The 142,369-nt window shown below is 45.2% G+C and overlaps 5 protein-coding genes across 11 annotated transcripts in view; 2 read left to right on the top strand and 3 right to left on the bottom strand.

Annotated features, from left to right (window-relative positions):
- Window positions 1–31,084: 31,084 nt before the first annotated feature.
- On the bottom strand, window positions 31,085–44,506 carry METTL6 (methyltransferase like 6). Of its 2 annotated transcripts, none has more exons than XM_012732179.1 (6): window positions 44,422–44,506; window positions 43,339–43,711; window positions 42,536–42,670; window positions 38,703–38,873; window positions 32,435–32,576; window positions 31,085–31,396 (listed from the first exon to the last, which is right to left on the bottom strand). In XM_012732179.1, exons 2-6 carry the CDS (start codon window positions 43,561–43,563, stop codon window positions 31,218–31,220), a joined length of 852 nt encoding a protein of 283 aa, XP_012587633.1. In that variant the 5' UTR covers window positions 43,564–43,711; window positions 44,422–44,506; the 3' UTR covers window positions 31,085–31,217. The 2 variants fall into 2 exon arrangements, with proteins under 2 accessions (XP_012587633.1, XP_004692245.2); XM_004692188.2 differs by having other exon boundaries at window positions 43,339–43,548; window positions 44,422–44,478.
- Window positions 44,507–44,582: 76 nt separating this feature from the next.
- On the top strand, window positions 44,583–55,053 carry EAF1 (ELL associated factor 1). The gene is made up of 6 exons (XM_004692187.2): window positions 44,583–44,954; window positions 46,802–46,896; window positions 48,655–48,791; window positions 49,735–49,937; window positions 51,477–51,710; window positions 51,954–55,053. Exons 1-6 carry the CDS (start codon window positions 44,591–44,593, stop codon window positions 51,998–52,000), a joined length of 1,080 nt encoding a protein of 359 aa, XP_004692244.1. The 5' UTR covers window positions 44,583–44,590; the 3' UTR covers window positions 52,001–55,053.
- Window positions 55,054–59,757: 4,704 nt separating this feature from the next.
- COLQ (collagen-like tail subunit (single strand of homotrimer) of asymmetric acetylcholinesterase) lies at window positions 59,758–109,442 on the bottom strand. 2 transcript variants are annotated; one of them, XM_004692302.2, is made up of 17 exons: window positions 109,254–109,442; window positions 86,340–86,452; window positions 85,138–85,239; window positions 82,615–82,659; window positions 82,267–82,293; window positions 80,486–80,557; window positions 78,782–78,844; window positions 78,263–78,289; window positions 77,625–77,669; window positions 77,424–77,459; window positions 74,715–74,795; window positions 69,733–69,838; window positions 66,534–66,673; window positions 65,492–65,611; window positions 64,759–64,882; window positions 63,207–63,309; window positions 59,758–61,115 (listed from the first exon to the last, which is right to left on the bottom strand). In XM_004692302.2, exons 1-17 carry the CDS (start codon window positions 109,357–109,359, stop codon window positions 61,046–61,048), a joined length of 1,380 nt encoding a protein of 459 aa, XP_004692359.1. In that variant the 5' UTR covers window positions 109,360–109,442; the 3' UTR covers window positions 59,758–61,045. The 2 variants fall into 2 exon arrangements, with proteins under 2 accessions (XP_004692359.1, XP_004692360.2); XM_004692303.2 differs by lacking the exon at window positions 109,254–109,442 and adding an exon at window positions 91,344–91,737.
- A 6,383-nt stretch (window positions 109,443–115,825) lies between these two features.
- Window positions 115,826–141,111, bottom strand: HACL1 (2-hydroxyacyl-CoA lyase 1). 4 transcript variants are annotated; one of them, XM_012732198.1, is made up of 18 exons: window positions 140,857–141,111; window positions 140,564–140,668; window positions 136,499–136,539; window positions 135,587–135,667; window positions 134,645–134,717; window positions 133,884–133,961; window positions 132,975–133,069; window positions 131,282–131,394; window positions 130,969–131,104; window positions 129,868–129,973; window positions 129,239–129,322; window positions 128,062–128,163; window positions 125,815–125,969; window positions 125,368–125,526; window positions 123,331–123,438; window positions 122,421–122,607; window positions 119,556–119,591; window positions 115,826–115,905 (listed from the first exon to the last, which is right to left on the bottom strand). In XM_012732198.1, the coding sequence occupies exons 1-17, from the start codon at window positions 140,947–140,949 to the stop codon at window positions 119,559–119,561; spliced, it is 1,749 nt and encodes a 582-aa protein (XP_012587652.1). In that variant the 5' UTR covers window positions 140,950–141,111; the 3' UTR covers window positions 115,826–115,905; window positions 119,556–119,558. The 4 variants fall into 4 exon arrangements, with proteins under 4 accessions (XP_012587652.1, XP_012587651.1, XP_012587650.1 ...); XM_012732197.1 differs by having other exon boundaries at window positions 115,828–115,905; window positions 119,513–119,591; XM_012732196.1 differs by lacking the exon at window positions 115,826–115,905 and having other exon boundaries at window positions 119,447–119,591.
- Window positions 141,112–141,221: 110 nt separating this feature from the next.
- The window catches only part of BTD (biotinidase), a 27,600-nt gene continuing 26,452 nt past the window's right edge, over window positions 141,222–142,369 (top strand). The window contains exon 1 of one of the 2 annotated variants that reach the window (XM_012732216.1): window positions 141,222–141,261. In XM_012732216.1, coding sequence (XP_012587670.1) covers window positions 141,251–141,261 — 11 coding nt within the window. In that variant the 5' untranslated portion in view covers window positions 141,222–141,250. The other variant, XM_012732217.1, reaches the window with a different exon arrangement.

Raw genomic sequence — 142,369 nt, 5'->3', positions numbered from 1 at the left:
GGCTTTACACAATTGAGGCAGTAGTGAAAACACAGGCAACATGTGCAAATCTAGACTTTTCTTGGCAAGAGTCTGAAGATGTGAGGAGTGGTTGGGCTTCTAGAAAGGGCAGGTGCTCTCAGGTGAACCGCCACGCAGGCCCCTCACACCTGTTGGCAGGCCACACACAGGTGAACACCCATCTCCTCAGCACCGGGAGGTGAAGAAGGGAAGAAGCTCATCTCCCTGCCTTCCTCCCTCTTTCTTCTCCTCCCAGGGATCTCAAAGGACCATGGCGCAGCCCAAGATGGACGAGAATTTTGAAGTAGACATCAAGCCCTTTAACAATAGGTTTCAACTCAGAACTCAATTTGCCATGGATGCCAGTTCTTGAAAGGGACCAGAGCCTCCACATCAAAAAGGCATCTGTGAATTCAGTGACATCAGTGTGTAGCCAAATTGTCTTGCACTGTGGCCACTCCTCTCTGACGAGAGCTGGATTTGAGTCCTAAATGGAATTACATGCCAGTCTCTTGACCCAAATGAATTGCAGGCCAGAATACTCAGAGAGGCCAGGAGAGAGACTTCCTGTGTTTATCTGTGGTCTCGAAGGAAATGCAGGCATTGAAAATGGTGCTGGAATCACAGAGACGTTGTGCTCCATGAAAGAGAGTGGCCTCCATACACCCGACCCTGGGGACTCAGCTGAGGATGTCATTCTACAGTGGGGTTTAAAGGGGAAAGGGCATCCCTGTGCCTCTGGGTAAAAATGACTGATCACGGTGACCCGGCCTGGGATGACCAAGAACAAATCATGTCAGCCTTGCCCTTACTTCCTTATTCCCTGGGTTTATTGGTCAAGCCAAGGAAGGAAATACGCAAAGCATGAGCTCTTCATTGTTCAAAGATAATTGTACAGGAAAAGGGCACTTAAATAAATGTACTTGTAAAGAAAACAATTTCATCTTAAAAATGGAAAAAGGATTTCTATTGGTACTTAACCTTACAAAGTGAAACTTAAAATTAAAAAAATCAGGCCCTCCCTGGTGGCGCAGCGGGTTAAAGCACAGCACTGAGAATCTAAAGCCGCTTCCGCATGAGTTCGATTCCCGCCTGCCCCAGAGGTGACCATATGGTGTGGCAGACCTCTCCTGACCCGCCCGCTGCTCCCCTCAGCAGTGTACTTCGTCGATCTGCTTGTTCTGCTCCCTTACTCTGTCTCTGGTGAATTCTCTCACTCTCCACATCTCTAGTCTGTACCCCAGTTCTGTATGAATAAATAAATAAATCTTTTTAAAAAATTTTAAAAAATCAGTTTCTCTGTGAGAGAGATGCTGGTTACTGTAGGGGCAGGGGAAGAGAGGGGGAAAGGAAAAGTAACAGGGGTCAATTTTATAGTGTGATCACTAGAGCTTTGACGGTGATGAGGAAAGTAGGTATCGACTGATAGAAAGGCATGAACTTTACCCCCTAAATTACATAGTTTTATAAGCAAATAGTAAATCAATAAAATTTGACTTAAAAATAATTACAATGATTAGAGCAGTTCCCCAAAACTGCTTTCCTAATCTTAAAATCTTGCTTATTTTGCAAGATCTACGGTTTCACTTTGCCATCAATGTTTACGTTTGCCTGTGCTGAAGCCCAACAAGTATAGAAAGAATAATGGACAAAGATTTTGACCCAGGAGACAGGATTTCATTTTAAAGTGAAAAGATGTGTGCATGATCAGTGCAACAGTGTAAATTTTGTCTCATAATGACATCAGTTAAGGCCATTAGCTGTTCACCAAATCCACTTCTTGAAACATGTAGCTAAATACCACTTCCCCACCTGCCACTTGGCTAAGTAAGGCTTTGGGACTCACCAAGCAGCAGTGAATTGCCATTTTCAGTCCCACAAAAATATGCTAACTGTGTTCCTTTCTGCTTGTCTATTCTGTAGTTCGGTGTAGTAGACAGTGAAGGCCTGGAGAACGGCAGCTCCACGAAGTGGAGAGAACCTCAGGCCTGAGCTTGAGAACAGCACCACTGCCAACTTGAACTGTGACTCGGGCTACAAACATAATTCCATTGTGTTTCACTATTAAACATTTGAGTCGTTTTGTTACCATGGCTTAACCAACTTATGTAACACACTGCCTGACTCAGCTTCAGGAATGGGCTAATGAGCACCCCAGAATGAGGAACCCTACATTTCAGCAAGACATGTAGCTGAGTTCTCAGGACTTCCTAGGGCCAAGGCTGAGAAACACAGATGGTTACTAGCCCAAGTCAGAGACCAGTGACCGAGGGGACAACCAGACCCAAAAGCTACTGAATCATTGTCCGACCATACACATTCCTTTTGGCTTGATTCTCTGTTTTATCCTCTTCCACTTCTGTAGTAAATAAGGACTCAAATACAGAGAAGGTGCTTTTCTCAAATTGTCAGAGAACACAGAGAAGGATATCCTGGGTGCACAAATGTGACTGATAAAGATCTTGACTGTGGCCTTTATGTTGCTGCAGTGAGACAACGACAGAGAAAAGGACTGACAAGGACTTTGACCTGGTAGGCAGGAGCATGACCTTTTAAAGGAAGGGCCGGTCAATTCGCCAAACAGAACACAGTGAATTTCATTGGCGCTTACTATAAGGATCTGAAATAAGCTAGAAAAAGCTGAAGACATGGCTTACAACATTACATTAAAAAATAATTGGGGGGGCCCTCACTGGTGGCGCAGCAGGTTAAAACACAGCACTGAGAAGCTAAAGCCACTTCCGCATGAGTTCGATCCCGGCCTGCCCTGGAGGTGACCACAGGGCGGGGCAGACCTCTCCTGACCCGCCTTCTGCTCCCCTCAGCAGTGTACTTCGTCAATCTGCCTGTTCTGTTCCCCACTCTGTCTATGGTGAAGCCTCTCGCGCCCCTGAGCCTCTGGCCTATACCCCAGTTCTGTATAAACAAATAAATAAATCTTTAAAAAAAAAAATTTTTGTTTGATGTTTTAGACTTCATTACTAAAAGTACTATGTTGAGAACAAAGACACAGTAATCTCTCAGAGGGAGAGTCTCTCCTGGATTTTGCAGTCTAATGTTAGCTAGACATGAGATATGTTCAGAGATTATTCAAGACTGTGATGGGATGGGGTGATGGGTTTTAGAAAAATAACTTTCTGTTGTTTAAATCTGTCGAATTTTTAAATGAGTGGCCACAACAATAAGGTAGTGAGCGCCCTGTCTCTGGAGGTAAGACCGCCATATGAAATGATTGCTATTCAGTGACTTCTGACTTACCAAAACAGCAATTTCATGGTGTTCAACCTAGTGCTTGATAGAAATGATAGAGGGTGAGCCAAGCCATGACCAGTGTTTTAGAGCAAGTGACAGCTCAAAATGGCATAAGTGAAGGAAGTGGCGTAAAAATGGGGGATGTACTGGCTTATGTACTTGGGAGTCTCAGACAATCCTAAGTCAAGTATGCCTAGATGCATGAGTCTACCTCACCTCTGCCAATTCTGTTCCCTGCTCTCTTCTGTGTTGGTTCCATTCCCAGGCAGGACTGTCCTTTCTATGGGTTCTGGTATCTGCAAGTTTGGATTAAACTAGTTTAATAATTCCAACCAAGACTCTCTCCTCACAGGTAATTCCTAGGATTCTTACTGACGTGGCCTTTGTTACAAGTTGAGCTTGGAGTCCAGATGAAGATAGGGTACAAAGGGAGGGGATTCAGCCTGTTTCCAAAAAACAAAACTGAGGTGCTACATGCCAACCTGAATGATGAAAAGGCCTAGTCAAGTGAAGATCTAGAGGAGGCAGAGTAAAAGCTGGCATTGTAGGAGAAGTAAGTTAGGTGGATTTAAGGAACAGAAAGAAAGTCAAGTGTTTCAGTTGCAAAACAAAACATGAAACTTAATGACTTAAAGCAATAACCATTTTGCCTCTCATAGCTCTGTGAGATGTCATGGCTCAGCTGGGCAGTTCTCGGTTCACGTGATCCAATGGACAGAAGTCCTCTTGAGGCCTGACTCCCATGGAACATCTAAGATGGCTTGCTCACACGCCTGGCCATTAATGCTATAGGCTGAGCTCATCTGGAGCCGTGGCCAGTAACTTCTCAGTTCTCCTCTACCTGGCCTCTCTTGTGGCTTTTGTTTTCTCAAAGCATGGTGGCTAGATTCAAAGAGGGAAACAGAAGATACTAATCTTATTAAGGCCTCAGTTCAGAAGCCCCGGAACATCCATTCTGTTACATTCCATTGGCCAAAGTGGGCACAGGGGCAATATTCAAAAGATGTGATAATCTGTGGTGGCCTAGTGGTTAGAACACAGTGCTTTCAAAAGATGTAACATTAACACACAGGAACCAGTGGGAGCCATCTTGGGAAGCCAGCTACCCAGCCAGCGTAGCTGGACCGGAGCAGAGGGCAAAGCAATGTGTAATGGAGTTGGAAAAGTAGACAGGACAAGATCAGAGGTCAGCAAGTTGCACCCCACAGGTGAAAACCAACACATTGCCCATTTTTGTAAGTAATACTATTGGAACACAAGCATAGTGTCCATGGCTGCTATCTTGTTCCAACAGCAAAGCTGAGTAGTTGCAACTAAAATCATATGGTTCCCAGAGTCTAACATGTTTACTATCTGGTCTTTTATAGAAAAGTTTGCTGACCCCTGGGTGAAGTCATGAGTTGCTTGATAAGCCTTGTTGAAACAAAGTGATGAGAAGCCACTGGAGGGTTTTAAACAAGTGAGTCACAATATTGACCTCCATTTTTAAAAGACCCGCTCTAGGAATGGGGTCATAAGAGGACAGGAGCAGGGAAAACAGCAACAGGCTGCGGCAATCACCCACGACAGGTGATAGAGCAGAAGACAGATGAAGCAGGTGAACTTGGCACTTGTGTCAAGAGGAAGCCCACATCTCTGAGAACACAGAGATGTGAGAAAGAGGACTCAAGCATGACCCTCCGTTTTGGGTTGACCAACTGGGTTAATTGTGGTGCCAAGAGCTGAAGAGAGAGACCCAGGCAGGAACAGGGGATGAGAAATGAGCTTCAAGAGTTCTGTTATGCATATAATAACTTTGAGATGTTTGTCAGGCAGCAAGAGTCAAAGTAAAGTAATGAGTTAAATACTCAAGTCTGGAGCTCAGGGTATACATTGGACAATCATTGGTAAATAGTGAGTCTTGAAAGTCAGAGGAAGAAATATCTGCAGGGGAATGGTGTGCAGAGAAGCTCAGGAAGGGAAAAAACTAGAGACCATCAGCTGCAGGATGTCAATACCTACGAGAGAGTAAGGAGTGGCTGGTGAGACAGAATGGAGCCAGGATCCTAGGCTAGAGAAAGCTGCAGGATGTTCATGCTGGAAGGAGTGGGCCTCTGTGTTGAATGCGCCTTGGTGAGGGAGAAACAGATGAACAGAAAAGGGAAACCTTGACTAGAGCCATTTTAGTGAGTAGGGGGGACTGAACATTGGCTGGAAGGGGTTCCGAAAAACAGGATATGGGCAAGTAGAAAAAAGAGATAAACAGAAACCTTTTGGGGGGATGGATGGATGAATGAATGGATGGATGAATGGATGGATGGATGGGTGGGTGGACAGACAGATGGACGAACAGACGGATGGACGGATGGACGGACGGACGAACAGATACAGAACTAGTGGAGCCAAACCTCACGTATTCACTGCAGGTTCATGACCTTTAACAAAGTCACTTCCGGGCCCTCCCTGGTGGTGCAATGGGTTAAAGCACAGCACTAAGAAGCTGAAGCCACTTCCGCAGGAGTTCGATCCCTGCCTGCCCCGGAGGAGATCCACATGGCGAGGCAGACCTCTCCTGACCCGCCCGCTGCTCCCCTCAGCAGTGTGCTTTGTTGATCTGCCTGTTCTGTACCCCACTCTGTCTCTGGTGAATCCTCTCACTGCCCCTGCACCTCTGGCCTGTACCCCAGTTCTGTATACATAAATAAATAAATGATAAAAAAAAAAAAAGTCCCTTCCAATGCTGAGGATCTCTGACCTCATAGAGCACCTACTATGTGCCTTCTCATTCCTCATCAATAATAAGGAATTTCTTCCTGGTAGTTCACTGGGAAACCTGACAGAGCACAACAGAAATCCATAGTCACAGCTTCAAAAAAAAGCAAAATAAATAAAGTGCAGCCACACAAGCAAAACTTCGCAGACAGGTTCCCCCATGGTGGAGAAAGACCTGCAAACCCATAAAGCCAGCAGTTTCATTTCTGCTAGGCGTGTACACAAGCTCTTCCTTCCACACTTTCCCCAGGAAACTTGTTTATGCAAATTTCTAAAATTTGCTGCTACCCAAAAATGTACACTCCAAAGAATAAGCAGATTTCTAAAGTCAGGACACGAATACATCTTGTAGAAGGACACATAGTATCACTTTTGTTCTACAATTCTTCTGGAAAACATTTAGTTTCTCACGACAAATATCAAAGATAAAACCCACGCACTCATGCACACAGAACCTACTGTCATTTTTAAAAGTACATTTAGAATATAATATTATTGATTAATTAATATTATTAAAATATTTAAGACTGCGAGGAAGATGCCAAGACAAGACACTGGTGAAGGGCGCCATCCCGCGGATGACCGTCTCCCTGACCCAACAGTGAGGGAGACGCAGCTAATGCAGAAACCCACAGGAATTAGACAAGCAGAGATACCAGGGAAAGGGCTCCTCGCTCTCCCTGAGTATTCCAGCCCCTGGACATGAAGCGGAGACAGCAGAAGTTACAGCAAGGCTTAGAGATGTTTCCATGTAAACATGTTATGTTTTTGTTTGTTGAGGGCAGTGAAGAGGGTAGTTTTCAATGAACAGACGAGCATTCTGGAGGAGCAATCTTGATTGTGAAGAGTAGTCTAGTCGCTGTTTTTTGGGCTCCACCCTCATCCATCCATCTGTGATGCCAGTGGTGGAGGACACGTCTAGAAAGGCTGGAGGGGACGCTACAAGGTCAGGAAGCTTTTCACACAAGGAGGCAGAGACAGACGGGATTAGTGTAAGCCATTAAGCAAGTAATGGAAACCAAGACCCTTAGGCCTCAATGCCCAGATCAGGAGGCACAGCACCCGGGCAGGTGTCAAACTGTTGCAGGAGTGTCAAGAGCATGGAAGACGTGGGATTAAGGAACAAACTATCCACTCACGGAGGTGAGACCCTCCCTGCTGAAAGGTGATCAACCCAGCACTGTCCCACAGAGGGACAGCAGCCTTCTGCCCACCCGTGCCTATGCAGGTGCTACTTTCCACCCCCCCATCTCCCCCCACAGGGCAGCAGCCTCCTGCCTGCCTGTGACCTGCACCCGCTGGGGCTTCTGTGCACTGTCCTCCCTCAGCAGAGGCCGCTCTTCTCAAAGCTGCCCATGCAGGCCTCTCTCAGCAAACCTGTCCCTTTCAGAGAAGCTCTTCCTGCCCACTTGTGCCTATGCAAGCGTCTTTTACTCTTCTGTCATTTTCCCTAACAAACCTGCGTCTCTGTCATGGAGAAACTCACCACCTGCCACTGAAAGGGGAGCTCTGGTGAAACCTTTCTCAGAGTGAACCCAAGGACCCCACAATCAACCTACAGACTCCCAAAATGACATCACCAATGTGGACGCTCTCCAAGCAGAGTGGAGTGCCAACCTCCAGCACCTATGAAGTCCCTCAACTTTTCCACCTCAGGTCATTCTGAAGCTTCATGGATTTAGCCCCTACACAGGCAGCCTGAAGTTTTGAGGCAGGTGGGGGATTAATATACCCAGGGCAACCCTCAACCACTGGAGGAAAAGAAAGTCAGTGGGAAGAGATTAGTCTCTGGTTCTTCAGAGCTACAATTCTTGGAGGGATGTCTACATTCTCTGGAAAGTACCTAATAAAAGAGAATCCTGGTTGCCCAGAAAAGTAACCAGAGGATTAATTTTTTTTCTCCCTACACCCTCACTCCTGCATCCTAGATTCCTCTCCCCAAAGGTTATCTATACCTAAGACCCAGCCCATTTAAAGTTTTGTTTTTGGGAGAAACGAAACTAAAATATGCATCAGTGAGCATGATGAGAATTGCTCCTTCTCCCCCTGGAATGAGAAAGCTGTTCCTTTGATAAATAAGAACAGAAAGAGATAGCTATCATCATCGGGGAGATGAGCTGTCCTTGAATAGTGGGAACTCAGTTCTGACTGAAGATAGCAAAGTTAAGCCGCAAAGGTGACTGTAAATTCAGGCCAGGAGCTGCTGGCTGGGGGAGAACAACCTGGCTGGTTCTGGGTCGGACGTTTTCCTGGTTCCCATTCCTAGTGCTAAGAGCTGGAGGAGGAATGTGACAATGGGAAATTCCACATGTGTCTGTGGATTTAGACAGAGACACATGTTCACAGGAGATCAGACAGGCCTGGAATGCCCCAACCACAGTCAGTGTCAAAGGACAAAGTGGATAAAGTTAAGAAACACAGGTGGAACAAATTAAATGCAGGGACCAAGATAAAAGTTTCCATCCCTTCCTGACGTTTGACATTCGTGTGAAGCATCTGCCATCAGACAATGATCCTATAATCCCAGTGGATCAGATAACAATACCTTGCCTGGTTGTCGGTCTATTTATATAGGAGGGGGAGAAAAAAACAAGGAAGAGGAGACATAGATAAAAGGCAAGTTGGGGCCAACCGGGACACCTGCATCCCAAGGACATGGTTTCTACGCATGGAAAGGAAGGATAAAACAAAAGTTCACCATCACCAAGGGGGATTTCCAAGAACAATCAACAATAACTGAGCAATCAATCACCTGCCTTCCTTCCTGATTTCATGAGATGGCTTTTTTTCTTATTTGGATTTGTAGGTCTAAAGAGACAATGTAGCTCAGGAAAGAACTATTTTCTCAGGTGCTGCAGCTGCAGAACCATTTTAATTCTACAAGAAGCCTGGGTGGTCAGCCAGGAGCACAGCAACAGTGAGACAGCGAATGCTGTGAGCTGAATCCAACTTTCCGGTAATGGATGGCGAATCAGAAATCATTCACAACTCTACAAAATAGAATCTTGACAGCTCAATTGGTGGTATTATCCAAAAACTAGACAACTTTTATTTCATCCCCAGTCACATCCAACCAAAAAATCCATCTGAGACCCCAAAAGCACGGGTCTTTATCTGTGATGTATCATTTCTAGGTAACTGCTGCTAGCTTTAGGTCCATGCAATGACCAGGAAGACCTATGACCATAGCTCATCACAGTTGTCCCTTGGCAAGGACAGCATGCAGTTTCCTGACAGAGGATATACCCTTTCCGCTAACGAAAATCCTCAAGCTCCAGTCTCACAATGGCTTCTGCGCAACGTGAACACCAGACCCTGTTATCTGCGCTGACTGCTGAGATTTAACTGCAGGACCAAAAAATGAAATTGACTGAGTCAATCAAAAAATTCCTCGGGACCATGTGAAAAATAATTTTAAAAAGATGAGGGTCATGTTTATTGCTGCTTTATTTACAATAGGAAAGACATGGAATCAACCCAAATGCCCAAAAGTAGATGACTGGATTAAAAAGATGTGGCACATATACACAATGGAATATTACTCTGCAATCAAAAAAGATAAAAGCATGCCTTTTGCAGCAACATGGATGGAGCTGGAAAGGATCATGCTTAATGAAATGAGCTAGAAAGAAAAAGAAAAATACCAAATGGTTTCACTCATAGCAGGAATATAAAGGACCAGAGGGAATGTGGGGGGGAGAAATAATAATAGTAGTGAAAAACTATATACCAGAGACATTTTACAGGGGTGGAGCGGGGAATGGCATCAAAACTGGGGGCAGGGGGTGGGAGTGCACTGGACTATGGTGACGGCACACGGGTGATCTGGTGATGGGAAGCCCATGGGGATGACAACTGAGATGGAAAAGGACACAAAATGATGTAAAAATAAACTATTATATTATTTTTTAAAATGAGGGTCATAGTAGGCTTTAACAGAACACAACTCAACATGTCTTTTTAACTAGCAGCGCATGTTTGCATGTAAACTGTCTTCTCTTTACAAACAATCCCGAAGTCTTTGACTAATCATCCGTAAGCAGCTCCTATTGCATCTAGTTAACATGTTAGGGCCCATCAGATTTACATGAGCAGCCTGTTTTCTCCCTGAGCTCCAGATTCATATGTTCACTGCATCTCTGACAGAGCGCACACACACCCACCCCTGCCATCGGTCTCTAGCCTGCTCCCCAGCTTTTCCTCCAAGCACCTACATGCTGCACGTGACCACTCTGTCTTTTCCCCAGAGGGCAGAGGCTCCTGGAGAGGTGACCAGTGCATCTCGGAGCTGGCCTCCTCTCACCTGCTCCCGGCAGATCCCTCACAGGCTCCTGATTCCCGGCCTTCAATACAGACCTGCCTGTCATCTCTGACTCATCACTCCTTATTATCTCTGGTTAGCGATGCACAACCAAGCTCTAGACGCACAAAATGGGTATTGCTAGCTTGTGCTGCCCACTACAGCAGCCACCATGATGACTGAGTACTCGAAAATGTAGTCAGGATTTAGTATGAGAAAAAAGAATGGAAAACGTCTCTTTTGTATTTATCTATATTGATTACATGCTGAAATAACACTACTTTAGACATACTGGGCTAAAGAAAGCATATGATTAAAATCAAATTCCTCTGTTTCCTTTCCCATTTGTACTGAGCCTCTAGAAAATGTAAAGGCACAGGTGGGGGTCCCCATTGGATTTTGTCAGACAGTGTGGCCTTTACCTGTGTGTCTGACAGGCGCCTGGGGCCTTCTATCCGGGGGAGGGCAGGAGGCGTGTCTTAGGACTCCTGTGCAGAGCCGTGTGGCTTTCCCCCAGCCTGGGCTTCTGGGGAGGCTTTGGTAGGGCTGCTGGAGGTGGCTTCCTGTGTCGGTGAGCTTGTCTCTCCCACAGTAACCAGGTACTGTCTCCTAATATTGCACAAATGTGAAGCAGGACACACTTCATAGTGTTTCTCTCTCTGGCAGTTGCGTGTAACCAGACACATCACGAAGTCCACAGTGTGATGAGTTTTACACACTTACACAGCTGGACAACCTTATCACCATAACCCGGTTTGAGGACAATTCCACCCTGAGCATCTTCCTCATGCCCATTTCGCTTCAGTGCCTGTTCCCAGCAACCTCCAGGAAACCAGTGACCTGCTTTCTATAGCTGTAGTTTTGCCTTTTGAAAGAAATTTCATAGAAATGGCATCAGACAGTATGTGGTCTTTTGTATCTGACTTCTGTCACTTAATACTGCTTTTGAGGTTCATCTACTTTCATGGGGTTTCTCTTGCCAGTCTCAATTTTTCTGCCTGCTTTCAGAGGAGGCAGGAATAGGAGGCAGGAACTTTGGGGAAATTCCACAGTAAACAGGGTTGAACCTAGAAAAGCTGTCGAAGATAACTAAAAGTACACTGGAAAGTTTCATGTCAAGCTGAGATGTGACTATAGGCGATAACAAATCCCTCTTTCCCTGTTTTTAAAATAAATTGATTGTATTGGCAAAACTGTTCCCCCTTCCTTCCTTTTCTTGCCTATACACTTCCATGCTTTCCCCCATGTTTGTAGTCCCAGTGTAGATTAAGATATGGGGGTCAAGTAGTACTTTCTTCTTGTAATTCTCTCTCTCTCTCTTTTAAGATTTATTTATTTATGCATACAGAACTGGGGTACAGGCCAGAGGTGCAGGGGCAGTGAGAGGACTCACCAGAGACAGAGTGGGGAGCAAAATAGGCAGATGGACGAAGTACACTGCTGAGAGGAGCAGTGGGCGAGAGGAAAGGTCTACCTGGCCATGTGGGTCACCTCCGGGGCAGGGGATTGATCTCGCATTGAGGAGGCTGTGGCTAGCTTGCAGTGCTGCACTTTAACATACCGCACCACCAGAGAGAGGGCCCTCCATTGAGTGCTTTTTAAAAGAATGATGATACAGTGGTTCTCCAGCATTCACAAACTCTCACCTAGAAACTGAGCAGATGTAACTGCTTTTTATGGAACTTAACACCATGACAGTCACTCTCATCATATTCAGTGAACAGCAAGCATTCAAGGCTGCACTCAGCATGAAATTCTACCCTGTAAATGTAGCATCCTGTGCTCCTAAGATTTTTGCAATGCATGTCATGGTGTTTGTTTGATTAACAGACAACAGAAGAGAACAACTCCAGAAATTCCCTTTTTGTTGCTACTAAGCTGATACCAAAACAATGACTATTTGCTGAAACCCCCTCAATTCATTGAAAAGTGTTGCCTGTAAGGACATGTGAATTTTGAAGAGTGGGTGGTTAGGTTTCTGATAAATACACCTTTAAAGGATGTGTCACACATAAGTTGCTACAGAAACTACCTGTGAAGACTGTGACAAGCTGGCACAGGGAACATGAAGTTGAAAGAGCTAGGCTGCAGTGGAAACTCCTTTAGTGGCATTTTTTAAAAAAGATTTATTGATTTATGTATACAAGAACTGGGGAACAGACCAGAGATGGGGGTGGAAGGGTGAGAGGATTCACCAGAGACAGAGTCGGGAGCAGAACAGGCACATTGACAGTGTACACTGCTGAGGGGAGCAGCGGGCGGGTCAGGAGAGGTCTGCTGTGCCATGTGGGTCACCTCCCTGGCCGGGAATTGAACTCATCTGAGGTGGCTGCTGGTAGTTTCATAGTGCTGCACTTTAAATCCACTGCTCCACCTCTTTAGTCACATTTTTAGTCAAAGTCCAAGCTAACCTGTTTGTGGTCTTTCGGCTTGCTGTGGGTGGACTGGCAGAAAGAATATCTAGCCCAGCACGAGAGTTCAGTTAATGTTGGAACTGATTTGAGGTGGGAAATGGGTAGTTCTGTAACAGGCATTTGGGATAACATGAGATATGGAGTGTCACTTTCCTTACCAAAGATCATGGCTCCTGGGAGTCTAGGAACAAAGCTTCAGGCTGCCCACCCAAATCATAAAATTTCTTTGAAGTCTTGGGTTATCTTAAAACTTCATGTGACAGCGGCTGTCCTTTCCCATAATATATGAATGCTTGTTATCACAGCAATGTTACTGCTTTGGCGGTACCAGTTTGACTTACACATCCCTAAACAATCTGTCATCTTTCACCTGGGTTCTCGCACTCGCTGCCCTTCCAACAGTCCCTAGGGATGCAGGCACAGTCCCTAGGGAGAAACAGGAACCTCAAGGACTCTTCTCCCTGACCCCAACAGAGACCTTACCTCAAACCCCAGGAGAGCCCTCCTGCCACCTCCCCCACCACCACTCCCACCTCCCTCTGGCAGCTGGATGCTAATACACACATCTGGCAGGTCTCTGCCTCCCAGGAAACAGTTCAGATGATTATTCCACAACCTTCCCATTTTCTAATCTGTCTGCAAAGCCTTTTGGGAATGACTCATCCTGGGAAGTGAAACAGCTTGTTGGCTTCCCATAAAGGCCCTTTGTGTTTGTTATTCTTGTTTTCAGGATTCTTTTGTCGCTGTTGTTGAGACTTTACTGTCCTGACATGCGACTTCCTTCTCCTCCTTGCCTGGCTCACTTTTCTCTGAAAAGGACCCAAGCACATGTGCAATGTCTTCCTTTTTGTTTGAGTTTGACCGGCTCCTTTAAATTTTAACTGTACGGGAGTGGAAAGAACATGGATTTCTGGACCCAGAGGAGCTGGTTTCAGTTCCAGCCCTGCTACTGACTGGCAACATAGAATGTGCTACAGTGTAACCTCTCCCAGTTTCAATATATTCATCAGTAAAACTGATATTATCATATAAATTTTTCAGAGTGTTTGAGAACCAAATGAGTTAGGCTGTAGCAGCATCTTTCACAGTAAGTACTTAACAAATGTAGGTTTCCATTCCTTTCCTTCTGGGGGGGGGGGGAGATAATCTAATCTGTGGTATGAACACCAGGTTAGTGATGGCACCTAAAGAAGAATCAGCTGCAATGAAATCTGCAAATGGCCACTCCCCTTGGAGGCCAGGATCTGTGCCTCAGTTTCTCCAGCTCCTACACAGCATAGATTGTGGCATACGGTAAGGATGTAACAAATGTCTTTGACTGAAGGGATAAATAGGAGTGATGGAACACTTTCCTCCAGAATAGCAAAGGATTTGAGATAAGCAAATCATGTCAGTCATCAAATAATTTGTGATATGGAAATTCTCCCAAAAGCTGCCCAATGACTACCCGTCTGACACTGCACAGTACCAAGTTAGTAATAGGGATCTACAAACCTGGGAGAGGGGGTGTGTCAGGGGTGGCAGAAGCCCCGAGGAAAAACATCCCATCATGCCAGAGCAGGTGGGCTGAGCAGGAGTTAACCGTGAGGGCAGTCAGAAGCTAGCAGGGAAGGCTGGGCAGCGCTGCCTTGTGATTGCTGTTGTTTCAGTATAAATATATGTTATCTTTCTGGCAGGTAATTGCCATGTTTCTGGGTTGCAGTGGTGGGTCCTCACTGTGAAATGTCTTTGAGGTATGGCCTCGGATGACTACGCTCGGCTTTGGATCACCAGAAGGTTGGCTGCGGTCCATGGGCTCTGGCCTCGGTAGCAGCTTCCAGCCTGTCTCAGGTCCACAGTTGCCCATCACAGTGCTTTCTGCCCGCCATGGCCAGGGACCAAGAGCGGGTCTTAGGAGCCTTCCAGCTTAACACTTCCATTCCTATTTACATTGGAACAGAAATGCAAATACCTCTGGTGCTTAGTACCAGCCCTAAGATTCAGGCCTGGCCTCCCCTCCAAGGCCTCCCCTAGTCTGCACCTCGCCTTGCTGGCTTGCACTTGGCTCCTCTGAAGTACCAGGCCTTTCACGCCTTTCAGCCTTTGCTCCTGAGGTACCTTTGCCTGGAAACCACCTGCTGCTCTTCTTCACAAAGCTGGCTCTTCCCTCACTCCGCTCTCTAATCCTTTCAGACCTTTCCTGACTGAGCCGAAGTAGCACTCCTTTTCCCTCTATGTTCCTCCATACTTTTTCTCCACGTCACTTCCCACTCCCTAAAATCACTTGTTTTTGTCAGACCATTTTTTTTTCCCTTCCCTAGAGGAATATAGGGTAGTTCACTGCTTTATCCCCAACACAAAGTGGTCCCAATAGGTGCTCAATAATTATATGCTAGTACATAAATAAAGTCCATTCCAATGAGAATAAATTAGTTCAGGTAACAGAATCTTGGCCAAATTCTCACTATTCTCCGCTAGAAGATGGGGTGCCATTGTTCATGGAGAGAGAGCACCTGCAGGCTGCCATTCCAGGGAGGCAGTGACCAACACAACACAGCTATTCCCAGAAGTTTCTTGGGACTCACGGAAGCCATCTGATAACCCCAAAGAGCTGCAGCTGCTGCTGATCTCACTGCCCCGGAATCTTACACAGGGCCCAGAAAATGAACTTGCTTGGTGAATGTCATCATGGCTGATGTGAATACCTATGTGGATTCCTGTATTAGACAGTTGGCTTGGCTCAGAGGGATGGTGTTGTTCAGGAGTGCTGTTGTTCACAATAATTCAGGGGCAGTGAAAATAGACTCTGGCTTTATAAACAAATCAGGAATTTACTGGAAAGATATCAGAGTTAGTAGCTTCAGAAAGAGACCCTGGCATAATGAAGCCAAGAGTGTAAGCAAATGCAGGGCAGGGTAGGTGGGCACAGGGGACATAAAGGAGTCAAGGACTCACAGGGCAGGAAGTCCAGCCCACTTCCGGGCACATTGGCTGGACCCCTCCTTCTCGCTTCCGTTCCTTTGGGGTTGGGAAAGGGCAAGCTGGTCTGAAGCAGGACATCCATGGACTCAGGAAGCACTGCACTCTCCCGTGTCAGTGCTGCCTGTAATGATTTTGCTATCCACCGCCCAGGGCCCAGTCAGGCCTCAGTCTTGCCAGGCCCGGGGGAGCAAAGGTCCCCCAGCAAGTCTGGGCTGGACCCAACTTAGCAGCAAAGCAGGTATCACAAAGCCATGTGCCTTCAGGGACCAGCAGGTCAGAGGACCATGTGAAGCTGGGTGAGAGACGAGAGAGAGGATGTCTGAGGCAAAGTGGAGACGAAGGCCCTGCGGCACCTCGTCCTGAATGTATGTGGTATGATGTGGTTTCTCTTCTTTAATGTATTGGTGGAATGGATTCATTGGTGGAGTTCCCAATTTTGAATCAGAACTCCGATTCTGATGATGGGGGGCAGCCTGAGCTTATCAGCTTGGGAGAGCTAACAACCTGCTTTTCAGGAATTCATGCTGACTGGATTCGTATGTGTAAGTCTAGACTTAGCATTCTTTGCTGGAGTCAAAATTAGCTTAAAAGTATTGTAGTGAGAGTATTTACATAAGAGCAATTGACAAAATCAGGCCTCTTTCTTTAAAAAACAAAAAGTTTTTTCCGTATTTTTCTATGGCCCCATTTAAATCTCTTACTTTCAAGCATCAGCATTTTAAATGCAGATACACAAGCCAAACACCTAACCCAATTAGTTTAGAATCCCCAGGGGTAAAATTCACATACCAGTATTTTTTAAATTCTGCAGATAATTCCAATGTTCAGCCAAAGCTGAGATCAGTGCCTTAGCCCAGTGACCCTTAAACATGAGCAAATGCACAGGTCGCCGAGGGATCTTCTGAAACGCAGGCTCTCACTAGGTCTGGCTGGGAGATGGAGATTCTGCTTCCTGTGGGTTGGTGCCCCCAGTCCAAGGGCCACACTGAGCAGTAAGGGTTTCAGTAACACCGTGATTATCTGTATCCTAAGGTTAGCTAAAATTCAGCCAAGCATTTCATTCTGTGCCCTTTCAAAACAGATTTCATTGTATTTCTAATTTCTTCTAAAATAGTTGGTTTTTTTAAACTGTATATTCTCCTATGTCAGTTTTGGTATTTTTGCATTTTGTGAGATATCTTTTTCTTCTAGGTTTTCAAATTTAATGACAAAGTGACATCTATTATTATTTTAAATTGCTCTGAATCTATAATTATAACAATTCAAATTCAAAGCTCAGGGCATAGTGTGAAAACATACAAATGTAGAGGCTTGAACCTATAATCCTTGAAATAAATAGTGTTTTTAACCAACATTAACTCAATAAACAAAACTGAAAAAAAAAAAAGTAAGATGGCTTTGCCAATTCTAAAAACAAAAATTCAGTTTACAAAACATTCAGCCCATTAACCAAACATCCCTGGGCTGACTGACCCTTAGGCTCCTAGTCTGAGCCCTTGCCAAAGACCTCCTCAGTAACGCTAAACATTGCTCTGGCTTTTGAGTGCTGCTAACTCCAAAAAATTCTATTAATGCATATTACTGATGAGGTAATCTCAGAAACAGAAACAGAGCTGGGTTACCTAAAACAACTATATAATCCAATCACCATACTTTATAGGTAGTGTAGTGGAAAGGTTAAGATTAAAAGTAGATATCAAGTGATCTGTACTTACTGAAGAAAACTAGAAATGGTGGGCCTCCTTGATGGGGCACTAAGAAGCTAGCTGCAGCCACTGCAGCACAAGTTCAATCCCCCACCAGGGAGGTGACCCACGTGGCCCAGCAGACCTCCCCTGACCCACCCACTGCTCCCCTTAGCAGTGCCTTTCAGTCAGTCAGCCTGTTCTGCTCCCTACTCTGTCTCGGGTAAATCCTCTTACCCCTGCACCTCTGGTCTATACCACAGTTCTCGTATGCATGGATAGATAAAATAAATCTTAAAAAAAGAAAACTAGAAATGGAAATACCATATGATCCAGCAATCCCACCTGGGCCTCTATCCAAAGAACACAAAACCAAATATACCCACTGCAGTGTTTTCTGCAGCATTAGTTATAGCTGCTCACACATGAAAGCAACCTAAATGCCCACTGACAGATAAGAAGTGGTCTGTTCACACTATGGAATACCCTTCAGCCAGTAGAAAAGATGAAATGCTACCATCTACAGCAAAAGGAAAAGGAAAGGCATTCTGGAGAACTATGTGCAGCAAAGCAAGTCAGAATGGCACAAACAAATCCTGGACATGTGCATAGAGGATGGACTGCCAAGGCAAACTGCTCATTAAAAACAAGTCAACAAAGTTAGCTTTCTGAGGTTAAGATAGAAGGTGAGAAAGAGCCAAAGTGGAAAATAAAATTAAGTCAAAAAATAATACAATAAAAATGATCTGCAAAGTTAAAAACCGAAACCAACCAAACAAAAAAACACTGGGTGTCAGCATGGCTGAGTGGTCTAAGGCAACAGACTCAAGGAAAAAAAACAAAAAAGCACCAAGAATCAGAGACACAGAGTGCCAGAACCCGACCTGGCGGAGAAGATGTGCCGCCTTCACCTCCTGGGGGAATTCCTTCCTGCAGTTCACCTGTCGAGACCATTTGCTGGAGGTGAAGGAGGCGGAAGACTTTGTGCTCATCATGCATTTTCTGCATTGCTTTATATTTCAGATTAATCACTCATATTTTCATCTTTTATATTCAAGTCACTTTTGTCTGTAGCTTTTTATCCATGACTCTCCAGGGGAAAGCAATGATTTTTACATGACTCTGAGGGGAAAATGGAGGCCCATGTACTGTGGGTTGGCGTGTAAGTTGGCATGTCTGTGGTGGAAAACAATTCGTGAGTTTCCAAAAAATTGAAATAGAATTAACATCTGATCCCGCAACTTCACTTCTGGGTATAGGGCCTAAGGAACTGAAAGGTGAGCCTCAAAGTGAACACCATGCTCACTGCAGCATTTTTTGCAATAGCTCAAATGTGGAAGTAAGCCGGTGCTCATCAACAGAAAAATGGATAAGCAACATGTGGTATAAACATGCTGTGGAATATTATTCATCCCTAAAAAAGAAAGGAAATTGACTTCTGCTGCACACAGGCAAATGTGGAAGAGAAGCTTCACAGTGCCTATGAGAATGTGCTCGCTCACCGCTGAGGCAGCTGTGGGGTTGCTGCTGTGGCAGCCACATGAAGCTCCTAGCCTCTCTCCTTGAGCAGAAAGCCACAGTTCCTGCTGTAGAAACTACTATCATTATTACTGCAGCCCTGTTACTCTGGCCACTACTGCAGCCCCCATGTCAGGACCCCAATACTGCAGAGGCCACTACTGCCTACCTCAGCGGCTGCCTCCTGCCTCCCACCCTGGGGTACAGAGAGAATGCAGAAAGGCAGGAGTGAGGCTGAGCAGCACAGTACTCCCAGGCTAACTACCAAGAGGAAGTAGTGATATAAGAACAAGGCACCTGAAAAACAAGCCTTGGAATTCAGACACCCACCAAGTGTCCATCAGAGCCCCTGCAGTATTAGCAATCTCATGTGGCCCCACACTGACTAGCCCAGACGATGCCCCTTGTGGCCTGGGAGAAATGGAAACCTTGGAGAACCTCCTGAGGGAAGTCTTATACTACAGCAGAAGCAGCCAACCAGAGGCCACTGCTCCGGGCTATGAGCTAACAGTAAATGAAGCTGCCATAACAAAGTACTACAGTCTGGGCAGCTTAAACCCTCACATTTATCTTCTTACCACAATGCAGGCCTATTCCAAAATCCAGGTGCTGGCTATAGTTCTCCTGAAGCCTCTCTCCCCAGCTGGCAGACAGTTGCCTTCTTGCTGTGCCATCATACAGCCTTTTCTCTGTGTGTGCACGACCCTCCTGTCTCGTCCTCTCCTGATATACACCAGTCTCACCTACTCGGGCCCCACTTGACTTCACCTAGCCTTAATGACCTCTTCAAAGACTCAGTCTCCAAATACAGTCCAAATACAGTCCAATTCAGTGTATGAATTGAGGTGGGGGTAGGAGATAGAGGGGTGACAGTTCAGTCCATAACATGGGCCAAGTGAGTATCTGCCACTCAGAAAAACACAAAATCCTGGCTTTGAGGCACTGGTTAAGAATATGCTGAGTCCCGTCCCATCCATTCATTCCCAGTTAAAATTTATTTTGTCCTTCCATGTATTTATCCCATAAATGTTAGCTGAGTTCCAACCATGTATCAGGCATTGTACCATAGTGTCAAGATGTTGACATCAGAGTATTGTCAAGAGGCTACAATACACAGCGGCAAGGGCATACTCACAATCTTGAAGACACCGGCCCCAGAGAGGGACTCCCTGGGTAGGCTGTAGGCAAAGATGGAGGGAAGACTTCCACCGGGAGGTAACTCTGGAGCCTGGTCCTGATGTGAGAGGAACCATGCATTCAAGGAAGAGACCTGTCTCACCAACAAGACTCTCCAGAGCTCCCACAGCCTAGCCTTAAACAGCAGGCGCACTTTGAGTTTGTGTAAAACACTTCTATTCTGAGTGTGGGCCATGGATCAGGACTATAGGAATTCTCTGGGTGCTTCTGGTCAGAGCCTATCCCAGATTGACTGAATTCAATTCTGCAGTTTAACAAGATCCTTAGGGATTTGTGTGACGATTAAAGATCAAGGAAACACTGATCAAATGAAGCCCCATTGTTTCACAGCAGAAATCCAGGCCCAGGGAGAACGCAAAGCATTTAAGACAACTTATCTAGAACAAATCTGTGACCTCCCCCCCGCCCCACTCCCCACCTTCCAATCAGTCTTCCGTCCTTGGATTGATATATTTGCCAGATCATCTCATTTTACATTACATTATGACACTGATTTTTCTACCAACCGAGTCATTAGAGAACTCAGTAGTAGGTCTAATTCACCAGGTGAGAATTGACCTCTGTTGACAATGTTCTGCTTCCAGTTTGGGAAGGCTTTCACTGGAAGTCTCTTACCAGAATTTTCTGGGACTTCACTATTCTCCCTGCTTTGTTGACATAACTGTTGCTCTTAGAAGATGTTATGAGTATCCTATAGCATGGGAACCCAAGACAATCTCAAGCTTCACTTGCACTCCCATATTCCATACTATGAATGTGTCTTCTATTGGACCAGGGAATATCAAACCTGCTTCTTGTTTTAAGGTGTTGTGAGATCCCTTGCATCTCTCAGAAGCAAATGCAAGTTCTTGGAGAAAGGGACTTTCAGTGTAGGCCTCAAATAATTCAACAAGGGAAGTCAAAAGGCAAGTTAGTTATCTTCAGGAACAGGAAACTATAGAAAGTGATACAATCTTCTGAGAACAAAAATTCTCAATAACCAAAATATATACACTAGCCTCAGTGGATAAGTTTAACAGCAATTGAAATACAACTGAAGAAGAAATTAGAAATGGAGTACTGCCCTGAGGGAAGTACCTAGAGTGTCATTCCAAGAGACAAAAAAGATGGAAAGCACAGAAGGTAAGACATAATACACGAATAAGCCTGAAATAGGTTTCAGCAGTAGCCTGGGAGGAGGAAGGAGAAAGAACGGGATGGTGGCAGGACCACAGATGTGGAGATCTGAAAAAGTGACCTCCGTAGCACTGACCAGGGAGAAGGGCCAGGGAAGGAGGGCAATCCCCGGCTTGGCCCTACGGTGGACCCTCCACCTCGGAACCAAAGCAGCAGACTTGAAGGGCTGTGTTCCCCTCCAGAACTCTTTTTAGATTTCTTTCTCATCTCTTTCCAGTAGGTCCCTATTCTGTGTGTGAAAATAAAATGCCAGTGTTTGTGTTGGCTCTTACGCACAGAAATAGTCTCTAGGCAGAAATATGTAGTTCAGTGAATCAAGAGTTTTCTTTTCTCTGGCGTGGCTGATGTTAGAGCTATCTGGGGCAGGAAATGAATGGCTTGGGGTCTGAGCAGCAGGGGAGCCTGTGAGGGTTGTGGGGCCTGTGGTCACAGGTGTCCTACAAGGATGGGGCCTGAATACCAGCCAGCACTCTGCTTGTTTAAAGGGCGCAGACCACCGTTACGGTAGGAGGCTTTTCCACACTAAGCACGCACCTAAGCAGATATTCCAATGGCAACTCCTCAGACCTCATGGCTGACTCGGGAGGTCGCTTCTCTCCCCATCAGACCCTCCCAATGTCCTGACTTGCCTGCTGTTCCTTTGCTTTCTCTGCACCTTTTGTTCCAGCTCTATCCTCGGGCCCTTAGAGCACAACACTGTTCCTCAGCTCTTTGTATCCCTCAATACAAAAGGCTCCTTTCCTAACCTGACTGTCCACCTACCTTTGAGTTTCTGGTTGTTTCATTTAATAGCCTTCCCTGCTCCTGATTATAAAAGTATAGGTACTTGTAAAATAATCTAGAAAGTACAGAAAAGCATCAACATTTTGTGGTATGGAATTTCTTAGAGTATTCTTTTCTATGAATATTTTTACATAGTCAGAACAGACTGTATAATTTTGTATTTGGATCTTCTTTTTTTTAACTTCACATTACAACACGAGTGTTCTATTAAAATGCAAAGAATATTTTCCGGTGAGAGTTACATTAGTAAGATGGCAGAGCAGAAAGCTGCAGGCTCCCCTCCCCTCACAAAGGCAGCAAGATGATCATAACATACAGATCCACACACAGTTCTCTGTGTGAGAACTGGAGACCAGTGGAGAAGCGACAACACCTGAGCCACTGTAAAACCAAGAAGCGCCTAGCAAAAGGGAGGATGCGAGGACACACCAAGAGCTCTCAGACCTCAACAACAAAAGCACCAAGTAACCTAATGAAAATGGGTAAAGGAGCAGAACAGACATTTTTCCAAAGATGACATACAAATGGTCAAAAAGCATATGAAAGATGCTCACTGCACTTGTTATCAGAGAAAAGCAAATGAAAACCACCCTGAGCTCTCCCATCATACCCCGTGGGATGGTTACCATTTTAAAAACACACACAGTAACAAGAACTGCCAACGATGTGAAGAAACTGGAACCCTTGTTCCAACTGGTACGACTGTACAATGGCATCCACAGTGATGGCTGTAAAATTCCATCACTACCATGGAAAGAGTATTGAGGTTCCCTGACAAACTATACACAGGACTAACGTCTGGGTACACAGTCCAAAGAACTGAAGGCAGAATATCAACAAGATGTTTGTGTACTCGTAGCAGCTCTATTCATGGTAGCCAGAAAGTGGGAGCAATTCAAATACCCAGTAAGAGATGAACAAACAGGGCCCTCCCTGGTGGCGCAACAGGTTAAAGCACAGCACGAAGAAACTGAAGCCACTTTCGCATGAGTTCGATCCCCGCCTGCCCCGGAGTAGATCCACATGGTGAGGCAGACCTCTCCTGATCCGCCCGCTGCTCAGCAGTGTGCTTCGTCAATCTGCCTGTTCTGTACCCCACTCTGTCTCTGGTGAATCCTCTCACCCTCCACATCTCTGGCCTGTACCCCAGTTCTGTATGAATAAATAAATAAATCTTTAAAAAAAAAGAGATGAATAAACAAAATATGCTCTACACACACAGTGGAATTGTGTGCAGCCTTAAGAGGAAGGACATCCAGGGCCCTCCATGGTGGCACAGTGGGTTAAAGCACAGCACAAAGAAACTGAAGCCACTTTCGCATGAGTTCGATCCCCGCCTGCCCCGGAGTAGATCCACATGGTGAGGCAGACCTCTCCTGATCCGCCCGCTGCTCAGCAGTGTGCTGCGTCGGTCTGCCTGTTCTGCTCCCCACTCTGTCTCTGGTGAATCCTCTCATTGTCTCTGCACCTCTGGCCTGTATCCCCGTTCTGTATGCATAAATAAGTAAATTATAAAAAAAAAAAAAAAGAGGAAGGACATCCAGATACAGCTACACCATGGATGGACTGGATGAAATTATGCTAAGTGAAATAAGCCAGCCACAAAAGGACAAAGCCTGTCTGATTCTAAAGTAGTCAAATTCATAGAAACAGAAAGCAGAATAGGGGTTACTAGAAGCTTGGGGGCTGGGAAAAGAGAGGTGTTGTTTCATGGGTATCAGTTCCAGATGTGTAAAATGAAAAATATTCTGGGTTCCTCCTTCTCAGCAATGTGAATACAGGAAGCATGATGGAACTGTACACCTAAAAATGCTCAAGGTGGTAAATTTTATACTTTAGGAAAAAAAAAACAAACAACTCTTTTCCCTAGACATAATGCTCATGGACTAGATTCTGGTTTGTTGCATGGACACAGCCATTCTCCTACTGGCCGTTTAGGCCAGAGCTCAGCAAAGCTTTCCTAAGGAACCAGAAGGTAACCATGTTAGGGGCGCTGATCATGGGCTCTGCTGTCACGGCGCGACAGTGGACAGGTGTGGCTGCAGTGCAACTTTATTTGCCAAAGCCAGGAGGACTGGATTTGACCCTTAGGCCAGTTTGCTGAGTCCTGAGTTAGACTATTTCTGATATTTTTGGAAATAGAAAAACCAAGATCTTTGACGGTGAACATCTTTGTGAGGAAATCCATAGACATGTGTTAATATTTTCTTGGGAAAGGATCCCAGAAATGAAGTTAATGTGAAGAAAAATGCTGCCATTTCTAAGGTCCTTAAAACACACTCTGGGATACAGGCTGAAGCACCTCCTGAATTTCGCTCAACAACATCTTGTACTGTCCCCGTGGGGCACTGGAGCTACCTTCGGCTTTAGCATGTCATCCAGCTCACTTCCTTGCTCTGCTCCTCCTTGGCCCCAACATGTAGCAATGATGCCAGTCTAGTCCCTGCTCAAACAGTCCCTCAATCTCCATGTACTACCTTTCCTTTCCCAACCCACTGGTAAAGGTTGGCAGACAGAGCACATAAACTTCCTTGGGCTCTTTCTGGAACCCCCATTACAATGGCAGCAGCAAAAGGATTGCTGCTGTTGTTTTTAACAGCATAAAACCACGTAGATGATAAAATGTGGGTGGTTTGAAAGCAGAAGGAAGAACAGCAACTGACTGATAGATTGAGAGACTGAATCTTAACCCCATATTGAGAAAATACAAGCAGAACTCAATTTGCAATAACTCCCAAATATTTCGTGGCTCAGGGTTCTCTACAAGTGGGGACACAGATGGGTCTGAAAATGGGATTGGTTGAAAGTCGTAAGGAACAGTCATGCTCCCAAGGCCCCTCATAGTCAGAAAACTTTATGTTCCCCAACCCAGAACAAGATTAGAGAATAAAAACTGAAACTGTCTGAATAAGGGTACATCAGGCTAAACTGAAGATGGTGTACTATACTGAAAATAGTACTACCTAAAAGCATTCACAATAAACTAAGGGAAAGCTCACATAGCAAAGGCTGAGATTCTCCCTACTCCACAAGGACTTGGCTCCCAAATCACAGGGAGGCAGGATGGCACCCACCTGGCAGGGACTAGGAGCGATCTTCTAGAGAGACCAAAGATACCAGAATGCACAGCCCAGACAGAACACCAAATAGGGGGTCTGCATGGACAACACCCCCTTATTCCAAACAGACAGTTTTTAGCATCCCACTTTAAAATTATAAAACCAAGGATCACCACACACCTGAGGAAAGCCCCTTAATAAAGGGAAACTAAAATATGAAAGATCAAAAAAACAAGGAACCAGAGGGTTAGAATCAAAGGCTGAGAGAAAGCATTCTTTCTCTGCCTCTCTCTGACCTGGAACACTGGTCTTCTCTGCCTTCAGACTCAGACTAAGACTGGACTTAAACCATTGCCTCTGTTGCTCATGCCTTCAGATCTGGACTGGACTACAGCATCTGCTTTTCTGGGTCTCCACCTTGCTGGAGTCTTGGACTTCTCAGCTCCCATAATTATATGAGATAGTACCTTATATCTGTATGTGTGAATGTGTGTGTGTATACACATACACTGTATATAGTAAATGGTATATACACAGCAGGATACATGTTATATACACACATATAATATATATGCAATAGGATATAAACACATATATATCCTATTGGTTCTGTTTCTCTAAAGCACCCAGACTAATACACAGAGACTATGAAGGGTGATAGAAATCTAAATCACACCTCAAGAAGAAAAGTTCAAACTAAATCTTATTTTCACCTAATGAAAGATATTAAGTACTAAAGAATAAAGTTTTGTCAGAAAGGGTTGAGTGTTTTGGAATATCACAAATCATTGTAATAGCTAATGATTTTTGCCAACCTCCAAAGAACCAATTTTTGCTGTCTGGGGAATGATGTTGCCTCTGTGGAGAATGGACGTCTTATGAAATGAGAATAAATTGCTATTTTACACTGAACATTCAAAGAATCTAAAATTCTAAAGATATCTAAAATTCAATGAAAGGATTATGAGTTAAATTTCCCAGGAAGCAAAATACTAAAAGACAGAAGAGAAAGAGATTGTAAAATTATAGTGTGTGTGCGTTGGTAGTACTGGCGAATTAAATAATTTGGGTAAATCTCCTCAAACTCAAGGATATGTTTTCCAAATTTATAGCAGTAATGACAATGCACAGCCCAAAAGATGAAAATACTACCAAGAAAACACCTCAGTGTATGAAAAACAAAAACCAACAAAAGATGGAAAAAAGTCTTACCATGATTCCAGAGCACAGGGAACAAGAAAATGTTCTAACGCACCCTTTCTTCTTCCTGGGGGACATCCTCTGGTCCTGGGGTAAGATGGCATTTCTGGATTTGTCACAAGATTTTAATTCATTTAACCAATGAGGTTTTATGTTTTTGCTATTTTAACTTATGCATTTTGGGAAGGCAGTCTGAGGATGCTACGATCTTTTTTTTTTTCCCCCTCTAAGGACAAAAGCCATCTATGCTTGTGGAAATTTCAGAAAAGTATAAAGGGGAAAAGTATTAGCTTGAAACCTGAACTCAAATACTATAAGCAGTCCTTCCTGGGTGTGTGTGTTTTTAAAATATCAACTACCTACCCTTTATTATTACACATAATTAAAACTAGTCTTCTGTAGTTTTATATTCCTGCTTATATTACATTATTTACTGGGCATTTTATATTTGTTTTCAAAAACAAGTTTTAATAACTACATCTTCTTATTTAGACTATGCTTTATATAACCAATCCCATATTTCTGGATGTTACCATTTCATTGTTCCATATAGCACTATGAGGAAATTTTTAAGAATTATTTATGCATACAAGAACAGAGGTACAGGGTAGAGGTGTGGGGGTGAGAGGACTCACCAGAGTGGGGAGCAGAAAAGGCAGTTTGACAAAGTACACTGCTGAGGGGAGCAGTGGACGGGTCAGGAGAGGTCTGCTGTGCTATAACCCACTGTGCCACCAAGGTGGGCCTTAGGAAATTTTTTTTATAAACACTTCTGATTATTTTCTTAAATTGGGTTCCTAAACATGGAGTTACTGGATTAGAAATGACAGATTTATATAGTTTGCTACCTCCCTGTGCTCTAGACCTGCACTGCCCATTACGGTAGCCACTGACTGACGGTGGCTAGTTACACTTAAATTTAAATGCAAGTTCAAATCAGTTCTCTGTTGCACTGGCCACCAGTCATCGTTCATAGTCACCACATGACCAGAGCTATCACAGTGGACAATGCACACAGAGAATCTCCATCATTTCAGAAACTCTTAGTGGGAGAGTGGTTCTAGGGAAGCCACGTTATGCACCTCCATAGGAGTCTGCTCTTTAACCAGCAGTGAGTTTTCTCATTTTTTAAGCTTTCTTCATTTTATAAGGCGAGCCTTGACTTCATTTACAAGTATTCCTAAATGGAGTTGACCATTTTCTTAGCATGGGAATTTTTTCTGGGAATTGTGTCATTTCACTAGTCTTGATATTGCTGATTGTTCTCGATGAGCTTGAAAAGATACACCACAGGACCTTTGCCTCTAGTTCTCATCTCCAGGGGGGACCCCAGAACAGAGCTTTTGAGGACTCTTATAAAAACATGGCTATATTCCTTCCAAATGATGGGGACGGTTGCCCCACTCAAATTTTCCATTGTCTTTCTTCGTTTTCTTCCCTCTGAAGCTCCGCATGATTGGTGCTTGGTTTTCTAGCTATCTCCTCCGGCCCCGTCCTCCAGTCACAAGTGTCCTGTATCCAGTTGTGCCTCCTGAATACTGGCTAATGAAGTACCACACATTGGAGAAGGGCAGAAAGAAAAAAGTGAAAAAAACCCGATTTTATTTTTGCTGGCACACTTGGTTCTAGTAGGAGAACCCACTGATGTTTAAATATTTGCTCCTCAGCAGCATACGTGGTCCTGAAAAACACGCCTGGTCTACATGATTTATTTCACCATTTTTCCTTCTTTGGTTGACAACTGTGAAATAGGGAACCAGATGCTGTCAAATATAACTATGAAAAATGTGTGAAGCAAACAAGTATCCCTGCTGCAGCCCCTTCTCTGCTTTGCCTTAATCTCAAGCACCAGGAAGAAGGAATCCAGAGACAGAAGGATGAGGAGGTGCACAGGGATATTTTATTTACCCACAGGAAAAAATCGTAGGTTCCTGGATTGGTAGCCAGGCTATATTTATACTGCCCAATTTGCCTAGGGGGCCGGCAGACACCTCGGAGCCTACCACAGACATTGCCTAAGAATGTTGCCCAAATTCAGCTGAAAAACTGCCTTTAGCAGTTGCCTGTTAGCAGGCAACATTGGACAGAATGCTGGGTAAAATCACCAGTGCTTTCTTATCCCCAGTGAGGCCAAGACTGACCTAAAGCCAGGCTCAAAAACACATCTGTAAGTATTTTCCTTCCTCTTCTATAAATACAACTGAAAGTGCACAGCCTGGAACTAAGACAGTGGAGGCCAAAGGGAGCAGTTGGCATCTAGTGCCACCTTGTGGTGTCCCACCCAAATCGCAGGCCCCAGGAGTTTGGATCTCACAGTTATCACAGGAGGTAATTTTTGCAGGGAATACATGGCTAGCACCTACCAGGCGCTTCGTACTAAAACAAGGCATTCCCTGAGTGGTCTCATTTCATCCCAGCAGTAGCTTTGTGCTGTAGGCACTAGAATCTTAGCTTTAGAGGTCTGAAGACTGGGCTCAGAGCTAAGTCAAGTGATTTGTATGGCTAAGCCCTGGGTCTCAATCCAGATGCTCACGCTCTGCATCCTGTCGTATAGTTTGTACTTTCACTGTGTTGAAAGTAATACATACATTGATAGTACTATATAGTATCTAAACCCACTAGGCCTATTCCTGCTTGCCCCCCTGGGTCCCTGGGCACCCAAACTGCAGGATATCCTGCTCCTATGTTTTCATCTGGGGTGCGCTGGCCCCACTGAGGCAGTGGGGCGAAAACCGAGTTTTCAGACCAGATTTAGGTTTTGCCTGTTAATTTTCTGTTTCTTACCAACTCACTGTTTGGACCCATGTTGGACTACATCACCTCATTTAGCTAGCAGTCCATTCACAACCACTGATGTTAAAGGAGTCACAGAGAAGTTCCTGTGCTCAGCCTCAGAGGTGGGCATGTTTTTTTTTCTTTAAAGACTTCTTTGTTTATACAAATAATTTGTACTGGGGTACAGGCCAGAGACGCAGATGCGGTGAGAGTATTCACCAGAGAAGAGTGGGAAGCAGGGCAGGCAGATCGACAAAGTACACTGCTGAAGGGAGCAGCAGGCAGGTCAGGAGAGGTCTGCCGCGCCCTGTGGGTCACCTCTGGAGCGGGGATTGAACTCATGCTCAAGTGGCTTTAGCTTCTTAATGCTGTGCAATGACCTGCTGCGCCACCAGGGAGGGCCTGGTGGGCATGTTTTTAGGCGAGCTTTAACCCCCCCCAACCCCCCGAGAAAGCTTCTGCAGCTTTTCCTCTGTGGGATAAGAGTAGGGCCATAATGCTCCTGCAGAGCCAACTGCTCCTGGCCTGCCTCACAGCTGCAAAGGTAGAGAGGCCCTTTTTATGGGCAGGGCCCTCCTTAGCCGCTTTGGCTTTCTTTAGTACCATTCCTGCCTCAGACTCAGCAAGCTCTCCAGGGGGGACTTCTCAGTACATCCACCCCATTCCAAAACCAAGTTCAAGTGGGGCAAAACATGAATTCCAACTGACTTCTCTAACCAGAACCCCCCCACACACACACCTACTACACACCTCCCCACTTTCTACTTAAATCTCCTATTGTCGTCCAGCTGTTACTGAAGACCAAGTGATACTAGTCAGATCCAAAAGAGGACACAAGAGAAAAGACTGCATGGAGGCCTCCCCGCAGCATCCAGGGCTGAACTGGCAAATGGTAAGGACTGCTCTGGAGGAGCAGGCCTCAAGAGCAAGGCCTGAATCATCATTGGGGAGCCTGGAGCAGGATTTCCCCGTTTTGTGGAGTACATCTTCTTTACTGCTTGACTGGGGGTGTGGTTGGGGACACACTACAATGGGCAAGCTCTGCATTACTCCTCATCAGTTTTCCTCTTGGCTAGCATAGCTGTCTTCCAGGCTCCAAAGGGGAGAGACTATACAAAGTAGCAGACCAGCAAGAGATAGGGCTCCTCTTGCTTTTCCAGCCCCACTTCGCTCCCAGAAGCCGAGGACGGATGTCAGAGCCAGGACCCCAGCAAGCACACCATCCCACTCCAGCCCTCTTTTCTCCAGCAGCCAAGGGCTTTTATTCTAACTGTCCAGAACTGCTAGTACAAGTACCCAGGCCCTCCCCACGGCTGCTGCCTCTCCTGATGTGGCTGGGATTGTGCAGCCAATGTACTCAAAACAAATGTCCTCATAACCAGCTTCCTGCAGAAAGGGCAACAAAAAGGTTTACAGGATTCACCTTGGCGAGCAAATGAAAAGAACCCTGGGAGTGCCCGGGAAACAGGCCAGCAGACCAATGTGAGGATTTCCCCAAATCCCACCATGCCAGCAGCCATGTGATTCTGGCCTTGTTCGTCATTCCTCCCTCACCACTGCTTCCTCCCTTCCTGCAGGGTGCTGGGACGGCCCATCTGCTGTCTCCCTGGAGGCTAGGTGGTAGCCTCCCTTCTTTCTGCCAGCGCAGGGACTGGCAAAGTGGAGCTGGGAGACAGAGTGGCTTCTTGAGACTCAGCAAAAGCAGTAATTGTGGACACAGTCTAGAAGAGGTACATACATGAACTAAAAAGGAGAGACATGGGTGAATATGAGACAACGGAGAAAGAACAGAACAATCTTTCTAGCTAAAAACACATATGTATGAGTCACTTTCATCTACGAGTCTCCATTCTCTACTGGGTTATCTGCCGTGGGGTCTGGAGACAGAGCCAGAAGAGTACTGACAGGCGCTCCACGTGCCACCGGCCCTGCGCGCCCCTTTGTCAGCCACCAAGTGGGCAGCACGCGTAATGATGTGGTGCCATAGAGTGTTCTTTACTTTTCAGGCCTTGACATTTTATTTGTATTTCTATAATACATACGCATACTTGCTACTTTCCATAGAAAAATATGTATCATTTTTTAAAAAGTAAATTATAAAAATGGTGACTCCAAACTTTCTCTTCCAAAGGAATCTCAACAAAGGTCAAAACTTGTGAGGTGGCCCAGGGTCATAGTTGTCAGGTCTTGGAGACTTGCGGAATTTGCTCTGAAGGAAAACTCTCGGCACGCAGAGGCCTTCTTTTTTATTCACGGTCTCACGAAACACATACTCATTCGCCACTTCTTCGTAACCAGCACGCAAAAAGAGATGTGCCAGGAATTCTGCAAGACAAGCAGGTGAGCATTCTTGACGCCGTGGCACCTGCTCGGCAGTGGGAAGGAGGAAGGCTGGCGGGCTGAGACAGATGTTTCTTTAATGTCACAGGAACTCCAATTTTAATGACATTTTTATTTTGGAAAGAAACACTCCCACTTCTCACCCTCTAAACAGAAGGTCCCAACAATTTTGTCAGAGAAGTGTAAGGATGAGCTGCCCTGTGCCCACCTTGCCTCAGGACAAGAGTCTGAGGAAGCGCAAGCCAAACCACAGGGGTGCACTTAGGCAAGGAGCGATGTGCTCGTTTACATCGAGTGCCTTGTCCACCCTTGCAGGGAGGGGGGAAATCTGTGGACACAATGGATGAAAATCACCTGATTCCACAAATCAGAAACAACCAAATTTTAACTTTCAGCTGATATTTTAATGAGTTTGCAGTGCTTATGATAATCACTCATTTTCAGCTTCTTTTAAAAACAAATATTTCATTTCAAGAAATGCAAGTGTTTGTTAAAAAAACAAAGTTTAAGAAGGTAGGCAGTGCATAGCCCAGAGTATCAGGAGGGTTTAAGCTAATGTTGGAAACACTTTCAACACTGAAATCATGGTTTAGATAACTTTCTTAACGAAAACAGCTTTTCAGAGACCCCTTTATAGCAAATGTGCACATTTGAAAGTTTACCCAACCTTTTTATAGAAAAGGGTTTCTTGCCTCCGGCCAGGGAGGAATCCCAAGGCATCACACTGTCCTACCTTCATTGTGCTGCTTCATTTTCGGGCCAAGTGAAGTTTCTAACTTGCTCTCCATGTTTCCCCCTTCCAGTCCTCAGTGGGGCACCCGCATGGCTGGTCAGAGGCTGCCTGGGCTCACCAGCTAGTCACCAGAGGCTGCCTCAGGGCTGTTTGTGCGTCCCAAGGGCTGGTGTGGAGCACACACTGACAGCTGGCCGAAGGCCTCTAAAGCTGTGCCACCCGGCCCACCCTGCACAGCCACGGTTCAGCAGTCCAGCCAGCAAGCGCAGGCTCAACTTGGTTTTTCTTACCATCAGTGAAAAAATATGATCTGGTTCCATCTTGTCTAACATAAAAGTTTTCTCCAAGCTTGCTGCCGGCTTTAAACCTAAGCATGGCATGATCATAAAGCCCATAGTCACGAAACAAGATACTTTTGCCTGGTTTCAATACCTACAAAACAAAAGTAGGCTGTGTGTAAGTTTGAGGAACCCAGTCAAACAAAGCTCACTATAAAATAAGATGTTAAATGAAGACACTTAAATTTGCAATACTAAGAAAAGGGCAAGCCTGAAACACGCATACTACGAAGACGCAACAGCCTGCTATAAAGGTACAGCAAGACTCAGCCTGGAGCCCCAACACGGAGGAACGCTGCCTGAGCCCTCTGGAAAGTCGAATGTCATGCAATGAAAACATGAAAGGCACAAAATGAAAGTCTTTTGTTCCTTAAAGTAACTTCTAACCTTTCATTTGCCACCTCCTAGTACCTGACCCTGCAGTCAAACTGTCTCTTTAAAAAGCATTGATGTCACTTTGGCTTTTCACTGATTTGGCTGGCTTTCCTCATGCTGTCTCAGCTCTGGTTTCACAGTGCTATAATTAAGGACAGTTTGCCCACCATGCTAATAACTGGTAGGTGCCTGGCACTCTATTGCTTTCCAGACTTTTTTTTTTGCACTGGACCTTCATCCAATTCTGAGATGAAGAAAGAAGTCTGTTTATTATCCTGTAAAATGAGGAAACTGACGCTACAAGAGGTAAGCATCTTGCCCGCAATCAACATCAGCCATGAAGTGGGGATCAGGACGTCCACTTAGGTCACAAGGCTCTACTCTATAGAGTCAGGCCACGTAGTAGGCCGAGTGGAGTGAGGCAGGGACTCTGAGGCCAGCGCGGCCGCGGAGGGAGAGCAAGGCCAGGCCCCGGCAGGCCTGTGCGGAAGCCCTTCCCAGGTGGCTGCAGAGCGCTGTCTCAAGACTGGAAGCTAAGCGCAGCAGAGTGAGGGTGTAACTGCTCCAGCTTACAAACCTGACAGTGCTTCTCAGAATGGAAACCAATTAGCATCACTCACCTTTTACATGAAAATTTTCTCAAAAGCTACATACCATTCCCAAGTAGAAGTGGACACCAAAAGAGACATTCATTACACCTTCTGTGACCCAGCACATCAACAAAAATACTACCTACTGTATTTTTAATGTAGGTTGATATACAGCTCCTGTTCTTGAATAGAATTTGAAAAACTGTCTCTAGTCCTTTCAAGGATTTTCTCAAATAGTAGATTCTTATTAGTACTAGCATGTACTTTACTAATATTTTCACTAAAGAGTCTCATGGCTAAAAATTCTTACCTTGGCCAGAAATGCTAAGTTTTAAAACGTGAATTGAAAAGCAAAAACTACAAAAAACTTAGTTCACATGAGCAACACTTATTCTTCATGTCAGACGAGAGGAAAGGCCATGTGGGACGGAGGAAGGAACACTCGCTCAGAAATTTGCAACTCTTAATTCAAATCCCAGTTCTTCCATTAGCTAGTTGAGCAAATACCTGCCGCCCTCTGAATGCGCTTTCTCATCTGCAAAATAATAATCATGAGACTAATGCTTCCTTTGCTCATGCCACTTGTGTGGGTACCAGGCATTTCCCAACTTTATGGTCTTTTACTCGCCGACAACTCCCAGAAGTGGGAGACAGATCTAACGAGTAAGGCCCAGTCAGGGAGGTGCCAGAGCTCAACGCAGCCTAACACCCAGGTCTTCCAATAACAGCCAGTCTGGTCTATTTGGCCATTCTATTCCAAAATGAGGGAATTCAACTTTTAAGATGGTTTTTAGTTTAAAATTACGTTGTTTTTACATTCCTTGGATGCTAACATCCTGAGGTTATTAGATCTGCATCACTAAGGCTTATCACCATGTTGTTCATGGAAGGCTTAAGCTGCCTAAAGGGAGCCTTATTGTCGGAGACAGAGAGGTCGTTTCTCCTGGTAATTTCCTAATGAATTACATGATATCAAATGAACAAACCAGTCCCCCCTCTGTATGAGGGCAAGGAGAAGCAATCTCATCACCGCTATGACTCCACTCAAGCTAACTGAGAAAAGCTTGCTACTGGAGTGTAAAATCAGGAGGAGTGCAGTAGAACTTGGAACTCTAGAAAAGTCACAACAGGGACCAGATGTGGACTGGGACAGTGCAAGTCAATCTTTTTCTTTTAAATATCACATGTCATAGCTATTAAAGTTGAACATCTAAATCAAGAATAAGCATATCCTCTATACCTGGCTTTCTCAGACTTCGTAATTCCATTAAAGGTGTCTCATTAATAATTTTACTTTCAAGTTCCTGTATTCTTGAATAGGTCATCTTTTCATATGTTAACTCAATGTCTGAGTGTTTTCTTCTATAAAATGACTTCATGTCTGTCCATTTTTTCCATCAACTTATCCTTATACAGAAGAATTCCTTTTCTATTCTGGGTAATTTTTTTTTCAGTTTTATAGATTTTTAATTACTTTTCCTAACTTGTCTTTCTGTCGTTTGAAGAACAGAAACTCATAATTTTATTAACATCTTTGTGCTTGGAACATTTTGGGTCATCTTCTTGAAAGATTTCACCACTCTGAAGTCTTAAAGATTTTTCTCCTATATTTTCTTTGGAAAAACTCACCTTGGTTTTTTCCACTTAAGTCATTAATTCACCTGAGAATGATTTTTGTACAAGATGTGAAGAAGGGATACGACTTCATTTCCCCCATGAGGCTACCAATCATTTGTTGAGCCTCCATTTCCCAGTGATCTTCAGGTCACCTCTATCACATTATCAAATTTCCAAATATCATGGGTCTATTTTTAAGCTCCCTATCACATTTGCCAACACCATTCTGTCTTAATTACCAGCGCCTTAATAACCCTTTATATCTGGTAAGGTATACATTTCCCCACCTCACATTCTTCTTCTGGAGTAGTTTGGGCCTTTGTTCTTTCATAGAAACTTAAAATCAACATATAAATTTCCTCAAAAAGAAAAAAGCCTACCCAAAACCCTCAAAAACAAAAACAAACAAAAAATAAAAATCTATTGGAGTTTTATTGTAATTACATCATTCAACTAGGAAAAAAATCAATCATCCTTATAATATCCATTAATGAATATCTTATCTTCTCCTACATAAATGTAAAATGTTGCTTGGTATAGGTATAACTAATTTATTGCATGTAATTTACTCTAGGCCTTACACATCTATTAGATTTATTCTTATTTTTATATTTTTATATTGTTATTTGGAAAGCTTCCCTTTTAAGTTACACTTCCATTGTATTATATATTCATTTATATATACTGATTTTATGTCAGCTCCTGTAACTCTTAGTATTTATTCTATGGGTGTTTTATTGTCAAACAGATTTGGCCTCCACACACATTATTTGCTGGCTCTAGTAGAACAGAACACAATGGTCAGAACAAAAGAACCACAGGAACACAATAAAATGGGTGAATATTAAACTGTTAAATGGAAAAGTAAGACCGTACTGTGTGTTCTCTTTAAGTGCAGAGTTCCATGGCATTAAGTACATTCATCTTATGCTTCTGTAGTTCTTTTAATATTTTCTAATCAGTCAACTGTATTATCTGCAGTAATGAGTTTTCTTTTTTTTTTTTTTCTCATCCTTAACTCTTTCACTTCTCCTTCCTGGCTTCAGGGCCATGCTGAATGAAGTACCTGCAGCGGACATTCTTACCCCATAGAGCCCCGTGGACCCTATTCAGGCCTTCTACTCCGACCACGCCTCCCTCCTCCCTCTGTGCCCTTCACATTCCTGTGCTTGCAGAGACCTGACAGCCAGAAGTTTCCCCTGCACCTTCTCCAGTCAGTGTCCGTGCTTTCTGCCTCCCCCTGTGCCCTGGGCATGGAGGGGGGCGGGTGTCCTGCTTGCTCCTGATGATGCTTTCTAAACACTTCCTTTTCTCCTCCCTAAACTTCCAGCTCAGAATCTCTTGTCATCAGATTTATACCACTCATTACCCCGTACTGTTCCTGCTCTCTCTTAGTGCCAGGGTTATTCCTGCCATTTGATGATGAATCTGCCCTTTAGTTTACTGTCTTAGCCTCAATATTACATCACTCAACTCTGGTCACTAACCAGATACATTTCAATAAATATGTGGATTATCCTTCTCAGTATGCTGACCTCTTAATGATCTCAGCTTCTCTTTTCCAAAAACCCGTCCCCCATGCTAACTGAACCACTCACTCCCATGTTAATGCCCTAATTCCTTGTCACTATTAAAAAGTATCTAACGCCTTGGCCCTCCCTGGTGGCGCAGCGGGTTAAAGCACAGCATTGAGAAGCTAAGGCCACTTCCGCATGAGTTCGATTCCCGCCTGCCCCGGAGGTGACCACATGGTGCGGCAGACCTCTCCTGACCCGCCTGCTGCTCCCCTCAGCAGTGTACTTTGTCGATCTGCCTGTTCTGCTCCCCACTCTGTCTCTCGCCACCCCTGAGCCTCTGGCCTGTACCCCAGTTCTGTATGCACAATTAAATAAATCTTTAAAAAAAAAAAAGTATCTAACCCCATGCATACCATGCATACTCTCAATGTCATATAAGTTACTCTCTGACCTCCCCCACCCCACCAACTTTCCAGCTTTCGCTAGTTTCCTGTCTTTAGTAATCCATCACCCTCACCTGGAACTCCAAACCAGGTGATCCTGCCACCCTCTCGTTGGTGCCCCCTCTATTCCTCCCTACTCCACTTAAGCTCCATGCCCATTTGTGGACATGTGCTGGGTTCCCAGCTGCTCATCTATTAGGCACAGGGGAATGGGCAGTAAGGACCCCAACCTTACAGAGCCTCACAAGCAGGGGGCGAAAATCAGCATGTCAATATCTAAATTTTGAAAACTGATGTTTATGCAAGAATGATTTTTTTCCTAACAGGTTTCTAGAGAGACATAACATGAGTTCTATACACACAGACACTCCCTCACCCAACACGTACTTTTCCACCTTGCTGGATGCGCTCCTTTCCTTCTGTAAAGTGGGCTGACTGAAAAGCCCACAGAACAGGTGAGGCTTACAGGCCTGCTGACCGCGCTCCCTTACACGTCAGTGCCCAGCGTCCCTATGAGCTGGACTCGTGTCATCAGTGATTGTGTTGCTTGTGCCACTGAGCTTACATTTATAATTACATACTTGGGTGTATATGAATTATGCAACATGAATATGAACAGAAAATTTTATTTTCCATGAAAATGTAGTTGGATGCTTTTATGTAGTGTTCCCACTGAAAGAAACACTAAAACTACTGCAGCTAGCTGTGGGAGGGTCATTGTGAAAGTCTGGGCAAAAATAAGAGAATCTGCCCTAAGGTTCCAACTGTTTTTGAGATCTTACTGCAATTTTAAAGAAACCAAAGCTCTATTACGTGCATGGTTCATTTAAGAAAGATGATCCATGACCCCTTTGTATCAAAATGGTGATGGATAAATATTAATAAATTTTAAATGGTAAAAAAATGTTTCAGGTAAGTACCAATGTTAGTTTACTGAGTTGATTTTTAAATTAATCAAAACACTACGTTTGTATAGCTATAAGAGCAAGTTTATAAAGCACCCCCATATATCCCTACAACTCTCAACGACTCTGTGAGACACCGACTTTTGATAAACAAGAAAACGAAGGCTCACGGATGGAAGAGTGCAGATCACACCAGTGTCCCGAGTCACACGGCAGATACATGAGCTTTACTTCCTGATGACTCCGCAGCCTCCGGGCGGCCATCGCCGCTTGGTTCTCCCACCATAATAACTATAGTGTGGCGACAATAACAGCTATGGTGACTTTTAAAGACTACTTGCCATGCCCTAGGATAAGCCCTTCACAATGATCTCCTGCAATCTCCCCAAGCCCTAGATCTAGGAACTATGACTACTCCACATTTACAAGTAGTGAGCCTGAGACTGGGAGGGGTGAAGGCGCCGCCAAGGGGGAGCCAGGTTTTGACTGTGATTCCACATTGTCTTCTGCCACTGAACCACATCCTCTCACTTCACAGCAGGACTCCACAGGGCCCAGGTAACCACAAACTCCTCCTCACTCCAAGGCTGGCCAACCAGGAGAACAGTGACGAACACCACCCAAATCAGGTAGGTGTGGGTTTTATGCCAGAGAGACCTTTTCACACAAAGTTAATGAGAACAGGGAGCCTCTGAATCTGGACAATACATGAGCCTCAGGGGAAAGGAACAAGATCAAGTCTGACACACAAGTGCAGGCTACAGAACACGAACCTTGTAGATGTTTTGTAAGACAAGGTGCATCTTATCAGGGTGAACAGCAGACAGCACGAATATCAACGTGACAACATCCACAGACTCTGGGGGCACATGTTCCAGAAGGTCATCTTTAGTCAGATCACACTGGAACACCTTGCATCTTTCTGTGCTGTATAAAGGATTTTGCTAGAGAAAGGAAAAACAAAAGAATTGTAACACAATACCCATGTTCATACATATAGGAAGATACAGCCAAAATGAGATCCTATTTCCACGTCTGTCCTGTTGCACAAAAATAAACGATCACTTTGTAACAGGGTAAAATGGAATTGTGCATAGTGAGCCATATGAACAATCAAGCATGCAATGGTCATTCTTACTATGAGACTTAAGATTTCATTTTAACAAATCACTTTTAACTGAGGAGAAGACAAGGTCTATCACACATTCAAAACTTAGCATCTCTGAAGAATATTATTTCCAGGAGTATGATATTTAAAACAAGTCTGTTTCCTTAACTGTCCTTTGAATCATCCACTACAAAGCTAAATCCTGAGAAGACCTTCTAACTCCATTTATTAACATGATCCCACAGTTCTTCTAGGGTTATATTTTCCCTTATTGTACAATCTAAATAGACCTAACTTGTTTTTTTCTTAACTTTAGGTGTGTTCCTGATATATTTTTTTTGTTCATGAGTTTATTAGATAAATATAAGGGCTTTATTCAAAAAAATATTAAACTTTTCTCTAATGTACATGAAGACATATATAGAGAGAAATAAATACATTTATTAGATGTGAAGTCTCAATATTGGAAAGACATCAATTCTACCTTTAATCCCATTTATAAACTCAATGGCATCTCAGCCAATTCCTAATAAATTTCTAGAAACATGACAATTCATCTGAAAGCAAAATTCCTCAAGAATATCAAAGTCAGTTTCTCAAAAAATGGAACAATGAAGGAGAAGGCAAACGACTTTCACAAAATGTAGTGTAAAAATAATGTGGTTTTGGGATGGACAAATGGATCACTGAGACAGAACAATGCCACAAAAACAGACCTGTATATATAGAGGAAGGAAATGTATGACAACAGAAAGGTGACAAAATGACAACTAGATTAAAAAAAAAAAAGCTACATCATAAAAGATACAATTACCAGGGAGTGAAAATGAATTTCTCATTCAATTACTATGTTTGCACAGCTAGTCACCTACTCATACTAAAGGATACTGTTAGGTTTTAGCTCAGATGCACAGAGGAGGCATGATGGTCTCATCCTTTCAAGAAAAAGTTGGATAGCAGATAATTTTTCTGTGAACCCAAAGAACAACCAGTCATTCCCAAATCTGGAGAGGTGCCTTCAGGAAGAGCAAAGGACCCACGCATATGCTGAATTGAGGCAAATGATAAAACTAGAAATCTGACAAACTGCTGGAGGCTATATGTGGGGGTTAGAGCATGAAGCTCCCAAGGGCTGAAGTCATATAAGGCCATCCCACCTTTTGCAGGTGCTTCTGCTAAGAACATCACTGAGCTCTCACAGAGAGGACAGTACTCTTTCTGGTGTTTTCTTATCCCTTTAAGGAAGAAAAGGCTTACTCTGCAGAGAAGTCAGACGCCTAAAGTCTTAGGGCCTGACAGAACACCACTGCACCTGAGGTAGGAAACCATTCTGCCTAGACCTAGCCTTCACATACCAGGAGAATGGCCTCAAAACCACAGGAGAGGAGATGGTCCCCTCCTACCCTATTCTAGGTCCTACAGGCGAGGAAGGCCAATAAAGAGAAAAAGCACTCTTCCGAGAGGCAGGTACACTTGAGAAGGCTATACCTCTGCGACATGATCCCACTGCACAGTTCACAAAGTGAGAATCAGAACATTAGAGAACAACTGTCTCCAGTAATTGTGATCATGGCTTACAGCTGGGAGAGCTACATGAGACAGAGAAGGGGAGAGCAAAAGCAAAGCCCCAAAGTCCAGAAGTAAGACTAAGTCTCCAGAGGAGTGTGCAGTCTCTGGTGCCCATAGCAACAAGCATCACAGTAACTACAGCAAAGACAGACTTCAAACACAGTCCAACTCCTGACTAGACTGTTACAACTACTTATTACCCTAGTACCCACCACCCCAAACATCATGTTTAACAAAAGTCATAAGGCGTACTATAAGGCAAGAAAAAAAGCACAGACTGAAGAGACGAAACAACCATCAGAGTCAAATTTAAGATCGACAGATGCTGCAGCTGAAAGTTTTGGCATTTAAAAGAACTATGATTAATATGTTAAAGTCACTAATGGAAAAGGCAGACAAAACAGAAGATTAGATAGGTAATTTCAGCAGAGAGAATTACAAAAAGAATCAACCAAATGCAAAACACCAAAAATATTGTAAAGAAAAGAAGAATGCTTTTGAGAGAATGAGCCATAGGAATGTCTACTACCTAGGAAGGAATCAGTAAACTGGATGGGACAACAAAAATTATGCAAATTGAAAATGCAAAGAGAAAAAGGTTAAAAACACACACACACACACACACACACAAAACAGCATTCAAGATCTGTGGGACAATAGCAAATAATACCAAGATATGTGTAATTGAAATCCCAAGAAGAGAAGAAAGAACAAGAGCTGAAAAAATATTTGCAGTAATAACTAAAAGTTTTCCAGATTAATGAAAAACACAATCAAAATTATAAAAACAGCTTATAGGTAATTAAAGAAATCACAAACAAGATACAAAACCATAGCATCTGAAAAGAAAGATTAATAAATCTGACAAAATTTAAATCCTGTTACAAAATACCATAAAACAATGAAGAACTATAAGAAATGTGTGCAACAAATAGAATAGAACATATCCTGAAGTTAAGTAGAAAATGTGGGCAAATGTTACAAAAGACAATTCCTAATGTAAGTTCCGGATGAGTAGGATTGGTCTGTTTTGTTCACTACTTAACCCCAGTGATTAGAAGAGTGACTGGCACACATTCAGCTACTAATTTGCATGGAATAAAGGAACTCATGAGCAGATGAAAATTAACATTTACGTATTACAAACACTTCACTCTCACTAGTTACAAGGAATAAACCAAATAAGAGACATTGGTTGTCCACGATTGGTAGACCTCTATGTACTACTACAAAAGATTCTGCAAGATGTAATAGAGTGAAGAAAGCAAGTAAATGTAGAATGTGATGCCCCTATTAAAATATGACAGTTAAATGGAAGCTAAAACCACAAGTTGATGGAAGATAAGACCCATGCAGTTACCAAAAACTCAAGAGGTAGGGCAAAATACCTGAGACTGAAGATACATGTTATATAAGATGTAGTCCTTGATTCAAGACACCTGAACTATTCAGGAATCTTAACCCACAGTGGGTCTTAATGATACAAAGGGATTACAGTCATTGCTATAGGATATGGTAAGTATATTGTGGTCACATAGAAAAGTTCTGAGTTTCTGAATATGTATGCAGACAGATTCAGGAGTGAAGTGTCCTGACACCCACAATTTACTTTAATAAGAAAGTTCAGCAAAGAAAAGTCTACAAAGCAAATGTGGCAAAACGTTGCATTATATCTGAGTATAGGTATATGGATGTTGTTATGTTATTCCTTCCTCTTTCTCTAATTAAAGCTGTGTTGCATTAATAATTCATAGATGTATGTAACATGGAAACAGGAAAATGACACTCGTGCTTTTATAGTTGGTTATTGTCAAGGACAGGAAAGGTCAAGGATGAGCATGTGGACAGAGCGAACAGGTCAAACAAGTCTAAGAAAACAGAAAACAACAAAAATGGAAACATAGTGTAACACACAGACTGTGTACTAACCTTGACATATTCAACAGCTCTTGGAGAAAAATCACAGGCGTAGACGAAGATATTCTGGTCTTCTTCTAAAAGCGGGAATAAACAATTCCCAACACCACAGCCAGCTTCAAGTATAGTCATCTTCTGATCTTCAAACTGAGGAAAGAGAAAATCAAAGTGTACTACCTTCCTATGCTAAAGAAACAAATCAAACCAAAAGGTCCAGAACATGGAAGAGCAAACAAACAAGAGAATACCCAAAAGCTACACTGATAGTGAATTTTCCACCCAACACTGGGTAGTCTCATGTGGAGAAAAACACAGAACAATGTCTAACAGAAAAGACTCAGCTTAACTGCCAACACTCACTATGGGATGCTTCTCCTCACCCCTGTGCTCTATCTTGGGGTAAATTACTTCAACAGCTTTGTGTCTCAAGATCACCTATAAGTGGGGACAAGAGTAATGCCAACTTCATGGTGTTAATAGGGCTTAAATTCCAGAGCACAAATAAAGTTCTAGAAATGGGCCATGTTATAAATGTGCTTCCTTATTATTATGAACCTTAATCTATCACTAAATTCACTCAGTATGCCTTTAACATTTACACCTTCCAGATTAGCCTTAAAGAAATAAAAAATTGCCACTAAGGTTTATGTATCAGACAACCCAGGAAATGCCAGCTGATTTCTCGCTAAGGTAGGAAGCATTTTGACAGGTTATTAAAATTCTCCACTTCACAATCCCCACAAGAAGGCAGTAAGCCCACCCTCCTTCACCATTTTACATAAAGAACAACTTAAATAAGGTAGAACACTGCTTACCTCCCTACATGATCTTAGTTCCTCAAACTCTCTAGTGGTCCAGTGTCTATCTTTGAAAAAATTGGTACTATTTCTTTTGTAAAAAAGGTCCCAGTTCTTTTGAGCCTCTCTTTCCAGTTTTTGTTGTTTAAAATCTGACACTAAAGTTTGGTCTCTTTTCAGTTTCTCCTCTTCTTCAGAGCTGAGGATCCTGGACGGCAGCCCTTTCCTCTGCAGAGAAACCATCTCATAAGCCAACGGTAATATACTTAACACTGCTGAAGACCGTCCATTCCTGGATAATCTAAGAATTCCAAGTGATGTACAGGCCTGGCGGGGTTTCCTTACAGGTGGTTCATCCGGTTAGGCACATACCTCAAAGCAGCATTGGGCGCTTTACAGGAAAAAGAATGAGATTCTAGTTAGTGCTTCTAGACAGTTCTTTAAAAAGTTGGGTTAGGGTTCTAGAACAGTTCTGTCGCCAACTTTTACTACAGGCTGACCCCGCCCATACGCGAGGAGAGGTCACAAAGAAGTCCCGGACACTCTCCCTCCCTTCACTGGGCTGACATTCAGTGGCCAGGTCGCTCATGCACCGAACCTTAATTCCAACCCAAATAATAACATCACCATAATAAATCGGTTTCATTTAGAAAAAGGACACCCCCAAGAACTGGTTGAGACACCGAGGGGGAGAAAATACTAATAAAAAGTTCGGTGCCCGTGAAAGGGGTGACTGAAAAACAAACAGAACAGTTGCCAGAACTGGAAGCGGGTGGTCAACTGCCAGACAAGTGGAGTTAAGTTTGCCCACGGATCGTGGATGCCTTCTTTCCGTGGCGATGGAGCGTAGCCTTGGTGGTCTGAGTCTCTAATCACCCCAAGAACTGGTAGCACGAACTAGAGGGGGCGTTGCTTTCCAGGAACTGAGGCTGCCGCCGTCTCGGCACCAAAGGGCAGAGAGACCCAGTCCCGCGTGGAGCAGGGTCCCGAGGAGCCACCTGTGTCCGGACACTCGAGAATCCCCAGGCCGCGGGGTCCGGGGACTGCTGCCGGACGAGCTCCCAGACCCGTGTTACACTAGCCTGCGCGCTCGGGGCTCACCGTCATCAATTCCTCGGTTCACCCTGAGAGGCAGGGCCGGGCGCACGCAGCCCTCAGCCAGACCCAGGCCCTGGAGGCAGATTTTGGGAGCTGCCGCGGGTAAACCGCGACCCGGCCAGTCGGCCCCGAGGACCTCGAATCGGGATCGTCCCGGCGGAATTCTTTCGCCATGGCACCTCCCGCGACACTTCCGCTCCGGACCCAGAAGTCCCTCCCTGACGCCGGAAGTTCCTCGGCCTGGCTTCCGCAGACTTTTCCCCCACCCCGACGCGGAGGTGAGGACTTGCTTCCGGCCCCGGGTGGGCGCCGGCTCCGCTCCCCGTGCGCTCCGGAGCGGTGTCCCGGGAGCATCGTTCTCCCGGACGCCGGCGCCGGGAGCTCGGGCCGTGCCAGGAGCGCGCCGGTCCGGACGCGAGCTCCGGGCGGGGCCATGAACGGGACCGCGAACCCGCTGCTGGACCGCGAGGAACACTGCCTGCGGCTCGGGGAGAGCTTTGAGAAGCGGCCGCGGACCTCCTTCCATACCATTCGCTGTAAGTCAGCGCCCCCCAGTTTCCCAGCGGCCGCTGCAGCCGCCTCCGACCAACCGCGTTCCCCCCCCCAGCCCCCCTCCCCGGTCCCTCAATGGTCCAAAGCCCGGGGAACCCCTTGTCAGCGTCACCTCCCTTGTCTCTCACCGCGAATTCTCCAGAACCACGATTTCCCACCCTCCTGTTCATTCCTTACAAAAAAGAACCTTCGTCACCGCTCTTCAGCCTCATGGTTCCAAACGCTTCAACCCAGACGTCATTTAGCCCCTTTATCTTTGCATCTCCACACGCACCCTTCATTATGCCAAACGTACCCCCTCTTGAGTACAAAAGAGACCACCTCAGTTCTTCTTCTCTGGCTAACCCACCCTCTGACTCCCCCACTAGGGTTCCCCACATTTAAAGGTCTTCCCTTTTGCTTGTGGCTTTACCTACTTCGACCTTTTCCATTCTCTTCCGTGTTTTCCTCAGCCGTGTTGGTTCTGACCATCCGGACACTGAGATTCACCTCTTCATGTCGTGGCACCCCTCAGGCTTCCTCCTCCAACTTTGTGTGCCTCGTTTGATTTGGATGTTTTTTGAAGGCCCCTATGCCACACAGACATTTTCTCAGAACCAAATCCCTTGTGGATGAAGAATAAAAATTGGAATATATGAACTTGGAATAAATTAAAGCTTGATCTATGTTTGGGGGCAAAAGAGACTAGGCAGTGGATTGTTGAAGTAGTTATTACAATGGAGCTTTTTCTGCATGATTACAGCCCCTGTTGAAGGAGGACTCCCTTGCAATACTTACTCTTATGCTCTGGGTCAAGACTGGGCTGTTGGGAATTGGCTGACTGAGCACCCCTCTGTGATTCACAAACTCTTAGCTTCCGGTCTTGGAAGAGCTAATTCTAGTTAGGACTTGTTTTTCTCAGAGGAGCTAGTAGATGTGACTCAACACATTGCAGAGGGTGTGTTATATAATGAAGTTCCATCTCTGTTTGGTCACCTGCAATGCCATTACTAAGCTTCCCAATGACAGCAGCTCTAGCTCTTTCGGGAGGAGGATATTGAGAACGTGATAAGAATATCATTTCCTGATCATTTTGCTAAGTTGATGCTTTAGTGGGCCAAAGGACCATGTGAAGTCCATTTAAATGAGACTTCATACATGCACCTGACCTACAGTGAGGCGGGTGTGTGATAAAATGAAGCAAAATGGCTGCTTCTGCTGTGCTTTAATTGCACTTCAGACGCATGGGCAGGATTAACCTTTAGCGACATAGCCATCTGCTCTGAACAGCTACAGGAGTGTCTTATAAAGCTGTGGAACTTGAGCGCAGCAAATCCTGTGCAGAATGAAATCAGCAAATATGTGTGTGTATGTACACACATATACACATGTATATCTCTGTGGCTGTTCATATTTCATGCAGTATTTTACAGTCAGAACTCTTCATATGCTCTCTTGCTTTTGATCCTTGCATCAACTCTAGTAAAGCATTATATTGTGAATAATGAGGCATTTGTTTTTAGAGGAGGGCATAGATGTACTTCATAAAATGGTATAAAGTCTAGTTTTTGGTTTGTTTTTTACAAAATAGTGTGGGTAGGAGGGAAAGTAAGTGGAGATATAGCCAAAACAGAATTGTGCTTGAGATATAACTGAAGCTAGGCTTATGGTGCATGGGGTTTCATTGCATTGCTTTGTCTGCTTTTATATGTGTGACTTTTTCTATAGTGAAATCATTTTGAAAACATCCTAAGTTATTTTATTTTCCATTTATTTGAGTAATTAAAGAAAGTAATTGAGAATGCCCGGAAAACCCTTAATATTAGTGACCTGCAATTTTTCTTTCCTTCAGATGACTTTAAGCCAGCATCTATAGATACTTCCTGTGAAGGAGAGCTTCAGGTTGGCAAAGGAGACGAAGTCACAATCACACTGCCACATATCCCTGTAAGTGTATTTCACTGTTATTGTTTAATGTGTAACCACACTGAAGCCTCATATTTTATGCCATTTCAATTTCCTACATTTTAGAAGTTTGTAGATTTTAAAAAGCCAACAGAAGGAAAAAAGAAATTTGGGAGGTGGGATGAAATTGTACCTCCCAGGTGCCTGATTAAAAATGATTCTTCCTAGTTTTCCCCAAGCTGCCATTTCTCCATTTTCAATAGAGTAAACAGGGTTCTTAACTGGACCCTAGTGACGCTTACATTTTCTTAGCTTCCCTTCCGTGCAACTCCAGAGAAAAAAGCCCTAGGTGTCATGCTCATAAAATAACCTGTTCAGTGGTTTGGGGCAGCCAAGTGGGAGTGCAGGCAGGAGCTGAATTGGCATCTTGTATCTCGTAAGGCATCAAGAGTAGGCCAGTACTTTTAAGCATGAACCAGAGGTTCAGAGCATTCAGCTAATTGCGGGATGAGGGACCCAGTTCAAAGCTGAACTGAACCCTTGCTATGAACACTCACCCAAGATGGCACTGATCATGAAGCTGGAAGGGTCAAACAGAATATGCTTGGTGAACATGTGTTGTTGCGCATCACGGCCCTAGCAACCTGGTGACCAGTGATAGAATAAAACTGCTCTGGGCAGGGAGTCCTGGGAAGCTGTATGCCAAGGAAAATTTATCTGCCAGTTCAAACTACTAGCTCATTACTTACCACCTTTGGCAGGTTACATCATCTCTCTTTGGACCCTAATTTCCCCAATGTAAAGTGAACGTGTTAGATAGATGGTCTCTAAGGTTCTCTACAAAGTCAGATCCTTTATTAACTCTATGCAAGGGATCCAGTCATATTTGGTACCTCCTGAGTACCTGCTGTATGTTGGCACACTGCTAGTCTGAGAACAGTCTTGAACAGAATCACATTTCTTGCCTTTTGAAGCTTGTGGTGTAGATTTAAAATAAGCATAAGAAAACAGCACTTGTTTTAGAAAATCAAGGGAGGCTTCTATAAGGAAATGGCCTTTGGACATATTTGAAGGTTGAGTAATCGAAAGAGGAAGAGGCTAGGTGTTTCGTGTAGAAGCCTTGTTAAAGCCTTGCAAGAAAGAATCTGAGGATCTGAGAGAAGGCTGGTCAGTCACTTTCTACTTTGGAGTCCATCCAGTGCAGGCTAGGTGGTGCAGTGTGAGGCTGAAGGGCCAAGTGTCCAGTTTAAAGATTATTTGATTTCAGAATAACAGCAGCAGTGGCAGGGCTTAGACAGGTGAGTTGGTGTGGTGTATTTACTGCGAGCTAACCAGAATAATGAGCTGCCCCTGGAGAGTGCTCTGATGGTTGGTTGGCTTGGTGGAGAAGCCAGGCACTCTCCCAATTATGAGGAAATACGGAGATCGTTCCATTCTACCTCTCATGATGAAAGTGCTAGTGTAATGCAAGTAATAGCTCAGTTATTTTTCTCAGTCCACATTTCACCATTTTTTATTTATTTTCTGACTCTAGAAAAAAGTACAGTAATTATAGACATTTCTAGTACCTTTCTTGGTCACTTAGAACCAGTTAGCATAGTCACAGATTCTGCTTTATTATTATTTCTATTTTAGTTTTGCCTGGGAAGCCAGAGAGGTTAAAGTAAAAATTATTTCATTGTTTTCTTTTCAAGTAGCTCTGATACAGGAGTTGATGAGGTAGAGTCTCCTGTAACTTCAGTCTGAATATGCATACTGGTGTGTTGAATTTGATTATCTTACATTTTTTCTGGCATATAGGGATCCACACCACCAATGACTGTGTTCAAGGGGAACAAGCGACCTTATCAGAAAGACTGTGTGCTTATCATCAATCATGACACTGGCGAATATGTGCTGGAAAAACTCAGTAGCAGCATTCAGGTCAAGAAAACAAGGTATGTGAATAACCAGGTAGATTGGTGTGCTATTTCTATACCTTTTTGTGATCTATTCTGTTCTAAAGATGTGAGCATCTGGTACTCACTGTCCTCTTCACAGTCATCGAAAATCTTAGCAATGCTGCTGTTTTTAACAAGGTGTGACTTCCTCAAATACAGTTAAAAAAAACAAAAAAGCTTTAAAAATGTGAAACATACAACTGAGATGAAAAAATGCACAAAATGATGTAAAAGTAAACTATTATATTATTTAAAAAAAAAAGTGAAACATGGAAACCAAACTTGGGGAAAGGTGTGTTGTGTCTTACAAAGAAATCAATTTTAGGGACTCCCTGGAAGCACAAGGGGTGAAGTCTCAGGTGCTCTGTATGCATATTAGTGTTGGGAAAGTGCTAGACTATCCATTTGCCAAAGAGTCTTAAGGGTAAAATTTTCTGTTTGAGATGGAAATGTGCTTACCTGCCAGTAGAGTTGGCATGGAGCAAATGAGCAAGCAGCAGGAAAATTTGTAAATTGACCAGTATTTAAAGAGCTATTTTCTTTAGTAGCTCACTCTTGTGATTCTAACTTTGTGTAATACACAGATAGTCATCTTGTCCACTAGTAAAATGGGTTCTCATTATCATATCCCACACTTTCTGTCCACTTTCTGCTATATCACATCTTGAGGACGGCACCTCTGTTTTTCTGCTCTCTATATCATTGGTGCACAATGCAGGATTGAAATACAGTAGACAGTCTATAGCTATACCACCCGAACGCACCCGTTCTCGTCTGAAATACAGTAGACAGGTGTCAAATGAGTACTTCATGTGATGAATTGCAAATATATCAGTATTTGAAGCAATCTGTATGTGGGTCTGCAGACCAGTGTTTGCCACTTCAACAAATTTGAGAACCCCTGTTTGCTCCTCAGTTTAATGCATGTACCTCATTTCAGAGCTGAGGGGAGCAGTAAAATCCAAGCCAGAATGGAACAACAACCCACTCGTCCCCCGCAGCCAGCACAGCCACCCGCACCTCCACCACCACCACCACCACCTATGCCATTCAGAGCTCCAACGAAGCCTCCAGTTGGACCCAAAACTTCTCCCTTGAAAGATAATCCTTCACCTGAACCTCAGTTGGACGACATCAAAAGAGGTAGGGAACATTTCTGGAGCCATGATAGCAACTTGTGGTAGTGTGTGGTCATCACAGGGCTGCCATGTTGACGTGTTGGCATGGGCATTCTCTGCCATTGAGAACGTTGCTACAGTACTCACTACCCTGTGGTAGTGAAGGGAGGAACTTGTATTTTTTCATTTGACAAGGGGGAGTCCAGGAATAGTGACCTGCTCAGAGAGCCAGAATTCAAACAAGTGTGACGCCATCCGATGGTCCACATAACACTCCTTCAGGCTTGAGAGAGAAAATTCCAAGGTGTTGGGGGTCAGCACTGAGTGTGCCTATTTTAGTGTAGTTAGTTAAGAGGACATTTAAAATGAAATGGCCAGTGCTTGCATTGACACGCAGCATGTAAATGTCAACATACCATGAGGACCAGCGGTAACGGACACTGACCCAGAAAGATCTAGCGACCTGGGCAGACTCTCCAGTGTACACCTGAGGCTAGCTTACCTTGACTTTACCCCATAGAGTGGGTAGTCTGAACTCTTCAAGCTGTTACAAAGTTACAAGTGTCGTTTTATATTTGTAAAATCTTATGCAATAAGGCAAAATCCATGATAATAGTGAATAGGGCAAGACGAAGAGTTATCCTTGAGTCACTCTCCTTTCCCACTTTATACAACTGTCCTTTTGGCAAATGAAATCTCTCAACACAGTGCACAGGATTATTGAGTTTTTCTTTCCTTCTGGGCAGTGAAATACTGTGTATGGAAGTTTTCACTTAAATTGAACTATGAGTTAGTTGTTTTCAGTTATGCTTAAAAGAACGATGGTTTTTAAGGCCACACATTATGTCTGCACAGGAAAATCTGGCATCTTCTCGATGTCTCACCTCCACTATATCCTTAATGTGTTTATTGATGTTGACATGGGTAAGTATGCTTCACATCTGAAAAAAAAGTGTGGTATTGACAAGCATAGTAAGTTATCGAGAGGGGAGGACTTGAATGAAGATATCATTTCACCATTTTTCTTCAGTCTTTGAGCTGAAGAGTCTTCATATGTTCATGGAGCTAGAAAGAACTACAGGAGATGTCTGTCCCACCCAGCATTTCTCCATAGTGTCCTTAAAACTGATCGATTTCTACCTGGGTCTCACTATTGATTGGAGGTAATCCTAAAATAAGCACTCAGACCAGTTTGTAGTCAAGTTATTTTTTAACCCTCTACCATAACATTTTCTTCTCTTATTTGGAGAAAATGCCATAACTCATAAAGCAGTTAAAATCAAAGGTAGACGAGTCATCTCTTACACAGAATAGTCATCCTGAAACAGTTTGCTTTGGTTATTTTGGGTGGATTTAAAGTTTCTCCTCTGGGGAAAGGTTTATTTGTTTGTTCATTGGTTTTGGTAATTTTGTTTGGGCATCTTTAAGGAGTGAGAAGTGAGTTCATTTTCAGTTACTCCTCATTGCTGTGGGTTTTGCTGGTGTGCTATTTGTAGCAAACTCTAGGTGCTGCCCTGAGAATGGCTGTGGGCCAACTCCCTCCCGCCATGTTATTTTATTCTAGAACTGAGGGCCGAAGTTGACATCATCGAGCAGATGAGCAGCAGCAGTGGGAGCAGCTCCTCAGACTCTGAGAGCTCGTCAGGAAGCGATGAAGACAGCTCTAGCAGCGGCGGCGAGGACAACGGCCCGGCCTCTCCTCCCCAGCCTTCTCACCAGCAGTCCTACAGCAGCAGGCCAGCAGTGGCCAATGGGACCAGCCGGCCCCAAGGAAGCAACCAGCTCATGAACACCCTCCGTGAGTGTGCCTGCCCTCTTAGGGCTGAAAGAGGGGTGACATGTCAGTCAGAGAGACTGCTGCTGTCTCTTGCACAAGTATCAGCAGCTACGTCAGGCCCCATCACCTTCCTAAGTCGCACAAGCATCAGCAGCTGTGTCAGGCCCCATCACCTTCCTAAGTCTAGGGTAGCAGTTGTCAGATTTTTTAGTCTTGGATCTCTTTTTTGTAAAAATTATTGAGGGTTGTGTTTTCTCTTCACAGGAAATGACTTGCAGTTGAGTGAGTCTGGCAGTGACAGTGATGACTAGAGCCAGATCTTTCAAAATCGACTTGTTGGAGTGCTACTAAGCTGCAAGACCGGGCTAAGCTAGCATGGTATCCATTCCCAAGAAGAAAATGCAGATTTGTGACTGTAGTGGGAGTTTGAGACTCTGGACTCTCACATTCAAGTCTTTAACTTAGTGGTGATGGGTGATTTTCTCGTGTAATTTTTGAGCAGTCTCAAGTTTCAGAGTTTTAAGTAGATCTATAGAAGAACTAACAGAATGACATTTCCATTTGGTAACACCATTCATGAAAACCAGACAGGTGTGCCCTGGTGTAGGCTACTGAAAGGCCACCGCTTTACCAGGCCAGTGAATCCATAGTCGGCCACAGTTTGGCTAGTGGCCTGCACCAGTAAGATGAAACACCATCTTTTGGAGGGGTAGAAGAGAGGGGAACTAACAACTGCAGCATAGAAGTATGTTAAAACCACTTAAACTGTTGACACAAAGTGGTCAGAAGTTTTGCCTGACCCACCTGACAAGCCCATGTAGAAATGGACTTCAAGATGGAAGAGTGTCAGCTGGGCCAGGAGCTCTACTCGTTGAACCCTCTCATTTCCGGACAAGGACGAGGCAGTACGCTGGCCGTGGCCAGTCCCCGACCCGCCCTCCAGTTCAGGCTTCTCCCACTGCTCTCTCATTTACTTATGCGTGGGACATATAAGTACATTGGAGCTTTTCCTGGATTCCAAAAGCCAGCAGTGTTGGGTACTCCAGCTCAGATTCAGGTAGTCCCCGAGTGCGTGAAGCTGGCTGAGTGGAGGAAATCAGCAGCTGCTATGCTGATGCACATGACTGGGTGAAATTGGCTCTAGTTCCATGGGGCTCCATACCAAGGGTTCTTCATTTGGGCGACTGACGGGTGGTGGGGGAGAGGAGGTGGACGAGAGGTCCAGTGAAGAGACCTTTCTGAACAAGTGAACCAGTAGCCAGTTTCCAGAAACCAGACTCCAGATGGAGCTCTGTAATAGGAAATGAGCACATTCTTGGGTAGGGTGTTTCTGTTCATGCTTTTGTACCACTGTTTGTGCCTGACTCTAGACTGATTTGTATTTTTTTATATTCCAACTAGAAGAAAGTCACAAGATTGCCTTCTGCAGTGCGCAGTTTCCAAGTGAACTTGTCCTTGCAGGAAACTGGTCACTAGTGAATGTGCCAGAGTGAGTGAATGTGTGAAGAATTGTTCCATAATTGGTGCGGAGTAATCCATTCTGTGGATGAATGTGTCCTGAGAAATTTCCATTTACTTTGGTTCAGTGGGTGTCGAAAACATTAAAAATGATTTCCTTTCTCATGTCCCTTCGCCTGGTGGCCTCCCGCTCCCCAGCTCGTGGAGGGGAGCCGGACCTAGGAAGGAAGTCGATGGTCCGTGGTGGGGGCTTTGGTTAGTGTTCGCCTTACAGACTCACCTGTGTCATCCACTTAGGGACCTGGCTGCTGGCAGTGTGGGCGCAGCCTATCAAGAGATTTCGGTGGATTCATGGCGTAGGAACTTATTTGTAATGAGTTGATAATTGCTTTATAATTCCTTGGTAATGACAGCTCAGGGAAGGTGAAGGTCTTGACTGGGAGACTTGAATTGTTACTGGATGTGGGAAGTGTCTCACTGCTCTCAACCTGTTCGAGCTGGAGCAGGTTCCAGGAACTTGAAGTAAAATTAAGCCTCTTTTTTTTTTTTCACCCAAAGTCTTGATTAGTATAGACATAGACAGAACTGTGGTTTTTGGCATATTGGGTCAAGATGTTTGTTTCTATAGGAAACGCTTGCATGTGGCCCCGGGTTGGGTGAGGCTCGCACTCTGAGCTTCAGACGCTCCCCCACCCATCCATGCCCATACTGGTCAAGCCCTGGCAAAGCTCCAGGTGCGCCCACCCCCACACAGATCTTAGTGCCCCTCCTCCTCCCCTCTAGCGTTACCCACCAGAGCAAGGAATCTTTTTTGGAAAACAAGAATTTGGCAGCACAGACTACTCTGGAGTCCCCTGTGCCGCCAAACTGGACTTGTTCTTCCTGCCTCTGTGCCTTCTCATTCTCTCCTCTTCCCAGCCGAACCCCTCTCATGGGACTCTAAGTGCTGCCTGCATGGACTCGGCTTCTGGCCCTTTCAGCCCTCTCTGTGGATACACCGACTGCCTCTTGCTTGATCCCTGGTTGGCGAATACGCCCTTATGTTCTCATCTCTGTTCCCCACAGTAGCTATCCACAGGAATGCAGATGCGGATAGCCTGATGGGGAGGAGGCAGAGAAAACTAAGCGTGGAGTACTGAGATAGGCCCAGAGGAGACAGGCCAGGCATTTGGTGTCTGCTGTAAGCTCTCCGTGCTGATTTTCCTGACTTTGAAATCTTGACCTGAATGGCCACTGTTGGCCTTTTGGTTCTGTAGCTAGGTGTCACTGTGTCGTGGGTCATTAGGCAGGGTGCGGACTGAAGTCCAAGGTGTCCTCGGCGCCATGGCAAGCCACAGCAAAGGCGTAATTTGGGAAAACTTAATACAGATAAAACTAAAGATTGGTAAAGATGCCACTCGTGAGCTGTGTCTGTAGCAGAATCATTTTTTCTCTCTGTGTGGTATTAAATGTATGTGCTTCAGTGGGATGACTTGAAAATTCCAAAAGCCTTCCCTGTTTGAGAGGCTTGTTAAGAAGGGGTGTGTTTGTGTGTGAGAGAGAGAGTGTGCTGTATTTATTGCATTATTTTGAAAGTGTAATAGTCATGAGGATATATATTAGGTACAGCTGAATTGGATGCTTCCATTTGGCAAGGAAGGTAGGATTTCTAAAACTCAGGCCTCAACCGGTAGGTTGGAAGACAAGAACGATTGGAGTCTTATGAAATGTATGTTTTTGTTGCACCTGTAATTTTTGTCCTGGATTCATTGTCTCATTCTCCAATGATTTTTAAAATCTTGTGCCTAAAAGTTTATTTTGCTTAATAATGAAGTAGATGTGCATGTTTACAATTTATGTAAAATATTTGCTGTGTAAAGTTTTTTTGGTTTATTCTCTTAAAAGATCACTATATTTAAGTAAAAAATGGTCAGCAATACTCTCCTTGTCTTGGTGGGTTTTATTTTCTTAACATAAAGTCAGTGAATTGGACATGAGTGAAAAATGCAAGGTTCTTTGAAGAGTTCTTTGCCCTTAAGTCTAATTACCTAAATTGATTGCTTTTAATTTGGAATTTGTGGTCACTAGGATACACATCTCAGCTTTAAAAAGTGTGAAGTTCAAAACTGTCGTCTCTAGCAAGCCACTTGGCAGCGAGGCCATTTTACTGGGTCTAGAGAGGCCACTTACTTTCGGGTCTACGAGCCATGCAGAGTTTCAACTAAACCCTCGACATTGTAGCTCCCTGGACCCCCTCTGGAACGCCACGCCTCACATACAGACGCACCGACGCCAGTAGACACCGCCTCCTGCTCCCCTGTGGCTCTGCTGGCTGTGCCCACGTCCGCCTCGCGGTTTGGGCTCTCCTGATAGGCTGTAGACGGCGGTGTACACATCAGCCATATCCTTTTGACTGTGGGGTCTTTCACCTAATGGGTTGAGAGAACCGGGGAGGGGTCTGCCGCTTACTCTGCCCCTGGTGCCCATTCCCTCGGGTAGAAGTAAAAGTTAGACTTTAACCAGAACTCTTCGGTGACCAAACAGTGCACATTCATCATCTATGGGAGCTTCATCCTTAACCATTGCCCCTGACAGGTAACAAGCCATCCTCACTCACTGCCTTACAGTAACCATTGCTTTTTTTTTGGCTCATTTTGATTGGTCACTTAGACTGGACAGTTCTGGACTTGACTGGGCTCCTTGATGTACCTAGCAGTTGACTGAGGTTCAGTTGACGTAAGGACTTGGTCAGCACACCTGGGGCAACAGAGGTGGGCTCCAGGTGCCTTAACCACTAACAACTGAGACCAGACGTCATGGCAAAGGCAGAAGTGCTAGAGGAAAAACCATTGGCCTTGCATCACTGGTTAGAGTAAGTCACCAGGCCAAGATCAGAATTGAGTGGAGAAATACACTTACTCACTGATAAGGAGAGTTGCAGAGTGCCTTGGAAAGGCTGTGGGTGCAGGTGGGTTGAAGAATTAGGATGACTGCATTCCCTCCACAACCTCCAAATACCCTGTCTCCACCATGACTGAGTATGATCTCTTAAGTCTCCCAGCTCGGGCCTTGTTCCTGGCCAGGTAAGTAGAAATCCTGGTGGGAATTAAGACATTTTATTCGTGGTTACTGCAGAGGGCACCAAACTCAAGCCTGTGATTCCTCTAGGCTTGGCACTTACCTCCATTTTTTTCTCACGGAACCTGTTGGTTAGGAATTAGGACAATAGAGCTAGACTGTGACTTCAACTCAGGTCACTCAATTGGCAGATGGGTAGGACTGGAGAGTTCGAGCTGGCCTTACTTACCTGTCTGGCACCACAGTGGAGATGTCTGGAAGCAACCAGAGGGCCTGCATGGCCTCTTGGAATACAGCTGTATGGAAATTGATCTTCCATGATGCCTTCCCTCAGGATGAATGTTCAAGAAGCTGTGTGGCCTTGTGACCTGGGGAATCACACAGCATCACATCCACAGTATTCTTTTGACCAAAACAGTCCAAAGCCCACCATATTCTTCAATGGAATGGGTAATTAAGTTGCCCATCCACCACGGGGATTACAATTGAGATGAAAAAAAAAAAAAAGTACAAAACGATGTAAAAAACTCATTTATATATATATATAACCCACTAATGGGTTCTCTTTGTTCTCTCTTTTCCTGAGAACAAAGGCCAATCACAATTTTCCTCCTACCAGATACCGTTTTCAGGAGTGGTTCTTAAAATGTCCCTGGTCCAACAGCATCAGCATGGCCTGGGACCTTCTTGGAAATGCCTGATATCAGGCCCCATCCCAGCTGAATCAGAATCTGGGGCGGGGGAATTCAGCCTCTGTTTTAACAAGCCTGCCAGTTCATTCAGATGAACCCTAAAACTTGAGACCTGCTGCCTTAGGGTGAAATGGCCTTTTAGTGAACCATGACCATGACTGCTTTCAACATCTGGTCCTCAGTGATGGAAGGGGAAGTGGGGCCTGTGGTGAGGTGTGGTAATAGACGTGGGATGGGGCAAAATTTCAAAGAGTTGGGAGTGTGTGCTGGAAAGACAAGATCATCCCTCATTGCATCCCTCATTTTCTTCCTACAGAAGCCAAAATAACCACAAAGGAAACTCTTGAGACACTAGTGTCTTCACAGAATTTCAGTGTCACGTGGACCCCTTTTCTATAAAGGGAATCTGGCAAAGAGGGCAGAGGAAATCCCCATTTTCTTCCTTCAGAAACGTGGTTTCTTGTAAGCATTGTCTGACTCAAACTCAACTTTTCTGGGGCTGAAAGCAACTCAGATGAAACCTCAGAGAGAGAGGCCCTCTGAGAAAGGCAATGTGAGTTCTCTAATTTCTCAGTTCTCTCACAATAACTACAAATGACGCCAAAGGAAGAGAAAATCACAGGCTAGGGCCTCTGGGCCCCTGAGTGGCTACTGGGTTTCTCAAGTGCAGCCATCACCTTGCTGGATGGCCTTGACCTATGAGCTCCTGGTTATCACACCAATTGAAGATCACAGTTGTCCTGAAACTAAGCTGGTTCACTCCTCAATAGGGGAGGGACAGGGCAGACACCTCAAGTAAAGCAGTCACCAGGCATGGGTTGCCCATCATTTATCATGATGTTTGGAGACTCTTAAGCAATTTGGCCCATGTGCTCCCCATGGCCCTATTAGAATGATGGGTAACTGGGTGTGTTTATCCCAGTATGCTCAGAAACTCGTCCTACCATTCCTTCCAAATACTGGTTTGTAAGTACTAGTTACCAAGCTTCCTTCAGAGATTTCACTTTGCTTGCAAAGTTGCTACTCAAACAGTTTGGAAAGTGAACAAAGGATCAGGGCCATATCTTAACTCTATACCACCCTGGTTCTGGTGGAGCAGCTAGACTAACCCAGAAAAGCCCAGACACAGGCTGGAGGCTTGGAAATCTGTTGAACTGAGCTTGGATTTCTGTGGTTAGTGAAAGAATAAACTCTGCCCAACAGAGAGAGAAAAAAAGCCATTTCTGCACCCTTCCATTCAGCAGACAACCAGAGCTGACTGAGAAAGCCCAAGGTCACTGCTACTGCGGTGAAGTTCACAGTCACTCACTTGGCTGCTTGCTTTCCCTCTTTTCCTAGCAGCACTTTGTGGTGTCTGCTTGTCACCTGGACTAAAAATCTTGGATGAAAATCATGGGCGGTCGACACTTTGCCCGTTGCAAACCTGTTAACAGAAGACCTGAGCTGTTCAAGACACTGACAGAGAAGCAATCCCCACCCCACAATGCAGAACTTCATATTTTTTCTTTGCAGTTTTCTAAAGATTTGTGACTTTTGCAGTCCAGGCTTCGTCCCTTTACCCACAGCCAGCTTTGCTCTGAGCCTGTCCCAACCTTGCTTCCTTTGCATTCTATGGACACGCCACCCTTCCCAAGCTTGTCTCGGTTTGCTGAGATGTCCCCTTGCTCTGGCTTTGGGTCTCCCAATTTACAAGTCAGTAAGCTGAATTATGTTGGGCTACAATTTCCTGAGATCTTCACCAAGTGGGCTAATGTGAAGCAGCTGGGGAATCATTACTCTTTCTCACTGCTTTGCCAGAGAGGCTGAGGCTCAAAATACTAGAATTCAGCCCTTGCCTAACGTGTCCTTCAGGTGGAGTTGGGAAACACGAGATGAAAGGAGTCAGGTATGAGCACAAGGACCAGACTCCAGACTCTCAGCTCCACAGTGGGGACATCCCCTCGGCTTCCCACGGACTGGCCGACGCTCTCAGAAACATTTGCCTGGCACGAGTAAACTCTTGCCACTTATCCTGTGGCTGCCTGTCCTGCTCACAGGTGACCCTGGGCAGCCCACCCAGCTCTGTCCCTGACACCACAGAGTTATTTCAGGGAGGGCTGAGGGCTTTTCAAATCTTCCACTTCACTCTGCCACAGGGGTAGAATTACGATCATTCTATCGGGTCTTAAGACGTGACTTTGAATCCTTTCCTTTCCTCGGCCTTTGAGAACTCTCCCTTGAAAGAGCTGGAGACAGGCCCTTCTCGAATATCACTGGGATAGAAGACGAGCAAAGATGGAGGCTCATATACAAATGTCTAAGTTGGTTATAATCAAATTATTACTCAATATGTTCTCTGCTCACCTGACTTTCTCATCAAGTCCTAGAAGACCAGGTTTGATTTGGCAATTTTAGATTCTTCAAAGTTCATGCCAGCAGATGGCAGCACAAGGAGATGGGGTTCCAGTCCCCAGTCCTACCCCCAAGAGGCGGCTCAGTGTCCCACGTAGAAACCTCGGGTTCCATACCCAGCACCCTCTGAAGGCGGCTCACAGCCAGAGAAGGGCCAGATAGAGCCTCCCAGGCAAGAGACCCAAGACAGGGCCCTTCATGACCAGGGCCAAGCACAGGCCTGGCTCCCCACCCCATCTTAACTAAGTCCTAAGCCAGCTGATGGTGGGAAGAGGTTGCATCTGTATGACCCTCTGGCAAGTCCCTCCACATTGCTGGAGCTCAGTTTCCTTCCTTGACCTTGAGGGAATGGGGCTGCTTCACACGCTAGAATCCTCTGCATAATCTGGAAACCAGACTTCAGTCTATCAGGCAATGTGGGGGCGCTGGCTGCAAGTCCCCAGGAAAAAGAGAACCACTGTGGGGAAATAAACTGCTTTTATTTCCTTATTTCCCATTTGCAGACCCCAGTCTGAAGTGGTGGCTTTACAGGGCCGCAAGGCTGAGGGAGTCAGGCTGACCCATGCACTCACCTCTTGGGAACACCGCCTTAGACCACAAGCCCCTGCCCACGAGTCCCCACGACTGAGGTTCACATAACAGCTGTGTACAAGGCCCAGGAGTGTCCGTCCATCTGTCAACAAATGAGGTGCGCCACAGGGGAGACCTCTTTCCAGAACAGAGCTACTATACCCACTCAGGTGAGGTGCTGAAGGAAGCACCCAGACAAATAGGGTGAATGTTCCTGGGGAAATGTCAGGCCTGGCACGCAGATATGAGGACAGGCTATGTGATGCAGAGACACAGGCAGTCCCAGGTGGCCAGCTCTGGCACTCAGCACAGAGGTCTCAGCCGAGAACGCCCACCCAGGAGCGGGGCTCTTGACGGGAAAACAGGGCAGGGTTTTCCTAAGGACTGAAGAACCACCCATAGCCGGCCAGGCCTAGATGCCAGGTCACACTCTGCCAGCGAATCTCCTAAGCCAGAAATGGACATGAGGGACATCGTGTGGCAGAGGTCAAAGTGCAGCGAGCCCTCAGGTCAAGGTGGTGTTGGAGAAGAGCTGCCCCTTTGGGAGAGGTTGAGAAGTGAAGGCCACTGTTCGGCTAGTCTTTGGGGTGAGCACCCTGCTGAGCCTCCACTTCTGTTCAGGGTAGAGCAGAGGCTGGTGGGGGAGAGAGGGATCCTCAGTTCTCTTCACAGTTGGGGCTCCTCCTGACCCACTGACAGCTCCCTAGAGGGGTCCAGAGATGGGAGCCTCCAGGAGAGAATAGGCCCACTTCCAGTCTTCATGGTTTACAGGCCTCCAGAGACGTGACAGCCGGTGCCCTGGGCAAGAACGCCTGAGTTTCTGGAGGTCATAGGCGTGCAGACGCCCCAAATGGGACGAGAACAAACTCAGACACGGGTGTATGTGTCTAAGGTGCTAAGTCAGGTCTATGACCTGCTGGACCCCTCCTGAGAGAAGGGCCACGGAGGGTGCCCCCAGACAGAAGGTGGTGACGGGCGCACTTCCCAGCTGGGCCTGCGACAGGAGGCAGGGTCCTGAGTTGTTCTGGTCAGGCTGAGGTCAAAGTGCATCTTAGCAGCAGGAGGCTGTCCTTGTTCTTGTCCCACGAAGGTGGCGGAAACTGGACCAGGACAGCTCGAGGTCAGTGTGACGAGAGTGGAGAAGCTGCTGCCGGTCTCACTGGGTGCAGCCACCTCCTCCAGGAACCCTCACGTGAAGTAGCGGCAGGGTGTGGAGTCGATGTAGCAGTACGGAGTGCACTGCAGGTCTCCATAGGACCTGAGGGAGACAGACGGCAGCCGGGGTGAGGGAGAGGCAGGGTACTGGGCAGTCGATGACCCCCCCATGGGCATCTCCAGTGATTTGTGGTCAAACCTCATCAAACAGCAGCAGGGTGCTACAAAAACGGCCCCGTTCTCGTTTGGGATCAGGGTGGAGGGAGCTGTGTTCAGACCTCCGGGATTTTTTTTCCCCTTGAGACCCTGCTGGAGGCTTTAGCAGAAGGAGGTGATAGCTCTTTTTTTTTTTAATTATATTTTTTATTTTTTTACATCATTCTTCATTGTGTGCATTTTTTCATTTCTGTTGTAATCTCCATGGGCTTCCTATGACCAATTCACCCATGTGCCATCATGGAGGTGGGTGCTCTTAATACTGCATCTACGAGAGCGTCACCCCATTCTCAAGGCCTAACAGGCTTCCAGCACTTTTCATGAAAAGGTCCCTGACAAGGCAAATATTCTGTTTTTGTGAAACTCAGTGTGGCAGCCACTAGCCAAATGCAACTCCTGAGTTCTGAACCCATAGCTAATGTGACTGAAAAACTAAAGCTTAAATTTTGTTTAATTTCAATTAAATAGCCACATGTGACTGTTGGCAGTTGGACAGTAAAGCCCACAACTCTGTAACCCCCAGGCTAATCCTGAGACAGGCGTAACCATTCTTTGCAGCATCTCCCAAGGCTTCTAGGGGTGAGAACAACTCCAGTGAGCCAGCGAGGAAGCTTTGGGCTCTACTCAGTTCTGTACTCCATGTCTGACTGTCTACACCCAGTTGTCTCCAACATACCACCAACCAGCTAGACCTTCCTCCCCCTTCTTGGGGGGGGGGGAGGCTGCACAGATAGGCAGATGCAATGGGGGCCTGGTTGGATCTATCAGGCTGAGTGCTGGGGAAATCACAGACCTATAGGAGGTTGAGGAGAACGACCGCCTTTGGAAAGGACAGCTGAGAGGGAGACACAGGACAGGCCCAGGACCTGGGTCCCAGCTTTCCAGAGGAACAGGGCTGGAGGCAAATGTTGACGAGACTGATTCCCGAGGCCCTGGGAGAAGTGAAGTGCCAGAGACCCCTCTGGAGCCAGGGGAGCAGGACATGGACTCGGGGGAGGAATGGCCTTTCCTTTTCCCCTAAATGCTGTACAACTGGTTCTGTGAGGACACAGGTTAGGATTTGAGCCATTTTTGGCCTAGGAGACATTCTGGCCTGGAATCAGTACCTCAGGGTTTCCTGGCCTCCCAGGGCTCAGGGATGTCCAGGCAGAGGCCAGGACACTAGCACACTCATTCTGTGTGACATGAGCTCCCCCCAAGCAGTCTCTGAAAGAATTAACAGTGGAACCCTAAGTTCCTGGGATTTCCTCACAAAGGCCAGCAGCCAGCAGAATTAGGTAAGAATGATAGCATGACCTCACTTTCACTCACCTCTTGGAGGACTATTCCAGAGAATTCACACAGATGCTTACATTCCTTGAAAAGCCCTGACCCTTCCATCCTCCCACACCCACACTCACACCCAGAAGAATGAGGGGTTCTAGGGTTGGGGGTCACAGAGGCAACACCCCAGCCTAGAGCCTGCTCGTCTCTTCCAGTGGGCAGTGGCAGCTTCCAGTGGACACACAGGCAGCTGGGGACAGGGAACAGGTGGTGATGTTTGATGTGCTTATTGTATGTCTCCCCCTCACCACCAGTAGACAAGGACCCTGTATTGTGTAATTTGTCAATACACCTCGATGTATAGAAAATACCAAGAATAAAAAAGTCACTCAAAAGTCACTGAAGGGGGCCCTCACTGGTGGCTTAGTGGGTTAAAGCACAGCACTAAGAAGCTAAAGCCACTTCTGTATGAGTTCGATCCCCACCTGCCCCAGAAGTGACCCACAAGGCGCGGCAGACCTCTCCTGACCCGCCCGCTGCTCCCCTCAGCAGTGTACTTCGACGGTCTGCCTGTTCTGCTCCTCACTCTGCCTCTGGTGAATCCTCTTACCACCCCTGCACCTCTGGCCTGTACCCCAGTTCTATATGCATAAATAAATCTTTAAAAAAAAAATCACTGAAGGAAGAAAGAGGGAGACACTGAGAAGATCCTTACCCAGGGAGATAGGTCTCACACGTCAACTGGCCAAAGTCGGAGCCGTCACAGTCCTCCACGCCCTTTTGCCGGTGGCCGTCTCCACAGTAGGCCTGGTGACAACCTGAGGGACACAGAGTCAGCTCTGAGGTACGTGTGGGACAGGCTTGCCTTGGCCTGTCAGGACTATGTAGCTTTAGAGATCTGAGGGCACAAGTCCACAAAGCTCTGAAGCATCAGGGGCTTCCTCAGACCCCACATCCCACAGCAGAAAACAGGGAACCCAGTGCTGCAGCCCAGTCCCACTGCTGGTTGGTTACATGACAGATGGACAGCAGGTCACTGGCCTCTTGCCTCACTTCCTCGTTAAGCCTCAGTGTCCTCATCCCAAACCTGGGGCATGGACCCTGCCTTTTCCTCACAGGACCATGAGGGGTCTTGTGGGGGGAAGCCTAGGAGGTGATGAACTTCCAGTGAGAGATGATGAGGTTCCCTGGGGAACCATATTGTCTTCATCAGGGCCTCTGTTCTCACAGGAGGGGAAGCTCTTGGAGTCTGAGGCCCACCCATTTCACAGCTCCTTCTTGCTGTGGGTCTCCTGTCTGACAGGGCTGCACCAGGGGCTGAAGCCAGCAGCCTGGGTTCGCCCTCCTGGGGATTGTTATGGGCAAGCTCAGCTACCCTGGAGGACCAGCAGCCTCCGTCCCCTCCCCCACACCTGGACACACCCTGGAGTTTCTGGTCATCACCACACTTTCTACCTACACATCCCCAGCCCAGCCCAGGGCTGGCTGCTCTTTGGAGGGATTTAAAAAAACCGAGTCCTGAGTGAATTCAGTGAAGGGATGTTGAACCATGTTGAATTTCCCGACGATCCACCATTGGTTAGCTCACAGAATCCTAAGTTCTTGAGGGGGCAGGACTGTGAATTCACTTTTGAGGTGAGGAAAGTGAGACTGGGAGCCATCAACTAACCTCCAAGGTCCCCTCATTGAGCAGCCTCCCTCTGAGCTGAGAGTCAGTGGGGGGGCTCTCAGAGGATTTGAACTCTGACCTTTCTAATTCTAAAGCCCGTCAGTGCTTTCCACCTCACTCCTGCTTGTCATTTGATTAAAAACAAACAAAAAACAAAACAAGCAAGCAGAACCCCAGCACGCTGCTGCTGGTCCATCTTGGTGGCACCCCATAGGCCTGAAGGCACCCCGAACCAGCCCTCACCCCCCAAAAGGCTTTGCTGCTAAGCCTCCAGTGGGTAAATGGGGGGGGGGTCCTCATTCCATTTCTTACCCTGTCCCTTTGACCCCTCAGTCCTGTGTCACCTTTATCTTTTGATTTGGGGGTTGGGGGGTGGGGTGTTGCTAAGAAGTAGGAATCAGACTAAAGGAGACCCAGTGGCTGCCCTTCGGGACGAGACCCTGGACACCAACCCCCCACGACAGGCTGGGTGTGGCAAACTTGACCTGTGAATGGGGAGGCCAAGCCCACCTGCGGCCACGTACACCCCAAGTGATTCTGAACCTGTCCACCTTGATGACAGCCCACATCCCAGGCCCCTCTGGCCGGACACACTCACTGATGCAGTCGTCACCAGCATCATTATTCCCGTCGTCACACTCCTCCCCGGGCTGCAGGACCCCGTCCCCACAGGTGCCGAAGCGGCCATCTACAGTGTAGTCCACGGGGTAGAAAGGGGTCAGCTGGCCAAAGAAACACAGCGGTTACCAGGGATGGTATGAGGGTCGTTGCCCCTGGAGACGGGGCACTGGCCCTTGGCGTCCCCTGAGGGGGAAGCACTCCACCCTTTCCTGTCACCCAGAGCTCTGCTGTTGGCCTGAAGGCTGGGCCAGTCGGGAAGGTGACAGGGACGTGGAGAGCTGCTCAGAAACAGGGAGAGGGAGGATGCCCTTCCTTGGAGGCAGCTTGCAGAGATCTCTGCTCCCAACTGCTGGCCTTCCCTCCCTTTAATAATGTCCCTCTTGGGTCTCGCTGGTGGCACAAGGGTTAATATCAGTGCTATCAAGATAGCACCAGAAACTGCAGCTCAAGTTCGATGCCCAGACAGGGAGGTGACCTACAAGGCACAGCAGACTTCTGTCTCATTGGCTGCTCCCCTCAACAGTATATTTCAGTCAATTTACCTGTTCTGCTCCCATCTCTGTCTCTGGTGAATCCTCTCAACCTGCCCACCCCTCACCCCTGCTGCCAACCTCTGGCCTACACCCCAGTTCTTGTATGCATAAATAAATAAAAATAATACATCCCTCTCCTGTGTACAATGTATGTGTGTGTTGGGGTGGGGGCTGTACCTGGATGGGGAGCCAGCCGAGGCTGTCTTTGAAGTACAGAGATCTCTGGTCTCGGCGGAAGGCAATGGCATTTTGAGTGTTCAGCCTCTCAAGCTCCTCCTGGTTGTTGACCACAAAAATCTGCCAGACAACACAGTGGTGAGGATTCCAGAAAATATTTCTATAGGGGGGCAGCTGGAGAAGGAAAGAGAGTCTCTATTTTGGGGCTGGTTGATCTCGGGAAGGGGGTTTCGCTTCTCTGCCTTGCATGCCTCCTGAAGTGGGCAGGAATTTCTTGATAGTGCCACCTTCTAAATCTAGTTCTTAGTGTCTCATTTGAAAAAAAAAAATCCACCACCATTTAAAAGTTTTAAACATTTTAAAAAGTTCCCAAGACTTCAATGAAAAGTTGGTATCATCTACTTCAGAGTAATTCAGCATCTGGAGATGATTCTTAGCAAAATTCTCAGACTCTTAAATATCCAGTCGTAAGGCTACATAAAGCCCAGCACAGCCACACTATGGATGAATGATTGTATATTCTCTCAAATGATGCTTATGATGTATTGACGTCCAGGGTTTATGTCGACAGATCCAGTGCTGCCCAGGGAGGTGGGCAGTGGTGAGAGACATAAAGAGGAGGCAAGATGAGCCATGAATTGATCGTTGTTGAATTGGGGAGAAGGGTACCTACCTGGAGCTACTGTGTACAAGGGTACTTGTTTGCTTTGCATTTGCAAATAAAATTTAAAGATTAAAATATTTATAGAATGTAGAAACATGTTAGAATTCCAAATGCATCAACTGGAGTACAACATCTTTATACTTTATCAGCTCAACCATATACATTTTTTCCTCAAGAAGACAAAGAAAACTCTCAATGGACCCACAACCAATGGACAAGTTGGTTTTCTTCTTTTGACTTCACCATGTTTGCCTCTTTCCACAGTGAGTGTATACTCAGTAAAATGCAGAGAAAATACTTTTACCAAGCCCCAAATCTTACAAAGGGTAAGAGGTCCTGCCTGAGAACGACCCCAGATTTCACCCACAAGAGACTTACCACAGGAACTCTGGGGGAGCTGGGCCCATACATGGACTCCCCTTGGGAAGGGTTATTCACATTCAAGGGATTCCCACAAAGACATCTTCCAGGAGGCCCAGGAAATCCTCTTTCCCCTTTGGGTCCCATGACAAGTTGTCCTAGGAGGCAACAGATCGCTGTGTTACTAAAGCCAGGAAGAGAGAAGCAGAGAACCCGGAAGTGAGAGTTGCCTTCACAACAGAAAAGCTGTTGGAGCCCAGTGCCCCAGCATCAGCATGGGAAGAGGCCCAGAGACATGCTCTTGACCCAAGACGTGGATGAGGTGATGGTCAACGTGGTTCCTTTACTTCACCGGGTGCGGCCGCACCTTTCCCAGCCCTTCTTTCTCCGCCAATAACTTTCTATACTTTTGGTTCTAAACAAATAAAGCTTTGTCTTCCCAGAATCCTTGCACCTAGAGATGACCAGGTGCCATGGTGCTAGCCAACATGAGGTCTGCATTGGGAGAAGGGTAGATGTCTGAGAACTCAGGTGTGATGTCTGGCGCTGCCACTGTCATATTGTAACCATGAGGTAAATGGATGGGAAGAGAAGCCGACATAAGGGAATGACCAGGGCCTCATGTGTTCCCGTGGTCTCAGGAAAGCCTGGAGAGACAGACTCCAGGAATGTTCTGGATAATTAAGCACCTTGGGAAATGGAGGTGGGGGTGTTCTAAGAAAAGACGTGAGAGTGGCGTTGGAGAAATTTTCCAGCACTTTCTATGACAGCCGAGAGATTCAGGCATCTGTCCCATCATCCAGCTAATTCATGGTGAGGCTGAGGCTTGAATTCATGTTTGATTTAACACTACACTGCTCAAAAGACAAGCATCTAAACCTATGGATACTTGCAGGAAGCTGGAAATTCCCAGCCACATTGATTCACTTAGACCCTGTTTGGGAGCAGGAAGAACTCAGTTATTGCAAACTACATCCTAAAAACATTTTACCTTTATTCCTGACTCCATTCCCCAGTCCCTCTTTCTCTGTAATTTGGGTAATGAAAATCTCCCACCTGCTCTAACTCCCCAGGACCTTCCTGCCTCACAACGCTGGGCATCAGAGCCACAGGCAGCCTCCAGACAGGATGTGGCAGGGGTCTTGCTTCCTTCCTGCCACCCCTGCAGTTTTCCTGCTGTTTCCTCCCAGCAGCCGGAGGCCACCCGCTATCCCTGCCTGTTCCCTGCCATGCTGTACTGCTGGGCATAGCAGCTGGAACTTGCCCCGCTTCAGTCTTCATAGGGGCCTGACCTCTCCAGCATCCCCCATAGCCAGAGGACCTGCTCTCCACGGATGATCCCCATCTCATGGGCTCCTGGCTGGAAGTGGGTCTGAGAGTGGAATCTGGGGAAAGGCAGAGGAACCACCAAACAATCCTCCCACTGCCAGACTGCACGGCCAGGGAAGGTCTCAGGACAAGGAGTCACAGCCTCATCCCAGACCAGATTCTCGCCTGGCAGGGCTACCTACCTGTCAGCATCTCTGTGACCTTGGAGAAGACACCTCCCTGGGCCTCAAGGCTCTCCTCTGGCAGGGGAGGGATGGAGCAGAGCAGAGCAGGGCAAGGGAAGAAAGCTGTATTCCTCAGAACCTCAGGCTCTAGCTCAGGGGGAATTGGGCTGGAGTTTCTGGAACTCCGGGAAGAAGCATGCAGAATCTTCGGTGTATTAGACATGCTTTTCCCCTGAGAGTGGGTTTGGGGCTTTTATCGGACTCTAAAAAGTAGTCTCAGGTTTCACTTTGGGGGCCTGTTCCAACTCTTGACGATTATCCAAAGTCCCAGACACAGAGACCTCTTCCAAACTCTTCTCTTTCCAGTCTCCAAAAAACCCTTCCAAAAAACAAGATAATTGCCCCATTTTCTTCAGCCCATTCACTCTGAGTGGCTTCAGCCCAGTCACTCAAAAAGAAAGTGACTTAAGGGGGGCCAAGTTGGGGACGGGTCAAAGAAGGCCCATAGGCCCCTGACAGCCATGTAGCCCACCTGAGAACACCTTGGGTGGGGGGAGGGTTAGCCAGGCCCCTCCAGCCCTCCTGCCAGGGGCCTGCAGGATGCAGAACTGACTGGGCCATAGCCCCTGCTGTGAGAACTTGCCATCTAGAAGGAAGATGAAACACATCCACAAAAAGTGGAGGGGAAATGATTTGCTACCCAGCATGGGCCAGAGCTTCAGCCACCAAGCACCACACAGACCACATGGCCTTGAACAGTATATATTTCAGGGGTGGGTCAAAGACTGAAGGTGACTCCCTGATGTTTTTCTGTCATAATCCCCCAGGATCCTTGCCCAATGTTTCTGAGGCTGTTGGAGGAGTGAAGAGAACCCCCAACAATGCATGAGATTCAATTTTCCAGGCATCCTGAAAGGTGGCGTCTCAGAGCCAGCTTTAATTTGGTTTAAAGGCTCTAATAAGATGAGACATTTCTTGATTACCTTATGATGTAGTTGCAAATCTATTCCCATAAACTCAGAGCAGAGAAATTACACTGTAGAATTTTAATTTCTTTAAAAGTTGGAATAGAAAATGTTTTGATTCCTTCTGTGTAACTCAGGACAAAGACTCTTGTGCAGTCAGCAGACAGTCTTTTTGGACCTAGAGAAGCTGTTTAGAGAGATGGTGTGTTTTGACAGACCTTACTCTGGGCTGAAAAGGCACAAGTTACAGAGTTAAGATCATCAAGTTAGACAAGGTAAAATAAGGTAACATTCTATCAGTGACCTCTTCAATTTTTGTTTAGTGATTTCTTTCTATATTTGATGCAGGTCAATAAGGATTCTCTCATAACACTGTGCAAGAGAGAAATAAGAAACACACAATTTTGTCTTTACTTCTAGGTTTCAGAGAACAGCTTGGAAACCTAAATGTTTTTCTAGGAAAAAAAGGTGTAAACTGATAAAGTTGCCTGTTATTTTTCACTTAGCATATAGATGTGTCACCAGTGTAATCTTTCTTCCGTTTTCTATTTGTTCCCCAAATGCCCCAACAAAGCCAGATGGGTATTTATCTCTCTTGTGTAAAAGTTGAATGAATGAGCTCAATTATGGGAAATTATAAATATATTGAAGTGTCTCTGGCAGTTTTTAACTTAAAACACTGGCATCTCATTAGCCCTCTCTGGGGAGGCTGGCCAGGAGTGAAAATTGCTAGGCCCAGTGAAACAGTGTTGTTCTTACCTGCTGATGGGGTGCCTGGGGGACCTGGAGGACCAGGTCGGCCAGGTTGACCAGAAGGCCCAGGCTTGCCTGGTGGGCCCATAACTCCATTATCTCCCTTCTGTCCCTAACAGAAAGAAACACAGAGTCTGTTATGAGAATATGACAAAGCAAAATTCCTTCCCCACTTATCTGCAAATCAGAGACCACCTTGCACTTTGGAGCAAGAGCCCAGGACAAGGTACAGTGACAGGGGTCTTGATTAGCAATTTTCGAAAACTCAGGGCAGGTGACATTCGAGATAGTGATGTCTGCAAGTTTGTGACAGCTGAAAGGAGCAAACCCCACCCACCACTCTTGCTGAGCAGATGAGGGGGCACAGCTTCAGCAAGAGCAGGGATTTCTGGTCAACTAGCAACGAGGCTGCAGAGTTGGGCCTAGAACTCAGGCTTTCTACCTGCATGTCGGGAACATTCCAACTCATCCCAAGAGCTCTTTCTACACACTGGCCTCCTGTTTTTCTCAGGATAAAGACCCAGCTCCTTACTTCAGCCTATAAAGCCCTCTCTAGCTGGGCTTTCTAATCTCATTTCAGCCTTTTGGTGTTTTTGGTCTTCAAGAGCACATACCTTTTATCTCTCTTCTCAAGACTCTTCTCTCTGCCCTAAACTCCACTTCCCTCCCCTCTGCCTACTCTTCAGCTCTTGACTCAAATAGCAAAGCTTCCCCTGATCTTGCCATACGGAGTCAATTCTCTTGGTCATTGACTCTTAGAATTCTTCTCATTCTTTTATCTCAGAGCATAACTCTACAATGATTTGTGTGGTCATTTCATCAAATCTCCCCATGGGGCTAGAATTTGTCTTGTCTACCTCCCTTTCCAGAGTAAAGTGGGAAGGAGGAAGAAGCTGAGAACATCAAGGGGACAGAGTTTTGTTGAACAGAACAGTCAAGAAATCTGGATTTTCACCTTGGCCATGAGATCCTGCTAACTCAAACCACTCCTTGTGTCTCAGTTTTCTCATCTGTAAAATGGGCACAGTAACTATATATCTAAGTAGGTTTGTTAAGTTAGCAGATCTCATGAGTGAAAAGCTGTTTTGCACAGAACCAAAGATTCAATGGAGCAGGTAGATTATCATAGCAATTGACTTGGTTTTCACATTCTTAGAAAATTTCTTAAAAGTGTGTCCTAAAAAAAAAAAGTGTGTCCTTTTTGCTGCCTGTTCTGGGAGGGTCAAGAGTGAAGCATTCTCCATCAGGGCTGCCCTTAGGAATGACTCTAGAAACCAAGGCCGATTTATGTTTGAAGGTTCTTCCTTGGAACATTCTGTTAGCTGTCTGCTCTTGCCCAGGGCCAATCCTGGACATTACTGATGCCCGACATCACTGGCCTGGATCCCCTTTTCTATATGTCTGCTTTGGCAGATGTACCCACCTGCTGAAATGTCACCTTCCCCAAGTCTGGGCAGGCAGTAACTCCTTTCCACTCACAATGGAAATCACATGTGACCTGCTCTGTCAACAGGGCGTTGGGCAATGCCCAACGACTTCTTAAACTCAACATGGGACCTGTGAGGTCTGTTTCCAATTCTGTCTTAACGGAGGGAGTTCTTAAGCCTTTGCCCAAGCTGAAGCATTTCCATGAGGTAACTAAGATGGGTCCCAGAATGGCCAAGGAAGTCACACCCTCTTAATATAGCCACCATTAAGGCTTGTTTTTCTAACAGCCGGGTCAGCTGGCCGTGAGCACAGGAAGTACCACAGTGCCAAGGAGCTGAAAACGCTTCTTGACATCAGCAGTAATGGAACTTTCTGTTTACCAGTCATCTGCTCAGAACAAGCCACATCTCCATGAGCAGGAGTCTTGGAGCAATGCTTTCCAGGAAAAGTATCCTTTGATCCACCACATTTGGCAATCCCTCCCAAGGAAGTTGTTCTGCTTCCTTAACTATAGGTTTTACAATGGAGTCAAAAGCTGCTTTCCTGGGCCATCCTGAAGCAAGAAGGTGACAGAGAAGGTGAGGTGTGGGGAAAAGCGGTCTCCACCCTCTGAGTTCTCACCCTGGCTGGGAAACTGGCTTAGTAGGGGTCCTGGCCTGGGCAGTCAACTTTCCTTGTCCTAAGTTTCCTTGGGACTAAATGAAGGGAGTTGAATGAGGTGGTCTCTCAATCCTTCTGGCTCTGAAATTCTAATTTCCTGAGGGCGCTCTGGACTTCTGATTCCAGGATTCAGACTGACTTACAATAACCTCCAGAAATTCCTAGCACCACTGATTTAACAAACACTTGATGTATAAGATTCTATGTTAGGAAATTAATTTGTGATAAAAAGAAAGGACCATAGGAGGCAGGCAAAATGCATGAAGAGGGTCAAAAAGTACAAACTTCCAGTTTAAAAGTCTTTAAGTTCCGGAGATGTAATGTACAGTATGACTATAGTTAATAACACTGCCTGCCTACTTACAAATTGCTAATAGAGTATATCATCAAAGTCCCCATCACAAGCAAAAATAATTTGAAATCATGTGTGGGGACAGAGGTTAACCAGACTGGTTGTGGTGATCATTTCATAGTGTATAGAAAATTAGCAAGTTTGCTAATTGCACATTGCAAGTTTCCTGTTGCACATTTGAGAAAAACAGAATGTTTATATCGATTATATGTTGATCCAATCAATGAACCCAAAATGGGAGTGAATACACAACCATGACAGGTTCCCCAGGTAACAACTCAAGCACAGAAAGGCACTGGGCAGTGGCACATACTAGGGCTTGTCTGACATCTATGGAAAGGATGAACTTATTTCCCTGAAACCCCAAAGTTCTAGTGTGTTTTAAGATTACTTCAACTGAACCATTCTCAAGGTTCTCGAGGAATTCTTGACTTCCACCCTGACTAGGAAAAATAAACACTGCCCATGGAAAGAACTGGAAGAAATAGGTCAACAGGCTTCTAGAAACTTCTAGCACAAGAAATTTAGACACCAGCAGTTGGGGAGAGAGTGAGTTGTTTAAAGAGTTGTTCCCTTTGTTCTCTCTCAAAGCATCTATTTTAGGAATTGATACGCAGCCATGGACATGCTCACCGGAAAACTTTCCCAGCTGAGTTGGAATATGGTGACTTTAAAAGCTAGTGTGGAACCTGAATTACCCAGCTTGCCCCTGTGTCATTCCTAAATTCACATGATAAAACTAGAGTTGGCTTCCTGTGTTACTGTTGAGGAGAAAGGATGCCCTGGATGAACTCCACAAACACACCCCTCACTCCAGACCAGTAAGATCCAAGACACCAAGAATTACAGATGCCATGTCATCATTACCAAAGTTAGGATTGCTGGGAACTGAGGGTACAGCTAAGTAGCAGGTGTATACTGGTGTATGAAAGGATATGTGAGGGACTGTTGGCTTTTCGCTGGCTCTCAGCATTCTACTGGGGCTCCAGCTCAGAGGATTGGGTAGGACATTTACCAGTTTCTCTCTCTCTTTCTCCCTGAGCTATCCATTTCTTCATTTCCCCTTCTTTTGTAAATAAACCCCTTGTTAAGCTGTTAGTGTGTGCTTGCAGCTGAGTCTTATTGGAAGTCCCTTTTTTAAGCACACAGGTGAGGACCCACAGTCAGGCCAATCCATTTCATATCGGGGTTGCCCTGTAACATTACTACAGTCTGAACCTTGGCTTCGCCTGAGAATCCCACAGAAGTCCCCTGCCAGTTCAGCTACAGCTGTGCCCAGAAATTCAGCTCAGGTACTGGGGCAGGGGTGGGTGGGGCAATTTAGGGCCACAAACACCGCCTTGGGGCAGGGAACCTGTTTTTAAGCAGTCCCCCCACCCCACCCCAAGAGATGCTGATGTCAGCTAAAGCTTGAAAACCACAATCTAGCCCAGGAAAGAAAGAAATATAATGATGAAAAAGCTTGTGCCCAATAGTATTCACCTCCCCATGTTAAATATAACTCAGGCCTCTCTGACTCAAGCAATACACTGCTGACTCACTGGCTACTGGGATGCAGACGTTTTCAGGGATGTTTACAAATGCATCATGACTGTCTGCAGTAACAAGCAGAAATGTGTGTATTTTGGTTTTAGTTAAAAATGTCTGATACAATAATAACACATTGGGTTAAAAAAAGAAAACAACACCCAAACATTGAAAACGTTCACAAAAGAAATAACATGGGGAGAAGATACATCCAAATGGGAACATGGTTTATACCTGGCGGGGGTTTATACCTGAGGCTGTTACTATTGTACCTTGCGGGGGTTTATACCTGAGGCTGTTACTGCTCACTCCTACTTTTGAGACATTTCCAAGTTTTCCGAGATGATGTCTACACTTAAAGTTGGAAAGGAAGGGAAAAGCCAAACTAACAACTGAAAAAGTGGAAGGGCACATCTCTCAGCCCATCCATGGGGTGGGGGGGGGTTCCCTGAGCTGCTTAGCTCAGCTGCAAAGTTGGCCACAGCAAGTTCCTTTCCTTACTTCCTTCCTGTCTCATGACCTGGTTTTACACAAGAGCCTGTTAGCCAGGGGGAGTTGGAACTTATCATGAATAATGCCAAGGACGTGTTTTTACAACTTGGGGGCTTGAGTGAGGGAAAAGACCACCTCATTGCTGAGACTCTGAAGACGCTTCAATAGCAGGGAATTACCTCGGCTCTTCTCCAACACTCCCATGGGAAGGGCAGAAAGCAGGGTTTCTGGATAAATAGCCAAACTTGGTTGCTGCTCCCATTTTTTTTTTTTCTTTTTTTGGTTAAGCCGGGCCTATTCTCAGGACTTAGCGATCCACTCTTGCTTCCGTTTAGTTTGTAGGGGGACCCTACATGAGGCGACTTAAACTAAGGTTCACCTGGAGGAGCTGCTGGCTCCTGGAAATGCTGCTGCTTCTTCCACCAGACAGAGGACACTGAGTGACCCCACCCCCAGCCTCTCCACAGCTCCCACCCCCACCATCGAGAGGGCCTGGCCACAGGGCAATGGCCAGTGTTGGGATTCTCACCTGCTTGCCTCGTTTTCCTGGTCTTCCTGTGGGTCCGCGGTGACCTGCTATCCCAGGCTCACCTTTTGGACCCATTTCACCCTGGAAAGAAGAGAAGCAAGAGAGGAATCAGGGCATGTGGAACAGGCACAACTCCATGGGCTGTCCAGTCATACCCCCCAGGGGTAATGGCCTTGGTCATTCCAAAGTTTTCCCCAGTAGGCTCCTTTGGGAGATGGGGAGAGTGATGGAGTTATAAAGGGAGATAGGCTTTTCAAGCAAGAGGAAGGAGGGGACAAAGTTCCCCTGGTGGGTATTGTACGAGCTCAGAGAGACAAATTGCTGGGGATTGCAAGTTTTGGTGACCCAGGTCACCGTGCAGAACAGCCAAAGTGGGAGACTCGGAGACCTCTATCACATATGTGCTATTGCACAAGTGGACTGGAAAAAAATGTTTTCTCTCTTAGTTGAAATGCCATGTTGTGTCTTCTCTTGTTTTTAGCACCAATTCTATTCTACGGGTTTTGTATAACTAGACATGATAGTGACAATTATCATTTTGAGGATGTTACTGCTCATTTAGCACCTTTTCTTACAGTTTTACATTTCTCCCACTTGTCAGTAAAAATCAGATTGATTTCTATCCAGCACACTTCCTTTAGTTAGACAAAAACCCTTTGGGGGAAAAGAGGTTCCAGAAGTATGTTTGAACACAGTATCATTCTTGTAAAAGACAAGGAAAGAAATGCCATTCCTCATTGGAAAACCTGATTTTCAACTCGCTGAACCAACTGCAGAATTCCATAGTTAAAGGCCAACCTGTCCTAAATCCACTACTCCATTTCTTTCCTCCTTCCTTGTGTTCTAGGAGTCTGGGCCCACTGACTGTTTCTCTGGATCATGCACCCTCGGGCTGCTTCCTTTCACCATCCATCTCTCAACAGTTCAGCATGTACCACCATGATACATTAAGCAACAGCAGCAGGGAGAATTGTTGTCAGTAGCTAGTGTGCATGAAGAGCAGGCAAGCCCCTGAAAGAGCACAAGAAACACCCACCAGAGGGTTTTCACTTTGAGTCAAAGAGTTCCAGGGAACACCAACATTCACGGGATCAACCTAAGACTGAAATTATCTGTACGGCTCAACCAATGTATGGAATCTGTCCCTACCCAAGCCACCAACTTCTAGAATTGTCCTTAGACCTCTATTTCTTTACAGTGTATGTCTTTCAGCGTCTGAGGCAGTGAGAGTGCTCAAGTAAAAAATGGTTTTATGCAGCCACAGTGATGATACGTATGCACAATTTTTCTTGGTTGTTTAGTAGGGGCACAGGGTGTCTGGTTTGGCTGGGAGAAAACAGTAGTATGAAGAGCATGAATTTCTTTATTGGGCAAAAGATTGTCAGAAAGAAGTGTGACCCTTCTCTTCATCAACTGGAAGCAGCCCATAATTCCTTGATCTAATTTCTCTCCTAAAACTTGATTATGCTTATCAGGTCAGCTCTGTTTTAAGACAGCCTGTCACGAAAAGGAACGAGGATGCTAGATGGCAAGTCTAATAAATGGGGCAGAGGCCAGGGAAGCTGTCATACTTAATTTTATAGTAATTTATTATTCTTTGATGTTCACTGCTGTACTGAATGAAAACCTAGCCTAAGTATTTTAAAACAAAAATGTCCCTCTTTTGAATGTTTCCTTTAATTAGCTCATATAATGAGTCTCTTCATTTTTCCATCCAACACACCCCCTGGGGGGGAGCAGGATCAGAATTTTTGGCAGCTTAAGGCAAGGATCTATTATAGTAATTCATGTTAGATGGTTAAAACATTTTAAATATGTTCTCCTGACTGGGGAGGGTCAGATAAATTGGGGTTATTCAAGTCCCAAATGTAAGAGAGAATTTGAAAAAGAAAATTTAGAATTCTGAGAAGGCACCCATTTGTTTGTTTAAAGACCAGTGGGCTGTGAGGCCGAGATTAAAATAACTTCCCAAGACAATGCCTGAGAGCACAAGTGACCACCTTGATGATGTTAAGACTTGGGCTAAGCAGCCCTTTATGCGCTCTTTCCTCTGGCACAAAAAACTCCCCCCTTTATCCAGCCCGTCCACCCTCCTTCCTCCAGCCCTAACCCTGAGGAAAAGTTTCCCATACAATAGCCACCCTCACAATTTGTGCCATAGCTATGCTGTTGATTAAATATTGTGTCTTTAAATCAACTGAGATAAATCCTTTCTAATGACTCCTGTTGAGGCAAGATAGCCATAAAATCCCTGTAAATATTTAATTATTCAAATTTTAAAAATATAACCAGCAAAATAAAGAACGATTGCTGTGACCCAGCTAAAGCAAATCTGTCGCCCAGGCAGTACCTGTGGCCTGGGAGCACAGGCTGCCTGAGCATAGTCAGGGGCAGGACTGGGCCAGGGTGCCTGTGACTCGCCCTGGGGACCCTTGACCTACGGCCCACAGCAGCCCCCTCATCCTAAAGCATCCTACTTTTGCACATGACTCGGCCCTCTCCACCCAGCTGGGGTGTCCTTTGCTTCAAACCACCCGCCCACCCTCTCACCAATGTTTCTGGCCACTCACTCCCTGTCTAAACCAGAACCTTCCACAGCAAACCCCATTTTCCCTGCCTGGGGACCCTAGCCCTCAGAGGCTCGTTTTGTTGTGTGTGTGGGGGACTGAGTTCTTACTGGGACCACTTTGACTCCTTCTTAGTACTCACTTTCTGCCCCAACATCCCAGGAACTCCAGGGAAGCCCTGTGGAGAGAGCAATAGACACGGTGACCATCTCCAGAACAACCGGGAAGGGCGTTGGTCACCTTCCACGCAATGGGTACCCCATTGCTCAGCCAGATCACTGGGATGTGGACAGCGACTGCCCACTCCCCTTCTAGTTTGCCATGTCTATGGAATGGACATTACCTTTTCTCCTTTGGGCCCCAAGTCACCCCTTTCACCTCTGGATCCCTAGGGGGAAACCACAGGAAAAAGGCAGGGAATTAAAACCAACCACTAGCAAGCCAAGACTATTTCAGGCCTAAGTATCCCAAACCAACACCATCATTTTCAGGTCAGAAATAGGCTCAGAGCCTAGGAAAGCTTCGTGGCATGCCCAGGAAGAAATGCTTTGTCATTTGCTTTCTATTTGGACCCCAAGATTACTTGCATTAGTAAAGGACAACTTCCAGAAAACTGAGGGTCCCAGATCCTCTCTCAGCCTAGAGAAAATGTCCCCAGGCCCCATGTAGGTTTTTTGGCTTTGTTTTGCTGTTGTTATAGAGGTGAAGGTTGTAAAGGGGAGCTCCATGGAAAGACCCATGTCGGCATCTGCCTTCTGTACCCCACACCAGACGCCCTCTCTGTCCAACTGCTTAGCTGCTCCATGTGAAGGGCCTTGACTCCTCCCCAGACCCTTGTCCTGCCTCTACAAGCCTCTCGCCTCTTTGTGCTCATTGACAAAAGACAGGGGAATGTCTAAGGGTGGTCACTGCAGTCACAGACTAATGACAGAGCTGCCCCCCAGACCAGGCTCTGGGGAGCCATCAGAGACAAGCACTAACCTTTTCCCCTCTGGATCCAGGGTAACCCTAAAAGAAAGCAGAAGGTGCATTTGTAATCAGACCTGCTGGCCCTTAGAGTTTGAGGCAAGAGTGAGGGAATCTCTGGCTGTTATTAGCCAGGGGTGTCCCCACCTGGCTGCAAGCTTTCATGGGGTTGCAGCAGTAAACACAAAGGTGTCTCTGCATTTATATGCAGCCTAAAAGAGCATTGCTTTTCTTACTCTCTCCCTGACCTTGGGCAGAAAAGGTTTCCGTAGGCTCTGGTGTCCAGAAAACAGAGGGTTAACTTTCACTGCCCGGGAGAACAGCAGGAATGGCAACCCTATGCCTCTCTGTCCCAGGGCATGATGTTACCCAAGGCCTGGTGAAAGGCAAGCATTCTGCCAAGGGATGTCCAATGTCTGTGCCATTCCCCAGCCTGGGATGGCAACGCCACCCAGTCCCCATCTTCATGAGCTGCAGAACTCCAGATTCCCAGTGAAAAGATCTGGGGACATCCATCTGGATCACCACACTGACCTTAGAGCCCATTGGTCCTCTAGATCCTGGCAAGCCCATGATACCCAGGTCACCTTTTTCACCCTGCATTAGAAGAATAAAAAAAAAAAAGACTTCCAGTGACATTCCCAGGAAGGTCATGGCAAGATGGAGGTGAACTGACATCTTCAAAAGCTCCCTTGCTCTACCCTAGGGACACAGGGTCCATATTCCACACTTCATGGTGGCATTTGAGATGAACTATAATATGAAATTGTCCAGGGCAGAGCAGATTTCCAAATTAAACGCTGACTAGTTATTGTACATGAACTGATACTTGGTCTTTTCCTAGAGGGAAAGACGAGAGGATGAGGGGGAGTGCAAAGGGCTATGTGGTCCTCAGAGGACAAGGAGTCAGCAAACAGGACCAAAAAAAAAACTTTGTCTGTTTTGCTTTTTGCATAGGGAGGACCTTTCTAGATGTCTCCCACAGTCTCACCTAGGTTTGCTGCAGGTAGAGTAGCATTAGCTTTCCTGTGTGCAGCCCTGCAGCAGGAACCAAGGCTGGGGGTGGGGGCGCTCTGTTGGGCCTTGAAATGGTTTGGATCTTGCCTCATTTTCTGTACTAAAAACTGTATGAGTACCAGCTAGCAGAAATACAAAGTGAACTACATACATTTTTAATTTTAATATTTTAAGAAGAAATATTAAAAACAAACAAGTGAAATTAATTTTAACAAATTTATTCAATCTAATATAAATATAAAAATCACTAATTAGTTTAGTTTTTTATAAGTATTTGAACTGTGTTACATATTTTTATGTTTACATCAAATGATAATTTTGTAACCCAAGATATTTGATTCTTATTAGATTTTATAAAATTCATAGTTGAAAAAGCAGATAGATGCCCACACTCAAGTTGCTCTAAACCTGCTGAAATGTTTTCAAATAACTGAATTGAGTAAAGATTTTAAAATTCATACTTGATTAGAATTTTGAAATTCTGTTCCTCAGTTACACTATATGCATCTCAAGAGCTCAATGGCCCCATGGCTTGTGGCTGCCATATTGGACAGCTGAGCTCTGATGGGTGATTTTTAAAAGAAATGACCTTATGACTGTTCCAAACAGGAGGAGCAATACAGCTTTCCATTCCCAGTGTAAATAGTCTGAAGGAACCAGAACAGATAGTGATATTCACCTGCCCACCCTTCATTTACATATGCAAGGAAAACTTCCAGTCACACCCCTGCACCCAGCCTGTGCTGACAAGGAGAAGAATGTAAACAAAGGCATGGGTGTGGATGTTAGCCACCCCAGGGGAACAAGGGGACTTCATCAGCATGGCTGCTCCCTCTCTGAATGCAAGATTTCAATCATGCTGGCTCCTAACATCCACTCCCTGAACCCTCCATTCTCTGCCCCATCAGCCTGACCAGCCAGTACAGGACCCTCTGAGGCCATCAGAACTACATGCTAACTTTCAGGACAAAGGAAAACCGCAGTGCGTGTGACAGAAGGGAGCAGCCCCACTTCTCCTTCCATGGCACAGAACTGTAGAACTGATGGGGGTCTTGCCATGCTGGTGAAGGAGGAATTGTTTGGGGATTCCTGGACAGTCCTCATGTCATCTTCCTCTCCATCTTACGGAAGTGCATTTACTAGGTGCCAGGCATCAAGGAGCAACCACTTTCTCCCCTCACGTCCTGATACCCCATGAACCCCATGAGTATACCAACTTACCCTGGGTCCTTCAGTGCCGGGTGAGCCAATGGGCCCAGGCATACCAGGAACACCCGGGGGGCCAGGTCTACCCTGCAAAGATGGAGAACAAAAGTCAGGACAACTGGGCTTCTTTCCTTCCAGGAATTAAGACTGGACTCTGGAGTGGTAGGGGAGTTTGGGGTCTCTAAGTCTGCTCTAAGACCCCTACCCCCACTCTCCAGAGACTGACAGCCTGGGAAGTTGGGTCATTTAGGGACAAGTCAAAGCCTTGTCACGCTGTAGGCACAGGTCTTATTCAACTCAAGAACAGAAGGTGGGGAGGAAGGGATTCTAAAGTTGGTCTGTTGACACCTATCACCTGCCCTCACCTACCCACCTAAATGTCCTCGGCATTCCAACAGGCTCTTCCCAGGGGCGAGGGATAGGAGCAGTGGCAGATGCCATTAGGATGCCCTCCAGATCTCTTTCCAGCTCAATGTGCCCATTCTCCAGCTCCCTATTGCCACAACTGTCTGCCCACCTGCAACTCAGTCTGCCCCCACGGGCAGTTGGGGCTGCCTGGCATTTTATGTGCCTGCTCTGCCTGCAGCAGGTAGCCAACTCCCTGCCCTCAGAACTTTTGGCATAATCACACTCCAGAGCTCCCCTAGGGTTGAGGCTGAACAGATGCTACCTGATACCTTCCCACACGGGGCTCACCCCTTGCCCTGGCTGGCATCCCCCTCCCTCACGCTCCTCTAGAGAGTGCTCCCTTATCAAAAACTGGCACATGGCACCCATTTCTGCTTCCAGGGGACCTAGCCCAAGCCAGAGGCCATCGAAAAGCAAGTCTTGCAAAAGAGAGTGAGACCAGGGACCTGGGGGCTATCTAGACTGCTGCACCTTGTACCCAAGGTTTGCCTAGCTCGAAAGACAGATGGCCCAGTCTGTATCCAGAGACCACAAATGAGGGCTCACGGCCTGTGGTTTCTGTAGCTCACATCCATCGTAGCAAAACAAAAAATGTGCTGTCACCCAGCTACAACAACTATGCTCCCACATCCTCGTGGACCCTGCTCATCAGTCCATGACCCCCCAAATCCTCTCCACCCCAGGACCGTAGTAGTCATCTGTGCCCTAAGCATTGAGATTTTGCCTCATGAAGACCTGTCTGAGGTTCTTGTTGGTCGTGAAAAAAATTGACCAGAAAAGAATCATTGTGCTTTTAGACACAGGCATTTTTCTTGGCCAGAGTCTTGCACTGCCTTCTATCATCAAGACTAGCAGTTTAGGCCACCGACAACCATGCAAGGCTTCTGGTTTACTCCATCCTGACGCAATGAGAGCTTTGATAACACGTGCTTGGATCACTCAGCGTCCCGTGCCAGTGACCTTAGGTAACCCTCATTTATTTCGGCTGGACCAGAAAGCAAAAGCCATTTGTTTCTGTCTGTCCTGGCACCTGATTCCAGTTTAATCAGATAGACTGTGAGTCATTTTGTGCTGCTGGTTGGGCCTTCAAGGGCTTCTCAGATGGGTGGCAGAAAGAGATGGTCTGAGGCTGGGGGAAATGTGGCCAGGCACACAGCCTTTGGCAGGAGTCCGAAAGCCTGGCACAAGCGGGCTCCAGCTATTGGCTACAGGAGGCGGGGAGGGGAGGGGTGGGGGGAGGGGGAGGGGCGGGGCAAGGAAGAGCAGGATTGCCACCATCATCCTCATGAGGACAGGTGACCACTGCCCACCCCAGGGGTGCACACACACTCACACGCATGTGCATCAAAGCTGCCTGTGTAATGCTGACTGAGCAGCATGGACCGTACCTTCCTCCCGGGTCTGCCAAGCTCCCCCTGTGGATGGAGAAGACACGTCGTAAGCAGAGGCTGCTTTGGAAGAGAAGTTCTGGAAGCAGAAGGTTTAGCAGCTGAGACCTGGTATGAGCCTGCGGCATAGCTGCTGGCGACTGACAGCAGCCAGCCCTGCCGGGCGGACAGGCACCCTTGGGATCCCACGCCTGCAGGGCAGCCCAGTCATCCTGGACTTAGCCACATGTGCTGAGGCAGAATGAGCACATGCTCTGGAATCTCAACCGGAAAGCTGTCAGCGACACCCCCAGAAAACAGACTGGAATTACCGAGGAGAGGGGGAACAAAGCAAGGAGGGGATCATACCTTTTCTCCCTTTGGTCCTGTCCTGCCCGGAAGCCCTGGTGGACCCTACATAATGGAGATAAGAAGTGAAGAATATACATCAAAGCAAGGCAGGACTAGAGGCAAGGGAGGTGGGGTGGACAGGGAGAACCCCCTGCCCCCCCGCAGCGGGCGGGTCAGGAGAGGTCAGCTGTGGGTCACCCCCTGGCCTGGACTGAGCGTGCTGCAGTGGCTGTGATAGCTTCACAGTGCTGTGTTTTAACCTATTGTCCTGTTTTGATTTTTTTTTTTTTTAATGTGTTTAACAGATCTTTGTGAGAGCCTACTTCACCTGCAGGGGAACAGACTGGGTACACCATGTGAACAAAACAGACCATGGCCTGTTCCTACAGACCAGGGGTTGGGGGACTTTTCCGGTAAAGAACCAGCCAGTACACCTCTTTAGTGACATCTGCAATAAGTGTGCTTCCACACAACGGTCGCATCTACCTTTGCAAAGCAGAAACAAAACCTTAATCACAAAATCAAGCTGCTGCCAGATTTGACCCATGGACCACAGTTTGCCAACCTCTCGAGAAAGTCTATATTTTGTAGGGGGTAGGAATGGAGAGAAAGAGACCAAGAACAACAGCAACAATAACAAAAACAGGCAAGAAAACTATAATGAAATGAGGAAATTATGCAGTAAATTAAAACCAGTCCATGCACCAGGAGGAGAGAGTGCAGAGTGGGTGGGTGAAGCATGTCTAAGGAGGTGGCAGGTCAGCTGCGAGCTAGTGACAAAGGAGCTGGCCATGGTGAAATCAGAAGGAAGACTATTCCAGGGCCCTCCCCGGTAGTGCATGGGATTAAAGTGCAGCACTATGAAGCTACAGCTGCTTCAGCACCAGTTCGATCCCCAGCCTGGAGGTGACCCATATGGCGCAGCAGACCTCTCCTGACACGCCCGCTGCTCCCCTCAGCAGTGTACTTCGTCCATCTGCCTGTTCTGCTCCTCACTCTGTCTCTGGTGAATCCTCTCACCCACCCCCCCACAACTCTGGCATGTACCCCAGCTCTGTATGCATAAATAAAGAAATCTTTAAAGAAAAACAAAAAAGAAGGAAGAATATTCCAAACAGCTGGAACATAGCACAAAGGCCCTGAGGCTCAAAGAAGTTTGAGGACCCAAGAAATGCACCAGAGCTGAGTGCGATGTCAGGAGTACGAGATGATAGAGATACTGGCCAGGGTGCCCTCCTGGGGGGTTTGGAACCAGGGCAAGGAGACTGTCTCTTAGTCTCCCCATGTCGGAAGCCACAGGGCGGGCCACCAGGAGGGATGGTGTGATCCCTCAAGCGCTACTTCCCTGCCCTCAGCAGGCCCAGAGACCCAGGGGCTATCTTTGATGCTATCTTTGGTGGCTCTTCTCCCCGGGGCAGGCCTGAGGCATCACGAATCTGTGAGACACAGTTTTGCATAGAAAATTCTTTGGGTAGCACTCAGCCTTTCCCTCATTCTTGCCTTTAGTTTTGATGGGAGAGGTTGGAAGCTGCTTGGTAGCACTATTTGGGGACCAGATGGGCTCAGAGTAACAGGTTCCTCTGTGCCTCCATTTTCCTGCACTGAGTGCAGATACTGTTAGGGCCACTGATGGGGTCAGCGGTCATATACAAGGTAACTATAAATAATAAACCAGACCCATCCATGCAGCACCTCATTTAATCCCAACCCAAATCCCAAACAGCACTGCCTACATGAGAAAATCAGCACAGAGAAGTCAGAATTCAGGGGGTAAAGAATCAGGGCTTTTGGCTTTGGAGCTGGAGGGGAGCTAGAGGTGGAAAAGCACCCACTCTATGTAAGTGGGAGACCTACTGTAACTGGGTGGTCCCTAGGAGAAGGGAAGTTCCAGGTTCCCTGCCCCACCCAGAAGGAGGGTGGAACTGAGCAGAGAAAAAGGAGAGAGAAGAAGAGAGAAGGAAGGCAGAAGGCAGGAGGCAGATGGAGAAGGAGACCTAAGGAAGCCACATGGAGCAGCAAACATGTGATGAAGAAACTGGGCTTGTTTCCTGACCCTGGACTGGTTAAGGCAGATGTGGGTGAGATATCTGTAGGGAGGTGACTATGGCAATGTTTATATTGATTTTGATTTTGCTCTTTTCCTCTCAGATTTGTCTGGCCATTTCTGACCCTTTTCCATGGGTCCCGGCCAGAAGGTGCTTTAGTCTTGTGGCAGCTTTCAGGCCTTGCTTTGGGCCAATCCCTTTTGGGTTGACTTTTGCCCACGAGGGGATGGGTAACTTGAGGTGTTTGATTTAGAAGTTACATTCTTTGTGTTTCATATTGTATATTCATTGTATTAAAGTCACTTTTCACTAAAGCTTTATATGCTTTGTCTTGTTGCGGCGGATGGCAGAACCCACTTAGAGCAGGCAGGTTTTGGGACTTCAGGGGTGCCTCTCTCAGATTTGAAGTGCCCTATAACACTACGAGACACTTCCCGGGGGGCTTCACTGCTCCAGATAGAATTCAGCAGGAGAGAGTCTGGTGAAAGGCACCAACCTGAGGGCCAGGAGGTCCAGGGGATCCGAGCGATCCTTGCACGCATGAGGGCTGTGTGCCCTTGAGTTCTAGGATGAGATTCTTCATGTCTGGGGAGAGAAGCTTCAATGCCAGGCAATACCAGGTTAGAGACTGGACTTGGGGGAAAGGAGAGTGTCACCACCCTGCCCCACAGTCCAGCTGCCAAGATCAGGGGTTCCCTGACTCCATCATGTCCCAAGAAGACAACATTCTAAGGTCTGTTCTTGCCTCTGTTCTTGACTTGAATGGGTTAGAGATAAACTTGCCACTTTGGATGGAGTTAGGAAACTCTTTTCAGGGAGGAGGGGGGGGGTCTTTTCTCCCCCCAGTGTCTAGACCAGAATTGTCAATAGAAATAAAAAAGCAAACCACCAACACAAACTATATATGTAGTTTTAAATGTTCTGGTAGCCACATTGAAAAGGTAAAAGGAAAGAAGTGAAATTAATTTGAATGAATATCTTATTTTACTCAATATTGTAACATTTCAACATATATTCAATAGAGAACCTACTAAGGAGATGACTTGCATCCTTTTCGTTATCTCAGTCTTCACAGTTCAGGTGTGTTTTATATACACAGCACCTCTCAGCTCAAACTAGCCACATTAACATGCCACCTATGGCCAGTGGCTACCATAGACCGAACAGCATACATCTAAGAGTTTCCAGAAAGATCTGAGAACCCCAATTCCCACACTGCCCTGACCTGGTGTCTTCTAGGTCAGCCCCCCAAATCCTGTTCTTTTCCTGCCTTCCCCAGTTCTGTCCCCTCCCATACCTCAACCACACAGAACACCCTCCTCACCACCCTGGAGAGTCAACCTCAGATCCCAGCAGTAGAAGAAAATTCCAGAAAGATTTGGGGAGAAGAAAACACAAGGGGAAGCTGCACATCTGGGAAGTTAACGGGAGCTCAGAAAGCTATAAACTCCCTTCACTGTTCTCAGGAAGATGGGACATTTGGCTAAATCCAGTTTCCTCCATCACTTTTTTAAGACAGTTGTTGAGTGGACACACGCCTGCAAGTACAAAATGGCGGCTCAGCCTGCTGTGTCAGAGTGAGGGTTGACTCCCACAGAAAAGACTCTGAGGGGCGCAGACTTGGAGAGACCGGTTGCTGATGGGGCTGTGGGGTGGGTTCTGAGGCACCGGGTTACTGTTCTCTCCTCACGTACTCACCGGACTTCGGCTAGCTCTGAAGAAGGGCGGCGGGAACAGCGGGGGCGGAGGGGGCGCCAGCAGGCAGCAGGCTTTGTGGCCGCCCCGCTTCTTCTGATCCAGGCCGGGCAGGGCTGTTCAGAGAAGACTTTGCTTGTTAGTGGGGGTCGGTATTAGGGCCTCCTTCATGCCCACCCTACTCAAGGAGGCCCAGCTGCCGCCCCAGACTTCGGGTTTCTGTTCTAGCCCGTTAGCCTGTCAAATATGAGGGTACCTCCCATTTGCTATATGACATAGGCCCCCTGCCTTTGTGAATAATATTTTTGGAACCCGGGGCCATTACAAGGGGCATTTATTTCTCTGAGCTGGCTTGCCTTGACTCTTGACCTCCAACATTTATTTTGGCCGGGATGGTCTGGTAGAGGTTGCCCAGGCTTAGGCCAGCGTGTGGCAGGGTCTCGGGGCTGCTGCAGATGCCTAACCGAGACTTTGGAAGAAGCTTCTCTGGCAGAGAGCAATAGCAGCCAGCCACTCCAAGTATGTTAAATATAGCACAGAAGCAGGAAGTTTCAAGGTGGAAGGTCTAATAGGAAAGGAGGCTTCTTAAAGAACTGGGGGAGGGATTTAGGGAGGACTGAAAAGCTAGTATGCAGCTAGATTGGGCAATTTGGAGGCTGAGCTTTAAAAGTAGCAGAGAGCCACAGAAGGTGCTAGCAAAGGAAGTTACTGGAAGAGCCTGGGAAGGGGTGGGGCATGGTGAGCTGAAGGACGTGGGGACGGGCAGCAGGTGGACAGTTGGGTGCCATGTCAGGGTCTGGCTGAAGCAGTGAGGACAGAAAGGAAGGGACTGAAGCCAGTATTACTGGGGAGAAAGAAACTGGGGGGACAGTGTGCTGTCACTGTAAAAGAGGAAGAAGAATCAAGGGTGATTTTGATGTTGCAGGGACCTGGGCAACAGTGGTCAGAGCATGAGATGGAGCAGTCCCCTTAGTTTGTGGGGAAAACTGCCCAAGTTTAGAATTAGATATTTGCCCATTTGAGTATGTGCTTTGCCTGGTATTGGGCCAGGTCTTGTGAGGGATCGGGGGAGGGGGAGCAGAAAGATGGCTGAATGGTGCCCCTGACCTGTGGGTGGTAAGGCCTGTGGAGCTTAAGTGACTGCCAGCATCCTTAGGCATTGTCTCACTCTGCCCTCCCACATCCACCTCAGTCCTGGATAGTCTTATTTATTTTTCAAAAAACTGTCGGTACCCCCTCCACCAGGAAGCTCATCTTGACTTCCCAGGCCAAAGTTAAGTGATCCTGTTTTTTTTTCTAGTTTCACCCTATGTTAGCTTTCATTTATGGGGACAAACTATTTCCTTGTATCTCCTTGATTAAATTGTGCTTTCTGAGACGGTGAAGCTAGTTTTTAATACCCATAGTCTAGCACACTGCCTGACATACACTAGAGATCCCTTTAATATTTTTTGAGTGAATAATATTAACAAATGCTGTTAATAATGACAAGACTCCCCACCCATACCAGGTACCATTTAAATGTTTCACACCTATATATTCACCCAATTCTCATAGCAACTTTGAGGGTTAAGCAATACTGTTGTTATTCTCCTCATTCCCATTTTACAGATCAGTTCACTGAGACAAAGAGGAGAAGCAATTTGCTGGTGGTCATATTGCAAGTGACAGAGCCACGATCTGAACCCCATGTCTGGTTCCAGCATCCTTCCTTTTGTTCTCCACATCAGGACTGTTCACGGGTGGAAACAGAAGTCAGGAGCTAAGCAGGAAGCTCCTATAACTATGGCCTGAGATAAGAGTGTCCTTGACCCCCAACAAAAGGCCAACAGGAGCACACTTGTGCCTAAACTGAGTACTCCATCCACCCCTTGCCTCACTGGGCCTGTGGGGGATTTGGGAAGCATGTGTTGGAGAGGCTTGTTCCAGGATTTGGGCTTTTTCAAGATGCTAGGGAGACTGTGAAGAAGTGCATTCTGGCTTTGCCCTTTGTTCATGCTATCAGGAAGCATGAGCTGTTCTTCGGCTGAGTATCCTAGTTATCTAGAAGAAATAACCCGAGCCAGGCTGAAGGTGTGACAGGCGGTGGTCACTGATAGCAGCAAGGAAAGAGGGATCTTGGGTTACTTCTGTAACTGATGATGGTCAGTTTTGTCTGTGTCTGACATGGTGCCCAGGTGACCTTGTCCTTGTCCTGAGTTCCTGTGGTGAGAGTGGACGTGTCTGACATTGCCTGGAAAATTGTTTATGCTCCACTCAGCCTGGCAGCGCCAGCTGTTAGGGGCTGCTTCTTGGCAAAATACTCTCACTGTTGTTGTAAAACATGACACTGGGGCTCTCCCTGGTGGCACAATAGGTTAAAGCACTATGTTATGAAGCGCTTCAAAACCACTGCAGTCCAAGTTCGATCCCCGGCCAGGGAGGTGACCCACATGGCGCGGCAGACCTCTCCTGACCCACCCGCTGCTTCCCTCAGCAGCGTACTTTGTCAATCTGCCTGTTCTGCTCCCCACTCTGTCTCTGGTGAATCCTCTCACCCCCCTACACCTCTGGCCTGTACCCCAGTTCTGTAAACATAAATAAATATTAAAAAAAAAAAAAACCTTGACACTGATGCCAATAGTATTCCTCTTCACACTTCTCCAAGTTCCTTTCCTCGAACTGGAAGAAGAAGTAACCAGGCTTCTCCTGGGCCCTGGGTATGTTATAAAAGCTGGCCACACACACCAACACAGTTTCTCCCTGGCCTCTCTATGTCCACAGACACCTAAGGTCTGAGGCTGATGTTTCCTAGAGCTTCTTCCAGCACCTGGGAGGCTGGCGTGGATCATTTGTAGTCCTTGCCATTTATTTTTCCAGTTCATATATGGACTCCAGTTCTCATCCCAAAGCCCGGGGGGAGGGTCTTCTACTGACAAAAGACCCCATGTTGTTTAAAGCCACCATTGCTCTTGTGTTCCGAAACTGGGGAACTCTTCAGTCGACATAAATCATTGGTTGCTTCTCCTGCTGGGCCATCTGCGTGGTCTGCCCCTCTGAGCCTCTCCCCGTGACCTACTTCATCTTCAGCAGGTGAAGACCATCTATTTTGACACCCACCCTCTCCCTGGAGATGTTTGTTTTTAGCATGGTCAAGTTTATTTACAGCTCATTCCAGCTCAGGATATTTCCATCAGGTGGATGTGTTGGGGAACAGCTTTCCCCTCCTCCCTCCCAGTCAACTAAGCCTGGACTTCGCATGTCTATTTTGGTGTCATCTGCGTGGCCTGTGGGTCTCAGGACTCTTGCTGCCTCCGGGGGAGTCGTGTCTGAGCCCGTGGTCCAGCCTGGATAACCCCAGGAGGCTCTGCTGTAATGGAAACAACTGAATGCCCTAGCATGTGAGTGTTTGGCCTCAGGCAGCCATCGGGAATTTCAGGACAGCTTGCCCCGGCTTAAAGACACCAAAGTTGCTGGGCCCTCCCTGGTGGCGCAGCGGGTTAAAGCACAGCACTAAGAAGTTAAAGCCACTTCCACATGAGTTCGATTCCCGCCTGCCCCGGAGGTGACCACATGGCGCGGCAGACCTCTCCTGACCCGCCCACTGCTCCCCTCAGCAGTGAACTTTGTCGATCTGCCTGTTCTGCTCCCTGCTCTGTCTCGCCTCTCGCCGCCCCTGAGCCTCTGGCCTGTACCCCAGTTCTGTATGCACAAATAAATAAATCTTAAAAAAAAAAAAAAAGACACCAAAGTTGCATTGGACATGGGGACCACCACACATGGTGGGAGTAGGGGGACAGATCAGGCTTTTGGCAACTGTTCAGGTTTATAGGGTTTTTGTTGTTACTGTTTGTTTTGCTGTCTTCCTGCTGGCTTTGCCCTTGGGCTCAACACCCCCACTGATCTTAGGCACATCATTGGAAAGGGGTTCACTCCAACCCATTCTGGGGAATACAGAGACTTGGGTCAGAGTTTGGGTCTGTGTGCAAGTGACTGCATGTCTCATCCCTTCAATCTGAGACTCAGTTTCCTCACAGGTTCCACTAGTTTGACCCCAGCCACCTCCAAAGTCCTTTTGTGCATTTGATGCCAGATACTCCACGGGGCCAGTCAGCATTTCCCTCTCCCCAGGCTGGCCCATCTGCAAGGTAGGAGCGGCTGGCTCCTGCTTTTGCATCAAGGAGCCTCCCTCCCCTATCAAGCAAGTCTGTCATTAGAAGGAAATGAGGGCAGGAAGTGACTGCAGCCTGTCCCCTCCACTATGGATGCAGCTGCCGGAGGCCAGTTGTGGGCTGTTCAAATCTCACCTCTGCCTCCCTCTGCCCCCTGGAACTGCACCAGCAGAGCAGGAGCGGAGAGGCCCCCAGCATCACTTAGCACCCCGGTGGCTCAGCCACAGTGACACGCTCACATTGCCTGGCTGCAACTGGCCTCAAGTTTTGTGCTCCCAGATTCAGCTATTCCAGGAAAGGCTGCATCCTACAAACGTCCCTTCAGGCTGGAGCATCTACCTCACATGCTTTGAAAACCTGGTTCTAGGTGTTGAAGGTATGTATATTTCTCTGAAAGATCATGGTAAGCATTCACAATTTGCCTCTGAGTCGGCACAGGGGGCAGGTGAGGACACAGCTTACAAAGAACCATTTGCCACTTTGGTGACTGCTGCCCCCGGGGCGGCAAGCTGCATGGCCCCAGCTAGCCCATGTGGACGGTGATGGAGAGCCAGCCAATGCCAGAGGTGCCCAGACCCCGGAACATGCTGTTACTGCAAAGCCAGCATGCAGCAGCTGCCAGCCTGCCACCCCCAAGTCTAGGGCACATGAGAGGAAAACACGTGTGCACACACGCCTAAGCGTGTCTGCCCAGGTCTCTAGCAATCCCACCAGTGAACCCCCTTTATGTTGCAACCCCAACATTGACCAAGATGTTTAAGGTTTATAGTCTGCTCAGCGCTCCCAGAGCAAGTCTGCTTCCCGAGTCATTTTTCCAAATCAGCACACACACACACACACACACACATCAACTCACCCAAGCAGCAAACTGAGTAGCAGAGCAGTCCTGAAATGGAGAGCAGGTGAGTGAGGCTGAGGGATGGGCCCGTCATCGTGGCCAGGGCCCAAGGCAGACTGGCCCGGGAACACATGCTGGAGACAGGCTGAGCTTCGTCACGCCCCCAAGGTTCCTAGCGCCGGCTGGCTGGGCACTGGGGGGTGGGAGCCGGCCAATCCTGGCTTTAGAGTTGCTTTTGCCTCAGATGCCAGGGGTCCATCTGGAGGCCAGTGCTGAGCTCCAGGGAGCAGGGCTGGGTAAGCAGCTCCGCTCTGGGCTCTCAGGAAGCAGCACTGAGTGCGGCTGGGAGAGGAATGGAGCCTTCAGCCCAAGGGACGAGGTGCGGTTGGGAGCCAGCAGAGCTGAGTCTCCCTGCAAGCTGGGAGGAAATGGAGTGTAATCTGTCCAACAGGCTGCTGCTTTTCATTCGGCTCAAAAACTGCCCTGTCAATACTGTTCTGGCAAGCCTCAAAGTCAACCCCCACTGCGATTGTCCTCCGGGAGTCTGGCTGCTCTGCGTCAGCGAAGGTCTCAGCTGTCAGGGGTCTCAGTTCCTGCCACGTGTGTGCCAAGGTGCAGCCCACAAAGCCCAACTTAATAAAATATATATCTCTGTCTATATCTAGATAGATATTTCCAAAGAGCCAGTGGAGACAACCCTGTGAGATGAAGCCTGCTCAGAAGATGACCAAGTGGTATATACCAGACGCACACAGAAATCTGTCTGATGCTTCACAAGTCCAGCTAAGGCACAGGCATGTGCTCACATGCAGAACATTCTAGATGCTAAAAGACAAGGTTGTTCCTGTTTGTCGCACTTAACAATAGGCACTGTGGTTTTAGCCTGCTTCATAGAGACCATAAACTATAGCAGGAGTCAGCAAACTTTTTCTGGAAAGGTCCAGATGGTAAATGTCTTAGGCTCTGTGGCTCACCTGGCCTCTCCTGCCACACAGCTCTCCACAGTGGACAAAAGCAGCCACAGAGCAAACCCTAGAAATGGCAGGCAGACACAGGAGGAAGGCTGGATGGAGCTGCTGAACACTAAGCCCCAGCCTTTAAGAGTGGGCCCCTTACTGTAGTCATTCATTCAGGGTTTCATTCATTCGGATATACACATGGGATAGCAGCGTGTGCAAGACATGATGACACAGCTCCTGTCCTTAGGATGTGGGGTTTAGGCAAACTTGTACTGGAGTTCTGACTGACGTGGGGTTGGGGTGTCTGGAGGGATTTACAGGAGGAAATGATGAATCAGTGTGTGTGTGTGTGTGTGTGTGTGTGTGTTGTGGATGGCCGGGTACAAGTGAGAAATCTTGGAAAGCTTCCTGGAGTTGGCATTTATACTAACTGTTGAAAGCAAAGAAGATTTGCTGGTATCAATTTAGGAAGAATGAGAGAGGGCAGGGGTAAGCTCTGCAACGTTGCCTGCTGTTCTCAGAAGTGCAGATTCTTTCAGAAAACAGCACGGAGGGCCTGGAGTGCCCAGTTCTGAATCCCAGACAGTGGCAGAAATAGCTTCTGCATCATCTTTTCCTAAATTCCCCTGTGCTGGGTCTTATTTCTGCAGCTCTTCATTTTTCGAATCTCATTTCAAAAACTCTTGGAAGTGGAGGATTTTGCTCCTTTTAGTACCAAGTGCATTCATTTTTAAAAGCCATTTAGCACTGTTTCCCCTGAAAGGGTTTACACACACTAACTGTGCATATCCCTCTGTACTTTGTTTCATTATTGCAAAAATTAAGATGACAAGACTAAATGATTGTATCTGGAGCCCCATGCAACTCTGCAAATGTTGCACTTTTTCCTGACCCTTTATTCAAGTTTTCTGTGTTCCATCTGATAGTTCATTTTTCCCTTTTCCCTTCTGACTTATTTTGCTCAGCATGATCTCTTCCAGCTCCATCCATGTTGCTGCAAATGACATGAGTTTATCTTCTTTGACAGCTGAATAGTACTCCATTGTGTATATATACCACATCTTCTTGATGCCTGCATCTGTTTTGGGGCATTTGGGTTGCTTCCATATCTGAGTTATTGTAGATAGGGTTGCAATAAACATGGGGGTGCAGGTTTCCTTTCAAATTGGTGTTCTTTCTGTCTCTGCAAGTGTTTGAGTGTCTGTTTAGAACCTGATGATTTCAGTTCATGAATGTGTCTGCTTCTCTCCTCTTATTCTCTTCTCTGTCTCATTCTCATTATCTCTGTCTCTCTGTCTCGTTATCTCTAACGTCTCACCCTCTATCTCTCCAAGCACTAACAATCGAATCTCTTTAAGTCAAATACCTGGATGAAGGCTTAACTTTTTTGTAATTATCCTTTAGCCAAGCCAGCCAGCCTGGTGTCCAGCCCTGGCATGGGCAGTAACTTTCTGTGAGACCCTGGACAAGTCACTTACCCTCTGGTCCTTGGTTTCCCCAAATGTAAAATGGGATCATTAGACCAGATAGAACTCAAAGCCCTTTTCAACTCTGGCTCCTACCAAGCCTAAGACTCCTCAGACAAAAATGGTCCTCGCAAGGGTCCTGGCCAGGGATGGAGGCTCTGTCTCCTGCCTCTCTGTGGGCAGGAATCCTGGCTCTCGAAGTGGCTAGCCCACTGAGTCCCCTCAGGCCCCATGACCCAGGCACCAGCTCCCTGCAGAGCTGCCCACAAAATCTAATTCATAATAAAAGTTTCCAGGGCCTTCCTGCAGCTGTCAAAAGGTGTCATATTCACAGTATTATGTCTTAATTGCAGCTCTGGGATTTATCAACCAGGCCAGAAGACCACTTCTGGAATACGGCTTGCTGGGCGCCGTTCCAGAAGCTCCTGTCCCCATTGCTGCCACTCACAGGCTTACTCCCTGTGGTGCTGGCCAAAGTAGCATCTGCTTTGTATCTCCCCTGCTGTGTCTCCGACCCCTGTGCACAGAGAGAGTGTGAGGCCCCCCTGAGGGCCCAGAGTTCCCAGAGTGAGGCAAGACACCTGCAGGTTCAAGGACAGAGTGTCTGGTCCCACCTGCCCCAGGAAGCCTTGAGTTTGCTGTCATATTCCCAAAACCTGGGAAGGTTGAAAAGGCTGGAGATGTAGGCTCTGCCTTCCCACTGACAGACTCTCTCCTTGACTGCACTTTGGTCTTCTCTGTCCATGCTTGCAGAGTCCAGATTTAACAAGAATCCTGCCTAGTCAGTTTAAAATCCCACTCTTAGGGGTTCACTCTCAGTATCAGGTAAAATTCTTCACACTCTGAGCCCTCCCTGGTGGTGCAATAGGTTAAAGCACAGCACTCTGAGGCTATCGCAGCCGCTGCATCATGAGTTCGATCCCCGGCCAGGGAGCTGACCCACTCGGCATGGCAGACCTCTCTTGACCACTCCCACCCCAGCAGTGTATTTCAGTCCATCTGCCTGTTCTGCTTTCCACTCTGAGAGTGGATTCACTCTGGTGAATCTCACCCTCTCACACCTCTGACCTATACTCCAGTTCTGTATGTATCAATAAATAAATCTATTAGCCCGGCCTACCTGCAGTCAGAATGCTGTGAGGTGGATTTGGTAAGACTCTCCCCGCCCCCGCCCCACTTAGTGATGTTCTACCCACCAGCCTCCCCATCTGCTCCTTGGCTATAAATCCCCATTGTCTCTGTTGCATTCAGAATCAAGCCTGATTTCTCTCACTCCGAGTGAGACAGCTCGCCACCCCCTGCAAGAGTCTTGAGCAGTCTTCCTTACCACTCCAACATATGTGAGAACAGTGTTTCCTTAACACTGCCTCTCCAACCAGTTTTGCTTAGTCGGGGTGTCCCTAACGGATTCCACTTCAGTCATTTATTGAACACTCACAAGACCTCATTCTGGCCCACAGTGTAGATGTGAACCAAGCCACGATCTAGATGCTGGAGGGCACAGAGGTTTCATCTCATCTGCTAATTTGAACTGATCAGTATGGATTCCCCGAACATGCAAATAAGAGGGACTCAGAAACGGGGGGTGCCGTTCCCATTGTCCTCCTGAGATGAAGGGCCGGAGTGGAATAGCTGGCATCTCACTTACTGTCCCTTTGGAAACAAAATCCTCATCGTAAAGCAGAGACGACACTGCACTCAGCTTCCGCACCCTCGTGGTGCAACTCTGGCTTAATGGAGGGGAAGAAGATCTTTGGGGAGCCAAGTCACCTGGTCCAGGCCCAGAGCCAGTGCTCCGGACCCTCGGGGAAAGGGTCCAGACTTCACCAGCAGACTTAATACACAGCCCTGTGAGCCCCAATCTGACCACCCCAGCCCTCCAGCTCTTCTCACTCTTCTTGGGGAACAAGGAGGTTTCCCTCTGACCTGGTGCTTCATGGCTGGCTGACTCTTGCTCTCCTAACTCCCAGCCACTGATGTCACATCAGAGCACTGCCTCAGAGTAGTGCACCCCACAAAATGTGCTCCCCCTGCTATCAGTCATCTGTTCCTGAAAAGCTGCTACACTTGTAGCATTTACAGGGGGTACTTGTGTTAATGGTTCTGCCTGGGGCATGGGGAGCCACAGAGGGAAAGAGCCTGGATCCCTGAATGCCAGCGTCAAGGAGGTGAACTTTGGGCGTCAGGTAGGCAGAAGCTAACATTGATTAGATTCAGTCACTAAACTACTGGTGACCTCACAGCTGACAGTATCACCCCATGTATGTGTTCCACATTCTCCTTTGATCTCACAACAAACCTGCAAGGGATGTATTAGCACAACCACCCTCGTTTTCAGATAAGATTCAAAGAGGTTTAGGGATGTGCCTGAGGTCACCGCACGGCTGAAGTACAGCCCGGATTGAATCCAGCTCCAGTCTGATCTTGGAGACTCCTGAAGATTCAGCTACTCAGCACAAAGAGAGTAACTCTCCCCTGCTACCAGCCACAGAAATTGAGCAGGGACTCTCAGAAAACACGGTAGGGGCCTGGCTCAGCCAGTGCATGGGAAGGCTGGCAGAGACTGGAGAACTGTGCCAACACCCCATTCCACGAAGTTCTGATCAGACCTCACAATTACTCATCACTGGGTCCTGGTTTCCTGGTTGTAAATTCACACGCGGAGGCCATCATAGTCGCCTCCCTGACCGCCCTGACCACCAAGAGGGTTGAATCATGCATCTGAGCATCTTGCAATCACAAGTATATGTATCTCCTCTGTTAAATAGTTTTTTCTCCAAAGTGGGCAGCACATCTAAAGCTCACTTTGAAATCCTTCAAAGAAAAAGGATGGATAAACAGATGATAAAATACAGCAAAATGATAACGACTGCAGAATCTGTGAGATTGGAGTCTTATCAGGCCGGGTGGCTCTAACAAGGAACCCAGTCTGGAGACCTTACACAATAGGCAGTTACTGATCACAGCTCTGGAACGGGCAAAGTTCAGGTGTTAGGAAAGCTCGTGTGTTCTGAGGTCTCGTTTAGGCTTGCAAACAACCAGCTTCTCCCTGTGCTCTCTGCACACACATCCCTGGAGTTCTCTGTGTCCCAGTCTCCCCTTCTTATAAGACCATCCATCGGACTGGATGGGGGCCCGCCCTCCAAATGCCTTATTTTTTAAAGATAATATAAAAGCTTATTTTTTACATCATTTTGTGCATTTTTTCATCTCAGTTGTAATCCCCGTGGGCTTCCCATCACCAAATCACCCGTGTGCCATCACCAAAGTCCATTGTATTTCCCTCCCCCCACTGTTTTTGTTCCCATTCCCCACCCCACCCCGCCTCCGGTATATAGCTGTTCATTATTATTATTGTTTTCTCGCCTGGTCCATTATACTCCTGCTATGAGTGAAACCATCCGTTATTTTTCCTTTTCTTTCTGGCTTATTTCACTAAGCATGATCTTTTCCAGCTCCACCCATGTTACTTCAAAAGGCATGTGTTTTATCTTTTTTAATTGCTATGTAATATTCCATTGTGTGTATGTACCACATCTTTTTAATCCAGTCATCCACTTGTGGGCCAAATGCCTTATTTTAACTTAATCACTTCTTCAAAGGCGTATCTCCAAATACAAGACACATTTTGTCATATGAGGGCTAAGGGCTTCAACAAATAAATTTTAGGGGGACACCATTCAGCCCATAGATTGCATATATTGGTGTTCCCAGGAGATTCCTTTACACTTTTTTCTTTAATATTTGGCTTTTTTTATGATTAAAAAAATGAAATAAAAACTTTTTAATTAGGCCACACAGATCCAGAAGATACCTCCCTGAGGAGTGATATTGGGGGCAAACATTCTTACTACAAGGATGGGAGAAAAATCATCTCATATTTCTCATTATTTTATAATAAGCCATATATTAAAAGTGGCTCCTTCTTGCATAAATTCAAGAAGACCAACGCATCCCTCTTTCTTCCCCCAAGGGAATAATTTTGGATCTTATCTAAAGGAAGGCATCTGCTTTTGGAGTTCAAGTTCTAATTTGACCAAATGGCATGTGGTGAACAGAAAGGAAGAAGGAGACAATGTCATTAGGCATCGAGAAGCCGCAAAGCTGGCTGCGCCTTGGCTTTGAATTCAATTAACGCGGCCGCATGAATCAGCCAGTGCTCTCAGGTCTTCGGCTCTGCCTGACAGGGTAGGTCAACTTGGGAGACCTGGCCCTAAGTCAAAGACAAACCCTCCAGCTGCATCAGCAGGGGCTCTCCTCACACCTGCTGATGGGGACTGAGCGGAAAGACCCTATGTTTCCAGCTGCTATTTCCACCCCTTCATTTTTCCATGGTGACATTTTAGCTCTCCAGACACTTGTGATTCAAATCCACACGGCTCACATAACCCTTTCCCTAAAGCCCCACCCCGCCCCGCCCCCACTGCCTGCAGTATTTGCTGTCTGAATGTCCATGGCAGGTGGGGTGAAAGGGAGCCCCCTGGCTGCCCACTGGCACGAGTGGACATTTCTACCCATTGCTTCCAATGAATCACTCAAATCCCTGGATTCCAGAAAGCGGGGGACCTTGGGCTGACCCCTTTGAACTCAATTGAGCAATAAAGCTTATCACATCGGAAAGGTAAACTCTAGGCTTTTTGCAGCACTGCAGCTGTGAGATTCTACCATCCCGAAATGCTGGCATCTCAACTCCTGTTGCTGCCGCGGATCTAAGAGACTTTTCAAGCCAGGAACATTCCATCTGGAGCTCCAGATGAGTGGCTCTATTTTATATGCATCTGTGGCATTTTTTTTGTTGTTGTTTAGAGTAGCTGACACATTCATGTGATTCAAGATTCCAGAATTACAAGTGAATGTATATGAAAACTCTCCACCAGTTATTTCAGTTTCTAGCTGGGCTAGAAGTATTTTTTTGCATCTACAAGCAGCAGGTAGGTGTGACCTTTTCTCCTCTTTCTCGCAGCCTTCTTGAATATGTAACTGCATCTATGGGACTGCTTCTTGATTTCTTCAGTATTTCTAAAAGATTATTCCATGTAATAACTACATAGGAGAAACCATTCCTTCATGTGGAAGACCCTAAGTTGTTCACCTTGCTCCTTAGCAGTATGCACTTCGATCATTTGTGTCCACTGGGTGGATTCCTGCAAAACTGCTGGGTCTGAGTGTGTGTTTGTAACTTGCGCATATGTTGCCTAATTCATCTCAAGAAAATTTACATTCGCTCTCAGAGCAGAGGGAGGCGTCTGTCCTGTGTTTTTGAACCACTTACACTTTTCCCATTGAGTTGCTGTTCTTCTCTTATAAGTTCTGGTTACATCTAAGGCAAGTAGCACTTTTTTATATGACTTGCTCATTTTCATTTCTTGTTTTGGTCCTTGGACATAGTTTTTGATGATTTTTGTCTCCCACATTTTTTTTTTCTTTGTATGTAGTAGAAGGTGCTATAGCAAATTTTTCTTTTTAAGGTTTCTGGGTTTCCCCCTCACACTAAGCTTACCAAAAGAAAAGAAAATCTCCTAAGATTTTTTTCTATTAGTTTTATCTCAGTATATGTAAATCTTGGGCCCTCCCTGGTGGCTCAGCTTAAAGCACATCACTGCCAAGCTCGCCGCACCACTTCAGCATGAGTTCGATTCCTGCCCAGGGAGGTGACCCATATGGCGCAGCAGACCTCTCCTGTCTCACCTGCTGCTCCCCTCAGCAGGTGAGACTTCATCCATCTGTCTGTTCTGCTCCCCACTCTGTCTCTGGTGAATCCTCTCACTGCCCCAGCACCTCTGGCCTGGACCCCAGTTCTGTATGCATAAATAAATAAAATTTTAAAAATAAATAAATCTTAATTTATTCATGATTTATTCTGTTATAAATGTGCTTGCTTGTTTTCCAAAAGACATTTTCCCCACCATCTAAAGCAGAAAGCAAACATTCTTTAATCTGCCTTGATGGAACCTGCAAACATCAACCATCACAATATTCAACATGCCTGAGCACCTACTATGTGCTATGTAGCAGTGGCCACAGCCTTAAAAGCTGTTAAGTGTTTTCTCCATCTGACAAATAGGGAAACTGAGGCTCAGGTGAATATTCAGGTAAGTGGGCATGTCATGACTTAAACTCAGACTTGTCATAATTGCTCTGTTCTCCTATTAAGTCCAACTATTTGTGTGCCTGAGAACTCCCAGCATGATCCGCTACTTGCTTCATTTGTGTTACTTTAATAGCACAAATACACTGGGATGCTTGAGTTAGTTTGTCTTAATGATCTCCTTGATGAGTAGAATAGTCAGGTATGAGATAGGAAGTGCAATAAATATTGGTCATGCGACTGACGGGAAGTATATCAATAGCTGTGTCTCAGGTAACAGTGATAATTACAGATTTCAGCTTGTTACGATGATAATAACAATAGGTATAGCAATAATAATAAAAAGAGGAATTTGAGTCAATGCAAATAAAATTTATTGCCCCAAATCAGAAAAAAAATGAACAGAATGATAAGTGACTGTTGATGCATATGGCCAGAAAAGGGAACATCTTTATCAAGCCAGCCATCACTCGCTGGCCTCCCATTGGAAGTTCTCATATTGGACGGTCTTCTAATTGCCCAGGAAGAGCAGTATGCTGGCAGATCTGGTGTCCAGTCTGTGCTTCCAAGCTCTTGAGGACCCAGTGTCACCCCTGAAGTCACAACTCCTAAGGATACACTCCTCCTCTGAGCTAGATGACTCCATGCTTTTCCTTTAATCCTCACCATGCCGTCAAATTATCTTTAAATACACCCCCTTTTTCAGGTAAAGAAATCAAGGCTCTGACATTCAAGGTCCACGGAGCTGGGTTTCCTGATTCCATACTCTGATTCCTATCCCCGCTCTGTCTGGGCCTTTAAATATAGACACTGCGTCCTGAAACTAGACTCTTCGACACCACGAGCAAATTTCTCCAGCCACGGATCTACTTCGCATCAGTCAAATGGCCAATATTCATTGCTCTTCCTACCATACACTTAACTACTTGGTCACCAAGGAAAGCCATAAGACAAACTAACTCAAGGAGCCCATAGTTTATTAGAACTAGGCGGGCTGATAAAAGAAATGTCACATCCCAGACGGGGGCAGGTGGCCTGGATTCTACTCTCTCAGCAGCCTGTGAAATATGGCTGTAGCTAGTAACTGAGAGCTTAACTGTGTTCCAGGTGCAATACACAGTTCTGTACCTGTCAGCTCATCTAATCCTCACTACCCTCCCATGAGGCAGGTACTCTAATGACCCCATTTCATGGGTGTGCAAACTGAGGTGTCAAGAAATGAAGCCCAGACCACTTGGCCCAGATCACTCAGCTAGTGGGTCACAAATCCAGAGCTGCTCCATGTCCTTTCCTTACACCCCAGGTTCTCAGGTGCTGAGACCCCTTCTTTGTAAAGGTGCTAATTTCTCAAATTAGCAAGCAACTTGTTAGCTAGAGAGTCTATAGCAAAAGGATCTCTGAAATCAGGCACATCACTTCATTTTACAGCTGGGGGGGACTCAGACTCAGAGAAAGCAAATGGCTTGTCCAACATTGCATGCGTGTCCACAAGACAGGTCCAGGGGACTAACTCAAGTTTTCCAATTTTTACCTCAGTGTCTTAGCATGCACCATGATGTCCCATGAAGAACAAAGAGTCAAATGGTCAAACCCTCTAATCAGAACATCTTTTCCACTATTAACTTTCCCTACCTCGCCCAATGCAATTCACAGAAAGAGAGACAGAGGGAAGAGAGTAGTTACCTTCACTTGGTGCCTCACCTAAGTCCTGAACACCAATTCAGTGCTTAGTGAATGTAGTTTCTGGATGACCACAGGAAATGTGGAAACCTTTCGGGGGCCAGGCCAGGAGAAACATCCTAATATGAATGATGTCACAAGCAAGGCCAGTTCTCTTTGGGCACAAAGGGGCAACCCATTTCCAGACTTAGCAATAATGACCTTTCTCTAAGGGACTTGAACAAACACCCAGTAAACAGTAAGGCAAGAAAGTTGCAGTCAGACTGGTAGGAGGGCTGCCATCATCCCATCCCTTTCATGAGTCCCTGAGAAGCCCCAAGCCAGGCCTGACACCCCGGGGAAGGCCCCTCCTGGAGTATGTATCCCGAGAAAGAACTGCCAGATGCAGGAGGAAAGCTCCAGGCTTTCTCCAGACTTCTCAGAAAGACACCAAGAAGGCCAGGTGGGTGATCGCTGGCCCATTGGGGGGAGGGGTAGGGAGGGGTGGGAGGCGTGGACCTTTGTATTCTATGTTCCCTTGTCTTTTTTCAGACCCCAGCTGGTCAACACTGCAAAGCCTCAGCAGCCAGGAGGCCTCTCCCTCAGCTGTCACCACCTCCCCTGCAGCCACTTCATGCTTGTGCTTATGTTGTTGCTGTGGAGACCTACGTGCAGGCTTGAATGGAGCTAAGTGCTCCAGGGCTGGAAGATGGACTAGGGCCAGGTGTATTTTTAAAAGTCATCTGGGAAAAGCAGTCACCACGAGAAGGCAACATGTCCCTGCTCTAGGGACCGATTCACAAATGCAAAATGGAAAAAAAGCTGAGCTCCTCTTTTTGACACTGTATAGAATAAGCAATATATATGTATTACTTAGATTGTTGTGGTGACTTTTGCCTTCTGGCAAATGAATATCAGAGAAATCATGGCCTCCTAGTAGGTGCAGACACTGTGAGGTTCTGGAAATAATGATTGAGAGAGTTTATACACCACACTATTTAAAGGACTTTATGTTTAGAATTCCAACTAAATCTTAACTGCTGGTCTCTGAACAAATCCTACTTTTTAGCCACATTTTATAGGTGGGGAAACAAAGCACGGAGAAGGTACTTAGTTTGCCCAACATCCGAAAGTTAAGGGAAAGACAAGATTTGAACCCTGGCGGATGGCACCATGGGCCTTGCTCCTAACCATTGCACCATCCTGCCTGACCAATGACGTTAGGGATCAGAAAGGGCTCCTTTGGAACTCTGGTCCTGGCACTGTGTGACCACAGGCTCCACCCTGTTAGTTTGCTCTGCAGTAAAATCAGGGTGCAAACGGCTACCTTGTGAAATTGATGTGGGCATTAGAAGGAACTATGTGCATTCTGGAAACAGCAAGTGCTGAAAGCAAGGTAGCTTTATTAGTACAGCTGGGTCTTCCCGGCAAAGGCATGCGTGTCCACAAGACAGGTCCAGGGGACTAACTTCAGTTTTCCAATTTTTATTAGTGTTGTAACTGACCCCCAAAAGGCCATGAGGCAGGTTGCTGAGTCAGTAGGACCACGACTGCTGTCTTAAGGTCTCTGGCACAGAGGCTGTTACATCCTTACCATAGACCTCAGCAATCACCAGCCTCCAGCTTCTGCCACCGTGCTGGGGCTCCTCTACCCACAGACATTGCTGGGAGCAAGCATGCCCCCAGGAGCTGGTGAGTAAATATCTCCATCCCTGCCTCTGGAGCTCCCAGTAGAACTGAGCCCCAGCTGCCAAGGCTCCCCCCCCCCCCGTCTTCCCTGGACCACCTCCCAAGGAAACGACTTTCACCCAAATCCTTGCCTTGGAGTCCGCTCTGGGGAGAAACTTAAACGAAAACAGGATATGAACACCTGTGCCTTTGATTCTGAGGTCTCCTCAAGCTCTCATGGGACAATCTACCCAGTGGAAAAAGTAACTTGTTGGTCAGTGGAATATTGACCTCCAGAGAGATTCAAATCCTAATCCCCAGCACCTGTAAATATAACTCTGTGACAAAGGCACCCCGCAAGTATGACTAAATTAAGAAGTATGGGGTGGGGAATAATCTGTGAAGCTCCCTCAATGTAATCACAAATGTATAGAAGAGACAGGAAAACCTGACATAGGAGGCAAAGTGACCTCAAATAGTCTCTCAGGGGCAAATGTAAGCACTGGTTCTCAAAATGTGGTCCTCGGATGAGTAGCAGCAGCCAAAGCACCTGGGATTTTATTAGAAAAGCAAACTCTTGGCATCTGCCCCAGATTCGGGTGCATCCAGGCATGGTAGGGGAGGTTTAACAAGGCTCCCAGGTAATTCTGTTGCTGGTTCTAGTTCAATGGTTAAACATTAGTAACACCTGGGTAGTTTTAACCAGTCAGTGCCTAATCCTGTACCCCAGGGAGTGGTGGTTTAGTTGGTCTGTTTAGCCTCGACATGGGGTGTCTGGGAAGCACTCCAGGTTGATTCTGATGTCTCCACAGGGCTGAAGTTTGAGAACCACTGATCTAGAACATTGACTCTCAAACTGAGCTCTTTAGACCTTGGGAATTCTGGGGAAATGCCTTGAGACTGCAAAAGAAGGAGAGGCAGTGTCCAGGCCAACAGGACTTCTGGCCTCCTAGCCCAAAAGCTCATGTGTACAGCTGGGAATGGACAGATAGATGTAATTTTGAAGCTAGCCCAGGTGTAAGACAAGAGGGCATCATGGGGACTTGGGAGCTGGAATTGAGTAAGTATCAACAGTCTCACTCCAAGCGTGTGCGTTGTGCAACCATCCCAATTTCCAACCATAGCTGACTGGGGCCAATGAAAAAACAATTTTGGCGCCTTAGGTATATTTAAGAGGCTTTTAATACTGAATCAGGGGACCAGACTCACAGGCACACCAGCTGGCAGCGAGGCAGCCACTGAGACCCTAGCCCCTCCGAAGCCCCACTGCGCCACCTCGCCAGGTGTCCAAACGTGCACATGGGCACGCCCCATGCACGCGGTCTTCTCTGCGCAGGTGCTAGCAATCTCAGGCGCGCATGCGCAGACCCTGAGCTCACTTCCCACAGCGCGTTAATATGTGCGCGCAAAGAAACCTGGGAAGAAAGGTAGCGGCTGAGGAGGCTGGCGGCAGGGGGCGAAAAAGAGCCAGGGTACCCCGTGTTCTGCACAGGTGGTTTTTTTTTTTTTTTTTTTGTCTTTTTAAGAGAAAAAGAAAGACATTTTTGGGTTTGCTCCCTGGGCAGCGCTACCCCGCCTCGCCTCCTGGGACCGGTGGTCGCGCCTGGACCAGCTTTCCGGGTGAGCAGTGGGGATGAGCGCTGCGTGTGGAAGGGGTGTTTTACCTGCTTGCTCACCGCCCCACCCTAGTTCCAGGTGCGTAGTCACCTCTGACTGAATGTTTGTGGACTGACTCGATCCGCCTAGAGATCCTGTGAGACAGACTGTTGCCCCCATGTTTGCAGATGAGGAGTTTTAGGCTCGCGACCGAGAAGGGAGCTTCCCATAGTCACAGCTTAGCCAGCAGAGTCGGGGTTCACACCCAGGACCCCGCCCCACAAGGACTGCTGTGAGGGCGCATCAGCTGTCGCTGCGGCAATGCTTTGCGACGTGAGGAGTTTGGGGTGCCAGGCAGGAGGCGATATAGGGAGACGGTAATGGCACCTGCTTTCAGGGGGACGTGGCGCCAGAGTCGTTGGCGACTCACCCAGCCACGGGGGCTGTTTGCTCATTCTGGAGCTGTGTTTGGGTTGTGGGGTGTGGTTGTGGCTGTGGCCTGAGGAAAAAGGGCTTGAGTGTGGCTAATGGCAATGTGAGGCGTTGCCCTGTGTCTGGAGGGCGAGCTCCTGCTCTCACACCCGCCTGCCGCTCTGAGCTGGAGATGGATCCATTCCTCTGTTCAGCGCCTTGGGAGGCCTGGGACCCCTCTAATCAGAACCCTCTCTGATGGTATAATGCAGAGAAATATGGGGAGCTAAATGGGAGGAGATGGCTGGGAAGTGCATTATGGAGCATTAATGAGCTGATCAGCATCAGACACAGATAAATGGCCCAGGAGCTACTGCCAAGAGCAGGAAAGGTTCCCAGGCGCTGGCCTGGCTGGCTTCCACATAGGGAGTGCAGGCTTGGACACCAGGTCCTCAGAAGCCACAAAACTGCACTAGGACATATTCCAGCAGTGAATAGAAGATTCCAGCACCCAGACAGCATCACATTCTTGCACATGGTCTTACTGCACAGGACAAGATTTGGGTCTTCTCACCCACTTGTCCTTGAGACCTGGACCCAGACGTCATCTGGGGAGTTCTTGCCTGCCTGAGGAGTCCTGTGTTGGAAGAGGGAAGGCACAGGTGTCTGTATGGGCATGGGGTAGGGTGCCTCACAACGCCAGCAAAAATATCTGTGAAGCCGTCTCCCAGGCTCCAGGCCTCCTCTGCCCCCCACCCCCAGATACCCTGGTTGGAGTTCATCTTACTAGCACACCCTAAAATCTTTAACCTGTGTCGAAGTGCAAACAGTTTCAAAGGAGAGATAAACCACTACCCTGTTAAGTCACACACACTTTAGTGTAATCTTCAGTCCCTTCCTAAGAACTTTGGGCATTAATGTCCCAAAGAAGTGGTCAGAAGGAATGGAGAATAAAGAATCCAGAGGAGTGTTTCCAAGGATAGAAGTGTAATCTGTGGAACTCCAAAATCCCCATCGCTTCTGGTGGTGGTGGGAAAGCACATTTGGCCTGCACTGGGTAAAAGCCCTGGACAGAGGGCAGAGTTCCAGTCTTCAGTTCTCCCACATACCAGCTGTGTCATCCCGGGCAAGTCACTTAAGGTCTCTGAACCTTCACTCCTGCATGTGAAAAGTGGTAGGGATGCCACACCCCCTCCAGGGGTGCCATAAAAATGACAACGTATGAACATTATTGTCCTTGGGTTTGTGCCACCACATTCTAGATATTGTACAACTAAGCTCCACCTGTGGATGGGGGCTGGAGCTGAGTCAATCCACAGAGCCTGTGGGGAGCCCAGCCAGGGCCAACCAGACGCTGTTAGGACAGCTGACCCTTCATTGACCCACAGACACATGAACTTCAATAATAAATGATTGTTGTAGCCAACATATTGGGGTGGTTTATACCCAGTAATGATTAAAGCAAGATACCAAAGTTAGGGCTCCCAGCCTTTCAGACATTCGGTAGAAACTATTCTGTTTACCTGACTTCTTAAGTAAAATGAAGTGAACACTTTTCTGTTCTCACTGGGTCATTCAGGTTCACCACAGTGAAAACCAGTTTCTGTGCTAGAGTCAACCTTAGGGGTGACACAGTGGCTCTAGAAGTAATTCCAACTGATCATTCCTTTTGATCTAAGAATGAATCCCTTGTTCTTTACCTTTTTCTTGGAATCAACTCGTCAGCTCTCTTTTTGTTATTATTGTGTCTATCTTAAGCAGCAGAGTCTGCTGCCCCCCATTCTAATGTGCTGCACTAAAGTACCCCCCTTTAAGAACCTGCTTCTGAGCTGTTAGAATGGTGCCCAAAGTAAGGATTTATAAGCTCCAATCAGGGCCTGAGCTGGTTTCTGTGTTTTAGTGCTGGGACTGCTAGTGCCTGTGTAGGCCTGTTGGAGGCTTTTTGCTCCTTCCTAATTCTCCTCTGGGACCAGGCAGTGGGGCGAGCCAAGTAATAAGCATCTGCTGCAGAGGGCTGGTGCATGTCTGGTGTTCCTGAAATATAGTCTTTCTGTGGAGAGTGAAGGGGTGGCCTCCTGGCCTGGAAAAGCCCCTTCCCCTACCCAGTGCAAGCTACCTGTTTAACAGGAGGTGGTGGTGGGGATGCCCACAGCTTATCTGTGTTCACCTCAGTGCCTCGCACATAGCAGGCCCATGCTAAGGTGTGGTGGGTGGAATGAAATGATCCTGGTGGTCCTTGTGTCTGTATGCATAGGGCTTGTCCTTTCCAGAGAGTGAAAACCAGCTAGGTTCTGAACATAGAATACTTCACAGCACGGTATTAGAAAATATTTTCAAACAGTTGAAGTTGTCCTGTGTTCAGAAACAGTCCCCACCTCAGGGTCTATGTTTATTTCTGAACTGTGCAAACTGATCTACAGCTGGAAAATATTTCTGTTCCTGCCTGCTTTCACGCGTTCACTCACCACTTACTTACTGAGCACCTACTATGTGCCAGGCACTGTTCTTCCCTGGGGAAACGTTCAGGGAACATAGTTAGTTAGCCCTGGTCATATATGACAACTCAAAACCCACTTGTCTCAGACGTCAAGGGGTGCACCAGGGTAGGGCTAGAACCAGTGGACTGTTTCCTAAGTCCTGAACCTTCTACAGATTCTCAAAGAAATCTGGCCCAGACAAGGTTAAGAGCTACTGAACTAGATCACATTAACCCTAAGTTTACCCTTGACCAGGGGAGTAATGACCCTCTTGCTCTCAGACACCTAATTTCATTGAGTGTGTGGGGGCATGTTGGCACACACTCATGGAACACACAACTGCTTAACTCTGCTGCCCACCCACCAATATTTTCCACCCCACTTCTATTCCTTACGCTTTCATAAAGAACCTCCCCCACCCCCTACTTTCAGGGCCCACAAATGTTGGCAGCCCAACCTGTGGCTAAGTCATTTTTATGAATGGAGAAGGAGGATGCCACATTCAGAGACTTGCCCTCTCTAAGAACCTGGTGTTTCTGGCCTTCCCTGAGTTTCTAGCAAAGGCAGGAGAGTGAAATTTCTGCCACCATTAAAGTATTTATGAGTTCATGTTGGAGAACAAGACGAAAACTGCCTTTCCTGGGAAGAAACAGGGTGACAGGTGAACTGAAGAGGGCTGTGAGGCAACAGGGAGCAAAGCCTGGGGTCTGTCTACCTCCCTCAGGCCCTCCGGAAATAGCTGAGTTTCCTCAGAAAGATTGAACTAGGCCCTGTCAGTAACCCAATACTTCCTCTGCTCTGGGTCAGACAGAGCAAGGGCAATGCCTGCTGACCTCAGAAAAGGTCGCCAGGCTGGCAGAACAAGCCCCTTCCCCACACACACAACCTCTGACCCCCAAGACTCACCCAGCTCTAGCCCTGGCTGCTTGCCAGGCAGCCCCTCCACCTCTCCAAACAAAGCACCTCCAGCTGCCTCATCTGAGGCTGAAGTTCCATTCCAGGGAGAAAGCACAAAGGGAAGCAGGCCAGGCTGGAGGGACCGAGGATCCAGTGCTCGGGCTGCTAGGGGAGCCCTGACCCCAGAACCATGTGGCCTGTTGAAGGGGCCTCCCTTTCCCTACAATGGGAAGGTCCTGATGGTAGGCACTGTCCGAGCTTGGGCAGAGGGGAGTCCACACTTCAACATCCCCCCAGAGTCAAGACCCTGCCACAGAGGCCAAGATATATTTATAGAAATATCTGGGGTTCACTTCTCTCCCACTTAACTCTTCAAACTCTGTTCCCTTGTATACGCGACCCCCCTGCTCCCCACCAAAATTAAATCATGCAGCAAAGAGGATAAAGAAATGGGGAAGGCAGAAACCATTTTTAAAGGAATCTCTGTCTTTGAGCTGCCGGGTGGGGGCCCTTTGGAACAAGAACAGAAGGGGCTCCGAGCTCTGAGCTCCAGTGACAGGAAGCTCCTGGGGTGGCGGCTCCCGTCCAGCTTCCCGTCAGGGGTTGAAGAAGAAGGGGGGAAATTATTAGGACAAGTTGTAAAATAATCTTCCTTTCCCCCCTTCCCCCAACAGATAGAAGAGAGGAACGTTGTGGTCATCATTTACCTGCGGAAATTGGGAGGACGCTGTTGATGAAAGTGTGCTGAGACATGATAAAGCGGAAAAAAAGCTGAAGATAAATTCCCAGAGTCATCGGGTTCAGGACAACCATGCTGGCTGGAGTCTGGCGAGTGTCAAGTTCTCGAGGCAAGGCTGCCTAGCAGCTCGTCATCTCTGCTGCTTTTGTGTTCCTCACTCCTCTCTCTCTCCGTTCCCCAGGCCTTTACCAAGAAAGAATGCCAACCATTTCCCATTAAACCTTCTCTCTGCTACACAGGGTTATATTTATCTCAAGCACTGGATCAAATGCCCACATTCAAATTAAGATGTCAGATTTTTCTCTTTTGCACACTGAGGTAAGTTGCTACTGAAGAGGTGATGAAAAGACTCTCAGCAGCAGTCCTCTGGGGCAGGGACGTGGTCCAGCCGGTCGACCACCAGCATCTCTCTGGCCAGGCCTGAGGTGCTCTGTGGTATCACAAAACCAGCTCTTCCGGAGTCACACGACCTTCCCTTGAAAACAGATCCCTCTGCTGCCAACCTGGGGCATGTTACCCACTAGGTGACAAATATAAAACTGACCTGCATTTTCTCTTTAATTAATCACTAAAAAGAAGGGAGTGAGTTTATAGTTTCCAGAATTGCCTTCTCCATAAAAATGTGTTTATTCTCTTTCCAGAAGCCATGGCCTGTTGTGCCACGTAAAGCAAGATAAATGAAATGTGTAAATAGGTGGAAAGTGAATGAGTATTTATCAGATACTATCTGGAGAAACAGTGTCATTCACTTGACTTGATTTTGGGCAAGCAAAATTCCTCAAATCCAAAACCACTGTATCCCTAAATGAGTTTATATATACTCTGTTATAGAGATCTTTAAATGCCTAAAATAATTCAAAGTAAAATCCATAGAATTGTCAGAATTTACTTAATGTCCTCCCATAGGAGTTAACTGTGAAGGGACTGGGCCATCACAGGGCTGGGCACTGGGGTGGCCTCTGAGGAGAGTTACATGTTCTCCTGGCAAGCGGTCACCCCTCTCCCCCCAGCCTCAGCACCAGTGGGCTTGACCTCAGCTCTGTGGTGATGGTGGCAAATTGTTTGACCTCACAAGCCTAGGCTACTGAGGCCCACTGAAAGTTCCCACAATACCTGGCTTATCTTTCCTAAACCAGTTTTGGTTTGTTGCTATTGTGCTGTACTGTTGGAATGGAGAAAGCATTCCATTTTTAAATGAATGTGGGTGGGTATCAGGCTGATAAATGGGCTTAGGCCCCCTATTCCTGACTGCCTATACCCATTTCCTAACTCCCTCCTTCAAATAATATGGTGATGATGTTGTAAAGACTTGTTGGAAAAGGTTAAATGAGATAACACAGGCTGAATCACACATGAGTTAAAATTTCTTTATATAGAGAGATGAAAGCCAGGGGGCTGTGACAGGTTGGGTGCAAAGATGGCCCCCAAGTCCCTTCCATTCCCATATGCTAATGCCACTTCCCAATGAAGATTGATATAGTTTCCCTCTCATGAACTCTAGGCTGGCCTTTGTCTGGCTTTGGCCAGAAGATTGTGGCTACAGTGACACTGTGCCTTCCCAGGTACACCTTACCAGACCCAGCAACTTCTCCATTTGCCTTTTCTTAGAAATCGACAGTCACTTAAAAATGTCTGGACTGTTAAGTAAGCCACAGAGAAGCAGCCAGCCCCTAGTTGTCTGGGCCTCTCAGGTCACCTAGTAGACATGAGAGGGAGGGCCACTGGAGTGACTTAGCCTCCTTCAGGTCCCAGATGATGGTGTTCATATAAATGGTCCCAGATGAGAACAGCTGAACTGCTCAGATGGACCCCACCCAGATTGTAGATTGAGGAGCAGATAAAACAGTATTGTGATAAGCCACCAGGCTTTAGAATGATTTGCTATGAAACAATAGCTAACTGACCCATGGTGTGTTAAAAAAGCTGTTGAAAAAGAATATACTTGGGTAACATTCAAAATTAACAGGACAGTTTACAGAGGAGATACCCTATAAGCTTTTCCCAAAATGTTTAAGACAGGATCTGAAACTGCTGGCTAAACCCAGTAGGGATATTCTCAGTCTTGCTCTTGTTGATCCTTGAAACGTATGGTCTTGGTGGCTTGAAGAAGTTGTAGTCTACCTGGGAGAAAGGTAACACTTAAGTAACTTAGAACCAAAATCCAAACTTTCCCATCCAGCTCTGATTCTTCCTCTACAAAGCCAGTGCTTTCTTTCTTCTCTCGACACATTAATTTCACCACTGATGGTCCTGTGGCGTCAATTATGTCAGTGTGTCCTGCTGTGACACCTACTGGTATAGGCTTTGAACTGCTTCTCAACCACCTTGGCTTGCTATCTAACCTGTGTTTGTATCCCTAAAAGTGGGTGCTGTCTCACAGCCCTCTGTACCCTCACAGCCCTCAGGACAGTCCTTGACACCTAGCAGACCCTCCATAACAGTGTCAGCTAATTTGATCAAATCACACTGTTTAAGGGTGAGGAGAGCAGAAATGGTCTGACTCGATGCTTGAACCACACCAAGCAACAGGCATTTCCCAACTGCCCTTTATGGGCTGGCTGGTGCAGGTCTGGCTGGTGCAGACCTGGCAGAGGGGAGGGTTTGGTGGTACTGGTAGCCAGAAGGAACGTAAACAGGCACTGTCCCGAATTAGGGTCTCCATCTGAGAGGCTGAATATATGCATCAGGCTACCAGGGAGAGAAGTGTGAGCCATGGCTGGTGTCAAGTTATTCTAGAAACCTCTACCAGGCCCCATCACAGAGGCATTTATAAGCCCCCAGACTTACTAAATAGTTTTTTGTAAATTTCCATTTCCCACGTCCCAGGTTTTTGAGTCTCTTCTTATGAGGTTACCCTAGTTGACCAAGGCAGAAATTATTATCTTTCTTCAAACTGTCCTGGAAGGACTCTGAATCTTTCATAATCTAATAGTGCAGGTTATTAGATTTGTCCAGAGGAAATTATTTGAGATTTGTGAAAGGCTTGCACCAATAAAGCCAATCACAGCCTCCCCTCTCAGGCCCTGCGGGTGGGAGCTGGGAACACTTTATGTGTCCATACTTTTTGACCTAGTGATTCTCCATCTAAGTGCATGGAAACCTGGCTTAGGTTGAACTGGTTTGCTCCCCTGGTTGAAGTGGAAGGATGCTCATGTCGTCTCAGATTTGAAACAGTCTAATTCTCCAAGTTTATGAGGTTGGTTGAGTAAATCATAGGATGGTCATTCAATGGACCATTCTACATTGAATAACGTAAAGTCCTTGCAATAGCTGATGCTGGGGAAATTGGTCTTCCAAAATGGGTCTTAACCCTTTACCCATACACAAAATTTAGCTCACAGTAAAACTAAAACCTTTACAATAAAATAGGAGAAAATCTTAGTGACCTTAGATTAGGGATGTTGGTGGGGAAACAAATAAAAAATAACTTAGGGCCCTCCCTGGTGGCGCAGCAGGTTAAAGCACTGCACTGAGAAGCTAAAGCCACTTCCGCATGAGTTCGATTCCCACCTGTCCCGGAGGTGACCATATGGTGTGGCAGACCTCTCCTGACCCACCCGCTGCTCCCCTCAGCAGTGTGCTTCGTCAATATGCCTGTTCTGCTCCCCACTCTGTCTCTGGTGAAGCCTCTCACCGCCCCTGAGCCTCTAGCCTGTACCCCGGTTCTGTATGTACAAATAAATAAATCTTAAAAAAAACAAAACAAAACTTATTTTTCTCTTTCTTACATATCCCAAATTTCTCTTACATTTTCCTTCTTATCATTTTGAATCCTATTTTTAAAAGTGAAAGTTTCTTGAATAACAAAATTTACAAATTCAAGGCCACTTAAAAGTAGTAGTTTCCAACACACAAATGACCTTCTGAAGTAATTTTCCATTTTGTCCCTGCCCTATTTCAGTCAGTCTGGAAAGTTCCTGGAAAGAGCATGTGTTAAAAGCATTTCCATTTATATTCATAATTGGCTCCATAAATAGCCAAATTGTTCTACTTTTCTCTGGATCATTTTCAACCCTATTTGCTTTAGTTGAGTCACACTGTCAGAGAAAGCTGAAATGGCTCATATTCTGATAGTTACAACTTGCTAGTCCTGGCATACAATCATAGACACATTTAGAGAAAAAGGAAAAAGAAAACACCAAAGTAGACCACTGTTTTGGTTGGTGACCTTGCTCTCTAGCCAGCTAGTGTTCTATTTTTATGTAAAATGGAATGGGCTTTACTGAATGTAAATCTTATATAAGGCTTAAGGGCAATATCAAGATGTATCAAAAGACTTATGGGAAAGCAATTTTCAAAGTGATGAAAACCCCAGAGTCAAAGTCCGTAGTGGGCCCTCACTCTCTCAACCCTGCCCCCTTCAAGAAAACTTATTTTGTTGGCTCTGTATCACCATGAATTTGAGGAGCAGTTTCAGCTGTTCAGAGCCAGATCTGTCGCCTGTGTAATTATGCTAGATTTACCCCTTTAGGGTGGCCTTCCACCTTTTAGGTGGCTGTTGGATTCTCCCATCCCTGCAACAACTCCCCTGATATTCTTCTCTGTCAGTCTTACTGAGTCAGCTCTCAGCCCAAAGTTTGTCTGGAGGCCCCCTTAGCTATTCTTAGGTGAGCAATCCAGAGGCTCACCTCCCGCCAAGGATTAGCTAAGTGAGTGGTGATGGGAACGCAATAGCTGTTGAATTAAAGAGGCTATGATCTATTGCTTTATCGCGTTGTCATTCCTGTTCCTTATTAATTGCTACTGGTCTTTAGGTATTCCTTGCTGTTTCATTATTTGTGTTTTGCAAGATAATCATAATGAAAAAGCTCAAAGTTCACATTTTAAAATCACAGGGCCTACTTGCCTCTTTCAAAAATTTCTCTTTGGAAATTGTCCCATTAATTTAAAACCACCTAGGATGTGACCTCAAAAAGTCACTTAATTTCCAGAGCTTGTTTCCTTATCCATAATATGAGGATAATAATAATCACTCCTTTCAAAAGGTCGCTGCAAAGATGAGATAAATTATGTGTCTGACAGTTCCAAAGGCTAGGGAAACTTGATTATCATTACCATTTCTTCACATTCACATCAACAATAACTGTAATCAGCATTAACAGCTACCTAAAATAGATCAGCCCTTGCCATTGGAACTTTCCTGAAAGATTACACTATAATATTAGGATTTTAGTCATTTTCTCTTCCAGACGGTTTCCTTGTTCTCCTAGAGCCCTTCACTTCTTCATTCAGCATTCACTGCCTTAGGAGATGGGTAGATGAATCCAGCGAGGAGTATTCCCAGCAGGAGCGACCTGACTACCAGATTGTGAACCTCAAGTAGAAGCCACATTCAACATTTCAGTGTCTGAGTGAGAGTCCAGCCAGATACAAGAGGGATGAGGAAGACAGAGGGAGTTAAAGGAGGAGGAGAGGGGTGCAGACAGAAGATGAGGGATGAGGGATGAGAGGTTTCTGTGTGCTAGCTCAGTTACAAATCAGAGCAATGGAGATTTCCTAGGAGCCAGGCAGTCAGATAATCCATCTGGCCTGGAAAGTGCCAGCAGATTCTAAGTCATATAGAGAATTCCAGTTCTTTCCCTGCTGATCATCTTCTAAAAATGAGATACCATATTTCACAGGCCATAAATTCATAGTTCATAAAGTTCACCATTTTCAAATATACAACTCAGGGAATTTTTGTATTGAATCAAAGTTCAGAGTGGTTCAAGGCAAAACAGCTGTGTGCAAAGAATTCCATGGAAGGTATGAACCTCAAAATGGACCCCCAAAGTTTTGTTTCCTTGGATACTATAAATCTATGAGAGAGGGAGAATATGGGGTCCAGAAGCTCTGCACCTGAGATGCGAATCAAGACTGTTTCTCTATCCAACTGACTGAACACCTCCAGGCAAAATCAGGGTGGAATTTTACATTATAAAAGTGCCAAAACATTTTTGATTTTAGAAAACATGGTTTCTCATAAATAAGATGGAGGCTAGACATTACCTATATTTATATGTAGGAAGGATTTTCTTCTGGTAACCTTGCAGTTGGCTTTATCTGTGTCTCTTACTCCAGCCTGATAAGTGCCCAAAGCAGATGTTTATATTCTTAGCCTGAGTTCATTTTTACTTTCAGAGTAAAGAAGCAACTGAAACGCGTCCCAGCCCCCTGAACCTCTAGAGAATCCGGCTCCAGCTGCCAACTGACTACAGCTGCATGAGAGACCTCAAGTGAGGTAAGGAGAAACAGTTGAGCCCTCTCAACACACACACGAGATGAGGGATAATGGCACACATCCCTAAGTTTTGGGACGCCTTGTTGCACATAGAGTATTGAACCAGCCATGCCTGAAGCTGACCTAATGGCAGGATGAGAGTCCCCCCACCCTATGAAGATCACCCCTAGTTAGGGGGGCAGGAAGCAGGAGTGAGGATCTAAATTAGATCTATCACTTAGTCAAAAAAGGTGTGTTAACCTCTGGTGATAGAGCTCAAAGTGTGGTTTTCTCTGGGGGTTGGGAGCTGCAGGAAAGCACATGTGAGAGTCCCATGTATTGCTGGAAATGTTTTATGTCTTGATCTTGGCAGTGGTCATGCTGGACACATACTTGTGGGAAAGTTCATTGGGTTGCCTACCTAAAATAACAAGTGGAAACGGGAGTCGGGAGCAAAGTTGATTTTTATTATAGAGAATACAATTAACCAATTCTGTGAAATATATAACTGCTGCAAACCTCCCATGTAAGTGAAAACAAGGGATTATGACCAATGCTTGAAGCACTAGGTAGGAAAACAGTATTAATTACACATGTAAACACCGAGTGACCAGGAACGTGACTAAGTGTGGGGAATTTAAGAATAGAAATTACAACGCTGCTGAAATTCTCACCTCACAGTTCCTGCTTGATGAGTTAAATTAGACTTCTATGGTGCCCTGCTCAAGGCCACTTTCCCTGGAATTAGAGCTGAACAGAGGCTTTGAAAGTGTCTTTTACTGGTTATCAAGTAAGCTTCACAGTGGACCACTTGGGGGCTTTAAAGCTTATGTCTGAATCCCACCAAGGAGAGGTTTAGGCAATCGGGCTGGGACATGGCCTGGGAATCTGCATTCTAAAAAGCTCCTCATTTGGTTTAACAGGTGACCAAGGTTGAAAACCCCTAGTTTCTTTCTGTGACTCTTTCACAAAGGAGAATGCAGGGGCTTAGTGGTGGTGACAAGTGTCTTCTGAAATATCCTTTCATTGGTTGTAGCCAACTTTCTCTGATGTGCCCTCATAGCAGGAGCTGTGCCATGGATAATGCCAAACAGTGAATAATCTAAAAATAATTTCAAATTGGTTTGGAAAGGCAGCACATGACTTCCCAGTCTCCGACTGGCCTGGCTAATTCAGTTTGGCTCAAATCTCTGTGCCTTTTCCTGGGTATATGCTGACAGCCCAGGCCTGTGCTGAGGTGTGGAAGGAAGGAAGCCAAATGAAATACTGAAGGGGGCCCTGCCACAGTGGGCTGCAGGCAGGCTGAGAAAGACACACCGACTCTATGGACCTGGAGTCTCCTCTTACTAGAAGAGTCCACAGATGGACACAGCTTGCTTTTTCTTGACTCTTGACTCAGTGGTGGTTGAGGTCTAGTGGTGTGCAGGAGTGAGGGGAGAGGGCCTAAGGGCTATCTGAGAGACCTTCAGTGCCAGGCCGCGTGCTAAGTGTTGCAATAAACAGCACATGCACCAGATGACTCTGGACTAGGCCTTCCATTATCCTGTGGTAGAGATGAGGGAACAGAGGCCCAGAGAATTGGGAAAACCACCAAGGGAGAACCAGGAGAGAAACTCAAGCTTCTTATACTCTGCCCACAAGGGAGTATCTGGCCTGTCACTGACAGCCTGCTACAGACAGATGAGTCACACCCCTGGACTAATAATTCCGTTTTCAGCTCCAGCTCTCTAAAGGCAGTGCTACTGTGCTGCTGCTGGCCTTGGGCAGCGCCCAGGACTTCACATGAGTTGTGCCCCCTCCCCCCACCGAGTCTGCACCCACTAGGGTCAGCAGTGGGCCTGCCCCACAGAGACCTGGGAGAGAAGATTTGTGGTTCTTTTCTGGTATACTTAGCAAACAGCTCCCATCCCCTCTTCCTCCCTGGGGTCAGGACTGCAACCCATGGGCCTGGTGGATCGTTTGGACTTTTACTCTTCCTTTGGGGTATGTCACAGGTGTGTCTTCCTTGTAAAATCCTCCCATGTTTAATCCCATCTTGGTACTTGAGTACTTAACAAACATTACTATCTAAGTGTTTCTCAACTAGGTTTAATGAACAAAATGTCCTGTCAAACCAAAGTAAGTTTTGACCGTCATCCAATATCTTCATTTTGGAAGCTTAGTCAAAAGATGATGTTCCCAAGGAAAAAATTTCTTCTAGGAGACTAATATTAAGATCACAACAATCTAAGGACAGTTTGACTGGACTAATCTGGCCTTTACATGCTCAGTCTGACCTCTGCTGGACAGTCTATTAACCTACCAACACATCCCCCCTTCCTTCTAACAAGGTCAGGAAAGGAACATTTCCCTCAAATGACATAGTTCAGTTTATAACTATTGTCAAGTCCTCTGCGCTACCTTCCAGGAAAAATTTTACACTGCCCTTAGCTGCCAGAGGCACCGTCCGTGGCAGAGTGGGTCACGGTCGGTGATGTGAGCTATCCACTCTCAGCATTCATCTAGACGCTTCTTTCTGGCAGTCCAGTTAGAAGTACTTCCAAGTCCCTGCTGCCTGGACCCAATTTCAGAGACCTGCCCTGTAAATCCATAACCCTCTGCAGGCATCTTCTGAGTTCATATCCCAAGCTGGATTCCACTTGGTCACTTATGCCCCTTACTGTTCACTGGAGACAAGTCTGATGTGTCTGGGGGCAAACAACGGTGAAGTTACATAAAAGTCCTAAGCTCCGATTCATAGAAAGTGGCAGGTAATAAACACAAATAACCCTGAAAAAATACCTTTCTATGTCTAGTATTTTCTTTAAAATAATGTTTCTGATGATAAAAACTATGTAATTTTTAAACCTGAAAAGGAGAAAAAGAATGAAGAGGAAGTAGAAGTTACCTACAGTCCCATCTTTCCTCTGGGTGTGTGTACATGATCTAGGAGGGTGTCCTGAGCGGCCCCATCCTCCCTGTAGCTTGCCTGGGTCACGTAGTAGTATGCTGTGATGGTTTCTCCATTGAGTAAACAGTCTTTAACATAATTTTTATTTTATGATGCCAGTAGATCATAATTCATGTAACTGACATTGTCTTATAAACATCATTTATATTAGGACTGTTATTAAGTTAAAATTATGCTGAATGGTCATGAATGTCTTTCACTAATTTTTTTTTTCAGGGTACAGTCACTGAATAGGCTCACTGGGTCAAATGCTACGGGGCCTGAACATTTTTAGATTTCAGATACAAACAGATAGAATTGATCATAGATATGCACCAATCTCAACTTCCACTACAGTTGTGGCAGCAACCATTTTGTGTTGCCTTTACCCACACTGAGATGTAACTGAAGAAGTACTTTGCCCAGTGCAAAAGCCAAATAAAGGATTTTTCAGTCTTACTTGTAGATCCATATTTACTCTTACTTTTAGTGACCATTTACATTTTCAGTCCATTATTCTTTCATGCCCTTTGTCCATTTTTCTCTGCATTATTAACATATTTCCTCATTTATAAGATCTTTTTACATTAAGACTGTGACTCTCAATGTGGCACATAAGCAAAGTCACTAGTCCAAATATCCCCTGGAATTACTAGTTTGGGTGTGATTTTTCCTTTGGTTCACTAAGTTTTTTCCAGAAAAACAAAACCAGACTCCATCCATGAAGTATAAATGTTGGGGAGACTAAGGGGTGAAGTGGTCACAGGTTACCTTTGAGGTAGAAAGAGCCTTTGTATCCCAATGTGCTGACCATCCTGTGTGTCAGGAAACTGGAGCTTTTTACCTTGGAAGATGTTTTAAAAAGATATGTGACATTACAAATTGATTTACGTAAAAGAACAGGCATTTTAACGAGCAGTTGGACAGTTAATGCTACTGTAACTCTTCTTTCATCTGGAAATGGTGATTTCTGTTGTAGACTGGTGACTTCCATTTTTAATCAATTCCTTTACTAGAATATATCAGAAGTATTTTTATTTTGCTTTGCATGATTTTAACATTATAGTAATTTTGCTATGGAAAATAAAATTCCTCTTACAGCAAAGAGCTAACTCCTCAACCCTACTCATTGGCATCCTTACATGCTACATGTTAGATCGGGTCAGCCAGTGGAAATCCTAGAAAAGAAAAAGATAAGAAGCATTCAGTCCACAGAAATAACTGTCTCAAGTTATAGTCCCCTTGTTTGGATTGCTTTTAATATCTGAGAGTTCCACTATAATCACATTTGTCACAGTGGGAGGTTAATGAGATTTGTCAGTGGTTTGTCTTTTTCCATAAAGGAGCTAAAAATCTCTTAGGGAAACAAGCTGTCTTGTCCTAAAACACCACCAGATCTGACTTTTTGGGTCCTCTTCCATTAATAGTCACAGGGTACAAAAAAACTAATCAGAAAAAACAGAAGTACACTCGACAAAAAAAAGAGCAGTTGAAAGCAGTGCAAAGGGGGATGAGCCCCCATATCTGAGAGGAGCCTGGGTAGGAAGCACAGTGCCCTGGAGACAGGTGCACATGTGTGTGCGCCTCCTGGACCTTGGCCACTGCAGAGTGTGGCTCCCTGTGTCTCAGTAAGAGGCGCCAGTCTACACCATGAGCCTGAGGAAAATGCAGATGGATGTACAGTCAATGAAAACCCAATGGCTTGAAAATTGTGTGTGCTTGAAAATCATATGTGTGATTTCTAAGGGAATGAGGATAAACAATGTTGAAGTGGTAGATGCAAGAACTGTAAGGCTAATCCTTGTGGAATTATAAAAGAGGAGATAAGACCTTCACCAGGAATTCCCCCCCCCCCCACACACACCCAAATATGAGAACTTTTCAGCACAGATCATTCGAAACACAGTAGGAAAGGTAAATTCACTAGCAAAGAAGGAGCAGGTAGTCAAGGCTCTTCTGTGACTAATACTGGTCTCAAGACTGTATTTTCCATTTATGTTCTGAATACACGTTTATCAAGCCTCTTAGGGCGGCTGTAGTTTGGCTTGTATTCTGACACCCTGATGCCAGGAAGAGGGCAAAACTAACACTGTAGGCAATGGGAAGGACATTCCTGGTTATAAATAAAAGGACACGAGATTTAAAAAGCTGTCTATTGCATACCTGGCAAGCTGAAATTATTTCAACAAATTTTTAAAAATAAATAAAAAGCAATCAGTAAGCCACAGAAAGAATGTTCCGGAAGTTGCTACTCTTACTTTGAAAAGTGTGCCTGCTTGCTCCACAAAAACCCCTGCTAAGGTCACCTACTGCATGCCCTTTCTGGCCTCGTTACTTGGCACATTTTCCTCATTACTGTCCTCCTTGTCTATTTTCTCCGCTATAAAGTAAATGCCAACACCTCTTTTCTTATTGAAGCATAGTTGACATAAAACCTGTGTTAATTTCAGGCACAGAACATAATTATTTGATATTTGTACATGTTTATGAAATAATCAACAAAAAACAGCAGTTAGTGTCGGTCACCACACACAATCTCAAAAATGCCTTTTTTCTTTGATGAGAATTTTTTACTTCACTTCAAGTTCCCTACTCTTGCTGCATTACTCTCCATTGGTCTCTCTAGGTCAGTGGATGTTTTGAGTTCTTCTATGCTGGCTGTGTACATATTTATAAATGTCACATCCTCTTGTTGGCTTGAGCGTTTTTATCATTATATAAATGCCCCTCTTTTTGTTTACTGCTGTATTTGCTTTACACTTTATTTTGTCTGCTGTAAGTACAGCTAAGCTGATTTTCTTTTATTTCTCACCTGCATTGACTATCTTTTTCTGTCCCTTCACTTTCAATCTGTATGCCTTCACATCTGGTGTGAGTTTCTGAGAGACAACAGTGGATCTCTGTATATAAAAGTGGCCACTCTGTCTTTTGACTGGAGACCTTAGTTCATTGTAGAATAGCACATTTAAAGCAATTATTTATTGATATGTATGTCCTTATTGCTGTTTTGTTAACTGTTTTCTGGCTTTTTGAGGATTTTTCTCTAGTCCTTTCATCAAAGTCTTTGAATCTATTTTTACAGAAAATTTCAGTAGAAGTCTATCTTTTATAGTATTCAAATTGGTTAATTTACACTTCACAAGCTGTCTGAGTTATTTGTTTGCTCATTTGTCAAAACAGAGAAAGACCTCACAGCAGACAGGTGTATGAAAAGCAAAACAGAAACAGAAAAAATGACCTGCTATGAAAACATTCGCTTATATGTGGGATGTCAGCATAGGAGATAGGGGTGCAAAAGCAGGTCAGAGCAAGGCAGCAGGAAAGACAACTTAGTCTTCCGGTCTTGGAAGAGGCTTATGCCACACACTTGGCATTTATTTTACTGATATAATTGATATGGGAGCTTTGTTTTAGAGACAGAAGTAACTCACTTCACAGCACAAACTGTCCCAAGACAATCACGTCTCCCACTGTGCTTCCTCCACTGTCGTCAGCCACTCTGGGCTTCTTTTAGTTCCTTACACTTGCCAGCCTCCATCCTAGCAGAGACTCCACACATCTCTTCATGTCTTTGTTGAGTCTACCCACCCTTGCCCTACAGACTTTGGTTTAAGCTTCACCTCCTCTGAGAAGCCCTCTCTGTGACTCCACTGTAAGTCAGGGTACTTTGCTATATGTTCATTCAAAACCAAGTTCCTTTCCTTAAAAGCACAGGCCTCACCTCACCGTGAGTCAGTGTGAGGTGAGTGGACTGCCCTTCACCCCTCCTGGACTGAAAGTTGCATGAGGTGTGGGCTTGGCCTGGTTTTGCTCATCACACTATTCTTAACACCTGACACAGCACACACAGCTAAGCAAACATTCACTGAACAAATAAATGCAAAGTGCCAAACTCAGAGATGGTTTAGAAAGAACTCTGTAAATCACAGAGTATGCTATTTGGCCGTTATGTTTGAGGGTGGGAAAGCTAATGCCTTTCTTGCTTTCTGTCTAGTGTCTGCATTTACCTGGGCCTTCCGCATCGCCTGTGGCTCAATCATGATATTGACAAGTGAGGGTTTGGTTCTGTCTGCCAGGCTCTGCTTCAGGGATTTTTGAAGTTCTTCTGGTGTCTGCACAAAATACCCTTTGCCTCCAAATGCGGTCATGACCTGTTCGTAATGTGAGTTTGGCAGGAGACAGACTGGAGGGACCCTGAAGGAGAAGTTCACAAGAGAACATCATTCTCTGAAATTATTTTTGGGATCTTAGAATTGAACTGAAAGGCATTATTTTATGACCAAGACTTAAACTGAGAGGCAGGTATGCTGAACTCTCCATCTATTTTATGTTTTGTACAGCAATGGGCAATAGGGCTTTCTGTGATGATGGAAATGTTTCTATCTGTGCTGTTCAACATATGAATTGCGACCATGATAACTTGACCAAATGACATCAGTGAGGCATAAGCAAACATTCCCATACTCTGCTTCAAACAGGCTGACTCACAGATTCACATCTCTCACACCCCAGTGCTGGCTTCAATACTGTCTCAGTTTGATTCTGCCCTAAGATGATCAAGGTCTAGCTAAGTGGTAAGAGGAAGGAGGACCTCTGGGTCACAAATACAGGTAGACACCCATGTTTCCTGCATGGTGTAGGGGGAGTCTCGGACTGGGAGTGCCTGGCTAAGCTCAGAGCTGGGCTGAAACATTGAACTCATCTATTCAAGCCTTAGAAGCTTCCTGATCAGAGTATCTATTGAAGTGTCCAATTTGGGTGTCTGTGCAGAGTGGAACCAGACAGATGGAGTCCCTGCCCTTTAGAACTGTCGATGATACACATAAGTGACTCTCCCCAAAGTGGCACATCTGTCTTTTGAAAGACAGATTAAAACAGACGAGAGAAAGCAAGTATACCTTGTTCTGGGTTACTTACACTGCAGTAGCATCTCCAGTTTTCAACATTTCCTTCCAAGTATCCTTATCAAAGCCTTGGTAAATTCCATTGTTATTTACCACCAAAATTATGATTGGTAAGTTGTACCTAAAATTGAGAGGAAATCATTCTTTATTGTAAAGCAACTACTTTGCTTTGGTCTGAGATTTTAGTAAAAAAGTTATCCACATGCTCTTTTTTTTTTTTTTGTAATTAGGGTGAAACTGAAAAGTAAGCATTGTTATCCTAATGAAAAATATCAAAATCTTCCACAAAACATCATAGGATGGTATTTGGAATACAAGATTAGGGGCCGGCATAATTGTTCTACCGCTATGTAACTATGGACTCTGGACAAACCACTGAGCTTTTTGAACCTTTGGTTTCCACAGATCCAGGTGATATCAGTACTAGCTGAAGCACCAGCTTCAGGTGGCACCAAGGAGCATAGTTTGAAAGCTCCTTTCTTTTTTTCTTTATTTTATAACAGTTTATTTTTACATCATTTTGTACATTTTTGTTTTCCATCTCAATTGTAATCCCCGCGGGTTTCCCATCCCCCCCACCCCCGTTGAAAGCTCCTTTTTTTTTTTTTTACAAAGTTTATTTTTACATCATTTTGCACATTTTTTTTTTTTCCATCTCGATTGTAATCCCCGCGGGTTTCCCATCACCAGATCACCCCTGTGCCACCACCCTAGTCCCGTGCATTTCCCTCCCTTCCCCCCCCCGTTTTTGATCCCATTCCCCACTCCGCCCCCACAGAATGTCTCTGGTATATGGTTGTTCATTATTTTTGTTATTTTCTCGCCTGGTCCATTATACTCCTGCTATGAGTGAAACCATCCGGTATTTTTCTTTCTCTTTCTGGCTTATCTCACTAAGCATGATCTTTTCCAGCTCCATCCAAGTTGCTGCAAAAGACATGTGTTTCTCTTTTTTGGTTGCTGGGTAATATTCCATTGTATATATGTACCACATCTTTTTTATCCAGTCATCTACTTTTGGGCATTTGGGCTGGAAAGCTCCTTTTTTTAATGGCAACTAAGACTTGCTAGATGCCGTGAGACGAATGCCAGCGATGAGCATTCTACTCTCAAGCCACTTCACCCAAAATTAGAAAAATATTACATGGTATAATAATCAGAGAAGAGAGTATTTAACAATGTGCAACCTGCAATCATAAGGTAAAGACTAGAAAAAGCTAAATTTTATGAATGATAGACAAAGATAAGATTTTTGTTTCTGAGATAAGATGGAAAACCAAAGCTAAACTGCATACTCTTAAGTGACAGGACTGTGGAAGTGCTCTCTCCTCTCAAAGGGAACTGACTTCCCCAAAATCACTTTTTGAGTGAGTATCACTTGGTTGTCAACACACTCAGAGCCACACACTAATCCTGACAGTTTGATATACAAAGTTTTGACAGTAGCAAACATGATTTATTTACAAAAGCACTAATAAGACTCCTGGCTAGAGCAAGAACAGTTTTATTACATTTAAATAAAACTCCCCATTCATCCACAGAGGTACAACTCATGAGCTTCCGTGTGCATCCTCTCCACGTCAAACAGTCTGAAGCGCTCACCTTCACTGAGCTGTCACCTCGATGTTACTCAGATGTTCTCGTGTCTTCACAACTGCCCTCTCAGGTAATGATTACTATTATTCCTACCCCTGTTTTGGCAGAGACAGAGGGTAGATGAAGTGACTGAGCCCGTCACTTGGTTCTGCTGTAATTGAACCAGGCCAGCCTCTTAACCATCTGGTTCTCTGTCTCCTTGCAGAAAACAAAGCTTTCCTTGGTGACCTCAAAGCCACTCCCTCCAGTTTGGCAGGTACAGGGCTGCAGGACAGAGGTCGGGAACACGCTGTTCAGGGTGAGGAAGATGCCATGTCTCAGGACACAGTACAGTGAGGTGCGCAGGGAGCGAGGTGGAGGGAAGCACTTGCTAGGTATGTGTTAAGTGAGGGGTCTCGGGTCTAGCTTTCATATTTTGCAGAAAGAAATACCGTGATTCAGGACACTGTCTTACCTGCAGATGGTTTCCACTTCCATGCCAGAAAACCCAAATGCGCTGTCTCCTTCCACACAGATGACCCACTGCCCTGGGTTTCTATCTTTAGCTACCATAGCAGCCGCAATGGCAAATCCCAAACCGACTCCCATCGTTCCAAAAGTACCAGCATCCAGCCTGTTGGGGAATGGAGTTAAAAATGAAACCCTGTAGGCATGTCATGGGGTGCTGATTATGGCTAGCCAACTTCACAGGCCTCAGCAAAAAATAACAACAAAACCATTCTTTTCAATATAACGTTGGTTAGGCTGGGAGGCACTAAAATTCTATAATGCCTCTCCTCAGTACATTTATGAGGTAGTCCTTAACCCCCTGAAATTGTATACTTCACCATTGTTTTATTAAGCTGCATCATTTTAGTCTCAAATTTAATTTATTATAATTTCTTCCTTTTGGAAGCCTCACCTGTGACGAGGAAGGTAGTTCTGAAGCACAGTGCGTCCGATATCCATTGTATTTGCTCCTTCGCTCACCACAAAACAGTCTCTGGGCAGTTGTTCTTGAACATGGAAGAATACTGTGTAATAATTCATAGGCAAGGATTTTTGGGAAGCTAATTCCTAAAATAGTACAGGGAAATATAATCCAATTAGGTTAAAAACAATGAAAATAAATAACAGCAATAAGCTACTATGTCTCAAACCTATTTAGAAATAGGCAACAATTTCAAGTGACAAGGTCCTCAAATGGCCACTCTGGAATAGTCCTGGGGGACATGTAAGAAAATGGGTCCCAGTGCCCCACCTTGGGACACAATCAAGTATTGGTGTGTCAGAGAAGTCATAATATTTTTTCTGTTTTTCAAGCAAAAGTGCATCATGACTTCCAACAACCCATTAAGTTAGAAACTATTCATTTTTCTGATGCTCCACAATGCACATTAGCATCTTAAAGACTAAGAAGAAGCCCTATACTAACAATAACTAGAAGCACTAGCTTGAACAAAAACTAGTTTTATTTGAACAATATAGGAAAAAATATTGCCTTAGAAAAAGTGAAATTTTCATTCTAGAATATATTCTTATGAAGTATGGTCCTATACCTAAAATAAAAGTGAATTCAGGCTTTTAGGAAGTCTGAAAATCTGGTTCTTCCCACATATACTGAAGAGTAAATGGTATGTTATCTCCACTATTCTAAAATGTCTCTGAAAGGAGGAAGAAACAGCTAGGTCAATACTTTTGTCTAGCCATGTGCATTTCAGAGCAGAGAAAAGGTCTGTGGGCTCTTTAGTAGCAAGTCCTGTGAGATCCCAGCACAGCCTGTTTCCTGTATTTCTTTGATCTGCTGGAGACTATTCCAGAGATGGATGGGGGACCCTCCCGTGTTCCTGGGGCAAGTTCCTTCCAACTTAAACTAAAGGGATTCCTAGAGAGAAAAGGGGATGACTCCTGATACCAAGTGGGAAATAAAAGTGAGATCAGTTCTTGATAGGAGAAAGTCACTGATTTATAAGAGCTCAGCTTAGCTCTTACATTCCCATTTAAGACTGAATCACCTTACATAAATTATGGTTGTTTTGAAAATGCAAATTTATTTCAAGATGACTGATATTTTAGGGAACAAGATAGCATCACTTGAATTTTGTATTTGCTCATGAAAAATTCTATCAGTGAGAAGCACTAGTGAATACAGAAAACAGCACCTAATTGAACTGAGGTGCATACAAATACACAAAATATTGAAAAAAATCAGGGTCAACCTTTCTCAAAATCAAAGAGAAAGCATTATCTAATACAAAGACTATAAATGAAAATCATCAAGCCCTCCAGAAGTGGTTCATTTTAGTGTTGGTAATGGATGGTTTGGTGGTTCACGCGTAACTGTAGTTTCTGAAGTCTTTGGCTTCAGATAAAGCCAAATGAGTGCAAATAAGTGCAAATAGTGCAAATGAGAAAGTCACAAAGTAATTTCCAATTATTTGAAAACTGTTATAGCCATCTCACTCAAAAGAGAAGGAAAAAAGAAAAATATGTGAGGGAATAGACTCTGTTTCTTAGCTTGATGGGCAGATGGGCAGAATCTTTATACAACAGCAACATAAATGCCCATTGTAATTTCAAATGTCTTATAATTTTGGATGTCAGCTATACCTGATTAATCTGAAATTTTTAAAAAACGGTTGTATATCAGATCAAAAATTCAATTTTGATTATAAAGCTATGTATGATGAAAGCTTGCCTTGAAAGATCTTCATCTTAAAGTTAGGAAAACATGAACCAGATTGAAGGTTTCTAAAGACCTCCTCACCATGATCCCAGGTGATGTCAAACTGAGGACAACGCGTGACACCCCATGCTGGCTTCCAGGGCTTCCTGTCCTGGAGGGTGTCAGCACCCCTCCCTCACCACAGCAACTCCCCGGCTGCAGCCCTTCTGACACCCACTTCCGCAAGAAACTGCAGGTCTATTTCAAGGTAAAGTGGCATATTTACTGCAGTGTGTGTATTTCTTAGCCATTTAACATAAACTTTACCATTTTTATAAGGTTACTATCTAATTTTTCAGAAGTTTTTGAGCGTTGTACCCCAAGTCTGTTTTCCCATAAGTCCTATGCGTTTTTGCGTGGCTTTGCATAGCGTGGTGGTTTTCAGAGTAGGTGTGCTACATTCTTCCCTGCGGCACTCCTGTGTGTTGGTGGGTGCTGCATTACCTTAGATGCTGCTGCATTACTCTTCATTTTTTTCCTCAGAGTTTCCCACCACTTGCTGTCTTGAGGATATTGCCATGGTGTCTTATCAAACTGTTCCAAAAGCTGAAAAATCACAAACTTTTTCTTTTCTTTTTGAAAATAAACTTAAATCTTAACAACACAAAAATCTATTCTTAAAGAAGACAATACTGCTTCACTACCCTTCACTCCTTTTTTTTTTTTTCTTTACTTCTCAGTAGCAAACAACTGGCAGAAGATAAACTGGAAACATGGAAGTTTTGTTTGGGTCAGTGTGGGCTTCTACCAGATGTCAGGGTTAGGGTCCTGTAGGCAGAGTGAGTATTGCCTCCCCACACCTCGCAGGCAGCCTCTTCAGTCCTCCTTAGCCTTTGACACTAGAGAGATCCCTTAAAGAGACCCCTGACAGGAAGGCTGGTTGCTCCAAATAATTAGGGAGTACATCCAAATACCGTATAATCATTGTAATAATACCAATGTGTATCCAAAATCAAATATGATATATCTGATTATCTATTGTCACAGTAAAATCTACAAATTATGTACAAATAATAAAAATCTGGACAAGCCGTAAACAGTCTAAAGAGCAAATTATCTCTTTGTTTTTTATACATACTAAATATTAAAGAATACTAAGTTAGATTTCTTTCCTAGTATACAAAGCCATTTCTCAGCTGTAAATTCAGTTTCTCTGGAAGCCAGATTATAATTTTGTTGGGTACCTGAATCCCACTTAGTATATCACTGTTTGCTTACCTTAAATTTTCACCCTCCGAAAAATGCTTAACTTCTACATATAAAAATGTTCTATATACAGTTGAATTTATGAAGCTCCAAAGCTATAATTAAGGATAGCTCTCCTGGGGTGGAAAGGGGAGTGAGATCAAAACGGGTGGGAAGAGTACACGGGACTATGGTGATGGCACACGGGTAAATTGCTGGTGGTAAGTCCACAGGGATTACAACTGAGATTTAAAAAATGCAAAAGATGAAAAATCATGTTAAAAAAATAAAATAAAATATTAAAAAGAACAGCTTTCCATTGCAGGTTTTGTTTAAAACAGATATCCAAACAAGTGAATCAAGATGAAAACATTTTCATGAAGTGACTATCCCTTAAAGAGCAAGTCACAGAACTGAGACAGGCAAAAGCTCTCACCTGCTTAGTGACAGCATTTATGTCTCCCAGTAAAGTCACAGCAGGCTTCACGTTGTTCCCCAATTCTTCTGCACAGATATCAATCTAAGAAAGAGACAAGGTTCAACAATGAACCATGTTCATTCTTAAAAATCTTTGACTTAAGGCGTTAAGGCTGAATAAATGAACTGTGTATATATAACATATGATAAAGAAACATTGGATATTTTAGAAGTTTAAAATAAAAGTAAAAATCCACACAACTATGAGGATCGTTGCTAATATGGAAAGCTTATCACCTTCCCTCATTTTAAAATTCACTCTGCAGATTTGGGTATTGTGCCATTCATTATACACAGCATTTGACATAAGTTACAGTTTTGGATCTGATAATGAATAAGGTTCTGTTTAGTTACATTGGAATTCCTATTTAGAGCAAAAATTCTCAAATTTGAATATTTATCAGAAGTCTCCTGGTAGGTTGGTTAAATTGCAGATTTCTAGATTCTTTCAGAACTACTAGATTCAGAACTTCTGATCTCAACAGGGCTGGGATAAGGTTGAAAATGTGCATTTCTAACAGTACCCAGGTGATACTGAGATGTTTTGAACCACAGCTAGCTCTAATCTTAAATCTGCTCTCTGGGTACCTGGATAAACTTCACATCTGGCTGATATCTTGGAGGAAGTCCAAAATGTAAAATCCAATTTAATCGGGCGCCAAGTAACACAATTACATCAGCAAATTGCAAAGCCCTATCAAGAAGAAAAGTATTATGTAACACAAACAGTCTATCTATATTTCTATTTGAATTACTCTAAATTAATTTCTAAAGTATTTGGAAAGTTTAAGTAATTTGCTACTTACATCTGTCTTCAGAATCACATATGTGAATTTTCAAGCTAAAATAATTTATGAAGCTATTCTATTTAAATAGTAATCTAAAATATAAAAATGCTACCATATGACTATTTATGCTCTATTTCATTGATGAAATAAATTAATCATTAGAAAATTAGTACAAGATCACATTGATGATCTGCAAAAAACATAAAGAAAAAAAAAAAGTCTCCCAATAATATCAACTTATAAAACTATTGTTAAAATCCTGATGTTTTCATTTAGCCTTTTTTCCTGTACAAGTATATTATTATGGTTGAGTTTATTTACTATAACATTGTTTTGAGCACTTGTATTTATCATTAACTTTTATCGTTAAGTTCCTAAAAATACAACTTTAAAAGCAACACATTTTCCTGAATACACCAAACAATTCAATTTTTTTCTCAATTTTTGGACATTTTCTTTAAAATTATTAGTGTCTTTTTGCTTGGCTCATAAAACACCCTTAATATTGATTCAAAAGAGCAGTTATTTTTAATACAATTGATTGATATTCCTGAATTGCTTTCAAAAATTACAATTGAGCATATTTCTAAAAGCTTGATTACATATTTTAACATTTCTGTTAAACTTCTAATTTTTTAATTTCCAAAGATGAGTGAGGTAAATGAAAAGACAACAAGTCTGGCTGCATTAAAAATAAGCGTGGCTGTCAAAGTAAGACCCACTTTAAGACCATCTTGATTTAAATGACTGTGGACAACATCTTTAAAGCCTACAAAGAAACAGTTGTGTTTAAAATTACATGATTCTTTCAGAACTACTAGATTCAGTAAAGCCACAAAATAATTTAAATTAGCCTAAATTCTGCCAAGCTGTTGTATTTAAAATCCGGAGCGGCACACACCTGGATCTGGCAGCACCCACGCAGTTTGGATGGTTGTCAGGGACAACACCCTTCCCCATGGGGGTGGGCAAAAACGGCAACTTACACTGCTCCACCAGTTTCCTGATACTGTCCTCTGCATGGGCATAGGCAGCACCTACGAGAGGCAGATGTATTGGGCAAGTCAGTTAAGCTCAAGCAGTGTGCTGAATAGAGGGAGATAACTCGTTCTGGTTTCAAACACTAGAGAACATGTTAATAGTGTAGACGATTTCTAGAATCAGCATTCTTTTTACAAAAGCCCAGACAGATTTAGAGTTCCAGTCAATGTTACCTTTCCCGATGATAAGAAGGGGTCGCTTGGCACTCCTGATAACAGATGCTGCTGCATAAACGGCAGAGGTATCTGCCATGCTCACAGGAGGGGGCATGCAACACTCCATGTACCTGGAAACAAGAGTCTGCTGATTAAAGGAGGCCAGTCAATGCCATGTACTAAGCTACCGTGTACATACAACAGCTGATGTCATTTTTCTACATTTGCGTCTCACGTCTACACATAAACGTGTATGTATAGTCTTTCCTCTGCCATTTAAAAGTAAATTATAGGTATCAAAATTTAAAAGCATCCCCTGCAGCCCTAAAAGATAGACTTTATCCTGTATAACAGAATCTTTATTACATCTAGTAAATTCATAATTATCTCTGAGTGGCGTGTAACAGTCAAATTAGTAATTCACTGAAAAGAAATTTGAGATAATGTCTGTGTATAGCAGTAGTAGTAATGGATAACAGTTAAAAACATACTAAAATGTTAAAGTGTTAATATTTAACACTTATTATGTGCCAGTTATCCTCATTGAATTTTTAAATAATGAGCTTAGGTATTACCATCACCTCCATTTTACCATTGCAGAAGGCAAAACTCAGAAAGCCTGTTTCCCCGAGTTCTCAGAAGGTACATGGCAGAAATCGCTGAACTAGGTCATTCTGTCTCCAAACTCCATGTTTTTATCTATGTCACTCTATGACTACCAACTGGGTAAATCAACATTTTAGTATCACATTATACTTTAGCAAAAGAAATATAAAATGGCCACTTCTATACATCAAGTCCTCAGTGCTTTCATTCTAATTTCAAAGCATCACACTGTACAAAACTGGGACATATAATACAAAAAAAGGACAGATAAATAAGATCTACAAAATGTTTTAAAAAGGTTTATATGTTGTTATATCTGTTGCTCCTCTATATTATGATTTTGATTAACATGTTCAAGTATCATGCAGGATAGACAGTCATTTTATCTGATTTTCCCAAGTAGAAACCACACCTTGGTATAGTGAGTGTACAGAAAAGTCTACTCTCTCTGCAGTAGAGGCCCACTTGGTCCACAGCAGAAGGAATGTTCTAAGTAGCCCCCAGAGTGACATATTAACCCAAGTACCTTTCCATACCAAGGGTGCCTTAGGTACAGGTGAAAATTTCTTGTGCTTATTCACTCAATGCTTATTTAAGCAGTAATGAAAGCTGGCAATTAATAGTAACATTTGTGTTGTAATATTTTTAAATCAGAAAGCAATTAAAATCTCTTATGCTGAGTCCTAATAATTGTTTTGCAGTCCCCTCACCTCTTGGTATATACCATGGAAACTCTAAATAACCCACACAACCATTAATGGGGATATATTATCTATAGTGACTAGAAGAATAATTTCAAATGAGGTGTTCAGGAAGCTCCAAATATCTGACTTAGTAATTAAACCAAATAATTACTAAATAGTACCATTTTAATTAAGAGAATGAGCCCTTTGACTGGGATTCAGTTTAAAGACTAAATCATGACAGGTTAAGATAAATGAAGTTTAATGTAGAAACTGCTGGGCAAATCCTAAAACATTTTAAAAGTTAGGCAATATGACAATACAATTAATTAAAACTGAGATAAAAAATGCACAAAATGAAAAATGATGTAAAGAAATAAAAAATATATTAAAAAAATAATTTCAGTGTAAGCAATACTCACTTGACAGAATTCACATTCACCTTGAGGTTCACAAAATCTGCAGGTATGTCAATATAGCAAGCACCTGGACGACCGTAAATACTGCTTCTCACTGCCTAAGTTTATGACAAATAGGAGAAAATACTTTAAAAATTTCAACCCTTAGTATATTATTTGACTCAAAGATAATTTAAAATTATGAAATGAATGTTATTTTAATTTTCCTGGACATTCTTGGATGAAGAAATACTTTTAATTAAAGTCAAAATATCCTGTACTGATTCTAAATATTTTAGAAGATATTTTTGTTTAAAAGAGATAGAAAAAAAAAGTTAAGTCACTGAGGTCTTTAAAATTCATGTTCTATATCAGGCTTCAGTATAAAAGTTAGCTAATAGGTTCTGCACGACCAGTATTTACTCTGTGATAATGTACTTTCACCTGATTCCTAATCCTAATTTGGCCAAGTTTTCAGAAATAGTGATGTTGTAACACTTGTCAAACATTTCTTTACAACTGGTTTTGAAACAGCTCAATTGTAGCTTCACATATAAATGCTGGTTAACTAAAATTAATTTATAAAATGCTGTTAAATCCACTAAAAGATGGCCTTATATGCATTGATATTGTCAGAAATTTAGGAATGATTTTTTTTTTTTGCAAAAAACATAAGATTTAATTGTATCTTTCCTTATACTTTCATGTAATTAAAAAAATTTTAAAATTAGAGGAGAAACTTTTTTCCAAAGCTTTTTATCTGTTTCATAATTAAATATAATATCAGTAAACAGTAAGATGTAAATAGTTCTTTAACAATCGATAACATTTTTAGTTATCTGGACATACTACTAATTGCTATTGATTCTATTGGAAATAAAAACAAAACCGCTAATTTGGAGGGCTTAAATTTAGAGTAATTAAATACTGTACCTTTTCAATCACAGAGGGAATAGCTTCTACACTGCTTGGCCGGGCAGAGAACTTGCTATATAACCTACAAGCTTCAACCTATAGGCAAAAAGAAAATCACTTAAAATTCTGCTTACAAATCATATTACGCTTCTGAAGGAAAGTCATTACTTTCTATTATGTTCAAGGCAAGATTGAAAAACACATTTCTTGAACCGTTTCTTAAAAGTCTAAGCAAAGTACAATCAAATAATCTGCCTTAGATTCAGGAAGCAAATCAAAACAAGACAGCATTTTCATTTCTCAGACTGACAACTATAAACAAGTTTTATAATATCCAGAATCTGTCACAACACAGAAAAACAGGCCCTCTCATAAAATGCTGGTGAGAGTAGGGAAACTGACAATATTTACTGACAGTTAAAATTCTTCTAAGATAAAAATGAAGCTGTCCAGAGTTCACTTTTAAGTAGGATTTTCCCTCACAACTTTTTACTTTCCTAAAAGTCTGAGAAGCATAACCCCAACCCACTTATATTTCTTCATCTTCTTAACTCTTTAAAGAACTTCCAACCTGTCAAGAAGGTGTAACTTCTGGACAACTGACTGCTCCTTACCATCCACATGACGACCGTCTTGTAGTTGAGGAAAATTAAGTTACCTCAGGTATCTGTTTTATTTTAATTGTTTATTTTGCAGAGAGTTTTTATTTCTTTGCCATGAACCTTAATGGATGCAATCATGCTACTAAACTCTGGAGGAGAGATTTTAGCGTTGAGCACCTGAGGAAACTCCTGGAAGGCTCCCATGGTCTCCTGACTTCTTTCAGAGGAACCGCCGATCACAATCAAGGGCCTGCAGTATTTTGATTTGTTCAAAAGAAAATTTCACATGAGATTAAAAAGTACTCAACAGAATGTCCATTGAATAATAAATATTGATGAAACGTTAAGAGATGATTGCATTTTCTCTTAAAAACTGTCGATAAGAAAAAGATGTAGCAAACAGCCTGAGATAGGGAAATCCTTCCTCATATTTAGAAAAATCTGAAATTTATAGTAAACATTCCATGTCCCCATTTTGGAAGCTGACCTAAACTTCTACATGTGGTGATATAAAATGAATTTTAATGCCCTATTATTGTTGGGATTAAGAAGAGAAGATTTTTCCCCCCATACTTTCATAAGTGAGTCTATTGGATATGACAGAATGAGAAAAAAAAATCCTTAATAATTAAATTTTTATCCTTCAAGGAGAAAAAAAATACAGTAAACCTAAAGTTACTTTTATAAAAATTAGACTCTAAAGTAAGGTAAGAAAGAGAAAACTAAGAAGGAAGAAAGGATAGGAGGAACTGTAACAAGCTCCTAGAGAGAAAGACCACTATGTTGTTTCTCCTAGGAAGACTAAATATTTTATGAATTGATTACAGTAACCCTTTCTATCATGATCTTATAGGTAAAGTACTAGAAATAGGGCTATGGGCAAGACAACAAATTAAGTACTAAACAGCATATAAGAATTATAATATCTTGTTAATTATGTAATAAATAGTGAAGAATTAGCTGCATTCTCATTTTTATATGCTGAACTGGGATCTTTAAGCCATTCTCTTAAACACTTGGTTCTACATCTTCCTGTCCCAGATGAGTATTTGCTCTGCAAGGTAAAGTCATACACTGAAAGTTTTAGGAAAATAATTTCAATAACAACAAAGCAATTACCAGCAGTTCATGTTTGCATTTGCCATACCACCCAAGGCATGAATGAGACCTGGGCCAGAAACAACAAGGCAAGCTCCCGGCCTAGAAGCAAACAGAATTTATTTTACTGAAGCAAGTCAAATGCAATACCAGATTCATATCATTGCACAGTGAAACACAGCAACCTTTTTGAACTTTAAAGGCAGGACATATAGATCTTTACTTCAATTGGAAAAGCAATTATTAGAATAGCTTTTGAATTTGAGGGTGGGGGAGATTATGTCAATTTTCCTGCAAGAAATAAGGTGCTTACCTCTGCATATTTTGAATAGGTCATAGTTGAGCTAAACCAACTTAACCTCATACAGCAGATTTTTGATGCTGTGTACATTTTTATATGGGGGAAAATGTTGCTTTTTTTTTCTTAACAAATTCTCTTTGACAGAGAATAATTCTGAAATGAAAAGCTCTATTCCACATTTTTAAAAATCTAACTTGAATGTTTTTCTCCAGATGTCACTTTCTAGGCCAAGCATGCAAAGCAAAGATAACTCAGTGTAATTCAGTTTGCTGCTGGACATTTATAAAGTACTTTCTTAAGAGCCCGTGTTTGGACCCTCCTTAGTGATGCAGCAGATTAAAGCACAGCACTAAGAAGCTAAAGCCACTTCAGCATGAGTTCGATCCCTGCCCTGGGTGTGATCCACATGGTGGAGCAGACCTCTCCTGACCTGCCCGCTGCTCCCCTCAGCAGTGCACTTCGTTGATCTGCCTGTTCTACTCCCCACTCTTAATCTGGTGAATCCTCTCCCTGCCCCTGTACCTCTGGCCTGCACCCCAGTTCTGTATGCATAAGTAAATAAATCTTTAAAAAAAAAAAAAAGAAGCTGTGTTAAAGATAGATCAGTTGAAATAAAGCAGACTTTTGTTTACCTGCCTGTCAGGTATCCAACTGCAGAGGCAGCATAACAAGCCTACAAAGGAAAAACACTGAAATTTCAGTATTGTGAGGTCCTTATATTAAGTACAATAATTCACAGTTACTGAGAGATTAGAACCTAAAACAGTAAAGGATTCAGAATGCTTTCCATTTTAATAATGTTTTACATGTAAATTTCAAATAATGGTTTAGATATCTAGTTTTTAGTTTTCCAATTAATCTGTACATATCATTTTATTCATAACATCCTCTTATAGCAATGTCCTCTTTTTTATTCCTAATATTGACAGTGTGTGTTTTCTGTCATCAGCAGCCTAGCTCAGGATTCATCAAACTAGTCTTTTCAAAGAACCGTTTTCTGGCTGGTCTCTATTGATTTGTATTCTATTTCATTGATTTCTACTCTTTTATTATTTTATTCCTTTCACTTTGGTTAAATTTGGTTTAATTTTCTACTTATTAAAATGTAGGTTTATAGCCATGGTTTTTGTTATTTACTGATGGAATCATTTAAAAGAATTTCCCTTAAGAAGTGTTTTAGCTGTATCTTATAAGTTAACTGTAGCTTACACTTTTGACATCTCATTATCAACCCATTCAAAATATTTTGTTTTCCACTGTGATTTAATGTTGAACTCATCAAGTAGTTAGGGTGCATAGTAATATTCATTCTTGATATTGATAATTTATATTTTCTTTTATTCTTCCTTAGGCTACCCTGAAGTTCACTGTTTTTCCAAATATTTATAAAACATTAAATTTATTGCTTAATTATCATATGTTTGCAGAGTTTCTAGTTGCCTTTCTGTTACTGAATCCTAGTTCATTTCTACATGGTCTGTTACATACACTATGTCTTCATCCCTTGTAGATTTGTTGTGATTCCTTTTATGGTCTACATATGATTAATTTTCACTTTAATATGAACTTTAGCTCATAACAAGAAGAGTAGGGAGGTGTGTGATGAAATACAAGGTATGCTGGAAGAATGCTAACAGCCCTCTCAAATCCCTCTTAGTCTGAGACACCCATTTTCCAATATTATCTTCCTCATTTTTAGAAACAATAACAAATGGAACATTTCCTAACTTCCATTCCATCTTAAATGTGGTATAATGAACTTAACACCATGTAAGGAGATAAGTGCAAACAATTAAAAATAAGTTCCTAGAAATCATAATTGTAATTGGCAACACCTCCATATGCCCAAGCTAAGAGGCTCTGTACCACTTCTGTGTTGTTATTCTCCACTGGCATTTACTGCTTTTCCCTCTTCCAAATTCATGTTGGACAAAAATAAGAACTCATAAGAAACACAGGCCCTACCTGGTGGTGCAGCGGATTAAAGGCACAGCACTAAGAAGCTAAAACCACTTCAGCAAGAGTTTCATCCCCACCTGCCCCGGAGGTGACCCACATGGCATGGCAGGCCTATCCTGAACTGCACGCTGCTCCCCTCAGCAGTGTACTTTGACGATCTGCCTGTTGTGCTCCCCTCTCTGTCTCTGGTGAATCCTCTCACCACCCCTGCACCTCTGGCTTGTCCCCCAGTTCTGTATGCACAAATAAATAAATCTTAAAAAAAAAACAAACACAAATATATCAAAAAATAAAATATCTCCTGCAATAAGAACATTTCTTTGGACACTAAGGAGCACTGCCTACTTAATGCAGGGTAAGCAATGCTGCTGTGGAAAACAAGATATAAAATAGAATAAAAACTATATTCCTCTGGTAAAAGATGTTAAAAAGGAACTGGTTTTATAGTAATAAAACATCTCTTTCTCAACCAAACAACCTTCACTTACAGGCAGAATAATGCACGTAGTACCTAAGAGAGCAGACTCTTGAACCAAATTGTTTTAATTCAAATCCCAGCTCGCTACTTTCTACTGTCTCATTTTGGCAGGTTATTCTGAACTGTGGCATCCTCGATAAAATTAACTTAATTCATAGTATTGCTGTGAGGGTGAAATCAGCTAATACATGTCCAAAGCTGAGAATGATGCATACAAACAGGAGGCTCTCCGTGGGCATCACATTCCTGACAGTCTGCCTTCTAGCTGACAAGGATCTGGCCGAAGACCAGCCGCAACCAACTATACCTTTCTCTAGCACAAACACCCACTCAGATTCTTCTGGCTTCTTGAGTGGATTCTTAGCCTGGGTCAGTGGCACTCGAAACTACTGACTCAGTGAAGCAAGTCCAGACCTCAGAATCATTTCCTTCCATTTTGACTAGTTGAATTCCTACTCGTCCTTCAAGGCAGTTCAGATTTGGACTCCAGGGAATTTTGAAGTGTTGGGCTGAGCTGTTTTCCATAGCGCCCTGGATATAGTTATGTCACGTTGTTTATCTCTTCATAATAAAATTATGTGTTTATGTGTCTCCACAGTGAGGCTGTAAGTCCCTCAAGGACAGGACTTGGACTTGGGTATCGTTCATCTCCAGATTCAGTGCCTAAGAAAAAAGCTGGGACCTAGAGAGACGCCCCCAGACAAGCTGACCTGATGGTTTATACTACCATGAAAATCACCCTTCTAAAGTATGAATCTAGGTATGTCTGCCACACCTAACCTTTCCTGTCTTTCTCAAAGAGAACCAGCCACCCTATAGATGTAATTTCCTTATATGCATATTTATAGTGAGCTGTTATATTCAGTACTAAATAATTTATTTTTCTGTATATCCTGCTTCTGCCTTCCAGATTATGACCAAGGTAAAGGTCAAGATTCATCCCCATTCCTTCTTTAAAGCCCTCTCTCGTAACAGGGTAAATAATGTTACTACAGAAGAAAACACCCTTTGGAGGTTATACAGCACAGGAGGTACCGAGTAGGCAAGCTATATATTTGCTATGTGAAGAAAAAACCAGCTACCACCTCTAGAAAAACAGTAAAATATAAGGTCCCACACTTAGGTCAGTGGAGTCGTCTTCTCACACAAAGAACAGAATGTTATCCCAGGAAAAGGAAAAGATTGAAGTAATATAAACTCAATAACTGTTAGTTTCAAGACAAAACAAAAAAAAAGGAAAATGTTCAAATCTTGTAAGTAATGCCACTTAATAAACAGAAAAAAAGAAAGAAACACCTGTTGTAAGCATCCATAACATGCAAAAGTCAGACACTGTGGGATCAGAGTAAGAGCAACCCCAGTTCCTGCTCTGCAGCTCACATCTGATGGCAGAAAGAGGGGACCACAGTAGGTGAAGGCAGCTGTCTGGGTCAGAGGTGGCAAGAACCGGCATTGGAGAGCAACAGTAGGAGTGGAAAGCGGGGGTAGTTAGTGTTAGAGGAATTGGCAGGATGTGACTCTCAAGGGTGGATTCCTTATCCTTTAAGTGATTGCTGAGAGAAGGGTTAGGCTAGTTTGACAAAATGTCCTGTTCCCCTCATACTTCCAAATAATAAACCTCTAAGGAAGCGGCAGCGTGATGTGGGGGAACATGTCCTGGACTGAGATTTAGGACCTGTCCACAGGATCGGTCATGGCTTTACCATTTGTGACATCCTATTTATTCCCTGCAGGGCCGTCTACCATAACACGAGAACTTGGCCTTCCCCCTCCATCCCAAAGGTACTCCCTGAGCATCACCTGTAGATGGGGTGGGAAGTGTAAATATGTCGAGAATAAATAATATCGATGCCATCTCGGAGCTCACGACCTAACAGGGAAGTTAGACTAGACAAATAATGCCCAGAAACCGACTGGTAACAACAGGTAGCTAGCTACAAGTTGGGATACAGATGGCCTGTCCCTTCCAGTTCTGACACACCTGGCAGAGTGCAGTGCCATGTCGTGTGACAGCACCCACTTCAGACCCAGAATTCCGAAGTTCAAATCTTGGCCCTGCCGCTACCAGTGGTCCCCTTGACTGCGCTCACCTCTCCATGTCTCTTGTCTATTAACACGAGCCTTTCCTTGCCTCACGGAATGGTTGAGATTGATGTGTGTAAAGTCCTAGAACGGTGTAGAAGCTAGGTGTTTGCAATGGACATCTGCACGGTTCCTGCTCGTTCTCGGAGTGCCTTGGGCTCCCAGCGTGCACACTTACCGCTTGCTCATTTCTCATCCCGACGTATCTAATGCCTACTTCCTGGGCTGCCGCGGCGATTTCGATCACCGGGATGCCTACGATGCCAAACATGTACTCCACATGCTGGGGGGCAAGAACAGGGGAATGAATGCCGGGGACCCGCCACCAGGTTCTCCTCCCTCGGCGCTCCGGGAAAACCGAATGGCCAGACTCGCACCCGCCCGCCCCCCACGCGCCCCCGCGTCGCCAAGACAACCGCTCGGCCCACGCCGGCTTCCGTCGGCGCCCTCCACTCTGGCGGCCACTCGTACTTGAGCTTTCAGGGCCTGGGCGATGACTTTGGCGCCGGCCACCTGCTCCTCCTCGTTGCCGTCACCGCGCACTGCGGCGTTACCGCTCGGCATCGTCCACCTGAAAGTGCGAGTTGCTCCCGCGGTCGACAACAAGTGGTCACGGAGTCACCCAGCAAGGGAGAGACACCCCGAAGGCAGCGGCGCGCCAATTGTGGGAGCCCTGCTCTGACGGACGGGAGGGCAGCCAACCGCCCCAAAGGACGGGAAGGAAGAGGCGGGCTGGGCTTAAAGTACTTTCTGGGTGGGAATGTAAACACACCCCAGCTCCAATCAGGACGGGGCGCTCTTCCCGGCTCCCCCATTCGCGGATTTAGAGTCAGGAGGAGGCGGGACTAGCCAAAGGCAGTGGCCTATGCCCAGGAGGTAAGAAGCCGGCCCCGGAGGCCTCTCGCCACGGTCCGACTACGGTCTCGCGCCCTTTGGCTGCCGCGACGGGCGAGTGGCGCATGCGCATAGCGGGGTGTCAGGTGCGCTAACGCTTGAGTGGGGGGGGGGGGGTGTGTGTGGCGCAGGCGCTACGGGACCGTCCCGCGGTGTGGGTTCTGCGCAAATGCTGAGCAGAGGCTCCCGGGTCGGGGCTGGGCTGGGGCTGGGGGCTGGGGCTTGGCTGGGAGCGTCCGCGTCGGCGTCGAAGTCGTGTTTGTGTCGTGTTGACTTGCTTCGGAGTCCCCTCGTTTTCCAGGATTTTACTTGCACGCTTCTGATTCATGTTTTCTCAACTTTCTGGCCTCGCAATCCGGAAAGCCTAGTAATACCGGTTGCTGAAATCCGCAAGAAAAGGTGTACTCTGCACCTATTATAGATAAGGACACAGAGTTCCCAAGCAAGAGATAAAGTAACTTGTGCAGAGTAATCTGACCCAGAACGTGCCTCAGACACTACCCAGCCTGGGCGCTTAGGCTGCAAGAGGTGATAAGGGCACGTTACTTTATTGCTTTGTTTTCTCTCACCCTTGCTGCTAAACCACGTTACTCTCCAGACATTGTCTTTCCAAAGTCATGGAGTGTGAGTTTTCATGATTGTTAGATTCAGTGTTTGTCTACAACCAGTTCCTGCACCCGATAACCTTTTCAAACACGTTTTTAAGAGTCTTTTAAGTTTTTTTCCCCTCTTTTTTTTTAGTGCTTGTGTTGTGTAGTTTTTGAGGCTACCATCTCAGATCATTAAACTGTTACTCAATGGCAATAAACAGAATCTCCAGTCATAGCAGAGTGAAACTTTAAATTTTTGAAAATTTGGAGTACTTTAAAGCAAAAAGATAATATGTAGAAGGTAAAGAGACAAAAAAGGGGGAGCAGATCATGTGTGGTGGAATGAATGATACATACTGGGAAAGGTTTTATACATCAGAGATTTTCAGTCTGTTGTTTTTGGGCCCTTCCGAAAGATTTCCCCTTCTGCATTTCATCTTCTAAATGACACCGCGCAGAAGAGAGTGAAATTGTTGGATCCCTAGAATATTGGGGCTTCT

The sequence above is a fragment of the Condylura cristata genome, unplaced genomic scaffold, assembly GCF_000260355.1.
Source record: "Condylura cristata isolate star-nosed mole 26May11 unplaced genomic scaffold, ConCri1.0 scaffold00033, whole genome shotgun sequence".
Taxonomy (NCBI): Eukaryota; Metazoa; Chordata; class Mammalia; order Eulipotyphla; family Talpidae; genus Condylura; species Condylura cristata.
This window is presented reverse-complemented; position numbering and strand designations above follow the sequence as displayed.

Excerpts from the sequence above, each read along its gene's own strand:
- METTL6 (XM_012732179.1), bottom strand. The coding sequence starts at position 43,563 with ATGGTTTCTCTGCAGAGGAAAGGGCTGCCGTCCAGGATCCTCAGCTCT. Across the intron at positions 42,671-43,338 it reads AACTAAGATCATGTAGGGAG|TTTGAAGATCAGAAGATGAC; the intron begins GTAAGCAGTGTT and ends CTCTTTCCTCAG. Across the intron at positions 31,397-32,434 it reads ATCATATTTTTTCACTGATG|AATTCCTGGCACATCTCTTT; the intron begins GTAAGAAAAACC and ends CTTGTCTTGCAG.
- EAF1 (XM_004692187.2), top strand. The coding sequence starts at position 44,591 with ATGGCACCTCCCGCGACACTTCCGCTCCGGACCCAGAAGTCCCTCCCT. Across the intron at positions 46,897-48,654 it reads TCACACTGCCACATATCCCT|GGATCCACACCACCAATGAC; the intron begins GTAAGTGTATTT and ends TCTGGCATATAG. Across the intron at positions 49,938-51,476 it reads GTTGGACGACATCAAAAGAG|AACTGAGGGCCGAAGTTGAC; the intron begins GTAGGGAACATT and ends ATTTTATTCTAG.
- COLQ (XM_004692303.2), bottom strand. The coding sequence starts at position 91,458 with ATGTGTTCCCGGGCCAGTCTGCCTTGGGCCCTGGCCACGATGACGGGC. Across the intron at positions 77,460-77,624 it reads TGGGGCCCAAAGGAGAAAAG|GGCTTCCCTGGAGTTCCTGG; the intron begins GTAATGTCCATT and ends CTCTCTCCACAG. Across the intron at positions 64,883-65,491 it reads TCGGCTGGCTCCCCATCCAG|CTGACCCCTTTCTACCCCGT; the intron begins GTACAGCCCCCA and ends TTCTTTGGCCAG.
- HACL1 (XM_012732198.1), bottom strand. The coding sequence starts at position 140,949 with ATGCCGAGCGGTAACGCCGCAGTGCGCGGTGACGGCAACGAGGAGGAG. Across the intron at positions 133,962-134,644 it reads CCTTCCAGGAGTTTCCTCAG|GTTGAAGCTTGTAGGTTATA; the intron begins GTGCTCAACGCT and ends TTTTGCCTATAG. Across the intron at positions 128,164-129,238 it reads TAAATGCTGTCACTAAGCAG|CTTTTGGAACAGTTTGATAA; the intron begins GTGAGAGCTTTT and ends GTGATTTTTCAG.